At 37.9% G+C, this 115,911-nt stretch overlaps 3 protein-coding genes across 3 annotated transcripts in view; 2 read left to right on the top strand and 1 right to left on the bottom strand.

The window, feature by feature from the left end:
* The first annotated feature begins 17,630 nt into the window (after positions 1-17,630).
* On the top strand, positions 17,631-80,065 carry LOC121374551 (QRFP-like peptide receptor). Its single transcript, XM_041501657.1, has 9 exons — positions 17,631-17,648; positions 19,565-19,644; positions 20,191-20,234; positions 20,362-20,591; positions 58,279-58,400; positions 61,462-61,585; positions 74,470-74,672; positions 78,958-79,090; positions 79,580-80,065. Exons 1-9 carry the CDS (start codon positions 17,631-17,633, stop codon positions 80,063-80,065), a joined length of 1,440 nt encoding a protein of 479 aa, XP_041357591.1.
* Positions 80,066-88,154: 8,089 nt separating this feature from the next.
* On the top strand, positions 88,155-88,607 carry LOC121374552. The gene has a single exon (XM_041501658.1). The coding sequence runs from the start codon at positions 88,155-88,157 to the stop codon at positions 88,605-88,607; it is 453 nt and encodes a 150-aa protein (XP_041357592.1).
* An 11,913-nt stretch (positions 88,608-100,520) lies between these two features.
* The window catches only part of LOC121374553 (gastrin/cholecystokinin type B receptor-like), a 90,391-nt gene continuing 75,000 nt past the window's right edge, over positions 100,521-115,911 (bottom strand). The window contains exon 5 of the mRNA XM_041501659.1: positions 100,521-101,220. Within this exon, the coding sequence (XP_041357593.1) occupies positions 100,813-101,220 (408 nt within the window). The 3' untranslated portion in view covers positions 100,521-100,812. The remainder of the gene's footprint in view (positions 101,221-115,911) is intronic.

Genomic DNA, 115,911 nt, shown 5'->3' on the forward strand with positions numbered 1-115,911 from the left:
CCAATTGTGGTGTACTGGTTGGAACGAGAAAAACCCAATCAGTTGAATGGATCAACCGAGGTGGTTCGATCTTACGACGCAAGCACCTCAAGCGAGCACTCGCCCGACAGCTAAATCCCGCCCCACTGCTACTAAAACGACACAATGGATTTTCAGTATGTACAGAACATGTCCAGTTGTGGGATACTGGTTGGGTAATCAAAGTTAAATTTTGGTTTGTTTAACGACACCCACTAGAACACATTGATTTATTAATCAGCGGCTATTGGATGTCAAACATTTGGTAACTTTGACATAGTCTTAAAGAGGAAACCCGCTACATTTTCCCATTAGTTGCAAGGATTCTTTTTATATGCACCATCCCACAGACAGGTACACCAGTCGTGGTACACTGGCTGGAACGAGAGATAACCCAATGGGCCCATCGACATGGATCGAGCCATGACCGATCGCGTGTCAGGCAAGTGCTTTACCACTGCGACAAACAAGCTACGTCTTATCCACTCTCGGTTTTTTTTTCTTCACGTTTTAAAACTTTTATTATTGACATATTTTCCTGTTTAAATGAATTTTTATTTTAAAAGAACTATCCCGAGTTTGTAGCCATTTTAAAAAGTGTTCGGCAAATAATTGTTTTTTACATTATTAAATTACAATTTACTTACATTTTCTTACATTAAATATTTAAAAAATCACTCTAGATAATGCATTTTTGGACATCGTAATGTTTTACAGTATTTAAATATCAACTTTATCATCAAATAATGTCTTCCAACGAAAAAAACTAAATTTAAAATAATTTGCCAACGGTGATTCCAAATGTATTCATCCGTATAATATTTTATATTTAAAGGTATGTTAAGGTAAAATAGTTTAAAAAAAAAAAAAAAACAAAAAACCCCAGGATGAGTGTATATTTTCTTCGGGGGGGGGGGGGGCGTGGGAGGGGCAAGTAACGAGAGTCTTGCTGAGGCTGAAAACTTAGGATAGTAAAATCAGGGAAATGAAAATGATCTTTTGTATGTCTTGGCTAGTCGATATTTGATACCAATCCCCCACTCCGTCTGGATCTGCAACTAAATTGGGGTGGGGGGGGGGGGGAGATAGCTCTGTGGTAAAGCATTCGTGTGATGCGCGATCGATCTAGGGTCGATCCCCGTCAGTGGGCTATTTCTAGTTAAAGCCAGTGCACCACGACTGGTATATCAACGGTTGTGAAGTTTTTAATTTGACTCAGTATATATGAAAACAATTAGACACAAACATCATTAAAATCCACCAATTAGTTCCTGAGATGACCCGCGCATCGCACAGAACGTCTTGGAGATTCAAATATATTTAACATCAAACTCTTAGCTTTCTAATGACCATCGCAAAAAAAAAAAATAGTCCTCTTTTCTTCTTCTTATTGAAAAAAACTTTTTCTTGTCAGTCATGGTGTTTACCTCCGACGTCTACCATTCAGTGACAACTTAAAGAGTTCAATTAGAGGTAATAAATGTATTTCTTTGGCTATGATCTGCCCAACAATACATCTTCTTTCAGAGAATAGTCGTAGTAGCAATAGGAAATTTACTTTTTGATCAAGTCATTCGTTTTTGTTGTTTTGCATATGTGTTATGTGTTTACTTGTTTGGATTTTGTTTGTCATTTTCTTCTTTTCCCGGTTGAATCGGGTTGATTTGCATTTGTTGCTGTATATTAACAACTGTTTTAAATGTTTTTTGTTAATAATTTCAGTTTGGTTTGACGTAATAAGAAAAGTAAAAGTGTTTTGAAAATAACACTTTTTTTTGTGTTATATTTGTGCGCGCAAATTACAAAACAATCGGCTCAGAAATTAATAAAATAAAGGCGTTTCTTATGGGACGGACTATAAATATATATTTATATTACAACAAACCTTTCTTTTCTATAAAATTAAGTTTAAGCTTTTACAAACGCCAAGACGATCAGATACACGCTGGCTTTGCCAAAATTGATAATTTAAGCAAAACGTTTTTGGTAATGCGCATGTTAACAGTAAAAAAAAAAAAAAAAAAAAAAAAAAAAAAAAAAAAAAAAAAAAAAAAAAATAATAATAATAATTAAGGCCATTATAAAATAAGTATTGGATTTTCATTTCATCTAAATTATTTTTCAATCAGGGCGGGTTGTGTGAGAATTATATAAAACAAACAAACACACCAAAGAAACAAAAACACAGAAGTGGGTATTTTTCCTCGTGGCGGGATTAGATGAAAATCTCGCATTTATTTTATAATAGTCTAATAGCCGAACGTCCTAGTAATCAGACCTCACCTTTCAAATCAATATTCGCGGAGGGATTTAGCTTAGACAGTAGAACGCTTGCCTAAAGATCGTAGGCTCGAACCACCTTGGCGGAGTCATTGGGTTTATTTATCGTCCCAACCGGTGTCCCACAACTGATATTTCAAATGACGGTACGTACTATCCTGTCTGGTGACGTGTCTGTTAAAAAAAACCTTGCTACTGTAGCGGGCGTCCTCTGATGACTACGTGTCCGATTTACCAAATGATTGACACCCAAAAGCCCATGATTAATACATGTGCTCTAGTGGTGTTGTTAAATAAAACAAACTTTAAGCAAACATTCCTTTATGTTAGATTATGAACTGTCACGACGGAGTTGGCCAAATTGGCAGTTGCGTTGTAATTTTCCCAACTCCCGATTTAGATGGGTGCGCTCAGATTAACAACTAATTGGGCGTAGGAGTTGTATACGATGAGAATCGAATTGTAAGATGGGAGATCGGCGAGTTGGCCAACGTCGTCGTGACAGTTGAAGTGTGAGTCCAGTATTAGTGTGTGTCTCTCTCTCTCTCTCTCTCTGTCTCTCTCTCTCTCTCTCTCTCTCTCTCTCTCTCTCTCTCTCTCTCTCTCTCTCTCTCTCTCTCTCTCTCTATATATATATATATATATATATATATATGCTATATGCTATATGCTAATGGTCGTTTCTGCACACTGCACCACGAGAAACGTGTATCAAACACTTTGTAACTCAATGTTGTCTTTCCCTAGCGGCTGCTCCACAACATGTACGTATAATTAGGTTTGGGAATTCGGCGCATGTCGGACGTGGATAATGATCTGCTAATCTACGTGTAAAACGGCCTTATTCCAAACGGGATATACTTGTGAGATGATGATGGCGATAATGGAAATTCGATTATATGTCATCCAAAGTGTTCAAAGAGAACAGGTTTCATTGGTTGACCTTTATAAATAAAGTATTTGCATCAAATAAAAACAAATTTGACAGTTTTAATATTGCATCAAATAAAAACAAATTTGACAGTTTTAATATTGCATCAAATAAAAACATATTTACTTATTTCAAATATTTTTGTCCTAGCACCACCACCACATAAATATCATCACCACCACCACCACCACCAACACCACCACCACCAATACCATCATCATCACCATCACCACCACCAATACCATCATCATCATCACCACCACCACCAATCCCATCATCATCATCATCACCACCACCAATACCATCATCATCATCATCACCACCACCACCACCACCACCACCACCACCACCACATAAATATCATCATCACCACCACCAACACCACCACCACCAATACCATCATCATCACCATCACCACCACCAATACCATCATCATCATCATCACCACCACCACCACCACCACCACCACCACCAATCCCATCATCATCATCATCACCATCACCACCACCAATACCATCATCATCATCATCACCACCACCACCACCACCACCAATCCCATCATCATCGTCATCATCACCATCACCAATATCATCATCATCATCATCATCACCACCACCAATACCATCATCATCATCATCACCATCACCACCACCAATACCATCATCATCATCATCATCATCACCATCATCACCACCACCAATACCATCATTATCATCACCATCACCACCACCAATACCATCATCATCATCACCACCACCACCAATACTATTGTCACGGGGATTCTATAATTCCTGTAACCGAATAAAACACGATTATCAAAATGTCTCTCCTACTTGTATATCTATTAGATCTCTCTGTAACAGGCTGTTAAACCTAGTATGGCTCGTCTCTAGGTATGATCAGAGATACGATCTTATATAAAGTATATTTTTATTAGCATGTTAGTTCTCTAGAAAACACAACAAAAACACAATACACTTTGGAATCTGTATTAATCTACGCTGACAAATGTACAGCCGTAGTAGTAATTAATAACAACAATAATAACGACCCAGAACTGATCACTTAATTAGTTAATCTCTGGGTGTCTAGTTACACAGTATGCGAATCACTTCACCGTTACACCACACCCACACGTGTGATAATTGAGAAACGCTTCCAGGAGAAGTTAATTAATAAAGGAATTACAACACCATTCCTAACTGGTTAATTTATAATTAACCCTTACTACTCGTTCAGTAACGTGTGATAATTTAGGAACGCTTCTTGGGGAACTTAATTAATAAAGGAATTACAGCTCTATTCCTAACGGGTTAATTTTTAATTAACCCTAACTACTCTTCAGTAATCTTGTAACACAGAATTAATACTTATCACAATAAAGACAATAACCTACAGTTTACCCAGGTCGGCTGGGATGACTGGCTAAGCTTTATATTACCAAATACTCATATAATGTTAGAACAATAAGTCTACGATTTACTTCGTCAGATGACCGAAGACACTGTCTAAAGAATATCGATATAATACAGTATTAAAATATTTAAAGTCACATCAATCACATCAAGGTTATACACCGAGCAGAAATGATATTTACCAAAGTCCAACCGGACTAACGTTCCTTCGGAGCCTTCCTATTCGTTCTCCTCGATATCTCTAAATCCTAGCTATTTATTCCAAAATCAGAATTGGCCTGCGGGAACAAGGCGGCACCTCACGTATCATCTCATATTTCATCTCTACTAGCGTAGATATTATTTCTCTCTGATCGTCAGACTCGCTGACGCCATCGTCGAGCAATCTCCTGGCCATAAACAGCACTACCGGAGATATTACGTAACTACTCGCCACATGGCCTCCACACCTCGCTAAGTGCATATTGGAACGCCAGATCGAGGATGGTCGCGCAGAAGTCTTACGTAACAAGTTGTCCACCTGGGCTACGGGCAATAAACTGCACACGGCACCCTAACACAATTAAAATCGCCACAGGCGAAAACAAATTAAGAGCATGTACCGTGACAACTATCATAATAATCATCAACAACAGCAACACCACCACATCATCGTAAATAACGTCACCACCACCACTATCACCATCATCATTATTATTATCATCATCATCTTCAATATCATCACCACCATCATTATTATCAAGATCATTATCACCATCATCATATTTCTTATCATAATAAGTAATTGCAATCACAATGTCTCTCTTTTCCCTCCCCAACTCCATGCTTCCAACGCATTCGTTTGATAATCTAACGAGTCAGTGTGTTGTTACATTCTATCAAAGCACAAAGAAGCGTATAATATCCACAATGGCCCTAATGTATTCTGATAAAGGGTTAAAAATGTCTTAGTTTCGTCATTACCATACAAAGTGTGCCGTATACTCTGGTCGGTTCCACTCCGTATCAATGGGTGCCATCACGTTATGCTATCGTTAAATACGGACGCCTGTAATGTTACGGTCATGCGAAAAACAAATGATGCAGTCACGACATAGTATATCGCAAATACGACTAAGCTGTCGTTATAATCACATACTAAGATTTAAATAGTCGAAAAGGTATTGACTCTGGAGCTAAATACTTGAAAACGTGCATTGGCGTAGTCAGGATTTTATATTGGGGCATGGGCGTACATAGGATTTTGAAAAGGGGGATTCCAATACATAGGATTTTGAAAAGGGGGGTTCCAAAATAGATTGCAGAGATATAGGGCATATATTTCTATGTTGAGTAAATATAATAATGTCAGATATCAATGTCAGATATATTAAATTATAAAAAAAGCTATTTCCTGGGGGGGGGGGGGTCGAACCCATCGACCCCCCCCCCCCCCCATGTACGCCCATGTGGGGACCACCCACATGTAAAGGGATGGGGGATTGGGCAAACATATTCTCTGTGAGTCATGTTATGATGCGATACGGAAATGTAATGAATGGTGGGGGGAAAAGGGAGGTGTGGCCTTTGTGCTCCCTGAAAACACCACTGTTAAGGTAACATTTTCGTGTTTAGTTTAATTTTTTTAAATTTTTTTCTTTTTCTTTTTTTTACAGAAGCAAAAAAAAAATCAAATCAAAATCTTTGAAATTTTTGCTCCAGCGTAGTATAGATGGGAATATGTAATCCGAGTTGCCGTTTATTTCATCTATGGACATTGTCACGGGGATTCTATAATTCCCGTAACTGAATAAAACACGATTATCCAAATATCTCTCCTAACTGTATATCTATTAGATCTCTCTGTAACAGGCAGTTCAAAACTGCTTTGGCTCGTCTAGGTATGATCAGAGATACGATCTTATATAAGTATATATTATTATAGCACGTTTAGTTCACTAGAAAACACAACAAAACACAATACACTTTGGAATCTGTATTAACCTACGCTGACAAATGTACAGCCGCAGTAGTTAATTAATTACAACAATAATAACAACCCAGAACTGATCACTTAATTAGTTAATCTCTAGGTGTCTAGGTTACACAATATGCTAAACACTTCACCGTGACACAACACCCACACGTGTGATAATTGAGAAACGCTTCTAGGGGAACTTAATTAATAAAGGAATTACGGCTCTATTCCTAACTGGTTAATTTTTAATTAACCCTAACTACTCATTCAGTAACCTTGTAACACAGAATTAATACTGGTACCTATCACAATAAAGACAATAACCTACAGTTTACCTAGGTCTTCTAGGATGAGCGGCTAAGCTTTATATTACCAAATACTTGTATAATGTTAGAACAAAAAGTCTACGATTTACTTCGTCAGATGACCGAAGACACTGTCTAAAGAATATTGGTATAATACAGTATTAAAATATTTAAAGTCACATCAATCACATCAAGGTTATACAACAGAGCAGAAATAAAATATTTACCAAAGTCCAAACGGACAACGTTCCCGGGAAGCCTTCCTTGTTCTGTCCTTTTTGCTTCTCCCCATAACTCTAAAACACTAGCTATTTATTATAAATCGAAATATCGCCTAGGGGTACATCGCGGCACCGAATCTTATCATCTGATATTTCCACCGCGACCAAGCGGTATTTTTTTCCTCAGATCGTCAGACTTAATGTCGCCAGTTCGCTAGAGATTCCACGGTCGCGCGGAGGTATTACGTAACTACTGGCCACATGGCCTCCACACCTGCTCTGGGTGTGTATTAGGCGTACAGAGATGACCGTCGCGCAAAAGTATTACGTAACAAGTTGCCCATCTGGGCTTAAGTGCAATTTGGAACTGCACACAGCCTTCTAAAACAATTAATATCGCCACAGGCGAAAAGAGATTAAGAGCATGTACCGTCACAGACATATATATACGTCAGTATTCGCAAAATGTTGGGGGGGGGGGGGGTTTGTATCCTCTTCCGCAAGCCTTTTTTAAATGTCAGACAAGGTCAGGCGCATTCAAGACCATTTTTGAATTAGCATAAATGCTATAATTTTAAACCTGAGGTGCAGAAATCATGTGCCTAAGAATGGCCTCCATCCCCAATTACAAAGAAAGAAAGAAATAAATGTTTTATTTAACGACGCACTCAACACATTTTATTTACGGTTATATGGCGTCAGACATATGGTTAAGGACCACACAGATTTTGAGAGGAAACCAGCTGTCGCCACTACATGGGCTACTCTTCCGATTAGCAGCAAGGGATCTTTTATTTGCGCTTCCCACAGGCAGGATAGCACAAACCATGGGCTTTGTTGAACCAGTTATGGATCACTGGTCGGTGCAAGTGGTTTACATCTACCCATTGAGCATTGCGGAGCACTCACTCAGGGTTTGGAGTCGGTATCTGGATTAAAAATCTCATGCCTCGACTGGGCTCCGGACCCAGTACCTACCAGCCTGTAGACCGATGACCTAACCACGACGCCACCGAGGCAGGTCATATATATATAATAATGTTATAAGGGTATCGGAACCTAGGAGGATTAATTTGTAATTGGGGACCGACTCCAAACCCTGAGTGAGTGCTCCGCAAGGCTCAATGGGTAGGTGTAAACCACTTGCACCGACCAGTGATCCATAACTGGTTCAACAAAGCCCATGGTTTGTGCTATCCTGCCTGTGGGAAGCGCAAATAAAAGATCCCTTGCTGCCTGTCGTAAAAGAGTAGCCTATGTGGCGACAGCGGGTTTCCTCTAAAAACAGTGTCAGAATGACCATATGTTTGACGTCCAATAGCCGATGATAAGATAAAAAATCAATGTGCTCTACAGGCGTCGTCAAAAAAAACTAAACAACTTTACTTCTTTTTTTATTATATGTATGAGTTAGGCATAGGGCAATCAGTTACTTTTAAAGAGATTAACCTGAGTTTGCAGACGTAACAAGACTTTCGTTTGTCCCCCCTCCAAAGAAAATAATCACACATCCCGCCTTTTTCTTACCCCTCTCCCCACACTATCTTACCTTAACATGTTTCCAATATAAATCATAATACGGATGCATACATTTTGCATTACTTTTTGCCGATTACAAAAACAAATCGGTTGCTTGTTAAAAGAAATAGTACATTCGTACGTACGAAATTATTTTAACATTACAATGTCCAGAAATACATTGGTTATAGAGATGATCATGTTCTAAACAAAAACAAAATTAAGTAAATTGTAATTTCAATAGTCCCTTCAAATGTATAATTTAAATATAAATTTAAATCCCTAACGCCATTATATTAAAGCCATTAAATTTATTGTCAGTGGAATTCACATAGTTCCATAACACTATTCCCATATATATTTTGTCAGTAGAATATGCTTATATTTTAAACCCCATACCCACTACACCATCAGCTATAAAAACATCATGTACTTGTGTTCATATTATAGTATAATTTCTGGAAAATGAACATAGAAAAAACTTGTATTTGTGTTTATATTATATTATAAAATCTGAAAAACATTAGTTTAGAAAAATAATCTTCGATGCTTGCTAATCTTGGACTTTCTCCAAGCTATTCATTACTTCATATATATTACAGCGCCGACTAGTGATGCCCAGTCGTTCGGGAGTTTGTCGTAGATTGCGCGATAAACCACACAGTTGTCACGTATTGATCAGCACATGTAAACAGGTATGCAATCATTAAATCTATCTCTCGTTATAAGTACACGTCCACGAAATGTTGTTTGTATGGAAGTCTGTGTGATCTTTCTCTTAGATGTACAGCATCAAACGTGTTTGGGGGTTAATACACTTTAGTTAAAGAACAAAAGATGAAGGCGTTAATGTTTCCATCATATCTGTCAAATCAATATTGGATGCAGCCACGAAACTGCTTAATACGAAGGCAGAATGTTCGAATGGCATTAACCTCCGTATCAGACATCTTCCCAAAATGAGTTTAAAGTAGGTTTCAAGCATCACGTTTTTGTAGAATGTCTTGTTAATGGTTTAATGTTCCTGATATATTGAAGAGGAAAGGAAAATAGTGTTTGGTTAACGTTATCTCGGCATATTTCTAAACTACAGGTATCTGGACCTGTGCTTATAAAACTTACAGTCTAGACTTTAATAAAGTCCAGACTTTAACGTAATGCTATTTGAATGGCGTTGCCATGACGTTAAAGTCTGGACTTTATTAAAGTCTAGACTTTAAGGTTTATAAGCACGGGGCCTGGTGTCTGGCATATTATTATTATTCGTTTCAGCCAGTGCTCCACAACTGGTGTAACAAAAGCCGTGGTATGTGCTATCCTGCCTGTGGGATGGTACATATCGAAAAGAGTAGCCCATGAAGTGGCGACAGCGGGTTTCCTCTGTCAGTATCTGTGTGTGGTCCTTAACCATATGTCCCACGCCATATATCCGTAAATAAAATGTGTTGAGTGCGTCGTTAAATAAAACATTTCCTTCCTTCTAGTCTAAATTGACTCCAAGGCCTTGATTTATGAAGTGATCTTAGATCTAAGATCAACTTAAGTGCATTTGGTAGTTACTCACAAAAGGTGATCTTAGTGCTAAGATCGCTTTTTAAAACTGGCCGCTGGACTATGTGGATTAAACATTTCGTGACACCTCGCCCTATCCAGGATTATAGTACGAGCCTGGATTAAACCAACTAGTTTAAAGGCGACGCCACACGATACGAGTGTCTTGTATAACATAGCAACCGATGGAATCGTAATGTTTGTCTTGTCCCAATCGGCTATTTTCGTGGTTATTCCATTACAAGCTCGAGGCACTCGTATCGTGCAAGACGCAAGCTAGTTTACAACCAAACGGAACAAGGATACACTATGACACTTTGAATAGATGTCCACATTGAGCCTAATTAAGTACTATCAGCCCCAAAATCTATTAGACAGTGCAATGTCCAAACACCGAAGCGTGTCATCACGCAAAACACCACTGGACAGTATTTCGTGAAAAAGCATTCAGTTTATAAGTGCCAACAATTAATTGTGCGACATTTTAATGGCCTGCTTAGTTCCGGTATCGCTTACCAGATTGTTGGTGTTGATATCGTCTAGGAAATAATACTTTGTTCTGTGAGACAATTCATTAACATAGGGATATGTCTTAGTATATTTTAAACAGTCGAAGATCCAGAGGGACGAAAGTTAAACTTGGTTTTGTTTTGGGCTATTTCTTGGGCTATGTCAAAGTGGTATATATACGACTGGCATATCAAAGGTCATGGTATGTGCTAACCTGTCTGTGGGATGGTGTGTCTATATAAGATCCCTTGCTCCTAATAGAAAAATGTAGCCGGTTTCCTCCCTAAGACTATATTTAAGAATTACCAAATATTTTACATCCAATGGCCGATGATTACTACATTAATGTTCTCTATTGATGTCGTTAAACACAAACAACACTTTAGCTGTCTGTCCAAGAGACTGGAATAATGGTTAGTGAGAGAGAATTCGGTGTACTTGTCTTCTTCCTACAAACTGAGTTGTTAAACACTCGCTCTGGATTGGAGCCGGTACTGGGACGCGAACACAGTACGTATAAGCTTTAAGCCCAACAATCTACCCATTACACCACCGATACCGGTGTGTCGCTGAAAAGAGCTGATATCTATAAACATACGAAATCTTTCTTTCAATGTCAAGGCTTTAGACTCAAGTATACTTTTTAAATGTGTTTTTTTTCCATTGAGAATACATCATCGATACATCTCTTCATCATTTACAATGCATTAGAATGGGGCGTGGAGTACAAGGTACATGTTGATGATTAGGTGAAGTGCACTATGTTAAAACGTTACCATCTAAGAATTGCTGTTGAAACGAATGTCTAAAAGCGTGTGCTATGAAACTATTGTTTGTATAAAGTACGGTTTGAGATCGATCCCTGTCGGCGGGCCTATGGACTATTTCTCGTTTTAGCCAGTGCACCACGACTGGTATATCAAAGGCCGTGGTATGTGTTATCCTGTATGTGGGATGGCGCATATAAAAGATCCCTTGCTGCATTAGGAAAATGTAGCGGGTTTCCTCTGTTGACTACGTGTTATAATTACCAAATTTTTGACATCCGATAGCCGATGATTAATTGATCAATGTGCTGCAGTGGTGTCGTTAAATAAAACAAACTTCTTCTTTGTATAAAGTATACATGTATGGCTCGACCGGCCTCGCTTGTATAGTTATTAAGCCGTCGGACCTAAGGCTGGTAGGTACTGGGTTCGCGAGTTTAACGATTTTCAGTAGATAGATGTGATACTACACCGACTTCTCTCTCACTAACGACTAACAACTATCTCATTGTACTTGACCGATGGTCCAGGGGCGGGACGTAGACCAGTGGTAAAACCCTCGCTATTTCTCGTTCCTGTCAATGCACCACGACTGGTATATCAAAGGTCATGGTGTGTGCTAAGTTGTCTGTAGGATGGTGCAAGTAAAAGACCCCTTGCTACTAACAGAAACATGTAGCGAGTTTCCTCTCTAAGACTATATTATGTCAGAATTTCCAAATGTTTGACATCCAATAGCGGATGATTCATAAATCAATGTGCTCTAGTGTTGTCGTTAAACAAAACAAACTCTAACTGTTAGTTAAAATTAAGGTTTCTGCTTTTAAATGTTGCTGTTTCATTTTTTTTTAAATGTGACATGGATTAACAACACAAGGTTTTTCTAGTAACATGACCAGTGGTCACATCTGTTTAAATCCAGGATACGTACACAATAATAGCTTTTATCTTACAGCCACTGTTTGTCTTGACGGATTAAAGCTTGAATATATGGAAGGTTACGAACAAAGATGATTTGTCCAATCTTCGTCGTCAGTAACAGGATAAAAACAATGACAGGTTAATGACATACGTTTCATATCGGCTTTATCCTGTTCAGATCGAATGAGGATAAAGCCGATAACCCGCATCATTAACCTCGTATTCTCTAAACAATATTGGATTTGGTAAATGAAATTTCTCTCAGTGAGATAAGAAACGTTATAGTTAAAGGGGCATTTTCAAAACTGCATAATAAAATAAAAATGTATTCACTTTTCTTGAGAAATTTCAACATTTTACCTTGATATATCGTACATGTCCACAAACAATTACATCCAAATACCTGTTTGTTTGTTTGTTAGGTAGGTAGATAGGTAGGTAGTAGGTAGATAGATAGGCAGACAGGCAGGCAGATAGGTAGGTAGGTAGGTAGGTAGATATTAACGTTCTTGTATCCCAAGGGTTCAAACAGGCGTTCTGTGTACCCAGCCTGGGATTAAAAATAATAATCTAAATAATGCCATTTATTACTATTCATAAATCTATATAAATGCAATATGCACTAAGGATGACCAACAGGTTAATATATGATGTTACACTTTGATTTTAAATTTCATTTTTATAATGACAAGGAACTAGCTGCTATTTTAATATTCTTTATATTTTGTAAAAAAAAAACCCGATTTACGAAGAAACCGCCGTTTACGTCGAGTAGCAACACGTTACAATTTCGATAATCTTACGGTAATTATGCAAAGATTATATACGTGGATACGTGGGGTCAATTAATTTGTAGCTACTACCAGTTATCATAAATACATGTAAACAATAGCGAAATATGACACTATGAGAGTGCACCTTTAATTTAATCCATTTTAGGATAACCACTGTGCCTGTAACCACAATTTTGTACTTGCTGAGTTTTGCAGTTGGATAGAGCATTGGCGGATTCAGAGGGTGTTATAGGTGTCTCGTGACCCCCTGAGTCCCCCCCCCCCCCCCCCCCCCCCCCCCGGCCAATTTGAAGTGCCCTTTTTAAAGACTTAAAATACATCATCCACAATATACATTTCTAAACTGCCCTAAAAATTCCTTTCTTAACATCTTTATTTAAAAACAAATTCCGGACAGCATGCACCCCCTCCCATGGGCGTACATGGGGGGGGGGGGGGTCGATGGGTTCGACCGAACCCCCCCTGAAATCGCTTTTTTTATAATTTAATATATCTGATATTGATATCTGACATTATTATATTTACTCAACATAGAAATATATGCCCAATATCTCTGCAATCTATTTTGGAACCCCCCTTTTCAAAATCCTCTATTTTGGAACCCGCCTTTTCAAAATCATATGTACGCCCATGCCCCCCCCCCCCCCCCCCCCCCCCCCCGAACCCACTATAAATCTCGTTCCCTTTGGAAGATCGGCTCCTTTGCCTTCCACAAAATCAAATTTGCCCTTTTTCAAAATTGTGTGACCTCCCCTTCACAACATCCTGGATCCCCGCTGATATAAAAAACGAAAACAAATCAATGAAATTTAATAAATTTCACGATGAACAAACTGGCTTATATCATACTTCTTTCAAAAAATTATTATCAAATCGCAAACAATAATAACGAGTCAAAGACTGGAAAAAAAACACTTCCAAATTTCCTACTATAAAATATTTAATTTGAATTATCAACAACACAAATCTATAGAGAACCGACCTGGCATTAACATCATGTTTCAGAGATTTCGACGCCACAAAACAAGAAAAGGAAAAAAAGATGCAAAATATATGTATTTTGATAATGTCATATGTCGTCTGCTGGTACTAGACGATCCATCAGTCAAATGTATAGGTAATTTGAGCAGAGTCAGTCCCACGTCTTTCTCGTTTAGCTGTTTTATCGTTGTCTGAAGATGTAATGTGTGTCTCTGGCATTATCACTCTCATGGCTAGCTCTAGCAGTCGCCAACTTCGCCAGTTGCGAATTTTAAAAACAATGGTCGAATTTTATTTCAATTTGGTGACTAAACTTTATGTAATAATTGTTATTTTATTTGAAAATAACCGGGTTTTTGTCATTTTTAAAGTTTAAGTGGATAATTTGGCGAATTTTCCCACTAACCCAGAGCGTCTGTCTGCCTGTCTGTCTATCCCGCGGGAGGGATCTAGAGGAGTCGGTAGAGCGCTCGGCTGATGTGTTTCCGTCATTGGATCGAATAATCTCAGTGGACCCATTTCTCTGATAGGGTTTATCCCGTGCTAAACCTTTAATGTTTTGTTCGTCTATCTGTTTCCGTCTCGGACTGTCTCTCCAACTCTCTTAATGGGCACCCTGGGTTCTTTTTTAACGAATATTAAACGGACATACCCTAGTTTTTAAACACTAACGCATATTTTTGACTATTATAACCGTTTTTGATAACTTAAATCATACTTTACTTAGATTTTATTGTTTAAATTATCAATTCCGTACATTCGAAGTGTTATTGGTCATCCTGGTGTTTTTAATATCACAAAATGCATTTCTTATATTTTTTTAAACGCACGTGCGTCTGAGAAGTAACACTTATGGAGTCGAATGTTAGTCTATTTGTAGAGGGTATTTCACCATTTCAAAGTCACAGACACATGTTTCACTCTATTGTAACTTTATCCAAATGTGTTACAGGTTTGTAGATTAACTAAACATAGTGTTAATTTTCACGGGTTGAAACTAGGGTCTGTCCCTTTAAGAAATGCAAATATATGGTATTAGTGTTCTTGTACTGTGAAACATTTTTTTTTTTTTTTTTTTTTTTAATATTTTTTTTATAAGTTTTATTGTCAGCCCCTTGTTTACAATTAGAACAACACATGCCAAGGGTAAAACATGTGAAACATATTAACATTTTTCTTTTACTTAGAAAAAGAAGAAATTTGTTTTATTTAACGACAACACTAGAGCACATTGATCAATTAATCATAGCCTATTGGATGTCAAACATTTGGTATTTATGACTCGTAGTCATTAGAGGAAACCCGCTACATTTTTCAATAGCTTCAAGGGACCTTTTATATGCACTTTCCCACAGACAGAAAAGCACATACTACAGCCTTTGACCAATTGTGGTGTACTGGTTGAAACGAGGGGAAAAAAACACCAAATCAGTTGAATGAATCCACCGAGGTAGTTTGATCCTGCGACGCAAGCACCTCAGACGAGCGCTCAACCAATTGAGCTAAATCCCGCCCCTCTTTTACTTAAATACTACAATTCACCACGCTATTATATGAGTTTCCCTACTTTGTTCCGAAACAATAGAAACAGGCTGGGACAAATCACTACAAGACAGATTTGTCAAACCTACAACTATATAACCCACTGATACCTAACATACTCCCTTCCCCCTCCTCCCTCCCTCCTTCTCTCTCTCTCTCTCTCTGTTTGTCTGTCTCTCCGTATGCTTGTCTGTCTGTCTCTCTCTCTCTGTTTGTCTGTATCTCCGTCTGTCTGTCTGTCTGTCTCTCTCTCTGTGTGTGTGTCTCTCTCTCTCTCTCTCTCTCTCTCTCTCTCTCTCTCTCTCTCTCTCTCTCTCTCTCTCTCTCTCTCTCTCTCTCTCTCTCTCTCTCTCTCTCTCTCTAATGATAGTGACCCGCAATGAATCTTACAGAATGACAACTGATTACTTTCAAAGTTGTTACTCTACATGTGCAGAATTACTGAACAGCCGAAATTGATAAGTAAAATGACCACTGGTGGTGCAGTATACTGATGAATGAACGAATTACTAAATGAATGAATGAACGAATGAATAAATGAATGGACTGATGAATGAATGAATGGATTAATGAATTAACTGAATGAATGGATGAATGAGTGAATGAATGAATGAATGAAATATTAACGACACCCCAAAACAAACAAGACCTCGGCTATTAGATACCAAAAAAAAAGGTAATATGGTGGCGCAAGGATATTCATCAGGTGGCTCTACCTGACTGAAAAAGCATCGTAAGTACTCCAGATAAAGAGTTATTATGAATAATCTAGTAATAGAATATATATATATATATATATATATATATATATATATATATATATATATATATATATATATATATATATATAGATACATACATACATACATACATACATACATACATATTTATGTATGTATACACACTTCGAAAATAAATGTGCACATATATCTTTTATAGATACATATTTGATATTTATTTTAAAAATTAATATTCAGTATGATGTGATTTCCATGTATTTTAAAATATTTGTTAAAAGATGCAAAATGAAGAATGGTTTTCATTTTTAATAACATCATCTGTTTTTCGCTTTCTCTTTCTGAGAAAAGAATTGAATTGATATGCGATATGTAAAATAAACATTTATTACTTATAGATATATTGATAGTATATGATAAATGTGATTCACGTGTACTTTAAAAACATTTATAACAAAAGCGCAAAATGGAGAAAATGGTCGGTTTTTAAATTTTCCTTCCATTTTCTTTTCGGTTTCTCTTTCTGAGCAAGGAAGCAGTCGGCTGGCTTACAGTAAAGTATTAGTAAAATTTATGTTTCTTCTGCCCCCTCGTCCCCCTCCCCCCAACACTCGCACATTACTAATTTACGAACCCATTACCTTCCAACCATAGAACTGACGGCTCAACAACTAGGCTACGTTACGCCACCGATCTCAGCCAGAGAGAATAGGAGTGGATGTGTCCAGATGTTGTGATTAAAACAACAACTTTTCATCAAAATAGCTGAGAGTAATTAAAATTGTTATCACTTCAGAAAAAAACACACCCACCCAGTACACACATCACAATCACAACCAGCACTGAGCAAATCAGTTAATTTACTTTGTACCCATGTGGTTCCTTAATCCTGGAAACAGTCACGAACCCAGTGTTGAAACCAGTTATATAGTGTGCGAGTTTACATGGATTACACAATTAGATGGTGGCACTATTTCTGGCACTGAATGGAAGACCACGTAAAAGAAACAAATACACCGATGGCACGGCACAATGAGAACAAATTACGCACGGCCTTCCTCCAACCATTCCCGGGGATTAGCACGGTTACAGAATCCCGTCATTAACGGCAAGCGAACGTGCGGAACACTCTTGGTGGTAATTTCGTTTTCCTCGGGTCTAATACGTGCTTGGCCTCGAACTATGGCTGATGGCCAGGTCGTGTGGCGTCGACGGATGTGTGCATGTGTGGGAACTCACCGGATGATATAAGCTTCATCTTTTTATTTTCATTATAGGTTTAAATGGCTATTAACAATGATATTTTGTCCTACTCGTGAATTTTAGGTGGCTATTACCAGTCGACATTTTGTCCTACTCGTGAATTTTAGGTGGCTATTACCAGTCGACATTTTGTCCAACTCGTGAATTTTAGCAACCTACCCCCACCATCCCGAGTCAGGCCACCGATCTTATCGGAGGTCGGATTCGGGATGGGCGTGTTCGAAACCCTAGTAGTATATGGGCACGTTAAACTAGTTATCATCATCATCATCATCAAGACGAAACAAAAAACCGTGATGATATAGCCATAAAATATGTTTATACTTGTATACAATCCAGAGTTTATTACTGCACTTTTCACCCTGTTTTTTCAATGTTGAAATAGACCAACAAATTCGCCTATTGCATAAATAGTCTCGCCCGATATTTTTAGAATTTGTATGCTCCCGAATAACGCTATAAAAGGCGAAGTGTAATTGGTCGATATTAAAATTGTTATTTATTGATGAAATGTGGGAGTCCACGAAATGCTATTAGATCTACTGGTAGACCCAGTAGAGCTATTTTTAATCAGATTGGAATTTTAGGTGGCTATTACCAGTCGACATTTTGTCCTGTTCTTGAATCTTAGGTGGCTATTACCAGTCGACATTTTGTCCTATTCGTGAATTTTAGGTGGCTATTACCAGTCGACATTTTGTCCTATTCGTGAATTTTAGGTGGCTATTACCAGTCGACATTTTGTCCTGTTCTTGAATTTTAGGTGGCTATTACCAGTCGACATTTTGTCCTATTCGTGAATTTTAGGTGGCTATTACCAGTCGACATTTTGTCCTGTTCTTGAATTTTAGGTGGCTATTACCAGTCGACATTTTGTCCTATTCGTGAATTTTAGGTATTACCAGTCCTGCTCGTGACATTTGGCTATTACCAGTCGACATTTTGTCCTATTCGTGAATTTTAGGTTGCTATTACCAGTCGACATTTTGTCCTATTCGTGCATTTTAGGTGGCTATTACCAGTCGACATTTTGTCCTACTCGTGCATTTTAGGTGGCTATTACCAGTCGACATTTTGTCCTGTTCTTGAATTTTAGGTGGCTATTACCAGTCGACATTTTGTCCTATTCGTGAATTTTAGGTGGCTATTACCAGTCGACATTTTGTCCTGCTCGTGAATTTCAGATGGCTATTACCAGTCGACATTTTGTCCTACTCGTGAATTTTAGGTGGCTATTACCAATCGACATTTTGTCCTATTCGTGAATTTTAGGTGCTATTACCAGTCGACATTTTGTCCCACTCGTGTATTTTAGATGACTATTATCAATCGACATTTGCGAAATATAAAGATTTTATCTTGATCAGAATGTCCATAAAATATTTTCTAGCATATGAAAAATAAAATTCTTGAAAAATCTGTAGAGTTTGACATGCAACTTAAGCAAGTAACGTCACTGTTATTTTTGTACCTATATTTTTTTTACCTAGAATTTCTTTGAGGGCAAAGTACTAATGGGTAGCCTATTTCTAAGGCAGACGGTTTGACCAAAATAAACTCAAATGCCCACAATAACCGTACTTAAAAATATTTTCCATATATAGGCACGTTAATTCATGTTTTTGTTCCCAATGCTCGAAAACAAATTAGGTTTAAGTTACCGCGCTGAATTGACCAACACTCTTTCTAAACTTCGCATGTCGCTAGTTGTAAAGACGATTGCCTTCTACATAAGACAATAAGGTGAATGTTTGGCAAAGCAGGTTTCTTGATGGTGTCTGAGAAAGCGTAAAGTTTGGTAACAGGTCTCGAGTTTACTGGTCTCTAAACACGTTCTTTGTGCTTTCAATCAGCGCCTGCTATTGATTTCCACGTCTCAGACAGCCCAGCCGCCTTCTCTAGTCGACGGCATTCGTTGGTCAGCTGCCTATTGGTGAGGATTCCTTAAAACCGATACTTTGTTCAAGAAAGGTAAACTTTACGCTTAGTATTGGCAGTCGTTGGTAATTTGCGTACTGGCGAGGATTCTTTGAAACCGAAAAGTAAACTTTACGCTTACTGCAAAGTCTAGAAAAGGAGAAACAATTTATTGTGTTTTCATTGATAACGGGTCTGTTTTGGGGTGGGGTTTTTTTTAGTACCTTGTATTAACATTCGTTGGTCATTTGCTTACTTTCGAGGATTCTTTGAAAACGTTACTTTGTTCAAAAAGTGGAAACGTTTATCTAATGCTGCAACCTTTCGAAAATGAGAAATCTTTATTGCATTTTTATCAGCATTGTATTGGTATGTTTGTAATATAATGTAACTCTGACGTTTAACAACGCTTAAAATGTTCTTTTAGTATTAGTGTAGAAAAAACAAAACAAAAAAACAACAAACAAATCTACAAAAAACAACAACCCAAATTTCATGATGTCGATGTCGCTACAAGATGTCAATCACACTGACATCTTTGCGTACTGGGACAATGATACAGCATCTACAACACCAACACCGCCAACAACAACTACTACTACTACAACAATTACAGCAACATCAGGACTGTTGGAGTACAACGACTCAAGAGTCACCGATCTGCTTCAGACGTCTTTCATGGATGATGTCTTGGATTACTTCACTGTCACCGACAGCGTGGAGAACGTCACGGATTACGTCTACGACTACAACTACAACGAGTCGGTCAACTACGTCCCCTTGGACGAGCTGGTGCCCAACGCCGTCGTGTACGGGCTGACGTTCCTGCTGGGTCTGGTGGGCAACGTCCTCGTCATCATCTCCGTGGCGCGCTACAAGAGGATGCAGAACGTCACCAACATCTTCCTGCTCAGTCTGGCTACCGCCGACCTCCTGCTGGTCCTCATCTGTGTACCAGTCAAGGTAAGACGTCCAACTGTACAGTCCGTCTGTCTGCCTGTCAGTCTGTCTGTACACACACTGTGTCACTGGGCAGAACGTCACCAACATCTTCCTGCTTAGTCTGGCCACCGCTGACCTCATGCTGGTCCTCATCTGTGTACCAGTCAAGGTAAGACGTCCAACTGTACAGTCCGTCCATCCGTCTGTCTGTCTGTACACAATGGATGTACCCGTCAAGGTAAGACATCCAACTTTACAGTCCATCCGTTTGTCTGTTAGTCTATCTGTAGACACGTTGTGTCACTGGGCAGAAAGTCACCAACACCTCCCCACTAGAGACTGTGCTCCTCACTGCAGATATCATTCTAGATAACTACCTCCACAATGACCTTACGCTATAACAGCCGATCCCTCACGAACATATATACAACCTCTTCGTCTCGGACATGATTGAAGATTTATGAAAACCGAGTGTCCCACGGCGTCTGTGGTACTCGTCATCACTGACAGGCAAGCAAGTATGCTGCTATTTTTCTTAAAGGGACAGACCCTAGTTTCAGCACATAAAAATTAGCAATAAGTTTAGTTAATCTACAAACCTGTAACACATTTGGATGAAGTTACAATTGAATGAAACATGAGTCTGTGACTTTAAAATGGTGAAATACCCTCTAAAAATAGACTAACACTCGACTCCATAACTGTTACTTTTCAGACGCACACGCGTTTTTAAAAATAAGAGAAATGCATTTTGTGATATTAAAACACCAGGATGACCAAAAACACTTCGAATGTACGGAAATTGGTAATCTAAACCATAAAATCTAAGTAAAGTATTTATTTCAGTTATCAAAAACGGCTACAATAGTCAAAAATATGCCTTAGTGTTTAAAAACTAGGGTATGTCCCTTTAAAATAATGACGTAATTAGGTGGGCTGGATCTAGCTCAGTCGGTAGAGCGCTCGCCTTACGTCCTAGCGTCGTAGGATCGAATCACCTCAGTAGGTCAAATCTTTGAGTGGTTTTTTTCCGCCGTCACATCCAGTGCACCACGACTGGTATATGAAAGGCCGTGGTATATATGCTATCATGTCTGTGGGATGATGTATTTGAAAGATCCCTTGCTACTAATGGACAAATATAGCGGCTTTCCTCTCTAAGATTATAATATTTTATGCCAGAATTACCAAATGTTAGACATCCAATAGCCGATGATTAATAATAAATGAATGTGCTCTAGTGGTGTCGTTAAACAAAAGAAACTTTAACTTTAACTTTGACGTAAATATTTTACAATGATTTTTCTTGAAGACGTATTACACATCAGTTTATATATATATATTGAAATGTCAGTGCACGCTACATAATATTAGATACAATTATAAATAGAATGAGGTAGGATACTTATAATCTTACTTCTATGTGTTTGGGGTGACCGTGAGAAGGGGTTCCCTTAAAATGGGCCCATGCAAATGATGAATGTTAATATATACTTTTCAAAAACAAGTTGGAGGAATTGCCAAAATTGTAAGGTATATTAGCAGTGGGGAATGGTTATATGATAATAGTGAATTAATTGGGCAAATATTACAACCGGTAGTTCAGTATTACAGTAGGTTTTATAACCACCAAAGATCTTGAAGGACGACTGGGGTCAGAAGTGAAATTTGAAAGTTGACGTTTTTTATCAGTAAATCGCAAATTAAAACAATAAAAATGACTAAAAACAAAACAATAACAACTGTATGATCAACAGAATGAAAAAGTCTGACTGAAATAATGTTCCACCATCTTGGAAATGGTCAAAATCGAGAATGGCACCCCCCGCACGTGTACGGGGCAACTGCGTGATGCATGTGCAAACTATGGAATGTGTTTCGATGTGTTGATAAACAAACCTGAACGTTCTTTACTAGGATGTCTGTGGTCTAATAGTTGATATTAATATTTCAGGTTCCCCTACTTTTTTGATGAGTACATGCACGCACGTACGCACGCACGTACGTATGTAATGTATGTGTGTGTGTGTGTGTGTGTGTGTGTGTGTGTGTTTCTAAATAATTTATTATTAGTACCATGTCTTATGGGCGCTATCTGTGTGTTTCTAAATAATTTATTATTAGTACCATGTCTTATGGGCGCTATCTTACGATAGGTTTTTTTGTTGCTGAAGTAATAATATGTACGCATGTACGCGTGCGCGCGCGCAAAACCAACATGTAGCAGGTGAGATTGATTCCACATCTCGGACATATGACAGTCGTGGAGACATGTCCCAAGGTCAGCCAGCAAAAGTTTCGCTAACGTTCACGAACTATTTGATTGGTTCCCAACGTGGCCATTTGGTTTACCGTGAAGCGCATAAGTCAGTCTAGCAGACATTTTCCCGCTCGGTCTAGTTGAACGCAGACCTGGTAGTCTCGATAGATCCAGACACCTGTTTTCAACAGGTCTACAAGTGCGTCTTTAACACCAACTTACTGCGCATGTCTAATATTTCATTTCATTTGTAACGCTATAGTTACAACGTGAACATGTACATGTTAGCGAGACATTTGATATATAATAATTATACTTTTACAGGCAATATCTGAATCTAGATAAGAACTAGTATGTAAGGACAGCAAGCTTATGGCTTGTGAAACTGACGTCATCGACGTCCCTGATATTTAAAAGTGCGTTCAGTAACGAAAACATGAATAAATAAATTAGTTACTTCATTTAATTTAATTAATGGTATTTATTACAACATATTTTATATTATTTTCGTTATTAACATCGATATCGTAACGAATACACTCATATCTTTTTTTTTTTTTTGTAGATTAACGTTTACAGATAATAAATTATCACAAAAGCAGGTGTCAGTTAAAATTTATGGAATTCGTTTGGGAATTATTTCTTATTGCCCGATCCTCACAGTCGAGGGATAAAATAAGTCCCAAACCAGTACCATTAAATTTCGTTTGGCACGCTGGCTAATGCAATAGTCTATATGTGTAACATACATGAATATAGCTACGGGATTTATGTACACATATATAAAAACAAGATATACCCAAGTTCCCTTAGGTCTCGTAACAAATTCCTTTATACAGATAATCTTACATATACGCATTTGTTTTCAGGACAGCTTGTTATCATGGTTATGTACTTTTACAAGTAAAGCGTGTCTTATACTCTACACAATTAGTTAAGGGCTAGTAGGATTTTGGTACTTCTTTGCTAGTGTCAAATTAGTTTAGCAAATGTTGATCACACGTTACCATAGCGTACGAGACAGGGGGCAGAGGTGCGGTGGGGGTGGGGTGGATGCAACTGCCCTACTAGTTCTGGAGCAAGTCCTCAAATTCGGACAAAAACGATAGAAATATTCAGGCAAAATGTGCTAACCTGAGACCTTTTACCATGTATTTCCTTCATTCTACAACGGAAGAAACAAATTCAAGTCATGGAATTACTTTTCCCCCAAGTCACGGAATTAAAATATATAAAGACAAAACTAAAAGCGAAACTTGCATTAGTGGACCATACCATGTTACTAGGTGGTAACCATTGACCGTGTTGGTATCGAGATTGATGCGTTAAAACTCGAATTTATTGCTGAACGGGGTTGAGATGTAGCCCAGTGGTAAAGCGCTCGCTTGATGCGCGGTCGGTCTGGGATCGATCCCCGTCGGTGGGTCCATTAGGCTATTTCTCACTCCAGCCAGTGCACCACGACTGGTATATCAAAGGCCGTAGTATGTGTTATCCTGTCTGTGGGATGGTGCATATAAAATATCCCTTACTGCTAATCGAAAAGAGCAACCCATGAAGTGGCGACAGCGGGTTTCCTCTTTCAATAGCTGTGTGGTCCTTAACCATAAAAAAACCCATTATGTCCAACGCCATATAACCGTAAATAAAATGTGTTGAGTGTGTCGTTAAATAAATATTTCCTTCCTTAATTGCTGAACAGCAATGTTCTTTTTGAGAGATAAAATATATTTCCTGGATTTCTTTCATTGAATAAATATTAGAACTTTGCTCTCCAAACCCCCCCCCCCCCCAAAAAAAAAAAAAAAAAAAACCACACAAAAAACCCAAAAAAACCCCACGTTATAGCAATAGCAACTCTTTTCGATTAGCAGCAAGGGATCATTTATATGCACCATCCCACAGACAGGATAGCACATATCATTGCTTTTAATATACCAGTCGTGGTGGTGCACTGGCTGGAACTAGAAATAGCCCAATGGACCCACCGACAGGGATCGATCCCAGACCGACCGCGCATCAAGAGAGCGTTGTACCACTGAGCTACTTCCCGCCCCCTTTCAGCAATGAATTCGAGTTTTAACGCATCATCCTTAATGATGTTGTTTTTCAATCTCGATACCAACACGGTCAATGGTTAGCACCTAGTAACATGGTATGGTCCACTACTGTGAGTTTCATGTCTTTATATATTTTAATTCCATGACTTGAATGCGCAGGACAATTAATGTGCTTGAAACTTAAAAGATTATAATTGGGGAAGTCATTATTAACATTTTTAAACATTGTAGCGTAAAACTAAAATTAGTTTCACTTTCTTAAACAATTATTGGATCACATGTGATGCTCAAATGAAATGGTGTTATATCTAACGTATATCAAGATATTTATACAATTCTGTAATATGCATACAAAATCAGTATAGTTTTAACCCGTAGTTTGGTTAATTTACAAACCTGTAACGCATTTAGATAAAGTCACAACAGAGTGAAATACAAATCTTTGACGTTAAAACGGGGAAATACCCTTAAAAGGGAGACTAAATATCGACTCCATAACCGTTACTTCTCAGACATATGTGTATTTTTAAAAATGTGTTTCAGGATGACCAGAAACACTTCGCATGTACGGGAATGGAAGGAAATGGAAGGAAATGTTTTATTTAACGACGCACTCAACACATTTTATTTACGGTTATATGGCGTCATACATATGGTTAAGGACCACACACAGATACTGAGAGAGGAAACCCGCTGTCGCCACTTCATGGGCTACTCTTTTTGATTAGCAGAAAGGGATCTTTTATATGCACTATCCCACAGACAGGATAGTACATACCACGCCTTTGTTACACCAGTTGTGGAGCACTGGCTGGAATGAGAAATAGCCTAAATGGATTCACAGACGGGGATCGATCCTAGACCGACTGGTACGGGAATGGATGATCTAAACAGTAAAATCTAACTAACGTCTTATTTAAATTATCACAAACGGCTTCAATAGTGAAAATACGCTGTAATGTTTAAAAACTAAGGCCAGTCACTTTAAGCAGCGAAGCCTATATATTATTTAATTACAGCAGAAGGGTCATTTGAAAACATGAAAGGAAAAGTACCAAAATTGTACATGGATAACATTTTACTTACCCATGGATAACATTTTATTTACCCAGTGATATCCCTTCATTTACATTATGTATCATCTAACAGAATTTAAAAAGTGATAAAATCTAATTTTCCGAACAACATTTTGCACTTAGTTCAAATAATAAATGGCTAATGTTATGCCCCAAATACCATGATGATTCTTTAACCAAGTTTACATGCTACAGTCTTGTCGTGATACTCGATAAAATCCGTTAAGATTTCCGTTTGTTTCCGCTGATTGACTCTAGTCGGTATCTAGATGACAAATCACGCCGATAATGTGTTGACCTATATTTCTGTGGGCATCATAAGTGTTACCAAGGGCAAGGTCATTGTCAAAAATATCCCTTCGCTTTTTCAAGAGATCATAATTATCAAGAATCATCTCTGATGGCGAAAGAGCTTTAAAGAAAAAACGTCGTTAGTGTTAAGGTTCTTTCTCACGGGGCGATTTGCAATAACGATTTTCTAGGAGGTCGAGAGTTTGCGAATGGCTGTAGGAAATAAAGCTCCTTTTAATCGATTTGCTTCATCATGGATGAAATGTCTGCCAGAATAAAGGACTTTGTTAATGCTATGATTATTTCTTCACTGTTCACGAAAACCAATGGCACATCAGTCATCGTATGATTAGCTTTATATGCGCGTGCTATTGTTTGATGGAATGTTCATTTAAAAAAAAATGTTTTTTAATACTTTCTAATATATATGCAGATCATGTTACATATGTTTAATGACAAATTTTGACCAAACGTAAATAATATTTTGGTGCACCAACGATGAACTAAGCCTACATCTGCTTAGCTAAAATTTACATTTAAATTATTAAAATCCTTCTTTTGGCATCGTAAGTTGACAAATCACTGGTGTAGACGGGGTGTGTGTGTGTGCGAGGTGGGGGTGGGAGCCATGTCTGTCGACCCAGAGTACGACTCAAAGATAGTGTGTTGGGTTAGCCAATGTGTCAAACTAAAGCAGCTCAAATTGTATTATTCCCAGCCAGTCCACAACGACTGGTATACCAAAAGGCCTTGGTATGTGTTGTCCTGTCTGTGGGATGGTGCATATAAAAACTCCCTTGCAACCAATGGAAAAAGGTAGCGGGTTTCTTCTCTAAGACACTATGTCAAAATCACCAATTGTTTGACATCCAAGAGCCGATGATTAACAAATCAATGTACTCTAGTTAAACAAAACAAACTTTAACTTTAAGATGTGTTATTCTTGCTTACTCAGAAAGCACAAGTTGTATTATTTTGTTGGTTACTATGACAGCCCAATTTGTATTATTTTTCGTTACTATGGCAGGCGAAGTTGTGTTATTGTTGGTTACTGTTGCTGTTGGTTACTATGACAGCCCATGTTGTGTTATTGTTGTTTACTATGACAACCAATGTTGTATTACTGTTGTTTACAATAGCAGCCCAAGTTATTGTTCGATACTATGACATCCCAAACTGTATTATTGCTACACAGGTACATTTTATGTATTCGTAATATACGTTTGTGTACATAAGCAAAGAATCATTTGAGAACACGTTTATACTTGATTATTGTAATGGTGTGTCCATGTTGGAATTGAATAACAATGTCAAACAAACTTATGATTTATTTATTTTTACTATTGACCTAGTAATATAATTGTCGACTATCACGTTTTACCGTCATGCTGCATCTTTATCAATTCACCTTCCCATAAGATTAATAGATTTGGAAACACCGAAGACTGTAATAAGCACTTTCTTCATTAATAATCGAAGACATGGTTCCGGTTTCCAGTTTGACAAATAAAGCCATATGAAATAAAAATATAAAAATAAATGTTTTAGTTAACAATGCACTTAGCACATTTTATTTACGGTTATATGGCGTCAGACATATGGTTAAGGACCACATAGATTTTTGAGAGGAAACCCGCTGTCGCCACTACAGGGCGTATACTACCAAATCAAATCCCATAGACGACAATAGTAACATATGCGGCTAAAACTCCTACCTGCAACGTATCAACCGACATAAACGCCACGGATATAAATACTACCACCCCTTACACTTAAAGTAAATCAGAAAAAATGGGGGTCAACCTGCTCGTTTCTGAGATAACGGGTAGCGTCTATGACTACCCTAGTTTCGCACAAAATTCGAGTACTTTTTTTTACAGGTACCCCATACATGTTTCAAGCACAAGGCTACTTGACACATTGGTACTAGATGAAATAAAATTGCACATTTATTTTACCCAGATGAAACTATTATTTTTTACAACCAACACACTTACATTTATAACCAATCACAGGACTTGTGGTGTTCACTTCTCTATCAAAAGTTGGGTGCACCTCGAGCTTTGACCCAGCCGGAAGTTATTTGGTATAGCACTACCTATACTGATAACATACATTTTTCAAAAAGTGTCCAGCTATGTGTCTTTATGACAACCAGGATCTGGTGTATTCTGACATAAACTGACAACCTCACTGAAACTGTTGTTTCTACAGTGCAACCTAATATAATGTACACCTCAAAAAGCATATATATTGCATATAGTTTTGTACAAATGCAATATGTCATATTAAACAACAAAATGTTTTAAAATAAAACTCCTGAAGATATTTACTTTCAGTTGGGTGTGTGTATTCGGGTATATATGTAGAGACAACAAAGATAGAGTACCTCTACCCCTTTAAAGAATTCCATTAAAACACATGCACTTGATTGACCCCTAGACTATGAAGACCTTAACAGGCACATCAAAGAAATATCAGTATTAAAAAAATACACTGTCTGAGGAAGGAAACACAAACATGACTGTACCTGTATGAAGTAATGACTTAATGTCCTGAACATTAGTGTTGAGAGGAAATCCTGTATGCTGGGTGTGGGTGTCTTCAAGTTACCAGGTGTGGGAATTTCAAATCCATCGGCCATGCTGATTTTCATAATGAACCATCAAAACTATTGGCAGCCACCAATATTCCTGACTATATTTTATTTATAGCCTACTGTAGTTGGAGGTTTTAATAGGTGTGATATCTGGAATAATCATGCAGCTTTAACATATTTATTTTTGATTAATTACTGAAAAAAAACTATTTTTAAATGACAAAATTACCCGAACATCTATTTTCTTGCATTATTTTCTAATCCGAATGAATACAATATGTACATTAGATGTATTCCTGCAATCTGTAATCCAGCATTTTATTTAGCTAGTAATATTAGGTAATACAGCTTTAACAATAAAATAAATTTATCAACTTAATCCAAGGCAGATAATCAAATCTGAAAAAATTGGTTCTGAATCTAGTATAAACTCAAAATGCTTTTCATGAGAGCTAACTAAGTGATTATTAAGAAACAAAAATTATCTGGAGATCTAAGTATATGTTTAACAACCTTATTGTTATGTACAAATAAGAACAGAAGACACAATAGTGACAACAAATTTAATTATGTTTTTGGTAAAGTTTTTCTTCAAATTTACATTAAATTTTGCATAAAACTACAAATTTGTCTAAAATATAACTTAGCACCCTATAAATATGTTAAAATGACAATAAAAATCAACTTCTTTACAAATTTGAGTTTTCAGAATTTCATACATAAAAAATTAACAATGTTAATGGAAACTAAAGACAGTAACCCACTATTGGCACATGCTATTTTTAATATAAAAATAAATTGCTATTAAAATCTTAGTTCAGGTTGCCTATATATAATACCATATTTAAGAGCAGTTGTATATGGCAAGTCAAATACCATGTAAAAAGAAATTATTGAAATCTTTACAGTATGAATTATAGGCCAAAACCAACTTTTCTTCAGTGCTAACTTTGATTCAAACTCCATTCAGAGCCATGTACAAAGATTATTGTCAAGGTCAAGGTCATTGTGAACTTGCATGATCGAGTGATGGCTAATTAATCAACCAGTATAGTTTAATTAAATAAAATGACAAAATCATAATATTTTTTATTATGCACTGAATATGTGCTATAGGGCGTATACTACCAAATCAAATCCCATAGACGACAATAGTAACATATGCGGCTAAAACTCCTACCTGCAACGTATCAACCGACATAAACGCCACGGATATAAATACTACCACCCCTTACACTTAAAGTGAATCAGAAAAAAATGGGGGTCAAGCTGCTCGTTTCTGAGATAACGGGTAGCGTCTATGACTACCCTAGTTTCGCACAAAATTCGAGTACTTTTTTTTACAGGTACCCCATACATGTTTCAAGCACAAGGCTACTTGACACATTGGTACTAGATGAAATAAAATTGCACATTTATTTTACCCAGATGAAACTATTATTTTTTACAACCAACACACTCACATTTATAACCAATCACAGGACTTGTGGTGTTCACTTCTCTATCAAAAGTTGGGTGCACCTCGAGCTTTGACCCAGCCGGAAGTTATTTGGTATAGTACTACCTATATGGGCTACTCTTTCCGATTAGCAGCAAGGGATCTTTTATTTGCGCTTCCCACAGGCAGGATAGCACAAACCATGGCCTTTGTTGAACCAGTTATGGATCACTGGTCGGTGCAAGTGGTTTACACCTACCCATTGAGCCTTGCGGAGCATAAAACAATAATTACATATACTTACCAGTGACATAATTGACCTCATCTTTTTTTACACAACAACAACAACGAAAAACAACAACAAACAAACAAAAATGTTGTTGGGATCGCCGGGGATTCGAGATAACATGAGTGACCGTATGACCGGCCTCGGTGGTGTCGTGGTTAAGCCATCGCACTTAAGGCTGGTAGGTACAGGGTTCGCAGCCTTGTATCGGCTCCCGCCCAGAGCGAGTTTTAACGACTCAATGTGTTGGTGTAAGACCACTACATCCTCTTCTCTCTCGCTAACCACTAACAACTAACAACTAACCCACGGTCCTGGACAGACAGCCCAGATAGCTGAGGTGTGCGTCCAGGACAGCATGCTTCAACCTTAATTAGATATAAGCATGAAAAGAAAAACAAAAGGAAAAATATACAAATATACAAGCAACACATTGCGAATTTAGGGGCAGGACGTAGCCCAATGGTAAAATCGCCCGCTCAATGAGCGGTCGGTCTGGGATCGATCCCCGTCGGTGGAACAATTGGGCTATTTCTCGTTCCAGCCAATGCACCACGACTGGTATATCAAAGGCCGTGGTATGTACTACCCTGTCTGTGGGATGGTGCATATAAAAGATGCCTTTCTGCTAATCGAAAACAGTAGCCCATAAAGTGGCGAGAAGCGGGTTTCCTCCCTCGATATCTGTGTGGTCCTTAACCATATGTCTGACGGCATATAACCGTAATTAAAATGTGTTGAGTGTGTCGTCAAATAAAACGTTTCCTTCATTGCGAATTTACAGAAAGGGATCTTTGGTGTACAATTTCCAATAGGAAAAAAAAGAAGTTGTTTATGTACCAGCGAGAGAGAGAGAGAGAGAGAGAGAGAGAGAGAGAGAGAGAGAGAGAGAGAGAGAGAGAGAGAGAGAGAGAGAGAGAGAGAGAGAGACAGACAGACAGACATACAGACAGACAGAGATACAGACAGAGGTGGTGACAGCCAGTACACTAAATTATATAGTGTTGCTTTAATATTTTTATGTATACAACCCATGTTTTACTCTTGGCATGTGTCGTTTTAATTATAAATAGATTGCCTTTGATACATCAGCTGTAAAAAATATGGTCCAGACAAAAAATAACACACTGCCAGGGCCATATCTAGTAGAACATAACTGGTGGGGGGGGGGGGGGGGTGATGGAGGGGAGTGGTGACGGCAGACAAAGTGAATCGGGGAACAGCAGCATAGGATCGTCTCCAGCTAAACAAAAGGGGAACTTCTAAACACTTTTCTTTAGTTTCTGAGAGGAGAGCGCAATTATCAACTGGACTAAACTCAACTTTATTCGTTCGTGCCAATCGTTCATCGGCCTATAACCCTGAACGTGGCCGAACTGAACTAACAACATGTTCTGTATTTGCATTACATTTCTCTATTCTCTTGTGCCTTTTCTGGCTGGAAGTAACACATGTCCGAGAATTGGGAATTACTCTTCCATTTACTGAGTGTAGAAAATGCTTGGCAAATCAATAAATTAGGGATCTTTTGATTCTCCCACAGTGAGACGCTAAACGCGTTAAAAGCTAATTAAGCTAACTACAATAAAATTAACATATATCCGAATATCGTCAACAAACTCACTGAGGTATTAAGGTGGGTTTGCACCGCACGACCCGTAATAACGGTCGGAAAATTGTATAGCACAACAAAAAAACCCAAAAAACATTTGAATAGTCATTTATAAAATCTTTATTTTGGTGATGTTTTTTGTTTATTTACACAAGACCTTCTGAATACTCGAGGTGCTGCGTAATCCATTTTTCTAGGCCTCTTTTGAGAATCAGCTCCTGGGCGCCGTTCCACGAAGCGATCTTAGCACTAAGATCACCTTAGTGCATAAGGTAGCTATGCACTTAGGTGATCTTAGGGCTAAGATCGCTTTGTGGAACGGAGCCCTGGACTATTGTGACTGGCGTGGTGGTTGTGGATTTGAAATCCTTTGTTAAATCAGTTCTACAATTTGCGCGTTACATTGATCGTAAGCTACAACCACTTACTTTTAAACTAAATTGCTTTGTGGAATTGAGTCTAACACTTTTGTGAGGCTTCATATACACCAGTAAAATTAAATTTGCCACAGAAAACCCCCAGATTGGAACCTTGTGTTTTTCTCCGAATTTTAATACTTGAAAATGGCATACGAGATTGTTTGTTTATTAAAACTGTAGTTGTCTCTTATGACATGGTGAGGCTTGTTTTTGAGTTTATTAAAACTTGTTTGTTTGTTGTTGTTTTTTTGTTGCATTAATGAATGATGCTACAAGGCGAGATTGTGGGTTTATTAAAACTGTAGTTTTGTATATATTATGATATGGTGTGTTTCGGGGGAGGGGGCATGCCCATCCAACCCCACTGCTCACAAGGTTGGAAATTTCATATATTAATACCTGGAATTCGATATTTTATTTGGGCAGCATGTCTCCGAACATCCCACCTAACAAACTGGGCCCTTGAAATACATATATTTTCATCCCCAGACTATCGAACTGAAAGTGTCAGTCTGACAGTGCCCCCACACCACACCACACACACGCTGAAACACATTCCGTGGTCCCTCCCGAGATTACACTGGATGCCACGAGCACTGCGCTCTCGAGGTTAGTGTCTTATGGACTTTGGTATGATGTATGTCAACACCACATCCAGGGTTAGGCCAGTCTGTAGCATTTGACACCCAACAATTATCAAAGGATCGTTTAAAGTCTTGTTACATCGGCGTCTGGAATACTGGCACCGTAAATCAGAGCGGCTATCGTTCGTTTTTCAGTAGTTTTAACAAAAACATCAAGGATCAACTGATAATGTGCGCATTATGTCGGTCGTTTGGTGCACTTCATGGGGACGAACGTGGTTGGAAGTTGACGTACAACACCAAATCACTTCTTGGTGGTAATGAAGTGAACATTTCATGTCATTATACGGTAGTTTTGTGCTCATAATACACAGTTAAGATTTCATCACGCTAATCACCTTCCACAGGTCAGCTACATGTGGAATTTTTAATAATATCAATGATAGTGTGTGTATGTGTGTGTGTGTATATATATGTATGTATGTATGTATGTATGTATGTGTATATGTGTGTGTGTGTGTGTGTCTGTCTCTCTGTCTCTCTCTCGGACTCGAACCTGTGGCACCGATTCGCCCGCAAATTGCAAGACTAACCACGATACGCTCTGAGCTATCGAAGCTTCCATAAAAAGGAAGTTTCTTTAACTCAAGCCTACAATCTACGCGGTCGATCCCGCTTACGTGCATGAAACAGTGGGCAGACCTGGCACTGGCTAGTATGTATTGATGTATGAATATGTATGTGTATGTGTGTGTGTATATATGTATGTATGTATGTATGTATGTGTATATGTGTGTGTGTGTCTCTCTCTAGTATGTATGAATGTGTGTGTATGTATGTATGTATGTATGTGTGTGTATGTATGTATGTATGTGTATGTATGTATGTTTATGTGTGTGTGTGTGTCTCTGTTTGCGTTAGCATGTGCGTATGTCTATGTGAGTGAGCCTATGTGAGTGTGTGTGTGTGCGCCTGCGTGCGTGCTTGTGTGTTCATGTACAAACGTATATACGAACGAGCAGACAGATGTACGTAGGTATGTATGTATTTAAGAATGTGTATATTTATGTGTATGTGTGTTTTTGTTTGTGTGTATATGTATGTATGTATGTATGTATGTATGTATGTATCTACGTACGAACAGGTAGGTAGGCAGACAGGTGTGCTAATATATTTTTAATGAACTCATATAAAAGATACCTAGGCAGTACACATTTGTTTTGAATTTAATTGACAATGACAATGTCAAACTACATAACATAGGAATACTGTTCTTTATTTCCATCTTCAGCATACCCGGGATAGTAACTGTACACTAATAGCAGTATATTCATTTACTGCGCACAGATAATAGTATTTGCTCAAATAAAACACTGTCGCCTATTACTACCAATCAGAACAGCCGTAGCTTTTTCTCCTTATTGATTAGTCTAAACCGCCTCTTGGTGTTCTGCCTTAAACAGATCTCTCCGGGGAACTCGAATAGTGTTCCCAAGACAGACGTGCTTGTACGTTTGATGGATCTAAGCATGCGTAAAGTGATTTTATTGATAGTCTGGGAACATTTTCAGACAAACACATATAATTAGCTTGTCTCGTTCAGATCGAGTATTCCTGTCATGCACAGAACTCTCTGGCGAAGTCAGATGTGCCCATGACAGGCGTGCTTAAACCGTTCTCTGATGGAAGCATGCGAAACATTACCCACATCCAAACTCACACCCACAGATCGGATCTTAAATAAAAACAAGACTAGCTAGATCTAGAAATACACATATTCCATTTCATTTCGTCCATGTCGGTCACACTAGCATTACGTTGCATATGCTATATAGGACAATTTTATCATAAGCGGTCCATCGTTGCTTATACTTATTTTCGTGTCTATATCTAATTACAAGGACACTATCCTGGGCACACACGTCGGCTATTTGGGCTGTCTGCCTAGTACAGTGGGTGAGTGATTAGTTGGAAGTGGTTAGTGAGAGAGAAGAAGAAGATTGTCTTGTTTAACGACACCACTAGAGCACATTGATTTATTAATAATCGGCTATTGGATGTCAAACATTTGGTAATTTTGACATATAGTCTTAGCAAAACCCGCTACATGTTTTGTCATTAGTAGCAAGGGATCTTTTATATGCACCATCCCACAGACAGGACAGCACATACCACGGTCTTTCATATACCAGTCGTGGTGCACTTGCTAGATAAAGAGAGAGAAATCAGTGGTAGTAGCCTTATTACACCCACCCATTGAGTCGTTAAACTCGCTCTGGGTGGGCGCCGGGTACTGGGAGGCAAACAAAGTACTTAGTCCGATAGCTTAAGCACTACACCAGTCAGATCTAACACAGTTTTGGAGAGTTAAAGATGCATGGTCCTCTTAAAGCATTGTTAATTGTTTCTGATTAAACATTATGATTTCTTGCTTAGAATATTCATTTATGTTCATCGTGTGTGCTCCTGGCTGTCCTAATGTCTGGTATAGACGCACAAGACAATGTATTGATGTTATCATTTGATGGGCACCAGAATTGTCATGTATACATTTATAAGTAACAACGTTACCTAGACGGCTGAAATAATAATGTTTTGAAGAATTTCGTTACTGTTTGTTTGTTATATTGACAGATATATTGAATTTATTTTTATATATCTAACTAAAACACTTTAAAAGTAACACATATCAATTCTTAGACATATAAAACATAGGGATAACTATTAATATTATGAATGCACTTCATGTTTTGAATTTAATTAATATATAACTAACTAAAACATTTTAAAGGTAACATATATCAATTCCTAGACATATAATACAGGAATAACTATTAATATTAAGAATGTACTTCATGTTTTAGTACATAATGTGGTGGCCATCTTGAATTTTCCAAGATAAATAATTGAAATATTAATTGGCAAAATCGTTGTGTTTGTAAGTAATTTTTGGAAATATGTCCTATACAATTGCTGAAATGTATGACAGTTTAAAACATTTCAACTGTTCCATTTATAGAAGAATATTTTTTCGTCTCCAAATCTGATTTGACAATTGTGGATTTTGGAGTTCACATCAAACAAAACGAAGAAAAAAGCAGCAATACTAGGCTTTTAGACAGAAATACCAAATAATGTTTTAAATTGATTAAATACCTATATGAGTAATGCTCACGACCTGGCAACTAAAAAGAACACAAGAGAAGAATAAAACTTAAACACACACTTTATTTCACACTTAACAACTTTTTTTCTCACTTTCCTTGTATCCATCACATTAAGCTTTTCATACTTACATGCACTCACATACGCAATGCAAAAAATATATAAACATGTTTCAAAATAAAGTTTTTAAATGTTATTTGGAAGGGTAAACCTGACAGAGTTAAACGTATACAAATGAATTATACTATTAAAGATGGAGGAATTAAAGTACCAAATATTCAAACATTCATTATGGCACAAAAAATTGCTTGGACTAAAAGGCTTGTATGTATAGATTCAAAGTGGAGATATCTTATTTTTGTTTTATGACAGTTGGCACAAGATAGGAATTAGATTTATAAATGATTTATTAGATGACAGTGGAATATTTATTACATTCCCACAATTTAAAAACATTTATAATCTTGATGTCAACTTTTTAAAAGACCATGGTCTTTTAAGTGCAGTGAAGCAGTATTGCAATACATTTAAAATAAAACGATTTAAAAGAAAGTTGCAAAATCCTATTCTTCCCTATAATAATTCGAATCTTAAGATAAGTTGTAAAGGCAGTAAACAGTTTTACAATATTTTATTGGATTCGAGATTTTTAAAATATAAATTTAATTTAAAATGGGAAAAAGAATTAAATTTAAAATATGATGATGATGATTGGAAAACAGTAAATACAATACCTTTTCGCTGCACAGATAGTACAGAATTAAGATGGTTTCAATACAAGATTATTCGTAGGATATTGCCTACAAATAAGTTTTTTACATAACATAGGATATATTGACTCACCTCTTTGCTCCTTCTGTAAACATGAAATATCAACACTAATACACCTATTTTGGGAATGTAATGACGTTAGGCATATTTGGGAACAATTAAAGCTTTGGATGCAACAAAAAACTGGTATAACAATGAACTGTACAAAAGAAAATATAATTTTGGGATTTAAGACGAGTAACAATGATCCTATTAATGCTATTATATTAATAACTAAACAGTTAATATTTAAAAGTCATTTAAAGTTTCTCATCCCAGATTTTACATGGATACAAAAGGAGCTGAGTTTATATTGTAATGTAACAAAAAGCGTGGCATTCTCTTGTTGCAATTATGATAAGTTTGTAAAATTCTGGTCTATATGTCACAATTTATTCAAGGATTAATTATATATATGCAGTCAAACGTTGTTATCTCGATGTTGAAGGGAACGAACAAAATGGTCCAAGATTTGAGGTAACTGTGGACTGAGATGAAACTAGCCTGGAATAATGAGTTTACATAGATCGAGATAACGAGATCCCCAAATTCGGGCAAAACAGTGGGGAAAATTAGAGCAGTTTTTATCTGGGTAAAATTTCGGGCAAATCAACCCCTCCAACCCCCCTAAATCAAAGAGTCCCCATACGCCCATGATTGGATCTGTTGTGTAAAGTTATTTTGTTACATAGGGGGCCTACCCATTAAATCTTACTATATAAATACAGCTCTGAATACAAGAATTGAATACAACTTTCCGTATTCAACTCAACTGCCGGAACTATACCGTATTCAATGCTACTATTTATAGCACATGGTTACCGGGAATGCCCTTCGCGATATGTAAACAAAGTTTGTGCTTGGTTTGTTTAAAATGTTATTTTGTGGAAAATTAGAACTGAAAACAGACGAAAACGGTGACAAATATTTACAATTTAATGAGCGCAATACCAAAACTTGAGACCGGAACACTACTAACCAACGAGCTTTTAATGCACGATAGTTAAGGTCGACAACAGTCACTTTTTGGCTTCGTTACATCGTACACAATTCTTATTCTTTTTCAATAAATAAAACATCTCCAACCGTAATTTTGTGATATTATATATTTGACAAAAGGTACGTTTTATTTCTTTCATCTTTCAAAACTTCAAATTAATATTTTTTGTCCAGAATTATGAAAAAAAGAAGAAAAAGTACCGACCTGTAAACAGCGTTGTCTGCTTGTTATAGGAATTTGACAGGGGTCAAGGTTAGTAGACTAGTTTTTATTTTAATGTGGCGCAGCATTGTAATAATACAGCTAATTTTGAATTTAAATGACGTCAGTATTCCAATGACGTCACTTTTTGGGTATATGACGTTTCCTTTTTGAAAAAATTCCAATGTAAAATTGCTATTGAATTTATTTTGTTCTTAACATTACTAATGCACCTGGATGTCTTTGAAAAAAAATCTTGTGATTAAAAAATTGCACCTTTTACGAAATATGGATTTCTAGTGAAATTACGGTAAGATATGCTATATTTATTGTGTACGAAGCCAAAACAAGGGTGCGAAAAGTGACTGTCGTCGACTTTAGCAACAATGCCGTCTCCTCACGTAGAAAACTTGAATGAACTGTCAACCGGATTATTCAGTGGAGCGATGATTTATGGAGGCACATTTAATATCAACTTAAACTTTTCAGCAACGAATAATTCCATGAACATTGTGACAGAACATGCTCTTAATTTGTTTTCGCCTGTGGCGATAGTAATTGTTTTAGAAGGCCGTGTGCAGTTCCAAAATGCACTTAGCCCAGATGGGCAATTTGTTACGTAATGCCTTCGCGCGATCGGGAATTCTAATACACACCCAGAGCAGGTGTGGAGGCCATGTGGCTAGTAGTTACGTAATATCTCCGGTAGAGCTGTTTATGGCCAGGGGATTGGTCGCGGATTGGCGACAGCCAGACTGACGATCAGAGAGAAATATACCGACTCTGGGAGAGGTGGAATATCAGATGATAGGGGGAGGACCGCCTTGTACCCCCAGGCGATATTCTGATTTTTTAATAAATAGCTAGGGTTTAGAGATATCTGAGAGAACCAAAAAGGAAGGCTTCCCGGGAACGTTGTCCGTTTGGACTTTGGTAAATATTTTATTTCTGCTCTGTTGTATAACCTTGATGTGATTGATGTGACTTTAAATATTTTAATACTGTATTATACCAATATTATTTAGACAGTGTCTTCGGTCATCTGACGAAGTAAATCGTAGTCTTACTGGTCTATATTTATACGAGTATTTGGTAATATAAAGCTTAGCCAGTCATCCTAGAAGACCTAGGTAAACTGTAGGTTATTGTCTTTATTGTGATAGGTACCAGTATTAATTCTGTGTTACAAGGTTACTGAATGAGTAGTTAAGGGTTAATTAAAAATTAACCAGTTAGGAATAGTGTTGTAATTCCTTTATTAATTAAGTTCCCCTAGAAGCGTTTCTCAATTATCACACGTGTGGGTGTTGTGTCACGGTGAAGTGATTCGCATAGTTTGTAAACTAGACGCCTAGAGATTAACTAATTAAGTGATCAGTTCTGGGTTGTTATTATTGTTGTTATTAATTAACTACTGCGGCTGTACATTTGTCAGCGTAGGTTAATACAGATTCCAAAGTGTATTGTGTTTTGTTGTGTTTTCTAGTGAACTAAACGTGCTATAATAATATATACTTTATATAAGATCGTATCTCTGATCATACCTAGACGAGCCAACGCGGGTATATAACTGCCTGTTACAGAGAGATCTAATAGATATACAGTTAGGAGAGATATTTGGATAATCGTGTTTTATTCAGTTACGGGTATTATAGAATCCTCGTGACAAACATCAATAAAAGAAAACACACCGATGACGACTCAGACACTGAGTGAACAATTCTTGACATTTTTCTTCGTTGATAAAACTGGCACGCTAAAGGTTTTCTGACGTATTACGAGCAAATTAAAAATTATATTGTTCGTGAATTTTAGCTATTACATTGTCTTTAAAAGGCATTTCAAACAATATCATTCAACTTATAGGTAACTTTTCACTCGTTCTTTCTTATTGCTGTTTATTGTTTAAATAGAACTATATTCCTATGTGTAATAATTGGTGGTTCTTCGGTCCGCGTAGTAACGCAGCTGACCTAGTTGTGTAAATAGAGGATAATAAACGAGTTACCAGCTAAAGCTCGTGACAACTGAAAATTATTTCACTTGGGACATAAATTTGATAATAACTGGTACCGAGTTTGTTATTCTATTTATTACCTCAGCTATTTTTTCTCTAAAAGCCTTTATTTTCGACGCACATGCACGACGGTCAACCTGTATAGGAACGATGTAAACCACTTTATTACCCCAGCGGTCACTCATAACAGGGAAAATAAAAATCATAATTTCTCACTGAGAAATTATGATGCATTGGTCTAACGAACAATACTATTTGACAATTTGACGCTTACAAACCAATGACTTTGTCGGTATTAAATATGACGTCATCACGATTTGACAAACACACAAAATGACGTCATGTAGTTTAACCTTTAGACTACTGGATTAATTTTTAACAAAAACCTCGTTCAGTGGGTACAAGTTTATAATTCTTACTCACATATATTCACTTAAATGTTTCATAAATACATGAAATAAAGTTCATATATGAATCGGTAAGTATTATTTTCGTGTCTTTTTTTGTAATTTTTATTATTTTAGATCGGCTAATGGTGATTAAAATTAGGCAAAAAATCGAAAAAGTTGCGTTTACTTAGGGCATTTGTGGCCAGCTGTCCAGTATTTATGTCCATTATTCCCGATAACAGTGGTTTTTTGACCAGAATTTTTTCATATTGCAATATTTGGTAATTTTCGTTGTTGGTAAAACGATCAAATTTATTATCAAATTAGCTGTTACAATCAGCTATCGATCCCTGAAAATTACCGCGACGTGCCGCCATTGTTGTCAAGCGAAAATACTTGCCGAAAACCACTTTCTGAACTCAAAATTTCAAGGTATTTTCAATTGAAAAAATCAAAACAAAAACCACCATTTTGAAAAAAAAGCTTTTTTCTTTAATTATATTTCCGTTTCCGGTGAGTGTCGTGTGCAAAACGGCGGGAAATATGAATTGGGGAATGCACTGTATACAGTGTACAGTATATCGACTGACGTGCCGTCGGGCGAGATATCTCGCCTGCAGTAGTCAGAAGGTTAAAGAGTTTGCCTTTACGAGTATCTGTTTTTGGTGTTAAATTAATAACAAAATATCATTTTAATGCAATTCATTATAAATTTGGAAGCAGAATAAAGAGAACTTGTGTTTTTAAAAATTCTCTATGAACGTGATTAAATTACAACGTTATAGTAATTCTCAGAACAGTGCGTAAAGTGGTTTACATCGTTCCTATACAGGTTGACCGTCGTGCATGTGCGTCGAAATTAAAGGCTTTTAGAGAAAAATAGCTGAGGTAATAAATAGAATAACAAACTCGGTACCAGTTATTATCAAATTTATGTCCCTCGTGAAATAATTTTCATTTGTCACTCGCTAAAGCTCGTGACAACTGAAAATTATTTCACTCGGGACATAAATTTGATAATAACTGGAAACTCGTTTATTATCCTCTATTTACGCACTGTTCTGAAAATTACTATAACGTTGTAATTTAATCACGTTCATAGATAATTTAAAAAAACACAAGTTCTCTTTATTCTGCTTCCAAATCTGTAATGAATTGCATTAAAATGACATTTTGTTATTAATTTAACACCAAAAACAGAGACCGGTAAAGGCAAACTCTTTAAACTACATGACGTCATTTTGTGTGTTTGTCAAATCGTGATGACGTCAAATTTAGTACCGACAAAGTCATTGGTTTGTAAGCGTCAAATTGTCCAATAGTATTGTTCGTTAGACCAATGCAGAATATTTCTCACTGAGAAAATATGGAAAATATTTTCCCTGTTATGAGTGACCGCTGGGGTAATAAATTTAGAAATCCCCGTCAATAGCTAGCAGTGTTACAATTTCTAAATTATTATTTGGAAAAAAAATTCCAATTTAGGGTATGTAATAAATACAAAACTACATATATGTGGTTTTCTGATTTCTGTATGCCACTCGTGTATTTCCTGCAGGAAATACACTCGTGGAATACAGAAATCAGAAAACCACATATATGTAGTTTTGTCTATGTATTAACTGTATGATTATGATTTTTTTTTTTTAAGTTAAAAAAAACAAAAACAAAAAAAAACACCTTCAAACAATGATCATTCTCGCCTTAGTACCTTTATACATATTTACTATAACAATGAGACATTTAGCATCACCAGAACCGAGTTCAAACAGAGCAAGCTGAAAAAAAAAAACGCTCAGCAAACTGGCTTTTGCGCATCACGTCAACTATAATAACGGCAGGAACCAATAAAATATTTCGCGAACGCAGACCTGATTTGGTTAAAGGAACTTTCACCGAAGCTTATTTGGCAGACTTATTTTTAATATACTGACAGAGATCTTGTTAGTCTAGGATGTCGGGCACACTTGATGAATAGTGACTGTCAGCACTTACAGTTAATAAAGAGGCTCTTTTCGTAAATCAAGCTGGGAAATCTACGGCGACTTGTTACTGAGTAGACATTACTCATTATCACCTGGCAACGGTCTATACGAATTAGGAACGCTTATAATTAGTACCATCGACGAAAAGCCCTTAATAAGATATGACAATAAACAATTGTGAAAGGTTCTGACTTTACAAGATCAGAACATCCAGGCAAAACTGCGATCATTTGCTGGCTAAATATTTGACGTGGATCATGGTACCGAGCCCTACTGACCGTTTAGAACAATATATGAATGTACGTGCATGCCGTCTCTTCAGAGAGGAATCTGTATTAGTAGGACCATGAATAAATCTAATTGATTCATTTTAACTTTTGACCTACGTCAGTAGATCATCAAATTAAAGCCAGTGTTATCACACTTCCAGGTGACTTCTCTTTCCACTAATTAAAACACATCGGACAGACAATCACTGACGTCAGTCGCAAAGCATTTGCAATGACTACTGACAATGTACGTTTAGCGTGGGGCCGTATTTATCAAATAACAAGAGTTGTGACTTAAATGTCTGAAATTGACTGCTACTTCAAAGCCTTGGACTGCTATTTGTCAGCTTTCATTTCCAATATACTTAGGTTTATGCCGTACTCACTTTCTTTCGTAATTCTAGAATGTTATCTTGATCGACTGTGTTTGGGGTGTTGAAAATGTAATATAAAATTCGATATTCTGCCCCACCCTTGTCTTTTGTAATTCTAAAATGCAATCTTATAGACTATAGTGTTTTGGGTGTTGTTGAAAACGTAATGTAAAATTCGGTATCGTGCCCCACCCCCTTCCTTCCGTAATTCTAAAATGCTATAATGGTCGATATACAGTGTTTGGGGTGTTGTTGAAAACGTAATGTAAAATTCGATAATGTGCGTCTTCTGGTTTCTTTAAAAGGATTAACGTGACGATGAACTTTTGACTCTAAACTTTAACTCGATCAGTTGTACACAGCAGCCTGTAATGTCGACAAATTTACCAATCTTCTCCGTGTCCGGTTCATGGAGGGACTCCACATGGCGTTAAAACCCGCTCGTTATTTATCCAAACGTTAGGTGGTACAAAACGCTCCATAGCCGCCTTTTAAATCCTCAAATTTATTTGAAAGTTAAAGTTTGTTTGTGTGACGATACCACTAGAGAACAATGACTTATTAATCATCGGCCATTGGAATGAATGAACTGTTTTATTTAACGACGCACTCAACACATTTTAATTACGGTTATATGGCGTCGGACATATATGGTTAAGGACCACAAAGATATTGATAGAGGAAACTTGCTGTCGCCACTTCATGGGCTACTCTTTTCGATTAGCAGCAAGGGATCTTTTATATGCACCATCCCACAGACATGATAGAACATACCACGGCATTTGTTACACCAGTGATGGAGCACTGGCTGAAACGAGAAATAACCCAATGGGCCCACCGACGGGAATCGATCCTAGATCGATCGCGCATCAGGCGAGCGCTGATCCACTGAGCTACATCCCGCCCCATATTGGCCATTGAATCTCAAACATTAATTTTGGTAATTTTGACATATAGTCTTAGAATGGAAACCCGCTACATTGTTCTATTAGTAGCGAGGGGACTTTTATATGCACCATTCCACAGACATACTAGCACATATCGCGGCTTTTGATATACCAGTCGTGGTGCACTGGGTAGAATGAGAAATAGTCCAATGGGCTCACTGACAGGGATCGATTCCAAACCGACCGCGCATCAAGCTACAACCTGCCCCCACGTTACATGAAAGTAAATGAGAGGAAACCAGTCGACCATTAGTGAATACTTGGGCTATTTCTCGTTCTAGCCAGTGTTCTACAACTGATGTAACACAGGCCATGGTATGTACTATCCTGTCTGTGGGATGATTCATTTAAAACTTCCTTATCAGAAGGAATAGCTAATTGCGTGGTGACAACAGGTTTCCTCTCTAATTATCTGTGTGTTCCTTAACCATATATCCGACGCCATATAACCGTAGTTAATACGTGCTGAAAATAAAACATTGCTCTCTTTCTTTATTTCTTTTCCGTAACCGACAATATTCTAATTACATGTTTGGTAACTATCGGGTAGTCTACCATAATATACGGTATCAAAGTAGGATTGGTTTCAACATTACCTCTTGTGACCTGTAAATAAATGCTATCACCCACCCACCCAGGACAGTACATACCACGGCGTTTGGTAAATATACCATCAAGAGCTTTGGATTGTTCAGCGTTATCACTAAAAATTGACCGAACTCGACATAATCGATCGTTAATCGAACAGGGGCCTAATTCACTAAACTCTCGCAACTTTGCGATCTCGCAGTGCAGTGCTAAAAGACTTGCAAAGAGGATGTTTTGTTGTCTAGCAGAGCCTAAGAGACCTTTGTGAATTAGTCCCCAGAACATATTAATATTTCGTCACCATTTGGTCTCACCACTTTTGGGACTGCGGATCATTTAGCCTACATCCGCTATTTTCTTTTAGGTTAAAATATTTTATTTTATCTTATGCATACAGATGTATATTGTTTTGGCTGTGGACATATTTTTATCTCATTTATTGAGCGAATCTATGACTGCGTTTTCAATTATCTCTAACCCGCGCCTCGCGTTCATAAACACACATTAAATACCAGTTTTCAAACGTCTGCAAATAGAGAACGCTTGCAATAACAGAATACTTAGAACTCACAACACAGTTTATTAGTTATGAGCTAGCGTATCATAAACCTGAAATCATTATACACTGGTTCTAAAAGGCAACTGAAAATATAACACATAATTATAATATGTTCTGTTACGCATCTTCATAGTCTTCAGAAGTCGATCGCGAAAAGGGGGGGGGGGGGGGGGGAGGAGGGAGAGGCAGGGAACCACCACCACCATCACCACCCGCTGTCTTCTTCCGACGCCTATGATGTTATGAATTTGCATAGTATCAAACAATATTATTTGTTCATGCTGTGGGAGGGGGGGGGGGGGGGGGGGGAGTTGGCATAGCCCAGTGGTAAAGCGCTCGCTTGAAGCACGATCGGTCTAGGATCGATTCCCATCTGTGGGCCCATTGGGCAATTCCTCGTTCCAGCCAGTGCACAACGACTGGTATATCAAATGCCGTGGTATGTGCTATCCTGTCTGTTGGATGGTGCATGTAAAATATCATTTGCTACCAAAGGAAAAATGTAGCGGGTTTTCTCTCTAAGAGTATGTCAGAATTACCAAATGTTTGACATCCAATAGCCGATGATAAATAAATGAATGTGCGCTAGTGGTGTCGTTAATCCATGCTGCTTGTCCGTTCCTTTGTTGATTCGTTTGTTCTTTTGAATGTTCTGCCTTCCTTAATTCATTCATTCATTCATTCAAAACAAGCACTAGTATAAAAATATGTATCTGCATTTCATCAATATTAACCGTTATAGTCGAGCACTGTAGATGAAATCACGAGTTAACGACGAGTCTTTTCGATTCCATTCGTCGTTATTCAGTCTGCGCCATTTAGATGTCACACGCAGCTGTGACCAAACCATCAGCAGGTTTTAACAGTGGAAGAGTAGCAAACTTCCGCTCAGTTCCCGTGAGATCGTTAAATCATTAATCTTGATCCAGTTTCCCGATTTTCCTGGTCCAGCAGGCCAGTTCCCCGGTGTTCCTGGTGCAGTAGGCCAGCTTCCCGGTTTTCCTGGTCCAGCAGGCCAGTTGTCCAGTTTTCCTGATTCAGCAGGCCAGTTTCTCGGTTTTCCTGCTCCAGCAGGCCAGTTTCCCGGTTTTCCTGATCCAGCAGGCCAGTTTTCCGGTTTTCCTGGTCCAGCAGGCCAGTTGCCCGGTTTTTCTGGTCTAGGAGGCCAGTTTCCCGGTTTTCCTGATCCAACAGCCTAGTTTCCCGGTTTTCCTGGTACAGGAGGCCAGTTGCCTGGTTTTCCTTGTATAGCAGGCCAGTTTCCTGGTTTCCCTGATCCAGCAGGCCAGTTTCACAGTTTTCCTGGACCAGCAGTCCAGTTTCACAGTTTTCCCGGTCCATGAGGCCAGTTTCACAGTTTTCCTGGACCAACAGTCCAGTTTCCTGGTTTTTCTAGTCCAGCAACCTAGTTTCCCGGTTTTCCTGGCCCAGGAGGCCAGTTTCCTGTTTTCCCTGGTCCAGGAGGCCAGTTTCCTGGCTTCCTTGGTCCTGTAGGCCAGTTTCCCGGTTTTACTGGACCAGCAGTCCAGTTTCCTGGTCCAGCAGCCTAGTTTCCCGGTTTTCCTGGTCCAGGAGGCCAGTTTCCTGGTTTCCCTGGTCCAGCAAGCCAGTTGCCTGGTTTTTCTGGTACAACAAACCAGTTTCCTGGTTTTCCTGGTCCAGCAGCCTAGTTTTCCGGTTTTTCTGGTCTAGCAGGCCAGTTTCCTGGTTTTCCTGTTCCAACAGGGCGGTTTCCTGTTTTTCCTGGTCCAGCAGCCTAGTTTCCTGGGTTTTCTATTCCAAACAGTGTTATACGAGTATTACGTAACAGGAAGTTGTATGCCTTTGTAGGAAATGACGTCATTTGTAAATATTGATAGTTGCCTTTGTATTCGTCCAGCAGGCCTGTTTCCTGGTTTTCCTGTTCCAACCAGTGTTATACGAGTGCTTTGTAAATGATGATACCCTCGAAAGAAAAGTCTTAAATGCTTATTTTTGATGAGGAATATACATTTTCTTTTTAAATTTCTGCAGTGACATAGAAGAACCAGTTGTGTTTGGCTCCAGTCATTAAACGCGTTTATCTTGTTTTTGTAGCAGGCACGAACATGTAATTAGTTTTGTAGTCTACTATCCTCTACCTTATCATGTCCTCTTCGATAAATAAAAAAAATCACGAAAAGCGTAATGCTAGCTCAATCAAAGACACGCAAACAAAGACGAGAACAAGTCGATTGATGGAGGACATAAAGTTGTTACAAAGTACACTGGCATCCCCAGTAAAATCGTTATAAATTAGTTAATGAACGTGGCCAAATCATGCTGAAGTTGATCAAAACTGTCCTAGAAAAGAAAACCTTTAAAACTGCATGCAAAGTAGTCTTGAAATTAGCTTTTACAAGCTGATAACTTATAAAAAAAATAATAACAGCAAAAAAAAATAATAATAAAAAAAATAAAAAAATAAAATAAAAATAAAAAGTGGCCCAGGTGTCAAACAAATGGCGGCACATGTTTTTCTAATAGTTCTTTATAAGGTAATCAAAGCACGTACAACTATTTGAGCATACCGTAATCCCCAGAATAAAACACACCACTGAAAGAGAAGATCTTTTAAGTCCGTGTGGTTTTATCTGGCTCACGATTCTAAACGTTACAGCGTTCAGTCAATTACAAATAATACTGAAAATAATGCTTTTCTGACTTGTTGCCAATTCTAGGCAGAAAAAAAAAGTTTTATTTTACTATAACATTAAACGCCCCAACAACATGCTTGAACACTTTTTATAGAACAGTGTAATGGTATTTTATTGTTGTTAATTAGCGGCTGGATTTATATGACATATTACAGTTGCCGTCGTAAAGCTATTTTGATGGTACACCCTGCTTTCGTACTTACAACATATATTATGTTCTCAGGCAATTACCGATCTTAGTACTAATCGATACAAATTTAATTTGAGTAACTTACAATCTATTAGCCGATGTTTACAGCGTAGTTTAGTCGTAGACACAAATAATCCAAAATTGATATGTCAACGGTGGGTATTCTGTCTCAATCTCGCGCTCTCTCTCGGTCACTTTCAGTCTCTTTCTTTATCTTTCTCTCAATCTCTCACTCATTCGCTTTCTCTCTCCATTTCTCTCTCTCTCTCTCTCTCTCTCTCTCTCTCTCTCTCTCTCTCTCTCTCTCTCTCTCTCTCTCTCTCTCTCTCTCTCCCTGTCATTCACCCCCCATTACCTCTGTTTATTGTAAGTACACACATAATCACATAATCATCATAACATATACAATATAAAGATCTATTTCCAACACACTCAATAACACAATTCGCCATATGCTGTGCGTGTCTGTTTCTCTCAAGTATTCCTCTGAGCTTATTCTAAATCACATATCTGGTTGAAAAGATTTAGTGCAAGCCTAACAGAATATATTAGTTAAAAAATATGTTCGACGTGTATTGGAATGGACATTGTAGATGATGAACTCTACAATCTTATAGTTTGGGTTTGTTTTCATATGTATCTACAAAACAATAATAACAAAACCAAAAACACAATTGGACAATTTAAACGTAGCCTCCCCCCCCCCCCCCAAAAAAAAAAAAGACAACTGCAACATTTGACTTTTTTCACTAGCCATCGGGCATGGCAAAATTAGTTATTTACTAGCCCAACATTGAATATAACTAGCCATGGGAGTGGGGCTACCATAATCTAGAAGCCTTGTCCCCACAAAAAAAACCCGCAAAAACAAAACACTTTTTTACCACGACAAGAATATATTGCAATGTTAAATATTATAATAGATCAGTGTTAATATGTTTATACTAAGATGGACATAAGTAATAATTATCACTGAATTTGGATCATCTACTATTATAACAGTGATATCTAACAGTAATTACTAACAGCAAGTAACTTTGAGCACAAGAAGGAATATTATTGATGCCATATTAATTTATGTTTCTTCTGTAACCTTGTGTTTGTATATTATCCAAATGGTTAAAAGTAAACGGTATTGTAATTTTCATTTGTCACTTGTATTAGAAAGAATCGGGGGAGACACACACACACACACACACACACACACACACACACACACATATATATATAGAGAGAAAAAACAGACAGACAGACAGACAGAGAGAGAGAGAGAGAGAGAGAGAGAGAGAGAGAGAGAGAGAGAGAGAGAGAGAGAGAGAGAGACGGACGGTGGGCGTAAAGGAAGTTGGACTGAAATAGCGGTATTCTGGGAAGCGCCCTCATTCAAAGCGAGCGTACATTGAACTCAGTACCAATGTACGGATAACTGACAGCTTCACGAATTTACGAGGCCTGTTTTTGACTTAAACGCGTGTAACTGCATACATTTACAATGCTTAAACACGTGCGTTTAAGAAAAACAGGGTTCGTAAATTCGGTTTTTGAATAGCAATGTTTCCTTAGAACCGCTCCTGTCTTCTATTATTTCACCGTCTATCCATTAATATATATGCGTATAATCATATCAGAAAACCGTCCGTGTTTCAAACTGTATCAATGATTTAACCAAATTACTATTTTGACTGACTGACTTTATAATAACATGAGTAGCAAACTGATGATATTCAGTGAAATCAGTCAAACACGGAGTAGGTCGACATTTGCCGAGTCGCCGCGGGGATACCCAGCGTCTTGGAGCGTGCACAATGGGGAGGACATTTCAAACTACTTCCGTTTCAATAACCGTAATTTGGACACGCCACTCCACGAACAAGAGATAGTTTCAGAATGCTTATTTTGCCATAGGGGTTTGTGCTATTTAATACACAGAGGAAGTAATAGTCTGTTAATGGCCATATTCTTATACGACAAAGACACTGATGGAAATAAATAATTTAGGGTCAATGTTCTCGTTCGCAAAAATCTGAAATATTCTGTCACAATAATCTCGGATTTCATCCTTCTAACAGTCTTTGTCTGAAAAACCGGAATGCTATAATAAAAGATTCAGGGTTCATAGAAATCCTGAAGTCTTTGGAATTTGCCAATGTAATTTTTAAGGTTGTGAAGATCATACAAATGTGTTGATAGTTAATTATTCCCCATTAAAAATAACACAAGAAGAGACCGACAATCTGGGTAATTATTAAACATTTTAATATTAATAGAGTATATATAGATTATATTACCCCCCACCCCCCCCACCCCCCGAACAAAAAGAAGAAGAAAAATAAAGAGACAAAAAACCAAACAAAAACCAATAAAAAAACACACACCCCACACATGAAAATCCCCTGTAAAAGGCAATTAAGGTGTATTAAAAAGTCATGGTAAAGTGTATGAATCTGGTAATAGTTGTATACTAGTCTATTAATATCATGTAATCAGTTCATCGGTTTAGCCAAATCAGATCCGGTACCTCCATTTCGGCCGTATATTTTAGGGTCACCTTTTCAAAACTCTTGTATCAATATACCGAAGCTAAAGACCAATTACGTGATCTACAACATGTAGGCAATGGCAGATGACCTTTATATGTGCAAAATACATCCATGCAGAAATGAGGGAATTCATGTACAAAGAGATGGCTGTCATTCAAAACTCTTTCACTAGCTCACTCGGCTCTATGTAATAAAATCTATTTGTGCCAAACAGTTGTCAAGACCCGACAGTGACAAACAAATCCATTCAACAATCCACATTCATGACATTGCGAAATGGTCTGCAGATGATTTGTTTTGAGTTAGGTGTACAAAAGATCACTTTGCGAACCCAAATAACTGTAGGTGCAGTCGAAAGAAGAACCAGACTGTCCTGTTAAGCTAGACAGAGTACTTTTAAAGTAAAAGTGCATTTGTTTGGTAATTCTTGGGGGTCAACTGCCTATGACCCTTCCCGTAACATTTTAATTCGCTTTACCCCTACTTACCACACTTTACGCTTAGAGTAAGAAGAAGAAGAAGAAAACCCCAACCGTACATTTATGTCATCAAATGAGGGGAGGGACACAAGACCCCCACCCCCACCCCCCGTTCTCTCTGTTTTTTCCGAGTCTCTTCAATCACCTTTTACCGCTGCTTACGACGCTTTATGTTTCAAAACTCTAGTTCTGTACAAGGAATTGAAATTCAAGTGTGTACTACTAAGATCCAGCCAGTGCACCACGGCTGGTTTATCAAAGGCCTCGGTATGTGCTATCCTGTCTGTGGGATGGTACATATAAAAGATCCCTTGCTACTAATGGAACAAATGTTGCGGGTTTACTCTTTAAGACTATATTTCAAAACTTGTAAATTACCAAGCGTTTGACTTTCAATAGCCGATGATTATTAAATCAATGTCCTCTAGTGGTGTCGTTAAACAAAACACAGTAACTTTTTACTAGTAAGATCTCAGATCCTACTACCAGATCACATAACAAACATTGTACACATAGACCCAAACGTGTTATTCACTTTGACCTTTAATAGTCGGAATAGTTTGAATGATAGCCATCTCTTTGTACATGAATTCCCTCATTTCTGCATGGATGTATTTTGCACATATAAAGGTTATCTGCCATTGCCTACATGTTGTAGATCACGTAATTGGTCTTTAGCTTCGGTATATTGATACAAGAGTTTTGAAAACGTGACCCTAAAATATACGGCCGAAATGGAGGTACCGGATCTGATTACATGATATTAATAGACTAGTATATAACTATTACCAGATTCATACACTTTACCATGACTTTTTAATACACCTTAATTGCCTTTTACATTTCATTCATTTCATTTCAACTTATTTTCGTGCTTATATCCAATTAAGGTTTAAGCACGCTGTCCTGGGCACACACCTCAGCTATCTGAGCTGTCTGTCCAGGACAGTGGGTTAGTTGTTAGTTGGTTAGTGGTTAGTGATTAAATAGTCGGATTAATGTTAAACAGTTATAGTCTTAGAGAGAAAAACCGCTTAGTTTTTCCATTAGTGGCAAGGGATCTTTTATGTACACATTCCACAGACAGAATGGCACATACCACGGCTTTTGATATACTAGTCGTGATTCACTGGCTGGATCGAGAAATAACCCATTGGGCCCACGGACGGAGATCGATTTTGACCGACCGCGCATCAAGCGAGCGCTTTACCACTGGGCTAGGTCCCGCCCGACTGGGAATAAAGTACAAATAGATTGACAGACAACTAAAACTCCAAGTATGCTTGACGAAATGGTTTAATTCCGACAAGAGTGTAAGTTGCAGTTATTCGGATACTTCAGCATGGTACCTTTGTTAGTAAACTGACCTTTCAAAACTCATTAACTTCATAAACGTTGCCCGTGGGAAGAATAAAACGTGCTATAATTACCAAATATTGGAAGACAAGCTTTCAAAGTCTTCGGCCAATATACAGCCATTAAGAGGACGAAGCTGTTTTGTTATGTACGGTACTGGTTTCTACATTTGTTGTGGTAATGAAAACGAAACGTCTGATAAGACAATTGTAATTGACAGTAAATTTAGTCTAGTATTGGAACCACACATAATGGAACTGCTGGTAGATGTCGTTGGCATTTATTTATTTCTAAGATCTAGGATTTTGAGCAGTGGGGTTACATTTAACAAGTTATGCTGTCAAACTGTAGCAGATGTTATACAATCAGAAAAAAACCCTACAAAGACAGAATATCAAACACACTTGAGAATGTTACATTGTACTGCGGGCATCCTGCAAGGAAAGCCCTGTGTTATTGTCGGGTGAGGATAGACTCATCTTTGTTTTTACTTGGCAGCTAAGGAGGACTGAACCCACTAACCCATCTTGAATCCGCGACTGTTCTGTATAAGCGATCCATGACCGTTGCATCAAAGGCTTTGTCAAGGTCGTTATATATGTGCATACCAAAGTGCATACCAAAATATATCTTAATGGTATTGGAATGAGTAGCCTATGTGGTAGAAGCAAGTTTCTTACCTATTTTCAAATCAAAGAATCGCAATGCATATACTCGTACTTGACAGCTGCAGATAATAGAATACACCGGACGATCCTTCAAGAAATATTACGTTACAATAACACGACAACCTCATCGCTTTAATTTGATCGATAGCAGCCAATAAATTGAATATCTCAACCACATCCCACATTTGTTTAACAAATCGTAAAAAAATCTACGAAAAACGAAAAAGAAAACGAATCTATAAAAGCACAGAAGACATATTTGCAAGTCTGAATGAAAAAAACGTTAAAGCAGTTTTAAATATTTATAATGACATCCTTAAACCAATAAGCAGTTAAAGTCTTTGCATTATTTTTATAGTTTTCAATATTTTAAAGGAGTTTGCAGCCATTGTAAAAAGTTTCCAACCAACATAGTCTTTTGGGCAACTAAAATTACATATTAAATACATTTTCTTGTTTAGAAGGAAGGAAATGTTTTATTTAACGACGCACTCAACACATTTTATTTACGGTCATATGGCGTCGGACATATGGTTAAGGACCACACAGATAGTGAGAGAGGAAACCCGCTATCGCCACTTCGTGGGCTACTCTTTTCGATCAGCAGCAGGGGATCTTTTATATGCACCATCCCATAGACAGGATAGCATAAATCACGGCCTTTGATGTACCAGTCGTGGTGCACTGGCTGGAGCGAGAAATAGCCCAATGGGCCCACTGACGGAGATCGATCCTAAACCGATCGCGCATCGAGCTTTACCACTGGGCCCGCCCCTTTCTTGTTTAGAATAACAGTGTCTGTATATCCAATGTAATTGTGGTCGTGTGTTAATATTTGGTAGGAGTCATTTTTCATTTTACTTCGTAATATATATTTATTTACGTAATAATTATGATGTAAAATTCGGTTTAGGCTACCATAAACATTAAGACGACAACCTTGTTTATACAGACACTGATATTCTAAACACGAAAATGTAAAATTACCAGACTAACATTCATGGGTACACCAGTTACAATTGCCATAGCAGTTCATCATCACTTAAACAGGTTACAAAATATAAATATGCCACAAGATCATTTCTTTTTTCTTCAGCAACCCAGTGTTAGAGAGAAAAAAGAAAGACAAAAAAGCACCAATGTGCTCATTTATCATCATAATTGAAAAATATACTACAGTTACGTTCGTGCACACCAAAAACAAGCTTATATCATCCATCTTGCAAATAGGTTACATAAGCCGGTGAATTGCGTCAGAAAACGTTGATTGCTAACCTATATCTGAGATATTACATGGATGGCTTGCCATCTATCAAAATGTTCATTGTCATCTGGCTCTGGCACCGAAACTTCCGTAATGAGTGGTGACAGCCCTATTACTCTGTGGCTATTTTAGAAATAATCACGTGTTGAGGAATTGGGCTTTGTTGTTCTTGTTGTCGGTTTTGTGTTCACTGGTTCCATGGAATATTTTTGTTATGTGAGGTCAATTTTAATTACATTTTTCTGTTTTAGTATTTATGGGGTGCAATCAGTTTTAGTTGAAATTCAGGAATTTACCCAGTAACAAACTTTAAAAAGTGTCCCTTCAATGTCCTGTTCTGTCTTAAGGTAGACTACTTTGTATTACGGTGTCCGGCGTTTTGTGTGTTTTGTTGTTGTTGTTGTTGTTTTACTGGCCCCTAGTTATTTTAGTCTAGGAAGAACCCTCGAATTTAAGTTATAAATAAAACAAATTATGCTTATTTTTGAGACCTGCAAGTGTATGCTCGACTTTCTGTCAATGGCAGCACAGCAGCTCTTAATGTTTGCTGTTGAACGTTTGTGTGGACGGCTGGGATATATACTCTTCAAAAAAAGTAGTGGAACCTGAAATATATATACTACTCAAAAGAATTTAAGGGTCAGACGATATTTTCGACATTATTTTCTGAATGTCAGTTATATTAGCTAGACCATAATGTCACGCATGGTATTGTTCCATTTTGACGAAAGTGGGTCTAAGCAACCCATAAATGAATTAAAATCCACTGTCATTGACACTGTCGACTAGTTCTAATGGCGAAAACATGCTTACATTTGCACGTAAATTAGGGCGAAAGCGAAAGGTCTGCTAAGTGCCCATAACTTGCTTTTTCACAAAGCGCTTCATTTGCACGCTTTGCACGTGTATTCCATGTTCCCAATGCTGAATTTCCGTATAATTGGAGCTTGCGTTCGTGTACGGTGCACACTCCAAATTCGACAATGGTACGACTTCAACCGACTATCGAAGATCGAGGAAGGGCTATTGCTTGGCTTCGGGATGGCAATACGCAAAGAAATGTTGCTCTGAGACTTGGTGTCAGTCAGAGTGTCGTTGGCCGACTGTGGCAACGGTACCAAGCAACGAATTCTGTTCGAAATCGTCCACGTTCGGGAAGACCCCGAAGCACTACAAATAGAGAGGACCGCTACATCACCAATATGGCTCTACGTCAACGCACAACCACTGCACGCCGATTACGTGACAATCTGCGGACTGCGACTGGAACTCGAGTGTCTGATCAAACCATACGCAATCATCTGAGAGCCAATAATCTACGCTGCCGTCGCCAGGCTGTTCGACCACCACTCCTACCACGTCACAGAACGGCCAGACGTCACTGGTGCACGCTTCATCTGCGGTGGCAACGTATTCAGTGGGGTCGAGTGATGTTCACTGATGAGTCCAGGTTTAGTCTCCAGTTCAACGACGGTCGGGTTCGTGTCTACAGACGTCCTGGGGAGCGCTTCGCTGACGTTAACGTTAGACAACGTCACCGGTTCGGTGGTGGCAGCGTCATGGTGTGGGGCGGCATCTCTATCCACCACAGGACCCCACTCTATGTGGTGGATGGCAATCTGAATGGAATCCGCTATCTGAATGAGATTATCCGGCCGTTGGTTCTCCCAGGCCTTCAGCAGATTGGCGGCGGGGAAGTTCTGCAGGATGACAATGCCAGACCCCACCGCGCCAGGGTGGTAACGGACCTTCTCAGACAACAAGGTATCGCCAGGATGGATTGGCCAGCATATTCGCCTGACTTGGCCCCAATAGAGAACGCCTGGGACGAATTAGGCAGGAGATTTCGGGATAACCATGCCCCTCCGGCCAACCTTCATGATCTGGGTCAACTTCTTATGGCAGAGTGGCAGGCCATTCCCCAAGAGTTCTTCAGACGTCTGATCAACAGCATGAGGCAACGATGTGTCGAGTGTATTCGCGCCAGGGGTGGATTCACACACTATTAAACGAATGTTCTAATGTGTAAAATTCATGTTTGACAACCTTCAACTTTGACAGCATGTCATGTGACTTTCTTGTATACAGTGACGTTTATTTGTGGTTTTTTGTAAATATGGAACAATAAATAAAAAATTTGGTGTAGTTTACATCATCAATCTAATACACTCTGAAACTTATTTGGTTATAAATGTTTGACCCTTAAATTCTTTTGAGTAGTATTATATATATTAATGTTAACATCAACTATTAGACCGAATATACGTTTGCACCACAGACATCCTAGTAAAGAACGTTCAGGTCTGTTTATCAACACACCTAAAACACACATTCTATAGTTTGCATGTGCATCACGCAGTTTCCCCATACACGTGCGTGGGGTGTCATTATCGATTTTGACTATTTCCAGGAAGGTCGATTAATCACTGTGGAATATTATTTCTGTCAATCTTGTTTTTAATAATTTTTATTGTTTGAATTTGCGATTTACTGATAAAAAAAGTCAACTTTCAAATTTCACTTCTAATCCCAATCGTCCTTCAAGACCTTTGGTGGTCATAAAACCTACTGTAATACTGAAATACCGGTTGTAATGTTTGTCCAATTAATCTACTATTATCATATAACCATTACACAGCTAATATACTTACAATTTTGGCAATTGTAAATTCTCATTAGAGTTCTCCTACTTTTTTGAAGAGTATATTAAAACATGTTTTGCAACTGTTGTAAACTGTTTAACAAATGTCAAGTAGATTTTATAAACCGCATAGTTTGGGGTGGGGGTGGAGAGGATGGTTATGGTTGGGGGGATTTTTTGGGGAGGGGGTGTGTGTCTTATTTTAACTCTTTTTTGTGTGTGGTTGGTGGGGTTTATTATTTTGTGTGCGTGGTTGGTTTTTTCTATTCCAGTATAGTGACAACTTGTTACAAAATTATATGGCCACTGAATGTAAGCGTTGTATTAAAATACGTTGTATGGCTGTGCTGCAAATAGCAAGAATGTTAAGCAACCTATAGCATATTGCTGATGCTGTTTCAGAATCAGTGACGACGACGCATTGTGATGGTGCATGATGGGTCTATTGATTTTACCATGTGTATAGTGAGCATTACATTATAAAGTTCCGGTAGTATTCAATAAAAAGTGTTTGCTTCACTATGAGTAGTCATTAGGTCTTACATAATGGCTCTCTACACTCATTTTGCTGGTAAAAAATCAAGAGCATGTGATAAAAAAAAAAGAAGTTTAGAATCGAACCAATTTTCAAAAACGTGTGAACCATGCTGCTGTGACAAAGGCCATTGCACAAAAAAAGTAATAAAATAAAAGATACTTTAATGTCAAAGAAATATTAATAACGATGCTCACGTTGGCGATAATGTCAATGACGATGTTTTTGATGATAATGATGATCACAATGACGATGATAACGAAAAAGAATATGATGATGATGATGATGATGATGATGATGATGACAAAAAAAGAAGATGATGATGTTGTTGATAGTGACGAAGGTGATGATGTTGATGATGATGATGAAAACGATTATGTTGTTTTTGATGATGATGATGATGATGATAACCTATTGTTGATATATTTCAGATTGCCAAGTTTTTTTCCTTCACTTGGACGTTTGGAGAGGTCCTGTGTAAGCTGGTGCATTACCTTCAGAACGTGTCCATCATTTGTTCAGTGGCCAATCTCACTGGACTCAGTCTCGAAAGGTCAGTTTAATCACGTGTGTTATATATAGAATAATCCATTCCGGATTCAGAAAGCGCTACTGGTGAATAGCCCATCCCTACGTTCAGTTGAGACGAGCGCTTTACTTCGTTGCGTTACGGAACACTCGCTCTCTTGGCATTTAATGTTAAAGCATGTGACAGGGTGAGGACACGTTAAACCATTATCAGATACTCGCTACAAAAGGCATGTACTGAACGCATTCTTATACAGAGTATGACCAAATTTTATCATAGTTTGATTTTCGAACTAAACTTTGAAACAAAAAAACTAAATTCACTTAGATTGCAAGTTCACCTGTTTTGAGCAGCTATTTCATTTACATGCAAAATTGAATGTATAATGAAATATACAGTTAGCTTTGAATGCCTTTTCTGTCATTCTTTCTGATGGAACATCTATAAATGAGAGTAACTGAAGGATAAAACATCTTTATATGACCGCGATTAACAGTGACGCTTGTGAATAAATCACTACGAAAAAAACACAAAAAAGCCCCATCGTCTCATAGGGTTTGATAAATTTGAATGTTGTTATTCGGTTTAATGTGAGCCGCAAAAACCAGTCGAGTAAACACAGCCCATTTGTTTATTTAGCTTCGAAAAGAAGGAAATCTTCCTGTATTCCACAAATGTTACATAAATCAATACCATGACAAAGACATACAAAGATAATTCGATTGAGAGAGGAAAGGAAATGAAACGAGAGCAATACATTTCTAAAATAACTTCGCTAAATAGGCTTTCAGGAAGTCCCTCCCACACTACCTCACCCCCACTTCACCGTGAACTAGTCAACTTCAGTTCATGGGCAAAAAAGAGGAGTATTTCTTTAACACTTCTACTTCTAACACGGTTATGTCGACACTTCAGAGAGAGAGAGAGGGAGAGAGAGGAGAGAGAGAGAGAGAGAGAGAGAGAGAGAGAGAGAGAGAGAGAGAGAGAGAGAGAGAGAGAGAGAGACGGTGGGCGTAAAGGAAGTTGGAGAGAGAAAAGTCCATAAATAAATTATCATATTGACATATATCAGACTGAAGTAGCTGAATTCTGAGAGTGCTGTCGCCACACAGGCTACAAGACATCTTTTATCTCCACTTTTCCTTAGAAAGGAAAGCACATACCACAACTTTTAATATACCAGTCATGAAAAACCGGGTGGAGCGGGAAAACCCCCATGTGCATCAAGGGCAATCGATCCTATATTCCATGGTACCTCAGGAGAGCTCTCTACTACTGAACTACAACCCGCCTCCATTTATGGACACATTCGATCCATTTAGTCCCATAAGTAATACAGAATTCTGATTGTGCCAGACTTTCAGAATCCTTTCTGACAGAGGACTACGAGTAATCCCAGAAAACTATTCCTCCGACTCACACGTCCGGCGGAGTTGTTCACAACTCATTTAAATGTACTCCAAACCTAATAAATTGATCATCTTGACATACAGCAATAATAACACAAATAAAATGGCTTTCTAAACGTAATCATCGTCTGGTCTGATGTAATGTCTGGCGGTAGTAAATTGGCGTTCTACTCTTTGTCAAGTTTGGCTAACGTCTGATTACAACATGATGATGCTTGGACCTTACTAACAGGAACTGAAGCCATCTCCAAGTATTATTGCCATTGACAGTATCCCACCTACATCCATTTTTCAAACTACAAGACATAATAGAGTCAAGCCTACAGTGTTATGAGGATCATGTATAGCGGAACTAAAGCACAATTGCAGATGTCTGAGTACCGCTGATAGATCATGCTTTCGTACTTTGTAAAATGACACTTGTTTTCCTGTTCCACTATCTTGGACTTACTGTTTATGTTTCATATTCTATGGTAGTTCCATTCATACTTTATTAATTTATTAAGTAAAATTGATTTTAAAATGGAACCAATATGCATCTATAATCTAGGTTCCAAGATGGGCCTGGATGTTTCCTACTGGCTATACCCATATGTCTGCATGTGCATATTTCAAATCCAACAAGAATGATCGGACGAGGATGTTGTGTGGAACTATGATTGCTCCACTTATATATGTTTAAAGGCTCGTGCACGCAAGAGGATTTACGATTAAAAGTCAAAAGACAAAATAATAACTTTGCCATTATGCATGTCTCCAACATATCAAACTTCAAGTAACTAACAACCCTTCCATTGTTAATAGTATACAAGTATATACGAGGGGCAGTCAAAAAGTTACTAGAACTAGTCATCAAAGTTTGATGTATCAAAATTGGAAGTTTGCAAACATCATGGTTGTTGGGCCAGCCAGAAGAGCTCTATTATGCTGAAGGATAATTGGACCAAATGTATTTAGGTGAAGGATGATATCGAAATGTAATGCAGAAACACTTGTTCTGTTATAACTTTCAGTATTTAGGTCTACTTACGTTTTGACTGTCCCTCGTCTTCAAAATGTACTCTGGGATAATATGCATTAGTACAAGAGTAATACAATTCATTGTTTGTATCTAACTATCGTACCTTTGTTCTTGTGAACATCTGAATTAAGGTCCATTCCTGGTGCTTATAAAACGTTTAGAGTCTAGACACGAGACTCTAACATAGTCTAATATAGTAATGTCATGACAACGCCAAATTGTATGCGTGGACGTCATTAGCGATTGAGTCGGGACTCTAAACGTTTTATAAGCACGGGCCCAGGTCTGGTGCTTATAAAAATGTTAGAGTCTAGACTCAAGACTCTAACAGAGTCTGATATAGTAATGTCAATACAACGCCAAATTGTATGCGTGTGACGTCATTAGAGATTCAGTCTGGACTCTAAACGTTTTATAAGCACGGGCCGTGATCTGTCATGGCGGGAGGGGTAATCTCTAACACAATTGCTGTGAATCGCTCTTACAAAAGAAAAACAAGAACAAAATCTAAGAGATAAAAATCAGCAATTTGTTTTTAGTAATATGCAACCCTAGACAAATGTGTTACCGATGTTGTTTATACACATAAACGTGGTGCCAAAATCCACAGATTCAGTTCTTTTTAAAGTTTTATTTATTTATTTTATTGTTGCAGATACTACGCCATTCTTCACCCGATACGTGCTAAATACACGTGTACCGTGACACTGGCAAGACGAACCGTCTTAGTCATCTGGTTACTCAGTGTTCTTATGGCCTTACCCATTCTCGTGGGACAGGTAAGTCCGTGTGTTCGTCTATTACGTCACGACAGCTAAACATATTACCTTGCTACCCTGTAGTGTTTAGTGGGATAGTCCGGTTTGAAGGTTGTCTCTTTCTATGATAGGGAGATAATGTAGTTTAAAAACAAGGCTAATTGGTGTGTATTTTATGTTTGTTTTTTTGTTTGTTTTTGTTTTTGTTGTTTTTTTGTCTTTATTCACCTGACAATCTTTTGAAAATGTGTATTGTCAGTCTAAGTTCAATGATTTTTTAATATATTGCTTTAAGTTTTAGTCAGGGACGGATCCTGGAAATAATTTTAAGGAGGACTCGGGGGGGGGGGGGGGGGGGGGGGATGGCACATGGACCGACTCGTGGAAAGGGAAACTAACGGAATTAAAAAAAAGACTTCCAGAAAAAAAGAAAAAAACCCATTTGACTATGTTTAAGGCCCCTCTATTATTAGTCACAAACATTATAGAAAAAATACAGTTTATATATATATATATATATATATATATATATATATATATATATATATATATATATATATATATATATATGTATACATGTATGCGTGTGTGTGTGTGCGTGTGCGTGTGTGTGTGTGTGTGTGTGTGTGTGTGTGTGTAAACTAACCTGAAGTATTATCTTGGCACACCTAAAATGTTTGATACAACATTACCAATATTACCTAATTTATTCCAGTAATCGTAGTTTAAATGGTATCAAGATGACACTTAACAAATATTCCTTTCCATTCCTAATTAATAATTTGCGATATTTCGAGTAAACTGATCGTGAGTCGGACACCCTTAAGCTTGATGTTCAAAGACCACATCTATGACCGTTTATTACATAACTTTATGATGCAATAATTGATTTTTGTATGTGTCTGTAGAAAATTAGCTTTCGTTATATCAGGCACTTAATGTCCGGCACGTCTGATGCGTATGATGGGTTTTAGCTGGGGAAGCGATTGATCGGGACCTATAGTTTGTATTTTATGTTCTTCTACCCCTGTGAGATATATTTTTTATCATACAGTATATTAAAGCTGTGACCTCAACTCCTCGTTATTTATCGCCTTTTGTTAATTCTAAGTATAAACACAATTACAGATTCAATCTTCCCATCCAGGCGTGTTACGAGAAGGGGAAGGGTGAGGGTGCAGATTGATGAATGCGAACAACAAAGTCCCTTGATGGGTTTTTTCCCTCCGTTATTGGAAGGTGTTTGTTTTTGTTTTGTTAGCCATAAACTTTACTGGCTCATTAGAAAAACGAACCTTCTTCAAAAACAAAAATGTAAATCAGATTAAGTATAGGTTGTATGTTGAGATAGTGGTATATGTGTTTTCAGAATAAAATAGTATTGATCTTTTTTTTTATTATTGAAAATAATTACTTTAAATGATTTAATACTGACTGTTGGTAATCATTTTAACTATTTCCCACTGAGCCCAAAAGAAGACAAGCAGACAGACAGACAGACAGACAGATGTACATATATTGTATTTAAGTGTTACCTTATGCACACAGAAATAAAATATATTATAAAATACAATACAATATAAAAGTACATACGGAATTCCTTACAGGAATTATAAGAGACTATCAGTAATAATATAAAAAGAACGTACATATATATATATATATATATATATATATATATATATATATATATATATATATATATATATATATATATATATATATATATATATATATATTAAGGTATCACTGGCCACGCCGTCATTGTATCCGCTGTTTTTGTTGTTGTTTTGGGGGGTGGGGGTTTTCCCTAGTTGAAAACAATTGTAACCATAGACGTTGGTAGGGGTGATTGCACTATTCTCTTAATTCTGAAGTGGCCGGAAATCCCCCCCACCCCCCTGCTGAAAGTCCGATTAATACCTAGCCCTTATTACCCCCCCCCCCCCCACACACACACACACACACACACACACACGCACACACGTTTCTGTCTATGGTAATACGACAACCTATTACGGAAACTGTACGGTCTCTGTAAATCTCGTCAGTGATTGTGGTGATAGCTCTGTAAATATTCCCATAGCCTGTTTTGACTGGAGATATACCTCGCGTGCAGACTAGACTATTATTTTCACGAAACAAGCACGGGTATGGTAATTAACGGCGATCATTAAGGAGAAACCTAATTATATCGGTCATTACCCAAACTCATTAACGTGAGATTGGATAAAATGAATAGTCTAGGGAGTCGACCTCCCATTAAGAGTACCGATAATATGAAAATAAAATTAATTCTGCTCAACAGAATACTCTATTTGTTAGTTGAAAACAGTTTTATTGTTTCAGCGCCAAGGTCAACGTCTTTATTATTTCAGGAATTTTTATTATTATTATTTTTTATTATTATTATTGTCTGAGGATTTCTTCCTGCAATTGGGAAAGCATTTAATCTGATCAGAACGACAAAACAGTAATACATGATCTGGACTCCGTTCCACGAAGCGATCTTGGCGCTAAGGTCACCTTAAGTGCATCAGGTAGTTATGCAGTTACGGTGATATTTGTTTTTATTATAAACACAGAGTTTATTTTTGCCAAAAAATGTACATTTTGTAGACATACATACATATTTATATATAAAATAATATAATGTGCACTCTGCGGGGAATGGTATGTAGCATCGGGTTACAATCGATAAAATTCTATAGTAAATGGGTAATGTATGCATAGCAATAATATACAATATAATAACATATGTCATGTATCAATGTCGTCTGTTCTATGCGTGGTAGCAGTTTTCAAATACTTACACAATTTAATTAGCTGTTTTGAATTATCGCTGGACAGTAGTTGCGTTAATTTAAATGTTGATGGTTTATTGTAATAAAAAGGTTTAATATATTTATCTCTTATGTTACTGAAGAATGAATGAATGAATGAATGAATGAATGTTTAACGACACCCCAGCACGAAAAATACATCGGCTATTGGGTGTCAAACTATGGTAATGCACATAAATAAAGTGATGATCAACATCAATATAAAAATTCAAGGTTTAAACAAAAACAGTGTAAAGAACTGTGCCAAAAATACAAATACAAATATCACAGAATTTTACGGACACCGAATTTTACTCTAAACTTCAATTTGTGCTGTATTGGCCATTCTCAAAGAGAATGTTACACCCCTGCACCACGGTGAGGTTACAGCACACGCAGGGGATACTGAAGAAAGGACACACTAGAACAAAGTGATATTCGTCTTCTACTACATTCATATTGCACAGACGACAAATTCTATTATTCCTGTCAATATTGTGGTATCTGCCCTTTTCTATAAAGAGATTATGGGAAGATAATCTATATTTACTCAAAATATGTTTGTATTTCAAGGCAATAGGTTTCTGAAGATAAGGTTGTAAGTAATAATTATTAACGAATTTGTATAACAGACATTTTGGAGAATTGTTGAATACAGCATACATAGATTGGATAAATTGATCAGTCATTCTCTGTTTGAATAGTGATATAAATGTATTGCGATTTTCTACATTTTGATTATACCAATGTGACCAAAACCATTAGTGAAAAGCAGGTCTCTTTTTTTACTAAGATCGTTTCGTGGAACGGGGCCCAGGGCCGTATCTCCGCACACTGCAGAGTCGAATGGGCATTTGGTCAAATAGATGATTCCACGAATCTCTATCTAGTGCCTCATCTACAGGAGGACAGCCACTCCCGAGAAAATCCTTTACTGGAGATTTCATCCCTCTTGCACCGTCACAAAAAGGCCTGTTACTTCCATACTAAATTAAAATTAGCATCGAACAGAGCCCAATACGTACAGCTGTGATGCACTCATGAATCACTGTCATAACAGTGATGATAGCAGGTGTTCGCGAAAGTTCAGGGGACAATATTTCGAAATTTGAGGCAACCGGAAGTCGGTTCACGTGGTTTTTACCTAGGTAACCAATTGTTCGGTTACGTGAATTATATTTGCGTAACCTGTGGATTACCTGATTGGTTACCTCAAAGTTACGTTGAAATTATATTTTAATACATAATTTTAACTCAAACATAAAGTTAAAACAAAATACAAAAGAAAACGTTTTATAAAACAGTTTCTTTAACGCTTGCAAATCGAAAGAAGTGACTTGTAGATGTTTCTTTTGTTTTCGTACGATCGTAGCGTTGTAGATTTATTATTATTATTATTATTATTATTATTATTATTCACCATTTGCCATCGGGATCGCAAAAAGTAATTTTTAATTGCCCAAATCTAAAAACCACTGTCCTCGGACATCGGGCCACCGTATTCTATAACCTCTGTGCAGCTTGCGGAAGTTAACGCTATTGTAAAATGACTAAATATCAGCCCAGTACTGAAACAAAATAAATACATTTGGAGGAAAAATGCCCATTCCTTGGTGTATAATTAGACTAATAATTTTCTTTTATAAATAACAAATAAAGGCTACCATTTGTCACTGATATGTAAAATTTAGTATACAGCAGACTGAAAAAAAAAAAACACCCACCAAAAACCCAAGCAACAAATGTCCAGTTCCTCTGAACTATAAAACAGGCTACTCATTGGTGCATGATTAGATTAATAAACATAAATCTTATAATAACATAAAAAGAAAGACCATAATTTGACACCGATATTTTGCGGTGGTGATGCTACTTTCACTTTATCGCTGGTACTTCTATACTACAGTGTTTGTTATTTAAAGGGACATTCCTGAGTTTGCTACAATTTTTAAGATGTTATCGACTAACAGAGACTCTTTGACGTCTGTAATTACATATCAAATATATATTTTTTTTTCTGTATAAAATATTACTGGCTGTATATTAAACGTGTTTTTGATCGTTCTAATATTTGTACTAGGTTAAACTTCATTTTATTTCCTAAAAAATATTGTTTCGTACGTACGAAATTATTAGAAGACAAAATCCAGTTTGGGCTTCTTACAAATATTAAGACGACCAGAAACACATTGAATATACAGACACTAATATTCTAAACAAGAAAATATATTTAATATGTAAGTTTAATCGAAGAAATATTTTATTAGTCGGAAACATCTTACAACGCAGCAAACTCAGGAATGTCCCTTTAAAGCTCATTATGCGATGTTAGTATTTTTCAGCTTTTGTGACATTTTTGCATTTTTGTTTACGTTAAAACCGTTTTCAACCTTTCTAAAATTATAGGCAATCCAATATTATGTCTACATATATTCCTTTAGAGATAGAATAGCAGCAGATAATTTAGGCGCCTTAGCGATCCGTGCATATTTCTTTACAACTTTTGGCTCGACTCTATACTGAGTCTTCGGTCACAAGTTACAACCGTTGCAATATACCGTTGGCTACTGGTTTGCTGCACATCAAGTATCTAAAAATCAGTCTAAAACATTTGTCGGAATACTAGTAGTATGTCTGCATGAATAAACTTACTGTAATCGTGAAGTCTGCAAGTTTTAATTTCTGAACGTCTACAGGTCACGACGTAACCGATTTGCGGTTCGCGTAAATTTAATTTTGCGTAACCGACACGCGAACAAAACGGCGGTTCGCGTGAAATATTGTGCCCTGAAGTTGAGTATATCCTGCCCCACTGATGACTACCGTCATGAGTACTGCCACCACAGCTGTCAAGTCTGTCACTTCGTCTAAAACGATGAAAAACTAATAAGTGTGCAAGAGTAATTTCAGTTCAGATAATACAGACTATTTAGCCGGATTACGCAATGTAAGTGCATGTGTGTGTGTGTGTGTGTGTGTGTGTAGTTATACACGTTAGACAAACCAAGAAAGCATTTGTAAATTCGGGATTTAGTTCAGTCGAGAGAGCGATCGCCTGAAATGCTTGGGTAAACAAATCGAACTACGTCAGTAGACTCATTCTGTGATTGGGCTCCCCCCCCCCCCCCCCGTCCAGTCCAGGTCCAGGCCATCAAATGTCCGTGGTATGTGCTGTCCCTTGCTACTAATGACAAAATGTAGCAAGTTTCCTCTAAAGTCTGCATCTCAGAAATATCGAATATTTGATATCCAATATGATTAATAAATCAATGTAGTCTGGTCGTTGTTAAACAAAGAAAAACTTTCAAACTTTTTTTTCTTGTTAAATTTGGTCTGTGATCTGTTTACTTCACTGACTTTTCTTGTTAAATTTGGTCTATGATCTGTTTACTTCACTAACTTTTCTTGTTAAATTTGGTCTATGATCTGTTTACTTCACTAACATTTCTTGTTAAATTTGGTCTATGATCTGTTTACTTCACTAACTTTTCTTTGTTAAATTTGGTCTATGATCTGTTTACTTCACTAACATGAAAATAAGTAAAACATTCATTTAAAGTTCGTTTGATTACATAAAAGGGACATTCCTGAGTTTGCTGAACTTTTAAAGATGTTATCGACTAACAAGAGACTTTTTTACGATCGTAATTACATATCAAATATAGTTTACTGCATAAAATGTTAGTGGCTGTATATTAAACGTGTTTCTGATCGTTCTAATATGTGTACTAGGTTAAATTTCATTTTATTTCCTAAAATATTTTTTTTTTAGTACGTACGAAATTATTTGAAGACAAAATCCAGTTTGGGCTTCTTACAAATATTAAGACGACCAGAAACACATTGAATATACGGACACTGATATTCTAAACAAGAAAATATATTGAATATGTAAGTTTAATCGTAGAAATATTTTATTAGTCGGAAACATCTTACAATGCAGCAAACTCAGGAATGTCCCTTTAAGTCATTGAAGAAGTGAAAAAAATATGGTTTTGGGTTTGATTAACGTTTTTTGTTTTGTTTTGTTTTTCTTTGTTCCAAATATGAATATTGCAAAACAAACAATTGCACCAAAACCAAATCGTATAAGATACTTTTTAAACGTTTACCAGTTACTGTATTAAAAAAGAGTTATTTCAAATGATTATTTAATATTTTATAATAAAACAAAAACTGTATAATATTTAATTTTAAATATTACGTCTTAGCATGACAGATTGGAGAGATATAATCTATTTTCTGTTGTTCATTTCTGAAAACAGCTGTAGAAAAAATACCTAGTGAAACTATTTAAAAAGGTAAAAATGAAATTTCACCATACAGGTTACTCGAAATATATATATATATATATATATATATATATATATATATATATATATATCAAGACTGAATCCTGATGAATCCACGTTGATCAGTATATACAAACGTGTTCTAAATTGAAAATTTTCTCCATTTATTAAAGGAACAGTCCTGAGTTTACAACCATTGTAAAATGTTTCCGACCAATAGAGCCTTTTCGATGATGTAACATACAAATTAAATACATTTTCTTATTTAAAATACCAGTGTCTGTATTTACAAGGTGGTTGTTGTTGTCCTAATGCTTGTAGTAGCCCAAACTGGATTTTACCTCTCGTACGAAAAAATATATATCACGAATTAAAGTGTAAACTGAGTGCTACAAACATTAGTATACCACCGCAAACACATTCGATATACAGACACTGGTATTCTAAACAAGAAAATGTATTTAGTATGAAATAGTAGTCGCCAACAAGGCTCTGTTATCGCAAAAATCTTACAATGGTTACAAACTCAGGACAGTCCATACGAAAGTGTGTCTTTTTATCAATTGCCAATAGAGATGTTATATTTTGTTGGGTACCCAGCCATGTTGGCATTAAGGGTAACGAAAAGGCAGATGTTGCTGCCAAGTCTGCTTTGAACTTGCCCCGTGTCCATGTTGGTGTCCCCTACAGTGATTTTAAATTTCATGTTAACCAATATATCTTTTCGACTTGGCAAGATGATTGGGACGGTGCGGTTGCGAATAAGCTTCATTCTGTCAAAGCAGTCCTGGGAGAGTGGCAGTCATCCTACAGGCGATGCAGGAAGGATGAAGTAGTCTTATGCCGTGCCTCATCGGCCATACATATTTGACGCATTCATTTATTTTAAAGAAGAACCCTCCTCCTCAGTGTGAACACTGTCAGTGTACACTGACTGTGCGCCACATTTTGGTAGAGTGTGATCATCTCAAGCCTACGAGAAATGATATATTTGGCAACAGAAATGTGTTGGAATCGTTTAAATTCCATCCAATGTTAATTGTAAAGTTTTAAAAAAAACTTTGACTTCTATACAAAGTTTTAACATATACTTAACTTGATTTTATATATTGTATTATACTCCCCCCCCCCCCCCCCCCCCCAGCTCCTTACACTGTGGTTTTTACATAAATAATATTTCCATATACTTACCATTTGTGACACCCAATAGCCGATATGTATTTTTGTGCTGGGGTGTCGTTAAACAAACATTCATTCATTCATTCATTCATTCATTCAGGACAGTCCCTTTTCAGAAGCAGAATAAATAGTGTTTTCTATTATTACATTAGCCTATTAATTGTCTCAAGTTAAAATTCAGCAATTGTATAATAGAAAACAATATTATACTCTTGCCTTTTCCTTTTCTATTTAAATTTAAAGTCGACACATTGGCGTAACTACAAATAAGTATTGTGGGGTTTGTGTGTGTGTGTGGGGGGGGGGGGGGGCAGTGATATTAGGTGCTATTTGTGGAAACGCCATCGGAACAGGGAAGTCGTGGGCCACAGCCCATACCTTTATCAACTGTGGTATGAACAATGATTAAAATGATTTATAAAATGTAACGTTTAAATGCTCTTCCGTCGGTGGGCCCATTGCGTTATTTCTAGTTCCAGCCAGTTCACCACGACTGGTATATCAAAGGCCATGGTATTTGCTATCTTGTCTGTGGGATGGTGCATATAAAGGGTCCCTTGCTACTAATGAAAAGATATAACGGGTTTTCTCTCTATGACTGTGTGGAAAATTATCATATGTTTGACATCCAATGGCGTTTACTGCCAAAATGGAAACAGTTGTCAGGAGCGCTGAATAGCGCGTATTTGCTGACCATTTCACTTCGCGTAAAACACAGTTCTAAACCGCTCAGGTGCAACTGAAATCGGATCTTTAATCTATCTTAAATGCAGCATTATTTTATATACGCTTTGGGGTTATTTTATCATAAAATCTTACCGAAATCCAGTATCATTTCCTTTCAGTATCATTTTTAACTGTACAAACACTCATTTGTGCTTTGTTTCACTTCCTCTGTCAAGAGACGTGACTTTGAAAAAAATACTTATTAACACCGGAAACCACGTGGGCAGAACCGGATTGTCTCAGCGAAGCATGGACACCCTCGGAAACTAGAATATGAAGTAATGGGGAAATGTGACATTGTTCAAGATGTACCTTGTAAATAATATAGTCGACATATTCCTGCGAGGAATACTTTCACGAACTACCTCAATCCATCATGGTTGCAAATGTCAGCTTGTTATACAAGGTCTCTTGTCTTGAGAAGATGGAAGGTGTTTTTTTTTTACTCTTGTCATGACCGTAGCAGCCACGCGAGAATTCACTCTATTTGTTGCAGTAAAAGATGCCAAGTTCGTTTTGGGCATTGTTTTCAATCCGGAGTACGTTCTCAGTGCAGAAGTGTAAGGTCGTCTACTCATTAACGAAAGTGTCAGTTTTTTAACCGTAGTTTAATTAAATATGCAATTGTTTATTTATTTATTTATTTATTTATTACTGTCACAGTAACATCTCTCTTTCACTACAAACCATTATCCTCTGTCTTGGATAAACAACATAAACAGCATGATTGGATATAAAGAGAACGAAAGAAAATATTTGTTGTTCTCTAGTGGAAATAGTATATTCTAGCATTTCACCAGCATTTTGTTTTAAACCATCAATCTTTTTATAATAAGAAATATAATATCAAAGCATATAATATATACAGGATACGTATCCCAGTAGCAGCAATGATGGTTTATATATATTTTTATAGGTGTATGTGTGTGTATATATATATATATATATATATATATACTGAACAAAATAAGAAACTTCCGCTAACTTTGCTTGAACATAACTTGATGAAAACAAACCGGGGGAATAATTGTTATATATTCGTTTAAAGAGTGTTCCATGATGCATCGTTTGGTGCAAAAATAATGGCCATAGGTTAACAGAAACTGGGAGAAATTTTGACCAAGTGTGGTAGGGGTTAAAAAAAAAACCCACTTAATAACGGGTATGACCACCTCTTGAATTGACCACTGCAGTCCATCGCAGGCGCATAGAATTGACTAAAGTGTTGATTTCTGCCTGTGGAATATTGTTCCATTCCTGAATGAGCGCTTGACGAAGTTCGTTGACGTTAGCGGGTGGGTTGGGACGACGCCTCAACCGTCTGTCCAGACTATCCCAGACATGCTCGATGGGGTTGAGATCAGGACTTTTAGCGGGACAGTCATTAATGCAATCAATGTTATTTGTCCTAAGAAAATTTACAGTGTCTCTAGCTGTATGAGAGGTGGCATTATCATGCTGAAAAATCGAGATGTTCGCGTTGTTATTGAACAGAGGAATGACGTGATGAGTGAGAATGTCATCGCGGTAACGTTGAGCATTTAAATTGCCATCAATGACAACTAGTGGTGAACGATAACCATGGGCAATGGCTGCCCAGACCATGACACAACCGCCATCCCCGAAACGATCTCGTTCAAGAACACAACAGTCAGCATAGCGTTCATTTCTCCTACGGTAGACGCGCACCATGCCATCACCACGTTGTAAAGAAAATCTGGATTCATCCGAAAAAAGAACGGTATTTCAGCGTCGCCGTATCCAACGAGTGTGTACAGGTGTCCAATTAAGACGGTTTAGACGATGATGTTGCGTTAAAACGCATCCGACGTAAGGACGTCGTGCATGTAAACCGTTCTCCTGCAGACGAATACGAACAGTTTGCCCACTGATTCGGTTATTATGAAGCCCAGGTGTGTTAGCAGCAGTAGCAGTGGCAGTTTGGAATCGATTGCGCAAATGCGTGTTCATGATATAGCGGTCTTGACCACGCGACGACGTGGCAAGTCGTTGGTGCTTCCTGTCGTTCGAAATCTTACGCGAAGATTTCGTATCGCTCGACTAGAACTCCCAACATGCCTTGCAACGTCTTCTGTCGACATGCCAGCATCAAGCATGCCAATCGCCCGTTCGCGTAAATTATTGGGTATTCTTGGCATACTAAAAATGCTATACAATGTCAAAAACGTTAATTTTTTTTACAAATTTTGAAGCGCTTTCGTTCACTTGACAACAATGTCAGTAAGACAAGTAAAACAAATTGACCGAATACTACACGGGACATGTCGAACCATGCATGCACGTGCAAATTGAATTGCACGTTGTCGACGATTAACAGTGCAAAAATAATCGATAAAATTCATGAATCCTGATAATACAGCTCAAGGCTAATACTACCTATATAATTTCATTACACAATGAATTCTTTAACACAACAAATACTATATGTACAAATCGGAAGTTTGTGTTTTTTGTTCAGTATATATATATAGATAGATAGATAGATAGATAGGTGTGTGTGTGTGTGTGTGTGTGTGTGTGTGTGTGTGTGTGTGTATAAATAGAGGTTATTACCAGAGTGTTTTTCGGTATGTCAGTATCATATATTAGGAATAAAAATTGTATTATGCGAGCATAATACATTATTTTTATTCCTAATATATGATATTGACGATACCGAAATACACGAGGGTAATAATCTCTTTATCATATAAGCTCAAGCTCAATACAACGTGTTTTTGTAAACTGTACAGCAATTTTAATTCCAGTCCGCCATTACTAGATATTCAAATGACATAAGAATATGTGGCGCGCTGTATTTTTGAATGGAAATGACGTCAAACTCGAATGACGTAATTTTGGATGTCTCCTTACATCAAAATAAAGTTATGCCTAACGTTTTTTGTTTTCTGAACGCTGGACAGCTTTCAGTGTCAGATTGCCATTGAAATGTTTTTATTTGATGACTATGAATGCATACGTCAATCATGGAGTGTCACCCAAGTACGTTTGCTTAAATGTCAATAAACCAGTGCCGAGACCTCGACTAATTTGCATCTAATTTGCAAAGTTATCAAATTCTTAAAGTATGTGATCTGAAAAATATCACATACTTTGATTGCACTGAAAATGTAAGATATTATATGAAATATGTTTCTGAAGTATATTTTTAACATTGTACTCCAAGTGAAAACTGACCTAGATGGCGTAGACTATATTATACACTTTTAGCGGCGTTTGTAGTCGGTCAGTGCCGATTCCTATATTATATTATTTAATTCCTCCTATAGACACCTGACAGTGATTCACAGGAGCGGTCAGCATCTTGCCAAAACATCCTTTAGACTTTGCCTTGTGCCGAGATACAATTTTGAATACATTAATAGTTTTGTCGTTCAGATTTGGTAAATGTCGATACCAAACAATGATTCACAAAAGTCAGAATCTTGCCAAAACATCATTTAGACTTTTCTTTGTGCAGAGATACAATTTTGAATGCATTAATGAGTTTTTTCGTTAAGATTTGGTAAATGTCGATACCAAACAGTGATTCACAAAAGTTACAATCTTGCCAAAACATCATTTAGACTTTGCCTTGTGCAGAGTTACAATTTTGAATGCATTAATGGTTTTGTCTTTTAGGATTTGTAAATGTCGACACCTGACAATGATTTACAAAAGTCAGAATCTTGCCAAAACATCCTTTAGACTTTGCCTTATATAGAGATACAATTTTAAATGCATTAATGGTTTTCTCATTTAGAATTGGTAAATGTCGATGCCAAACACTTTATCTAAATGATCTCTCTCTCTCTCTCTCTCTCTCTCCTCTCTCTCTCTCTCTCTCTCTCTCTCTTCATGTTATGCCCCTGTTGTTACTTCACAGACTCACCTTCCCGTGGGTGAACGAGTAAAAGCCTTCTGGTGCCTTGAACGCTGGGATCGAGTCATCTACCACCAGCTGTACCAGCTGTACATGTTCATCATCATCCTCATCATGCCCATATCGCTGATGACCTTCGCCTACTCGAGTATATGCAGAAAGCTTTGGAAAGTCAGCTACCACAGGGCCACGATACGTGCTAACAGGTGAGTCGGAAAATTCATCAGGATCAGGTAGTCAACTGGTTAAACGTGCTTACGTCCAAGTAACGTTCAATCACGCTCGTTCTGGGTACAAACACTTTGATTTAGCCAGAGTTTGTACCCAAAATGAGAAGTTAGAATGAGTGGTGGCTGTTTATGGTTGGCTATCGACAATTTTGAATAACACTTAGTGAAAAAAAGTCTGAATGAAACGTTATCTGGCAAAGAAAACATATATTGAATGTTCGGCCAAAAATGTATATAATTTGGAGCAATTTTGAAGGACAATCCAAAAATATAATTTATCAGGATCCATACATAACTGCTAGTTTTAGATAGGCCTATAACATCACACAAAAAGTAATACTAATGTTGGAAAGCTTCAGCGCATGCTTCAAGCACATTATTTAGTACTTACATGTTCAGAAGGTCAAGCGCTTGCGAATATTTAGACTGGTCATCTTCTATCATATCACATCCCTTTAATATTAGGCGCAAAAACCAGTCTAGTGAGCGACTGTAATCGCAGACCGTCTTGAACATGCCTCTGGTAAACATCACTACTAGTTCGAATGAAATAATTGTCACATATCCTGTCCTGTTACATATTTAAAGAAATTTCAGACGTGGCTCTATCTTAACGCGCTGTTTAAACTTTAAAATGAGGTACATTCGAACTTTTACCCAGTAAGATGCTATTTGTTATACTGCTACCTATAGAACTTTCTGCCTTAGAGGCTTAGACTCTGAAACCAGCGTCCATGGCCGTTGCTGTTTTCGTATCCCAGAACTGAGTTAAACACAGGGTGGTTGCACAGGTTGGTTGCACAGGGCTCGGTCGATAGGTTTTGGGGCAATCGGATTTGTGTATGTGTGTTGGGGGGGGGGGGGTAACTCAGTCGACAGAGCGCTCATAGAATCGGATTTTCTCGATGAACCAGTTTGGTTTTTCTCTGTCCCAACCAATGTTCCACGTTTGGTACATCAAAGACCGTGGAATGTACTGCATTGTCTGTGGGAACGTGCATATAAAAGATTCTTTGCTGTTAATGGAAAATGTAATGGGTTTCCTATGAAGATTCCTATGAAGACTAAGTGTCAGAATTACTAAACGTTTGACACCCAATAGCCGATGATTAAATAATCAATAACAATATCCAATCTAATTAAAATTAGCTCCACTATTACATGTGGATCTAACAGCAGCCAGTTGGAGCTCATGTCCACCAATCAAAACCTTACTTGCAGAATCATGTCAGTGATTTGAAAATAATTTGAAAACATTCCGAATTATCCTGAGGGTATACGATATGTTTCATGTGAATTACGAATGCCTTATTTAGACCAGTAGAACTAATTTTAATCAAATTGCTAACAACACTGCGTAGTCTCCAATGTCCAGGTAACATTTCGTCTGTAAATAATAATTTAAATATTGACCAATCACACTTCGCCTTTTATAACGTTATTTGGGAGCATACAAATTCTAAAAATATCGGGCGAGTCTATTTTAGTGGCCGCAGTACAGCGAACCATACAAATACGTACGGGATGGTTTATCAGTCTTCAATTTTACATTAAAAATTATTTATTTATTTATATATATATAAAAAAACTAACTAAATCAGTCTTCAGTTTTACATTACAAATTGTTTATTTTATAAAATAAAACATGTTTTAAGGCATTCGTAATTCACACGAAACATGCCGTATACCCTCAGGATAATTCGGAATGTTTTCAAATTATTTTTAAATCACTGGCATGATTCTGCAAGTAAGGTTTTGATTGATGGACATGAGCTCCAACTGGCTGCTGTTAGATCCACATGTAATAGTGGAGATAATTTTAATTAGATTGAACAATATCAAGACACAAAGCTGTCTACCTTTGCTAGTTTTAGACCGTATTAAAAATTAAACGGTGAATTTGACCAATACGTTCTTTTAGCGAATAGGCAAATATGTTGCTTACAGACGAACAATAGGACAGATAAATCGACATGGAACAGCCAGCTATATGTATACATTAGTATGCTTTTGAATGAATGAATGAATGAATGTTTAACGACACCCCAGCACGAAAAATACATCGGCTATTGGGTGTCAAACTATGGTAATGCAAACAAATAAAGTGATGATCAACATCAATATAAAAATTCAAGATTTAAATAAAAACACAGTGTAAAGAACTGTGCAAAAACACAATTATCACAGATAGAAACTGACTTTTACTCAAAATTTCAATTTGTGCTGTATTGGCCATTCTCAAAGAGAATGTTACACCCCTGCACCACGGTGAGGTTACAGCACACGCAGGGGGAGTAGGCTTTTGAAGTTCAAATGAAATTTTAATTAAAAGGCCAAAAACGAGCCATAATAATATCTTAATATTAATTAAATTTTTAAATGAAAATGTTATTATAAAAGGATAAGCAATAAACTACGACGACATATAGAATACCAGGTTAATACGTCTTGATATCGTGGCTGTTTGGCTGTAGCTCGCCTGTTATCGAACCGACTAACGGAGGTGTTATCAGGCAAGTGACATGATAATTGTTTCGTTTTGTTTAACGACACGATTTTTTCTAATGCAGCAAAGGATCATAGTGACATAAAGCCACTTCAAATTATCAAGTAAGGATTATCGGGTCACAGAAGGCATGAAAGAAAGGAAGGAAATGTTTTGTTTAAAGGCACATTCAACACATTTTATTTACGGTTGTGTGGCGTCGGACATATGGTTAAGGACCACACAGATATTGAGAGAAAAAATCCGCTGTTGCCACTTCATGGGCTACTCTTTTCGATTAGCAGCAAGGGATCTTTTATATGCACCATCCCACAAACAGAACAGTACATACCACGGCCTTCGTTACTCCAGTTGTGGAGCATTGGCTGGAACGAGAAATAGCCCAATGGCAGAAGGTATGGTTGCACGGTAAACATGAATAACAGATCATAACGCACTATTAAATTTCTTCAACATGAAAGACTAAAATGCATTTACCTAATTGAACCTGATAAAGGGAAAGCTGTGAAATAAATGAACAAATAATTGTTCAGTTAAAACTTTATTAGAGATGACTTTTTAAAAGCAATCATTTCTTTGTGCAAACGAACACAATTTAGTATTAACCTTTCGCATCCGTGTTATAAATTTAAAAGTACAAAACTACTTTAAATAGCTTGACACAGTGACCGAAATTGTTGTGGGAATTAGGAAATGGTATTAAGTAAAAATGAAAAAAGTTAGGAATCCTAGAAATTCTTCACATCCGTGCGTTATATTGATGAAACCCGTGGACTGAGCGAGCTAGAAGTAACCATCTTTAAGACTTAATAACACTTTGTACCGGAATACCACTGACTGTCTTTAATTATCTCAGAGAAAACCTTGAACATTTATCCGCTTTGAAGCGTTCTAAAGCCAGCAGGGCAATCGTAGAGTAATGAAATGCAGGCACAATATAGAAACCATGAAATGATTCTGGCAGTCACAGATGTTCCGTTACAGCTCAAGAGTCCAGGTTTTTTTAATGACATATTTCAAGAGATTTTTGTGATATTGTCCAAGACAGGTCAAAGGAATGTTTTTGACAAAGTCTAACATATGTACTTGCCATCGTGAAAGAGGCCTTTATTGAAAGAGTTCAGATAATAATTCTGACACAGTCTAAGAGCTCTTTCTGACATTTTTGATGTAGTCCTAGACATTTTACTGACAGTCCAAAGATGTCTCTGACAAAAGTCCAGCAGATGTGTTGACAGTCCAAGCGACATTTCTGGCCAGGAGATATTTCTGAATCCAGATGAATGTCCCTGGTATGATATAGTTCAAGGGATGTTTCTATCTACATTTTCCCGGTCTTTTTCATGATTATTATTTTATTTACAAGCAATGTAACCAATAGTTATTTGTTGACACTAGGGATCTGCAATCCAGACACTTCTACCGACTCAAAATAGTAGTTATAGCAATAACAGTAACACTATTAATAATCACTATCATCATCATCATCATCATCATCATTATCATCACCATCATCATCATCACCATCATAATCATCATATTCACCATCACCACCATCACCATCATCATCATATTCACCACCACTATCACCACCATCACCACCACCACCACCATCATCATCATCATCATCATCATTTCTTCTGATGTGTTAACGTATGAATTATATTATCCAGTCTTATTATTTCAGTTTTACTGTTTGATTTTATCACATTGATTTTTATTATGTACTAAACTGTTATACGTTGCTCTATGCAGACCGAGACTGTCGTGTCAAGAAACGGGATTGCTGTATACCCCGACCAGATTCAGACAGGACAAAGTGTTGCCAGGGAGTCTGACCGTTAGGAGGAAGAGGGTCAGTATGGATGAAGATGCTACTCGAAAGCAGGTTAGTTCTTCTATCACAGTGACAGACATAAGTGACAAATTGGTTCCAGGGAAAACACTGCTTGACGACGTCAGCACATCGTTTATTAATATAGTTTTAAACTTGTAAACACCTCCGCTACTTTGACATGTACTGAAAACCTTTGGCTATTCATAAAAAAGACACATGTAGTAGAATATAATATACAGAATCTACCACTTTTCTTTTTGAAAAAAGGTTACTAACAATATCTTAGATATCCTGTGATGTTTCGAAATTAGTATTTTCTTAAATAGTAATTACTTGTGTGTATTTATACGGTGGCTCTCTGGCCCCAGGATCCTTATTTCTTTTCTTTTTTTGTCAGGTAATAAATTTAGCCTTTATATAAGTTGATGGGTCTTGTTTATCAATGTCACAAAAACTACATTATATCAATGTTACGTCCCCATCCATTTCTTAAACTATCTTACACCACGCCTAAATTCAGTGTGTTTGTTTTTTTTGAAGGTCATAAAGATGCTGGTGGCCGTCGTGGTGCTGTTCACTATATGCTGGGGACCAATCATGATGAACAATCTTCTCGTTGCCTTCCACGTGTTAACTGACCTGAACGAGGGTCACCTGAAGCCCATCAGACAGGCCTTCTGGCTGATGGCCTACTCCAACAGCTGCGTCAACCCGATAGTCTACGGATTCATGTCCAAGAACTTCAGGGACACCTTCCGCTACACCATCGGCATCTGCTGCCAGCGTCAGTTCGCCAGGAGGATGTCCTACTTCCAGCAGGTGCACGGGACCAGGAGTTCCATTCTTCTGCCGTCTGCTCAGTCGACGAGCGTCAGACGAGCGTCGCAGTTCAACGACTACGAGCGCTTCGTCTGCTCGCACCACGCCAAAAGTAATTCCATATCAACGGAGATGACCGTGTTGCGAAGACTGGACAAGAGTTCCCCTGAGGGAATGTGTAATGGTCATGCTCATGGATGTCCTTGAGTTAGTGACAGAGTGTAGGCCAGTGTTAGAGGTTGAGCGTGAGATGTGGTTAGTGATGGGGTTGGATCCTTTTTAATAGACAAACTGGATTATATTTTCTCGTATGACTGGGCTGCACTTATCACGATAAAAGGCGCATGTCATTAGCAGGGTGTAGGCCAGTGCTAGAGGTTGAGCGTGAGATGTGGTTGGTGATGGGGTTTGATCCTTTTTAATAGACAAACTGGGTTATATTTTCTCGTATAACTGGGCTGCACTTATCACGATAAAAGGCGCATGTCAGTAGCAGGGTGTAGGCCAGTGCTAGAGGTTGAGCGTGAGATGTGGTGAGTGATGGGGTTTGATCCTTTTTAATAGACAAACTGGGTTATATTTTCTCGTATAACTGGGCTGCACTTATCACGGTAAAAGGCGTACGTCCAGAGGGAGGGAGCATCGGTGATCAAATCCTCCCAGCTTCAGGAAAATGTTTGTTTTTAATTTATATATTTTCTGGGGGAGCAAGAACCGAACCCCCCCCCCCCCCCCCCCCCCCCCCCCCCCCCCCCATTTACTTCGCTTGCCTAAATCTGGACTTGCCATGCACAGTTTGTTGCACAGGCATCTGTGTGAGTGGATGGCGTGCTGGGTTAAGATTGGTGAAGAGTGTGCATATCTGAAATGCTGAAGACCACATATCTGAAGACTCCTTTTTGTTATATATATTGGGTTATTCCCCTTTACAACGACTTTTGTATGTGATTCATAGCGGCCATAAAATGTGTTACGGTAATACACAACAAAACGGTCCAAACAAATAGTAACACTGTGCAGTGCAGTGGCCAGTATATTATGTTGAATGTGTCAAAGTTAACATTAACAATTTAAAACTAAACTCTTGCAAACAATAACAATGGTCTGCTCTATGTTGTTAGTAAACATATTCAGCGTTCGACAAATGTTTGAGAAATCACCAGTCCTGATAGAAGCTTTGACTAGTACCCTATGTATTATAGTAATACAGCTGATAACTACCACTAGCTCAGACCATAAATTTACCAGCCGGGACCGAGGGCAAATGGATTTGTCGAACCCTGATATTAAATTCGTTTTTCGTTAAAACTACTAAATATTTGACAAATTGACACTGGCTGAGCAAATTCTCCATAAATGAAACTTTATTACATTTGTATTTTTAAATATAAATCATCATACAGCAAAGTGTGTTTTGTTATTATGAATAATAGTTGTTTTTTGCTTCTTCTTTTTTTGTCAGTAAATAAAATAAAATAAAATAAATAAATAACGGACATAAAGCGAAACTAAATATTCACTAGCTAATATTCACTAGCTAATATTTAGAAAAAAATAAATCCTCTGCAATGCTGCAGTCACCAGACCATTATTGTCCTTAACGCTGCAATTTCGAGTATACATACATGTAAATAGTTTTGTTTATTATGTAAGCATTTAGGTAACATAAATATTTGTTATGCTCATTCAACAGCGAGGTGCTGTACCACGTTTTTGTGTTACCAGGTATTAAAAATCTGGTGACAAACTTCTAGGTTTTTATGAATGAAGCCAATGATACGCGTTGGCAGCGAAACACATGAGTTTATTAAAACTATAGATGTGATTTAGTTTGCATTGTTAAATGACGTGCCACAGATATTTAACACAGAGACAAAGATATTTTGTATTTGGACATCACAAACATGTATGATAAGATGAGTGGTTAATCAGCAGATATTGACAGGGCCGTGCTTCATGCTTGCTGTCAGTTGAGCTACCTCGGTATCACCCGGGCCCAGGGTACACAGGACCTGAAGTGTCACTCAGGTAACACCCCACCCCACCCCACCCTCACCCTCACTTGGGGGTCTTCGGCGCACTCACTCAGAGTTGGAGCTTGTACTGCAATGAACCCCTCCCCCTATTACTTCAGGTGGAACACGAACCGAATACCTTCCAGGTTACGTCTGATGGTTTAACCATCACAGAGCGAAAGAAAGAAAGAAATGTTTTATTTAACGACGCACTCAACACATTTTATTTACGGTTATATGGCGTCAGACATATGGTTAAGGAATACACAGATTTGGAGAGGAAACCATCTGTCGCCACTACATGGGCTACTCTGCCGATTAGCAGCAAGGGATCTTTTATTTGCGCTTCCCACAGGCAGGATAGCACAAACCATGGCCTTTGTTGAACCAGTTATGGATCACTGGTCGGTGCAAGTGGTTTACACCTACCCATTGAGCCTTGCGGAGCACTCACTCAGGGTTTGGAGTCGGTAAAAATCCCATGCCTCGACTGCATGCATCCGAACTCAGTACCTACCAGCCTGTAGACCGATGGCTTGCTACGACGCCACCGAGGCCGGTCCATCACAGACCGATGCCGGTTTAATTTTGCGCTTGTGGGGCCATACACTCGAAAGACACACCCGTGATCGCACCCGTGAAGTAGGTGAAACTGTGTATGATAACTTACACCTTCCCACTGAGCCTAGCAATGCACTCACTGTGGGTTGAAGCCAATACTGAAATGTAAACTAGCCCATTGGTTCAGATGAGACACGAATCCAGTACCTACCAGCCTCTTGTCCGATGGCTTAACCACTAGACCACCAAGGCCAGTTTGGTAAATTCTGTTACAATGTGGTGAATCAAGATTTTAGCTTTACAACAGCAGGGGAGTGATTTTACTAGAATTATGTATATATGTCAAATTTATTGTTGTAAATGTGATGTTCAGGTGTAATTAAAGTGTCTTTCCTTCAGGTCTTGTCTTGTCTTGTCATGTATGTATGTATGTATGTATAAACTCCATTAGCATGTCTATATCCAATGAAGTTTCGTGACGTTCATCCCACACCTAGTCTCTGGAAAGGCCAATGGCTGGGTTGGCTGGGCAAGCATGTGTTTGGTTACAATGATGGATGCAGAAAATTTATTTATTTATTTGATTTTATTGATTTTATTGATTTTATTTTATTTATTGATTTTATTTTATTTATTGATTTATTTATTGATTTATACTGAGAGAAACAAAACGGGAACATTTGATTTTGAAGACCAAATCCAATTTACTACTAGCGTAGTAATGTCTGTATATAATACAACAATGTAATGTCCGACTGAATGCCAGTGATATGGGATTGAGTCTAACACAGTTAACTTCCTGCCACCATGGATCAGGGTATTGTGGTCCCTTTTTTCTTTTTATCAGTCATCATCATGAAGAACAGGTTATCTTCTTTAATTTTAAACATGAGTTTAATGTTTAAGACTGCCATCTTTGTCATATCATACATGTCAGTTGTCTGAACTGTGTCTAGCATTGTCGCAGCTGCTCGCTAGACTGGTTTCTGTGCCGAACCTGAGATGAATGTGATATGATAGAAGACGACGATACCACTTGTCTTGTTGAACACGTCACTGGTGTTAATAGATTGAGAAGTCGGTGTACAGGGCCCAATTTCTCAAAATATTTTAAGCCTATTTTTGCTCGTAAACGTAAACCTACGACTAAACCACGATTCTTATTACTGTTAAAGAACAACACATAGTTAGAAGGATTTAATTTTCTTGTGTTCTTAAAATTCTCCATCTTCCATAATGATGCAAAAATATTTTTGCGTGAAATAAGATGCCAAACACGTTTAAACGTATTCCCAGTATAACTGCTAGTCGCAGCCGTAAACTTACGATGTTTTGTGAAATTGGCCCCAGGTAGTTTTACATTTATCCAACTACAAACGTACTCAGGATTGGAGTCGGTACTAAGAAAGAAAGCCAGACACCTACTAGTCCTAAAGACACTGGCTATTTATTAGACTATAATATGTTTGGCTATTACACCTCTTTTTACAGTTAGAGTACACATTCGCATCTTGCTTAAATTACCGGTTTTTGGTTATTTCATTGTTTATGGTCGTCCCGGTATTCGTAGTAGTTCAAAATATCCTACATTGAACTTGAAACAGAAAGAAGTTTGTACAGAAATGTGTTAGTGCCACGTTTAAAAAAAAATCAAAACTTAACTTTTAAATTAATAATTAACATCTCATAATAAGGACTTAACATCTATTAATTAGGACTTAACATCTTCTAATTAGGATTTAGTATGTCCTTATTAAGTCTTAGCATTAGCCGTTAGTTGGGTTTTTTTTTTTAATGACTTGGCACTGACACGCTTCCGTAAGTTTGATGTATAAAGAATATTGTCAATATGTACGTCTGGGAATTTTCTTTGACACAATTATTTTAAATTTTGCTTGGTGGATAGAAAAAACCTCCCATATATTGTTATTTTAAACAAAAATACATATTTGAGCTACTACAAACATTAGGAAAGAAAGAACTGTTTTATTTAACGACGCACTCAACAAATTTTATTTACGGTTATATGGCGTCAGACATATGGTTAATGACCACACATATATTGACAGAGGAAACCCGCTGTCGCTACTTCATGGGCTACATTTTTCGATTAGCAGCAAGGGATCGTTTATATGCACATCCCACAGACAGGGTAGTACATACCACGGTCTTTGATATACCAGTTGTGGAGCACTGGCTGGAACGAGAAATAGCCAAATGGGTCCGCCGACGGGGATCGATCCCCGACCGACCGCGCATCAAGCGAGCGCCTTACCACTGGGCTACGTCCCGACCCACAAACATTAGGATGACAAGAAATGTATATATAATCTATTCATGTTGTAAGTTAGAGTAAGTATTTTTTATCATTTTAATTAGCCGGTAACATGGTACAATGTTCAGGATTTTACGGTTGTGGTGCACATGTTGGAACGAGAAAAAAACCAGTCAGTTGAATGGATCCACTGAGGTGGTTCGATCCTGCGAATCAAGCACCTCAAGCAAACACTCAACCGACTAAGATAAATATCGCCCCGTCATCGGTTATTAGATGCTAGAAATTTGATAATTCTCACACAGCCTTCAGAGTCTATACTAGGTTTGCCATTAAATCGGCAGCAGTTAGCTTTATATGCACTTTCCCCAAAGAAAGGGACAGCACAGACCACGGCCTTTGATATATCAGTCGTGGGGCACTAGTTGTGACGGGAAAAGATAAGTTGGTCTGCCGAGGGGTTTTGCTCCTCTGACCCAAACACCAAGCGAATTCTTTACGGACCGATGACACCTAAATTGCGGATCTATATGTCGCGTGCTACATATTGCTAACTGTGCACGTAAGAGACCCGTGAGTGTTAATTGATTAGCTGTCACACGTATCTCATCTGTCGCACTTTTTTCTAGAAGTTGTATGTTTCATTAGTTGGAACAATAAGTTAGGTCTGAAAAAAAACCTGTGTTTTTGTTTTTGTTTTTTCTGTTGTTGCTTTTTTAATCCGAATCTTAACTCAAAAACAACAAGAAGAAGAAAAAAAAGAAGAAAAAACAATGAGGGGGCGACCCTAAATTGTTTTCGATTTTTTAAATATTTAAAATGTTGGTAAAAACAGTACACATAACACAATATTTTATCTGGATATGTAGGTGTGTATGTGGTAAATTATTTTTTAAAAAAATTAAGATAAAAAGAATATACATGTATATACATATGTATTGACCTGTCCCAGTCACAAGATAAAGTTATTGTTTTACTTAAGTTCTAACAAAACAGGTACATGCCCCAGTTGTTGAAGCCCAAAATGTCCCAATTACTCAAGATGTCCCACCGGACACCGGCCCAATATGTCCCAATTGCGACATTTTGAGCTGGTGCTCGGCCCAAAATGTCCCATTTGGGACATCCTGGGCCAAGCACCGTCCCAAGATGTTCCAATTCTAAAAATTATGTACCAAAGCGGCCCAAAATGTCCCAGCTGATAACTAGTGTGTTGAGGTTTGTTTTGTTTAACGACACCACTAGAGTACATTTGGTAATTTTTAGTAGAAAGGGATATTTTATATGCAGCAGCCTACAGACAGAATAGCACATACCAAGGCATTTTATATACCAGTCGTGATGTGTGTGTGTGCGCGCGCGCGTGCGTACGTGTGTGCGTGTGCGTGTGCTGAATTTGTTAACCTGAATTCAGAAGCTATAGGGCGCTCACCCTATAAACAAAACGTAAATGCGGTTTATTCTGTCTGAACCCATCCCCTTTTAAAAGCAGAATCCGCATGATGGTTTTTCAATCTGTATTTTTTGTTCTTTTTTCTAATTTGTTACGGTTTGCTTTTTGGTTTTATTATTTGAGTTTGGAAAGGTAATCCGCTGGTTTTCAATTCATTGTTTTCTTTGCAAAACTAACTTCAGACATTAAAAACAGTGTTTCTAGGAATACACAACAACATTTTATTTCGTCGAAATATTTCTTCTTTGACTACAACCACCACACCACACAGTAACACACAATACAACACAACACAATACAATTCAATACAATACAATAAAAAAAAAATACTATCTTCATTGGGTAAATGTTGCTAGGAAAAACAAAAACATACAGACACTAGTCATACCTACAGCAGAGGTGAAACAGGATGATAACATTATTGCAGTTAAAACGTCTAGCCTCCGGTTAAAATATACAATATAAATGCATTATATTCAATTTGACCAAGTACACCCACACACCACACATATCTACATACATACATACATCAATACATACATCAATTCATACATACATACATACATACATACATACATACATGTTGTGTAGACTCGCGCAGATGATCTGTTCACTTTTTTATGTGTATTATTAATTCATATGATGCATTTTGATATTGGCAAGTATATTAACACCAAACTGTATTAAAAAAGAAAGAAATGTTTTATTTAACGACGCACTCAACACATTTTATTTACGGTTATATGGCGTCAGACATACGGTTAAGGACCACACAGATTTTGAGAGGAAACCCGCTGTCGCCACTACATGGGCTACTCTTTCCGATTAGCAGCCAGGGATCTTTTATTTGCGCTTCCCACAGGCAGGATAGCACAAACCATGGCCTTTGTTGAACCAGTTATGGATCACTGGTCGGTGCAAGTGGTTTACACCTACCCATTGAGCCTTGCTCACTCAGGGTTTGGAGTCGGTATCTGGATTTAAAAATCCCATGCCTCGACTGGGATCCGAACCCATTACCTGCCAGCCTGTACACCGATGGCCTAACCACGACGCCATCGAGGCCGGTTCAAACTGAATTATTGCCAAACTGTTAATCGGTGGCCGAGTGGTTAACGTTGCGGGCAGTCAATTGTCCATGCGAATCGGAACAGTAAGTTCGAATCCTGTAAATTGCCCATTTTTAAATATTTAGTTTAGAGTCAAGACGTTGAGTCGTTTGGATTGATCTTGTTTCATTTCCATGTATGTAAAAACGTGTATTTTGTGTATTTGACAGACAGAAAAAGCAAGGCATTAATACAAAGATTCACGCAGACAAACGCATACAATCAACACACAGACAGGAACATGTGATATTGCTCAAATATCTTCGAGACAAAATATATCACTAAAAATAGTCAAACTACAAAAGAAGACAAATTATGTCAGGAAGCCCTTTTTATCATGGTCATCTGTGATAGAAATTCTGGATACACTGCATGAACAGTCTGTGATAGGGCCCACTGACATAACCATCATATTTAAGCACTATTATATTAAACGAACTTGGGGTTGATAGTTCGAGTAGTGCTACATATAAGACCACTATGTTATCTGAAGAAGAAATATGCTAAACACACAAATGTGTCATTCGGACATTTGGCTTGAGCTTAAAATTCGAAGACATGTCCATTCCTCTTACATATTATATACTGAACAAAATGGAAAACTTTACAGTTTGAAAATACATTTATAAAAAGGAGCTCAGCCCTTCATCAAATTTTAGCGAGCGAATCGTTACTACCTTGACACTAGCTTGCCAACAACCTGATCAGATTGCTTGCGAAACACGTGAGCGCATGTTCCGGGTCAAATTGATGGAAATCATGTTTTGCATGTGCAAAATTGGCACGAATTGCATTTCGCGTCCCAAATCGATTGAAACTTGTAGCCTGTCATCACATCACTTGGAAAAACACACTTTCGCTACTGAATTTGTTGCTATTGGAAATGCCCAGACTGTCAAATGAAGAACGAAATCGCGCCATAGGGCGTCTAGACGGACGACAGTCCGTGACGGTCGTTGCACGTGCGTTTGGTTGCAGCAGACAAACAATAAATAACCTGAGGACCCGTCTTCATCAAACTGGGTCAGTTGCAGATCGCCCCCTACTAGGTCCTCAACGTGTGACGTCAGAGAGGGAGGACAGGTACATCCGTTTACGTCATCTCCGTGACCGCTTTACGACAGCAACTTCCACCAGCAGGGTGCTCCTGGGAGGGAGGGTAACCGCACAGACCACCAGGAACCGCCTGCGCACCGCTGGACTGAGAGCCCGAAGGCCATACTTCGGTCCCATTCTTACCCGTTTACATCGTCAACAGCGACTTCTGTGGACGAGACGCCATGGCAGTTTCACTCAGAGACAATGGAACACAGTGGTCTTTAGAGACGAATCCTGATTCACAATGAGTTTCACCGATGGCAGAATAAGGGCGTGGCGACGACGTGGTGGACGTCATGCTCAGTGCTGTGTCAGAGAGGTCGACCGTTTTGGCGGAGGAAGCGTGATGGTGTGGGGAGCATTCACCAGCAATGGAAGGTCAAGGCTTGTCGTCATCCAGGGGAACATGACCGCCCAAGTCTACTGCGACCAAGTGCTTAGGCCGGTGCTGGTGCCATTCATCAATAGCCATGGGCCTGGGTTGACTTTTCAACATGATATCGCAACCCCCCACACAGCGGCATTAACACGGAACTTTCTTCAAAATGTCGGTATCCCAGTCATGGCTTGGCCAGCCCGATCGCCCGACATGAATCCAATTGAACATGTCTGGGATGAGCTCGGAAGACGTGTCAGAAACCGTGTTAACGCGCCTGACACTGCAGGCATTGGGACAGGCGCTGGTGGCTGAATGGAGGCGACTAAGATCCATGAGAAAACAGTGTCGGGCAGTTATTCAAGCGCAGGGAGGTCACACTCGATACTGACACTGCATAATGCGTTCATCTGAAATCATGTGAATGTTGATTTGGACCCCCCTTCAACATTTCAAACCATAACATGTTAGACAATTAAACATCGTGATGACATATTGTGTTTTGCTCTTTATCACATCCCTCCCATCGACAAATGTCTGCATTAATGAACATACATATCGTTGTGAGGTTATCAGAGGACAAATAATATGTGTCAAGTTTTCCATTATTGTTCAATACGTCATACGAATTCATACAAGGTTGAGATACATCGCGGTGTCCAGCAAATACACGACCAAATACTTGTCTCAAAGACTGACCATTATCCTGACCACTATCAAGGATGGCCTTTTTAGGTATTGCCAAAACGTCTTCGAGACAAGTAGTATTAATCACATGTGGATTCAAAAGTTTGAAAAATTTAATTGAAATCATTCACTCTCAATCCAGATCAAGTTCAGTAATATTAAATCATTTGATTTTTCAACATTATACACAACAATCTCCCATGACAAACTGAAGGAAAAATTCCATTGCTTAATCAGCGGAACATTTGTTACAAAGAACGATGAACTCAAATACAGGTCCATTCTAATCTTCCGAGAGTGAATCCAGACTACAGTATACTCAGGCAGACATATAACGTATAACTTTACTTTTCAATATATTAACGATTTTATATCATTCAATAATAGCATGATTACATATTACCTTCCATTGATTTACTCACGAGTGTTTGAAATAAAAAGATACATCAGTTTCACACCTCGATCTATGCATAGCGAATCAAAGAGACACAGGTCTCCAGACTAAACTGTATGAAAAAAGCGATGACTTCAACTTTCCAATAGTCAATTATCCCTTTATGTTGAGCAATATACCTTCTGCTCCAGCTTTTAGTGCCTACATATAACAACTTCTAAGATATCTTAGAACATGTTCCTTGCATGCAGATATGAAACAATTCCATATCATTCTAGTACAGAAGTTGTTCCATCAGGGCTATGATGTCCAGGAACCTCTGAGGGCATCCAATAAGGTTTATGGTAGACATCTGGAAGCTATATATACTAATTACGATGCATCAATGACTACAATTATTGCTGATGCTATTCCATTTCCATTCTATTTTGAACGTGTGCATACTTTTTCATCTCTTTGTTGAAACTCTGGCACATTGTTTTATTTTTGTATCGTTTTAGATGAAGTGACAGACTTACATTTTGGTCTACTTGTCACGACTTATTTAGAACGTAACAGAAGTATTGTATAGTGTTAGTTATGTCTATTTAGTACCTATAGAAAATGATATAATGGGAATGTATATGGTTTTGTGAAATAACACACACGCACACGCACGCAGGCACACACACACACACACACACACACACACACACACACACATACACACACATACCAGAGATGGGGTAATCGTAATCAGTAATCGTAATCGATTGTAATCAATTACATGTTTTTATGTAATCGTAATCAGCGATTACTTTAATGATTACTCATAATTATTTACTAAACTTAGATGTGTTTAGCATGAACTCCAGTAACAGTGCCTATAGTTAGAAAGAGTACTAGCTGATCTCCCATTGTCTGCTACTCTCATAGTAGAACTATTATTTGCCTTGAGAAACAGGGGATCATAACGTCTGGATTATCAAATGAATGTTACCCAGAGGATGAAGACACACATTCACATGATGGTATCTATCGTGTTTACATTTACTATAACACCACTTGAATGAATACAGTGTTCTAGCTAGCAATATATAAAAGGGCGCTGCACCATGCATCAGTTTTGTGTCCTAATTCATTACCGTAAGAAAATTAATAATAATAATAATAATAATAATAATAATAAATATGTGAAATATATAAATATATATTAATTATATAATACGTACATACATACATATACTATTGCAAATTAATCAGATCACAGCAGCACAAATGTAAATCAACGTGCTACGGCGACACTACAGAACTGATGTATGCATTCATAATCATAAACAAAAAATGCTTAATAGGGCAACTTTATATTAAAAGCTGTCCAGTGTTCTGAAATTTTTTTTCGGGTACTAGTTTGTTTTAATGTAAGGTTATTCGTTTTGTCCAGACAAGGTACCATATTCATACACCATTTGAATATCGAGTAATGAGAGACAGACAGACAGACAGAGAGCAAAATGAGGAAGGGAGATATAACACTGACAGGTAACAGATTCTAACGTTTGTGATTGCTGCTAGTCAGACAAGCAGTTCCGACAGCCTGGCCCGTTTGTTAATATATAACGATTTCTTATCTGCACCATTTTGCATGTCGTGCATTAATTTAATAGGTAACAGAATGCAGTGGAAAACAATCAATGATGCATGACTTTTACAAAAGGTGTTACATGCTATCCCTCACAGACAGAATAAAACAGTTTGTTTTGTTTAACGATACCACTAGAGCACATTAATTGTATGCTTTGAATAACATTTTTTCTCTCAGTCTGACTGTTGATATTTTACACATTCCAGTTTAGTGGGCAGGTATTTTTATAGTAGACTATTTTAAATGTGTTTTCCTTTACCTGTATATAACAGCTACCTTTCCATATTGGACACTTTTGCCAAGTCCCTTGAGTGGCCGTTATATACAGGTTCAACTGTACATATATATTGGGTCCCAACGTGTGTCCCAGCCCGCTTCTCACTGAAGACCAGTCGCATTTTGTTTATCTTGATTTTGATTTTATATATCTGTCCTACTTAATATTTTTGGCACGATCCCGAAAACACCTTTTTAATATAATATATAATATATATATATATATATATATATATATATATATACATCTTATATGCTATCCCTCACAGACAGAATAAAACAGTTTGTTTTGTTTAACGATACCACTAGAGCACATTAATTTATTAATCATCGGCTATTGGATGTCAAACATTTGGTAATTTTGACATATAGTCTTAGATAGAAAACCCGCTACATTTTCCCGTAGTAAGGCACCATCCCACATATAGGATAGCACATACCACGGCCTTTGATATACTAGTCGTGGTGCACTGGCTGGAATGAGAAATAGCCCATAAGTGATGAGATATAATGAACACAGAAATAGATCATCGCAGGTGTACGTTACACACATAATGACTCATTGCCGTGTTCCGACTGAACAGTACATTATTGCTGGTGTAACACGAACAGGAAATGTTTTTTGTAAAAATACGTTACATTACGGAAGTAATAATCGTAAAAGATAATCTACAAGATATACATGTAAGTCAGTATGATTAAAATCATCTCAACTGGTCTACCAATGGAATTGATTTCAATCATTTCACAAGATTAATATATTAATGTGGCTACATGAGTCTTGTAATTAACTTTGTTTAAATGGCGGAAGATAAGATAATACAAGGGAGACTATCGTGATAAGCATAGACAAGACATATTCAATGTGATAGTAGTGTTTCCCTTATATACGCCACAGTCAATGCTTTGAGTATAGACCCTATTTAGCCACAACGCACAATTATCTTCCCATTTAGCTGAAATACGCAAATATATTCGCACGTGTAGTCTGCTGTTTGACTGTGATTATTTCATGGCTGACAACTTTGTAGTGAAGTTAACATGAGTGAACATGTAGTTTGCAAACATATGTACTGTTAACATTGAACACTTCATTATGGCAGGGGCGGGATGTAGCCCAGTGGTAAAACGGTCGCTTGATGCGCGGTCGGTCCAGGATCGATCTCCGTCGGTGGACCCATTGGGCTATTTCTCGTTCTAGCCAGTGCTCCACAACTGGTGTAACAAAGGCCGTGATATGTACTATCCTGTCTGCGGGATGGTGCATATAAAAGATCCCTTGCTGTTAAACGAAAAAGAGTAGCCCATGAAGTGGCGACAGCGGGTTTCCTCTCTCAATATATGTGTGGCTAATGTAAAGGGACAGACCCTAGTTTTAACCCGTGAAAATTAACACCAGGTTTAGTTAATCTACAAACCTGTAACACATTTGGATAAAGTTACAACTGAGTGAAACACGAGTCTGTGACTTTGAAATGGTGAAATATCCTCTAAAATAAGTGTTATTTCTTAGACGCACGTGCGTTTTTTAAAATATGATAAATGCATTTTGTGATATTAAAAACACCAGGAAGACCAAAAATACTTCCAATGTACGGAAATTTATTATTTAAACCATCAAATCTAAGTAAAGTATGATTTCAGTTATCAAAAACGGTTATAATAGTCAAAAATATGCCTTAGTGTTTAAAAACTAGGGTATATTCCTTTGAAGTTAATTTTTGTTTTGTTTAACGATACGACTAGTTCACGTTGGTTTATTAATCATTGGCCACTGGATGTCAAACACTTGATAACTCTCACACATAGTGACGTGTACATTTTCCCACTAGCAGCACTTGTATGCACTTTATATGCATCATCATCATCATCATCATCATATCCTGTCACGCCTAAGGGCAGCGACGAACTTCCTCCACGCCGGTCTATCCCTTGCCAATCTCTCGATGGTGCCCCAACTGTGTCCTGTCTCCTTCATCTCTATTTCTACTGTTCGGCGCCATGTTGTTTTCGGACGTCCTCTCTTTCTTTTCCCTTCAGGGGTCCAGCGCACTGCAGTTCTGGTAATAGATGTGTCTTTTTTTCGGAGCACGTGGCCAATCCACTTCTACCGTCTTCTGGTGATGATGGTTTGCATGCTTTCCTGATTGGTCTCTTCCAGTACTTTTCTGGGCCAGAATATCCTTAGGATTTTCCGGAGACTGGTTGTGTGGAAGGAAGATAGCCTAGCCATGTCTTTCTCTGATCCATAGAGAAGGGTGGTTAATATACAGCTCTGCTAGATTCTTAGCTTCGTACGTGTGCTATATTGTGCTGATTTCCATACTGCCTTCATGCTCACCGGCCTCGGTGGCATCGTGGTTAGGCCATCGGTCTACAGGTTGGTAAGTACTGGGTTCGGATCCCAGTCGAGGCATGGGATTTTTAATCCATATACCGACTCCAAACTATGAGTGAGTGCTCCACAAGGTGTAAACCACCTGCACCGACCAGTGATCCATAACTGGTTCGACAAAGGCCATGGTTTGTGCTATCCTCCCTGTGGGGAGCGCAAATAAAAGATCCCTTGCTGCCCGTCGTAAAAGAGTAGCCTATGTGGTGACAGCGGATTTCCTCTAAAAAAACCCAGTGTCAGAATGACCATATGTTTGACGTCCAATAGCCGATGATAAGATAAAAAAAATCAATGTGCTCTAGTGGCGTCATTAAATAAAACAAACTTTACTTTACTTTGCCTTCATGTTCATAAAAACACTTCTGGCCTTATACTTTATATGCACTTTCTCATAAATGAGGCAAGACATACTGTGGTATTTGATATACCAGAAATAATTATAAAAAATAAAAAGAATCAAGAAAACGTATGTTTGTTTTGTTTTGTTTAACGACAGCACTAGAGCACATTGATTTATTAATCATCGTCTATTGGATATCAAACATTTAGTAATTTCGACAGTAAGTCTTAGAGAGGAAACCCGCTACATTTTTCCATTAGTAACAAGGGGTCGTTTACACGCACCACCCCACAGACAGGATAGCACATACCACGGCCTTTGATATACCAGTCGTGGTGCACTGGTTGGAACGAAAAATAACTCATTGGGCACACCGAAGAGGGAAAGGGTTAGTGTTATTGTTACGGTGAGGGTGCGGATGAGGGTGACGGAGAGGTTAGGTTTAGGGTTAGGATGAGCATTTAACAAGCAATACTGCAGCAAGCAGCCGACGTCTGCCGACAGTAGTGGCTTTAACAGGGTTACGGTTACGGTTAGGGTTAAGAGTTAGGGTTAGGATTTAACATGCAAGACTGTATCTAACAGCCGACGTCAAAAAGTAGTGACTTTAACATAAGGGATAGGGTTGGAGTTAGGGTTAGTTTTATTTAACGACGCACTCAACACATTTTATTTACGGTTATATGGCGTCGGATATATGGTTAAGGACCACACAGATATTGAGGGAGGAAACCCGCTGTCGCCACTTCATGGGCTACTATTTTCGATTAGCAGCAAGGGATCTTTTATATGCACCATCCCATATACAGGATAGCACCACGACTGGTACATCAAAAGCCGTGGTGCACTGGCTGGAGCGAGAAATAGACCATTGGGCCTACTGACGGGGATGAATCCCAAACCAACCGCGCATCAAGCGAGCGCTTTACCACTGGGCTACATATCGTCCCTTCCAGAATGTATGAAGATAGCAAAAATGAAGTTGATACTGTGGAAATTAAGTCGTGCAGTACATAATGGAGAGAGGTGTTCCACGTTATATTGCCTGGACGATGTTACTCATGGTGTCGAATGATCAGTATGGCTGAAAAAAGACGAAAAGGTATAATATCCGCCCGGTCCCCCCTTTATTATTTTTAGTTAGGGTTAGGGTTAAGGTTAGGGTTAGGGTTAGGGGAGGGGGGATCGGGGGGATATTTGTCCGACGAAAATACTATTTGTTTAGTTTTAAGGGCCCATGACATCATTTATAACAACATCTTGCTAACTGAGATACTGCATCATCAATTAAATCCAAAATGGCCATGGAAAAGGAACCCGGAACCCTCCTGCGCCTGTTTACTTTGGCTACTTAATATATTTACTTACTTGCTTACTTACATATTTCTTGAAAGACATCAGTGCTTACGTACTTACATATTTCTTGAAAGACATCAGTAAAATATTTCTAAATAAAATAAGTCAAACTGTTTAACGAAGCTGTCTTGCTGCTGCAACATGTAACGTAAAGTGAGGACCAAGAAGTCGTGACCTCTGACCTGTCTGAGCGCGTCCACAGAACTCTGACAGTTCATTGGCCAGGAGTGACCACCAGTCTATTGTAGACTGTAATCTCTGGCATCGTCTTGTAAATGGACGGCGGCCCGGAGAATGTTCTGGATAATAAGCATGCTCGCACAGATGATGGTTCTGTGAGCTTTTCATTGATATATGAACTGTGTATGATTCAGTTGCTGCAGCTCTAAAGTGTCAGTCAATCAACAATGGCCGGCCAATGCCCTCCACACGACACCAAAATCAGTATTTGTATAACATGTCTCTAAAAATGTCATTCATACAGTTATGTGTACGCGAAGAATTTATCTCTACTTAATTAACTGAAGGTCGTTTCGTACCAAGTGGGGGCGGTCGGGTTCAGTTTCTATCACCACCACCTCAAAAAAATACGAAAAAGTACTTTTCTCAGTTTAAAGGCATATTGTCACAGACCACTGACCTATACAGTGGGCTAACAAAGTATTACCTGAAAAAATATATATTGAATTTGTCCCTAAATGTACTTTATTCAACCATCTACTTAACCACCATATTCCACTTATTAAGGATATTTTGTACAAATAATTGAATTATGGCAATGGTCCATAATTAAAAAATTAAAATCGCGGAGAGAGTTGACATGGAATTCACTCCATCATGGTTCAGTTAAGGTGATGCAATAGCTAGATTTGGTTTCCAAAAATTAATGTAATTTTCATTTATTATAATTTTTAGAGAAATAAGGTCCTTAAATCCACGACAGTACGCTTTTAAAAGTGTCTTTTTGAAAATCTATATATTATTGTGACCTGATTCTATTTCTATACTCCCAACCCTGTTATTTTGGACTAGGTACGGTCCTTTGGTGTTGACAATATCGAGACAAGTGTTTATATATTAAGACACTGGATTTAATTGAAGCATAAATTGTGACTGTAAATAGAAGATTTTCAATACAAAATGAAACGCATATCTTTCACGTCAATGAATGTAGTAGCTTGGGGGTTAAAGGACAATGCAGTAGCAGCAAATTGCTGAACTTTTTTATTGCACTATACACACATAATTAGTAATCTGACTTGTTTGTATCGGTATCACCTTAGGGCTGTTTTTCATAAGCGTGGTTTTTGGAAACGCCGCTACTGGTAAACACATAATCTTTGTTTTTCTCGTATGCGTCCTTTTACTGTATTCCACGCCCGGGCTACGTTAAAAAAAAACCCGTCCCTTACTCAAATTCTGCCAAGCAGTACAGCGACACAACATAAAGTCATAATGCATATGATATTTTCGGCTGCTGAAAATGACTTCAATGTGAGCAGCAGAGCTAATCGAAAAGAGTAGCCTATGGAGTAGCGGCAGCGGTTTTTCTTTCTCATTATCTGTGTGGTCCATAACCGCATGCCTGATGTCACATAGCAGAAGATACCCGTTGAGAGAGCCATTTCTTTCTTTCAATATGAGCAGCAAAATTCCTGAAATACGGTATCATGCTTTACCGGCGAACTTAGTCTTGTCCGCTGACGTTTTCGACCAATCATTCGAAGTGTCTGAAATGGCATTTCCAGCATTTTAAAGTGGCTGAAAGGGGAAGTCTATCCCGTAAGAGTCAAAGAGCCCTTCTCCGCATCTCTTTGAGGATCCAACAATGGCACTTTCTGACAGGAAGGAAGGAAATGTTTTATTTAATGTTGCACTCAACACATTTTATTTACGGTTATATGGCGTCGGACATATGGTTAAGGACCACACAGATATTGATAGAGGAAACCCGCTGTCGCCACTTCATGGGCTACTCTTTTTGATTAGCAGCAAGGGATTTTTTATATGCACCAACCCACAGACAGGGTAGCACATACCACGACCTCTCATATGCCAGTCGTGGTGCACTGGCTGGAACGAGAAATAGCCCAATGGGCCCACCGACGGGGATCGATCCCAGACCGACCGCGCATCGAGCGAGCGCTTTACCACGGGGATACATCCCCGCCCGGCTACAACGAGGACCAAACAAAGTGTTTTTGTGTCTAGTTGGAGATGGGTCTACATCTAGTACGGGAGCCAGGTCGATTTATCTATGTCGGAGAGTCAGGAAGGTTTGAACATTGATTCTTATGTAAACATATGTGTAGATTTCAGATCTGCAACTCTTCTCGATCTGGCTCCTGGACTAATTATTTGCCCTCATTGTTTCGTACTGTCCCGGGATTATTGTTTTTACGTTAAATTAAATAAAAGAATCAACAGACAGATTTTTCAATTGGAGTATAAAGCACATTTTAAAATAACACAATATTTATTGTAACATTTTCTGTTAATTATTTTATATTTAATGCAATAACAGAAGAAAAACAAACTATTTCTTCAAAAATGTATTTATTACTTTTTTTATCTTTTTTTATTTTTATTACACAGACTATTTATTATTAATATTGTTAACATAAACAAATTGTTTTCAGACTTCATTGTAATTGATTTCACACCACAGAAAGTTTAAGTAATAGTTATATCCACACTTCACGGGGTGTATCGGCGAATATTCCTATAGTTTTCAAACTTCGCTGTAATTAAAATAGATTTCGCAGCTACTGAAAGTGTACTTATCTTTATATTCATACAGAAATTGGACGACATGTACTGGTCTTAAACTGTAGTAATAGGTCAAAAGTTACACCACAATGTTACAGCCAGCATTTCTGGTCCAGTTTAATGACAGTTTGCTAACCCGATATTCATTTCAAATGCTCCCTTTGCAAACATTGCTCAAAGGCCGATGCATGTTTTATCCTGCATATGATAACGTGTAGGAGTACATTTGTATAGACAATAACTTGTTAAATGGACTAAAATATCGGCGTTATCCTGAAAGGGTTAAAATAGCATTTGAAATTCGACCTGGTGGAATAACCCCGATATCTTATAGCTGCGATTTCACCTGTCCTTATAACATCGTTGTATTTCAAAATAGAAATATAGATGCAATGTCACCTGCCTGTTTTATAATATAATTTTATTTTATAGACATTTTATGTATACCAGTGTATCGGAGGTTGTCTGGATAGCCTTAAAGGTTCATTTTCTATGAAACCAACCTTCCAAAACAACTCAAATGTCTCTTCCCAATTTACTGAAGTAAATAGTGATACTTAAGTCACTGCAATTGTGAAATGATATGTACACAGATTATAAGACTTTTTTTAACCTCTTGGATTCTTTCTTTCTTTTTTCTTTTCTCGTTTTTTTTCTCGTTTTATTATTGTTGATAATGCTGCTGCTTCTGTTGTTTTTCTTTCTTTTTAACTAAGATATGTGCTTACAATAAATTTATGTTGTATATTCTTGCAGTCTAAAGTCTTAAGTGTCGGCCTTATATTTAAACTAACGTTTTAAAAACACCCTGCTCGGTGTGATAAAAACAAAAGTAAACTAGTTCAAAACGTATCAGTTTCGGTTGTTAATACTCTTACTACCAATGTTCAATTATCGAATAATACGCCACACAGTGGCTACGTGGCACAGCAGCAAAACAAAGATTAATATTCCCAGCAACCAATGGTTAACTGTAATTGAAAACAAGCAACAATTTACTGATATTCCCAGTGTCTCACCACACAGAAGCTCTCTGCTATTGGAAGCCAGGAAACCCATGGCATACTAGTATATCGTTTTGAAAACATTTTATACATTTAATTTACTCCAAAATTGGAAATATGTACGTCTCATTTTTGTTTTTCTATATTAAGGTGTAGGCCTATTTGACAAAACATCGTAAATTTACGTCTGCTACTAGCAGTTATACCGGATATACGTTTATACGTGTTTGACATCTATTTCACACAGAAAATTACATCATTACGGGAGATGGAGCATTTTAAGGACAAAAGAAAATGAAATGTGTGTACTTCAAACTATATTCCTTGTACTATAATAATAAGAATTGTGGTTTACTTGTAGATTTACGTTTACGTGCAAAACTAGGCTTACGATGTTTTGTGAAATTGGGCCATGGTCCTTAAGAATAACGCAGAACCCGATTTACTCCAAACAGCTGTTATCCTGTATACACTAGTATCAAAAGTAAAATGTACAATATTACATCATGGACAAAATCCATCCCAAGGATCTATCATTAAAAAGCATACATCGTTTTAATTCTACTATAGTTACTAACAATTAAAATCAATTTGGAACTATGATTGATTAACTCTCTGGGCAACTGTGTAGTGAGATGAAGCAACTATTTAGTTGAATGTTATTTCGAACAACCAATAGTTAACTGGTATTTTAAAAAAAAAAAAAAATAAAGTACACCAAACAAATCAAACAAAACAACATAAAACAAAAACAAATGAAAACAAAACAAAATAACCAACACCAAAACAATATTACTTGTCTTCCCAAATCAACCTCAGTGGTGTAGTGGTTAAGTCACCAGACGTAAGGTCGGTAGGTACTGGGTTAGCATCCCGGTACCGGCTCCCACCCAGAGCGAGTTTGGCGACTCTGTGGGTAGGTGTAAGGCCGCTACACCGACTTCTCTCTCACTAACCTCACTAACCACTGACAAACTAACCACTAACATACTCTCCCGGACAGACAGCGTGTGTGTCCAGGACAGCGTGGTTGAATCTTAAGTGGATATAAGCACGTACATATGTATAAACAGTCCACCGACAAGCATAATTGTTCTGGGCACAGACTTTGACCCGAGAAACGTATTTGTACACAACTCATATTTTCAAAACACCACCGTGTTGAACTAAGCAACTATATACGAGTATATACATACATAACAAGGTCACAGACAATTACACATCACTGAGGTTCTCGATACCCATGCACTGGCACTGTCAATGACGTCAGACTTGTCGTCTGCGTGTTACTAATGGTAAGCCTGTTCTCGCTGACGGGAGTTCTGGCTTTCCTCGAACACCTGGCATTCTGGTTCAGTTTCTGGAACGTCCTCTGGCGTTCCTTGCGTCTGAGGCACGAGAAGATAACCTCCTTGAAGCTGTCCCTGAAGTTTTTCGACATGAAGCCGTACACGATGGGATTGACACAGCTGTTCATGTAGGACATTAGGAAGAAGGCCTGTCTCATGGGTTTGAGGTAACCGATGTGTAGCTTCTCGATGAGACCCACCGACACCAGGAGGTTGTCGATCAAGATGGGTCCCCAGCACACGATGAACAGGAGCACAACCAGGATGAGCATCTGGATCACCTGTAAGAAGAGAGCAAGACAGAAAATAAGTTTTATTGCTCTGGTTCCCGTTCCACGAAGCGATCTTAGCACTAAGATCACCTTAAATGCATAACTACCTAATGCACTTAAGGTGATCTTAGTGCTAAGATCGCTTCGTGGAACGGGGCCCAGGTCCGTACCTGTCCTGGACAGAACTTTCTCCCATCCCTAGGTATGCATGGTAGACCCATTCAATGACGTCAGCCCATACGGAATAAATCTGTCTTGCAATGACAGCGTGATCTTGTTGGCCTAAGCAGTTTTGGTGGAGGAGGATTCTATTTATTTAAAGAAACACTATGTCACAGAGTTGTGTTTGGTTTATATTATTACAATAAACCATTTTGAGGTATGTTTATTTTAATGGTGATATCAAAATAATCATCCATGTGTACTTCTTATGAGCGATAGGGTAATTCCACCCTCGGGCACATAATTTAATGTCAGGGAGGTTGTGTCCACGACAGGTGAGCTTGAACAGTAATGTGATTTAGATCCATTCTGTGAAACGTAAAGACTGATCTGTCAGGAAGGTTACCAGTGTATATGTATTTTAAAAGCAACCAATGTATTTTTATTTTTTTTCTCCATTTATAGCTACGTAGCCATAATTGATTTATGTGTCACAATATAGATATCCGTTATTTAAAGTTCCAAAGTCGACGTTTTATTTTAAGGAACCATGGGCAGGATTTATCTTTGTATTAAATTCCGTTTCATCACTGGTCATGACCGCGTCTGTGTTATTTTGTACACTGCTTCTATTGATACGAACCACCAGTGATCCATAACTGTTTCAACAAAGGCCATGGTTTGTGCTATCCTGCCTGTGGGAAGCGCAAATAAAAGATCCCTTGCTGCCTGTCGTAAAAGAGTAGCCTATGTGGCGACAGCGGGTTTCCTCTAAAAAAATGTGTGTGGTCCTTAACCATATGTCTGACGCCATATAACCGTAAATAAAATGTGTTGAGTGCGTCGTTAAATAAAACACTTCTTTCTTTCTTTCTATTGATACGCTTGTGCAATATTAAACTGAACTCAAATAAACTATTGTTGAAAATATTTTGTACACCCACAAGTACTCTTAATATGTTTAAGTGTATAGTTTGTTCATCCTTCACGGCATGCGCAGCAGCTGGAGGTCTCATACAACAGTTAACATTAATTGGTCTATATTAGCTTTATTTGTGTGCACTTCCTCCCAACCCTATTCAGCTTACTCAAAGGCAATAACCCAATCTAAATAATCTGTTTGTAGCCGCAGCTCGATCAACGGGGTAATCGTACCGTAGCCATGCTACTTCCTTCTCTACAAGAGAGCTACAAATTGAAATATCAGCAAGGGGCGATTACTCTTAATGACCATAGCAGCACAGATATATATATATATATATAACTCACGTCATATGAAAATCAACTCGCCCTTTATGGATTATAACAAAATTCGGTCATTCCCGCTGTTCGTCCGAGCGCCTTTATTCTGTAAATTAGCTTTATAAATAATGAAGACACAGCTCCGGCACGTCTCAAAACAATCTCCCAGGCTCTCTGGCGTGGTGGCCGGGCGGCCATTTAGATGCAAAATTGGACAACTTGGAACATTTGGGACCGTCATCGAGTTTTATTATTGCTCGATGATGAAGTATTTGGCCTGGTCTTGGGTCAACTTTTCTGAGCATATACGAAGTTATTGTAAAAACGGAAGATACATAAGAGATTTAATGGCAATGTCGCACCACTGTTGACAAACTAAAAACACGAATCCCATGAATTGCGTGAATTGTACAATATATTGTATAAATTGCTCTTTAGCACATAAGCAGTCAATTTCAACCCACGCCTCCCCCTTCCCTGCCAGTTCTGTATTGAATCTTCGAAGTCGGGCCAAAAAGTTGCAGACGTGCGGGCAAAATGAGTTAGTCTGAAAAGTTATTACCATGTATTTCCATCATACGCCTTACAAAATTATTGTAGTCCATGTAGAAACGTGTAGTGATTCATTTGGACTCCTACATAGCTGTTTGGTAGTAATGGAAGTAAAATTCAGTCTGCACCCCCCCCCCCCCCCACACACACACACACCACCACCACCACCACCACCACCGATGCTTTAGCTAACGCTTACCACCACTGTCCGTTTGGCATACACTTTATATAGATAGCATCAGAACGAAAAAAAAATCATTTATAGCTACGAAGCCATAATTGATTTATGTGTCACAATATAGATAGCAAATGAAATAGCAAATGAAATATGATGACTATGTAGCTGGTTAAATAAAGTACTTACTGCAACTAATTAAATAAATATATTCTCGGGCAACATTTTATTGAGTTACTTCGTAAATCCACTACCTTGTGATCATACCTTTAACATACTATGAATTTATAACTGGTCTCTCTGATAGTTCCTCGTCACCACGAGACAGTTCCATGTCTCCTAGAGATAGTTCCCTATCGCCAAAAGACGGTTCCTCCGTTTCATCACATGACAGTTTGGCAAACTGTCATGTGATGAAAGGGAGGAACCACAATATTCGTAGGGCATATTGATATGATATCCCTTTAAGTTTCGATCACTCATTCTAAAACTACATCATCATGAATAGCTTATTCATTTTCGATTTTGTGTTTAAATGTCGAATTTTTATATCTTGTGTAAACACAGGTAAGACGTGGACTATCAGAGTTAAATGACCATCTGCTGACCAGGCAGATTTTAGTGGTTCAAGAGGTCCCTATTTAGATTCCTCGACCCCACCCACCTTTGAAATATTAGACCCGCTCTTGCTCTACAAAATAATTGCAATTAAGAGTCGGATTTCAACGCAGTGTATTAATGAGTAAAGCCAGAGTATTACGATGTCAAAGTGACGTCTACGTGACGTCTAGTGTCTCGTTGACGTTGTGTCTGTCGTCGGTCTATATTTAGCCTCCAGACAAGCAATTTGCCTGTCAGTTGAAGATCCGTCTCATTAAGTATATCACTGACTTGAAAGTACCATGCTTCGGTGTTATGATACATTGTTCATACCGCGGCCTTTTTCAGTGATGACCTTACGAAATGCATGCACAAAAACAAAGGAGTGAAGGAAGAAAATGTTTTATTTAAAGGCATATTGTCACAGACCAGAGACCTATTACATGGCCTAACAAAGTATTAATTAAAAATATATATATATTTGATTTATACCTAAATGTAATTTATTCAACCATCTATGTAACCACCATACTCCACTTATTAATGATATTTTGTAAAAATAACTGAATTATGGCAATGGTCCATAATTCAAAAACTAACATTGCTGAGAGGTTTAACATGGATTTCACTTCATCATGGTGTAGTTAAAGTGATGCAATAGCTAGATTTGGTCTGTAAAAATTAATGTAATTTTTATTTATTATAAATTTTTAGAGAAATAAGGTCCTTAAATCTGTGACAGTATGCCTTTAACGATGCACTCAACACATTTTATTTACGGTTATATGGCGTCGGAAAAAAAAAAGGAGTTTAAATCATCAATGTTTGAAAATTAATAAGAGAACTTGGCGGCTAAGCGATATCAATACTTTACAAGGATTAGAAAATCCTCTTTTGAATCATTTATTATTTTATTTATTACTTTTGTGTTTAAAAATAAGGAAGGTAACAAAAAAGATCTTCGGGGGAGGCCTTAATATAGACATGAGCCTGATGGTCAATAATAATAATAATAAATCCTAAACCGCTGTATATGTCTGCGGAATAAATATTGTTTAAACCAAACAGGATCTTTATCTCATGTAATCGTTAGTTATTCTGCTCCATTGATGGGGTGTTACGTAAAAATGTATTGCTATGGTTGTGAAAATGTATCGTCGCTTTCCGCTCCCACAACCGTCTGCCTTTGTGGTAGCTATTTCAGTGCACATTTATAGTTTATCATGGCAAACAATAGACAAGGTTCGTTCCTCTGAAGTGTGTGTATATTCTTTTTCTTCTTCTTCTTCTTCTTCTTCTTCTTCTTCTTCTTCTTCTTCTTCTTCTTCTTCATCATCGTCCAAGCTACATGCTTTAGATTTGGAGTCCTGTTTTGTTGGAAAATACCACTGTCTAAATCAAGTCTTCTTTGGTCAACCAGTGTTTCTCCGCCGGTGCTTTAACCTTGCTTCTTGGTACAAGGAGTAAGACTGCAGTATGTACTCTGGAGACTGTGATTCTGTTTGACATGGACCGTCGTCTGTGTCTACCAAGTTCAGGCGGTACATAGGAGATGGAAGATGTAAGTGACCAATCCGTAGTCTCAATATTGTCGTCTGCTAGTGTCTCTCCAGATTGTAGATTGGGGCCTTGGTTGTGGTAGTGGAACTGATGAACTTTCTTTCGGTGATACGTTTATGTTTTTGGTTTGATGTGTGTGTGTGTGTGCGTGTGTGCGTGTGTGCGTGCGTGCGTGCGTGTGCGTGTGTGTTCCCAAGAATGTTCGTTCTAAGTGTACTTTATTTTATATATATATATATATATGTGTGTGTGTGTGTGTGTGTGTGTGTGCGCGTGTGTGTGTCTATCTATCTATCTATCTATCTATCTATCTATCTATCTATATATATATATATATATATATATATATATATATATATATGCAACTACAGTGACGTTAAAAGTGTTCCATAACTGTTTTTAATGTATTATTATGACCCATGTCATAAAGATAGCGTGGGAAAATACGATATTTATGTAACAGTTTATTGTAAACTATGTGGATAATAAATAAACAAATATATATAGACAGACGACGGACAGACAGACATATATAACTGAACTCATTGACACGTGACTGACTGTCACGTAATATTTTCGATTTTCTTATAGATAAACTAGATTTTCTTGGAAATGCACTTTAGTGCCAACACCATCAGCTGCTGTAGATATATAATCCTCCGATTAATTTGTTTTCAACGATCGCAAACTGCGAAATGAAAGGGCTTCAATTCTCTTTATTGCCAATCACAGGCAGTCGAGGCCAAATCGGCAGCAACAGAAGAAACAGAGTAGATTTGTCTTTTATCAGTCTCGGTAATTCATATCGATTGTGCCCTTAGTCTCGTGTTATTGTGTACGTAGGGAGCATTTAAGAATTATAAAAAAAATTGACGATTCCTTATCCACTTTCCTTTTATAGAATTTATGGTCCAAACAATAAATGTTTGATTTCCTGAATTCATGAAAAGAATGAATGAATGATTGAATGAATGAACGAATAATTTTACAGAATAAATCAATAATTAGTTTTATATATAAAAAAAAATATCCCTTTTATTTGTTGGGTTTTTTTTTTTTGCTGATATACGATTCATATCAGGAGTAGTGGTGAATTTTTAGGGTATATAAGGCCCAGAATTAAAACTTTAAAATACTAATGGTTTTGCGTATGAATTTTAAATTAAACCGTGTTATGGTTATACTGTTTTTATAAAGTTTCATATTTCATCTCATTGTTTGATTTTTGTTCCGATTGATTTATTGTTAATCCATATAAATTGACTAGCTTAGAAAAGCATCCACACTGGGCCAAATAAGCCAATATTAGCAAAATAAGAGGTTGCAGAGGTGTTGTTAGAACAAGAAAATTCAATATTTACATGTGATGATTTGACGATTCTTTGTTAAGGGTGCAAACCACCAGAACAAATCTCATGGACGACAATACTAGATAGTAAGCGACATACCTAACGTTTCTACGTGCAACATTTCAATTGACATTTATACCATTGGCATAAGTAACACAACACCTCACTTTAAATCAATCGAAGCCTCCCGCCATGGAATTGTGGACTGGTTATGCCAGAACCCGAATCCATGGTGGGCGTGCCCGAACCGTAAGGATGTGGGCACGTTAATATAGTTCCCTTCCCTTCAATCGAAGAACATGGTACTCTTTGTTGACTCTATTCAGAAAGCATTTTTCTTCACAGTCATAATAGACCTATTTCACATTCCCAGTGCGCATGTGTGAGTTTCGTGGCAACTGGTAGACGCTAAAGCAAGATTTAAACTTCACCGCCGACTCTTGTTGGCGAGTAGTTGACTCGCGCAGTTCTGCTTCTGTTGAAACCTAACCTTTTTAAGTGAAGTCAATGTTGTTTTAACAGTTCATATTACGTTTTCGTGCGCGTTCGATCAACGCTTTTTCGTTTACAATGGGTCGACCTATTTTAAAAAAATCAGTTTCGCACGAGGTCGTCAATCAGAGAATGAATTAACCGTAGCAGTGAACTCACGCGAAATCACACGACAATATACCCGCCGAGGGACAAAGGCAAATTTTAATATACTGTATCGCCGATGGGAGTACACGGTAATCGTGCGATTATTAACTGTTCTATGGTAGAGGACTCGGAATACATACTTCTTCAATATTGGAGAGGTTGTGAATAACTGCTTACTGTGAAATGAAAAAGATTTTGTTATTAACCATCGAGAAATCATCGTTTCAGCTTTGTACACAGTAAATACCAGATGTATTACCATAAATGCACTTGATATTGTTTTTCGTAAATGGAACAGTTTTTTAAATCCAAACCTTCTTTTTAAGATAGCGTTTGATTTAAAGAAGAGCATGGGACACTAGTTATGTTTGTTAAGCTGTCATAAAGAGGGGCGGGACGTAGACCAGTGGTAAAGTGCTCGCTTGATGCGCGGTCGGTTTGGGATCGATTTCCGTCGATGGCCTCATTGTGCTATTTTTCGGGCTATATCAAGGCCGTCGTATGTGCTATCCTGTCTGTGGGATGGTGTATATAAAAGATCCCTTGCTACTAATGGAAAAATGTAGCAGCTTTCCTTTCTGAGACTAGATGTCAAAATTACCAAATGTTTGACATCCAATAGCCGATGATTAATAAATCAATGTCCTCCAGTGGTGTCGTTAAACAAAAAACAAAACAAAACAAAACAAAACTGTCATAAAGAAGTTGGTTTTGAAATGCGTGTTTAACTTAACCCCCCCCCTGTTCAAATAATTGCCAGATCACTGATCATAACACAGTTTATATGACGGTATGTTAAGTGCAGTAAAAATAGTTTCATTAAAAAAAAGAGATGTAACTGAAAAACTATCCGTCAAATAAAATTACGCCTACATTAAAGAAACCACCGTGAGTTTACAATCATAGCAAAAGTTGCGTTCGTAAATATATCCTATATTTTACATACTTGGTTGGTGGGTTTTTAAATACTACTGTTGTTGTTTTCATTATTTATTTATATACGCAATATATATTAAGATTGGAGTCCAGGATGTGCGTCTTATGTCTCAATGAACTACATCCCTCGCTATTAATTATTAAAACTACCGTCTTTGGTTGCATGTCTGTACATCTAATTAAAATTATCTCCACTGGTTAATTACTATTACCTGTGGATTTAACAACAGCCCGTTGGAGTTCATGTCCAGTTGACCTTTCATTCGACCAATCAAAACCTTACTTGCAAAATCCTGCCAGTGATTTGAAAAGAATTTGAAAACATTCGGGATTATGCCGTGGGTATATGAAATTATTCGTGTGAATCACGAAGTATGCCAGAAACTAATTTCAATATAAAATTTTATATAAAATTCGTTTCAAGACGAAAAAAAAACCCGTGATGGTATAGCCATAAAATCTGTTTATACTAGTATACAATCCAGAGTTTATAACTGCACTTTTCCCCTTGTTTTTTTAATGTTGAACTAGACCAACAAGTTTGCCTATTGCATAAATAGTCTCGCCCGATATTTTTAGAATTTGTATGCTCCCGAATAACGCTATAAAAGGAAAAGTGTAATTGGTCGATATATATATAGATGAAATGTCACCTGGACACGAGAGTCCACGCAATGCTGTTAGATCTACTGGTAGACCAGTAGAGCTAATTTTAATCAGATTGATGTCTGTAGTGCCCACAAATGTCACAACGACCACAAATGTCGCAATGTTACTGCCACAAATGTCCTAATCGACCACAAATGTCACACGATCGATCACAAATGTCACAACGCTGAACGCCACAAATGTCACAACGACAAATGACGCAACTCATCAACCACAAATATTATAATTTACATTGACGTTGTTTGTTTTTTAATTCTTGTTTTATCCTTTTGGGGTTATACCCTTAGCTCAAATATAGTGTCCCTTGCTCGGCAGGATTACAGGGTCTATTCCCACTGTAGCATCCCCTAAAATGTTTCATTATTAGCACCAACTTAGTGGTCTGAAAACTCGATATCAAATCAATATTACACTGTGAAAAAGCACTTTCGTACACTTGTGAACAAGACTGTCATGTTCGGTCGAACTGCTATAAAGCCCACCTTTATTTAAGAACCACGCATCAATAACGGGCACTTCAAGCGCTACATTACGTATACCAATGCATTTATTTTAATATGTATATAACGACCACCTGCTAATAAAGTTGACTTTTGTAAGTTCTTTGTTATATAGAGGTTTACAGAAGACCTAGTAAGTTAGAAACACATATACTGACGCACAATGAAAACGCAAAAACATCTTTTCATTGCAAATAACGACAAACTATTAATGAATTGATGGATAATGTAATATGACATTAATGACTGGTATTCATGAGATACATTCACATGGAAACATGGCCAATTATTATTAGTAATCGAGTTGCATTCGTAATCGAAAAGTTCACCGGTGGTGGCTGGCGGTGACGTACACGACGTCCTAACTCAGCCCATATGTGTTCAGTTGGGTTCAAATCCGGTGAAACGGCGGGCCAGTTCATAACGGTGATACCGGCTTGTTGCAGGAATGCCTGGGTAATTCTTGCAGTATGTGGACGGGCATTGTCTTGTTGAAACAGAAGGGGACCTGCTGGACTTCGGTGACGGCGCAAAAGTGGCTAGAGAACTGGTCTTAGAATAACGTCAACATAACGCTGGGCTGTAAGGGCATTGTGGACAATGATGAGATCACTCCTGAAATCACAGTTGATTGCCCCCCATACTATCAGACAACTGCCGCCAAACCGATCACGTTCCCTCACACATCCGTCAGCGTACCGTTCATGGAGTCTCCTGTACACACGTGCTCTTCGATCGGCAAAGGAGACAGAGAAACGGGACTCATCTGTAGTCTCGCGCAACACGATGTCGCAGTATCATGATGTCACCGTTGTACGGGCGTCTGCATCTGAGTCCAGCCGTTCGACGGATGGCCGTCATCGGATGGATATGCCTTCCATGACGTCCTATCGTATTGCTTGCTGTCATCGTCGCAGTTCTGAACAGGTCACGGAGGTGGTGTCGTCGAATCTGTCGATCTTGGCGTGGGGTCGTAACGGGACGTTGACCAGGTCGAGGTCGATCACGGACACTCCCGATCTGTTGATGACGTTCAACAAGTTGTCCAGTAGTTGATGGATGGACTCTGAAGGTCCTAGCAACTTGGCTTTGCGAAGTCCCCCCTTGAACCATGCCCAACGCTCGCTCCCTTTGTTCTTCTCTGAGTCGTAGCATTCTTAATGTGATGAGGAATATGACACCGTTACGTGACTTTTATGTGTCCACATACTGGCATTTCACGTGCATTGTATGCAGCATGATTGAGCATGTAGTGAACGCATTTCACACCATTTTGTGTGTTTCTGCTATTGTATGTGTAACAAGAACAAAACCAGGATTAAAACCCAGACAAAAGTACCAATCAATGGCTTCCTCTCATAAATTGTTATTTTAAGTCCAATAAATATATGTTTCATTAATCACAACAAAATATTGAAAAATATCTGTTTTGTGTTTTCATTGTGTGTCAGTATATATGTGTCTAATCCATTAGAGAAAAATGTTTTATGTTTTATTTAACGACGCACTCAACACATTTTATTTTACGGTTATATGACGTTAGACATATGGTTAATGACCATTCTTAATAGCAGCAAGGAATCTTTTATATGCACCATCCTATAGACAGGATAGCACATGCCACGGCCTTTGTTACACCAGTTGTGGAGCACTGGCTGGATCGATCCGACGACCTACCGCACCACGAGCGGACGCTCCTTAGATCAGCGAAAGAGCGTCCGCTCATGGTGCGGTGGGTCTTCGGATCGATCCTCCTCATTGGACTCATTTAGTTACGTCATGTGTTTCAATCAGTGATCAATAACTGGTGCATCCAAGGACCGTACTAAGTGCTATCGTATGAATGGTGCTATCATAAAAGAACCCTTGTTGCTAAGAGTAGCCAACATGGCGGCAACGGGTTTGACATATAACAGCAATTGATCAGTAATTAATGTACTTCAGTAGTCTTGTAAAACACACAGATTTTATTTTACCATTTTCATATACTATTTTAATGCAGTTAATAAGAACAATATCAGAACGGTCTAGTGTGAATCATTTTATGTGTAAGGCAATGAGGTTGCAAATTCACACACACACACACACACACACACACACACACACACCCTGTAACTTTTTGTTTTGCCGTGGAATAAATTTGATTTCTTTTTGTTTGTTTGTTTGTTTGTTTGTTTGTTTTTGTTTTGTTTGTTTCTCAAGATGTATTTTTAATTATTATAACTAGCGGTCTATGAACTCTGTTGACAGTTCATAGTATGTACATTCGAGGGATTAATCACAATCTTATTCATATTTACTTATAATCCAGAGTTGAAAAAATATTAACGGTAAAATTGCCGTGGCCGTATTTCTCACCATTTTTGTTCCGTAAGCATTTTCTTAATCGCAATGGTTGTATATATATGAGTTCCTGCTGTTCATGGGACCTAGGTCTCCTCGACATGATATATTGACTGTGCCTGTATTCAGAACATGGTATATTTAAACCGGTTCTAACGCCCACCTGTATTAAACAGTCACCTGCCAGAAAAGGCCACCTAAATCATGTAATACATGTATGATATTAACCAGCTCTAACGGGCACCCGATATTAGTGGCCACCTGTCTTAAACGGTCATTTTTTTTCACCCCCATATTTTACTCTATATGCATTTGCGTAAGTGGTTGCTAAATATTTATGTGGGCGATTTTTAGGTGTACAGTTGTATTAGGATATTTTAATAGAAAAGTTATTAGTCATATAAATACGACAAGGATCGTAGTTTAGTACATTAATCATTTATCGCATTGGTAGATATGTTTTACATTCAGATATATGGTTTACGTGTATTTTATTTTCCAGATAAGTGTTAAATCACTGTACAGTTGTCGTAATTACTTAATATATGGATCGATTCCTCTATATTAAAACAATTCGTCTTGCTTTCACAAACTTTATTCTTCTTAACAAAATAAACAGACGGCATATTAATTACAAAAAAGAGGCAAACATTTATCTTGGTATGACACAACTGTTAAAAATGCAATAAGATAGATTGTCCCACTCTTCTCTATTATGACATCACAGTTCGTGGGACATTGAGTATTTGATTGATTGAAACATATGTTATTGCTTTAACAAATGGATTAGACACAGGTGATCGTTATATACAGATTAAAATAGATGCATTGGTATACGTAATGTAGCGCTTGAAGTATCCGTTATTGATGCGTGGTTGTTAAATAAAGGTGGCCTTTATAGCAGTTCGACCGAACATGACAGTATTGTTCACACTAACATTACTTATATGGTGCTGAACATGGTACGAGAGTAATTTTATTCAACAGTGCTTTTTCACAGTGTAATATTGATTTGATCTCGAGTTTTCAGACCACTAAGTTGTTGCTAATAATGAAACATTTTAGGGGATGCTACAGTGGGAATAGAACCTGTAATCCTGCCGAGCAAGGGACACTATATTTGAGCTAAGGGTATAATCCCAAAAGGACAAAACAAGATTTTTTTTTAAAAACGTCAATGTAAATTATAATATTTGTGGTTGATAAGTTGCGTCATTTGTCGTTGTGACATTTGTGGTGTTCAGCGTTGTGACATTTGTGATTGAGACCTTTGTGACATGTGTGATCGATCGCGTGACATTTGTGGTCCATTAGGACATTTGTGGCAGTAACATTGCGACATTTCTCTCTCTCTCTCTCTCTCTCTCTCTCTCTCTCTCTCTCTCTCTCTCTCTCTCTCTCTCTCTCTCTCTCTCTCTCTCGCCACGTTTTATAACGCAGTCAACGGCCTCGGTGGTGTCGTGGTTAAGCCCGGTACCGGCCAGAGCAAGTTTTAATGACTCAGTGGGTAATGGATGAGACCACTACACCGTCTTCTTTCTCACTAATCACCAACCACTAACTATCCCACTGTTCTGTACAGACAACCCAGATAGATGGGGGGGGGGGGGGGGGGGTGCCCAGGACAGCGTGCTTGAGCCTTACTTGGATATAAGCACGAAAATAAGTTGAAACGAAATGAAATAATGCAGTCGTAGAAACCCATCTTAAACGTGTAAAAACACAATTCTTACATGCATTAAGAAAAGGTTAAACGTTCGTTTTGTTTAACGACACCATTAGAACACATTGATTTATTAATGTTCGGCTATTGGATTTTGACTTGTAATCTTCAGAGGAAACCAGCTAATGTTTCCATTAGCAGCAAGATATTTTTTATCTGCACTTTCCCACAGACAGGACAGCATGTTATACCCTTTGATATGCCAGTCGTGGCGCAATGATTGGGACGGATGAAAAGCTCAGTCAGTGAATGGGTCCACCGAGGAGGTTCGATCCTGCGACAAAAGCACTTCAAGGGTGCGCTCTATCGACTAAGCTAGATTTCGCTCCTTTTACACTTACAGATACACATTACGTCTGCTGCTGTTTCTTCCATTTTAAAAGCTGTTTCTCTCGGAATGGGTTAAATCGCAATGCATACGTAATTAAGCAAATCGTTGACACTGAGGTAATATTTCATTAATTTCTCAGCAACTATCCATTATCGGACATACACCAGATGCAATCATAAAACTGTCAAGAAAGTCGCCATTTAGTAATCAAAAAGAGATATTGTTGCAAACATCAATAATATTCTCCCCGTTATGTTTGATCTGTGGGGAAATTAGAAAAAAAGACACACAGCGTTGAACCAAAATGTGTTTTGGATATCAGACCCATGGAAGATGGTCTTGCGTTTCGTATGGCGTGCCCAAGTCCGCCCTAATACTGGAGCCAGAAACGTTTTCGTTTAGTTCCGTAATTAACGTCACAAAAAAGATGAATGTTATAGCAACAATGTCGCCTATCCATGCTATAATATATTTTATATTTAAAAAAAGTTTATTTTAATGGTACCACTACAAAACATATATTAATTAATCTCCGACTAGTGAAATGAATGAATGAATGAATGTTTAACGACACACCAACACAAAACATACACATCGGCTGTTGGGTGTCAAACAGGGGTAAGCGGCTATTGGATGTCAAACAGGGGTAAGCGGCTATTGGATGTCAAACAGGGGTAAGCGGCTATTGGATGTCAAACATTTGATCTTTCTGATTTTCCGACACATAGCCTTCAGAGAAAACCCATTACGGATCTGGGGCCTAATTTACTAAACTATCGCAACTTTGCGATCTCGCAGTGCAATGCTAAAAGACTTGCAAAGAGGATGCGTTGTTGTCTAGCAGAGCCTAAGAGACTTTTGTGAATTAGGCCCCTGGCTGTCCAGAAACGGGACTCGGGACACACATGCTCGAAACCGTCGTGGTATATGAGCATGTTAAAATTCACCGCAACCGCAACATCTTTCCATAAGCAGTAAAGGATCTTTTATATGCATTTCCCCAGACAAATTGTTTCTTTGTTTTGTTTAACGACACCACTGGAGCACATTGATTAATTAAATCATCGGCTAATGGATGTCAAAAAGATGATTATTCTGACTCGTAGTCATCAGGGGAAACCCGTTACATTTCTCCTAATGCAGAAAGGGATCTTTTATATGCACTTTTCCACAGACAGGAAAGCAAATGCCACGGCCTTTGTCCACTTGTGGTGCACTGGTTGTAACGAGAGAAAAAAATAATCAGTTGATTGGGTCCACCGAGGTGGTTCGATCCTGCAACACAAGCACCTCAGGTGAGCAGTCAATCGACTGAGCTAAATCCCGCTCCTCCCCAGATAGTTACGGATCTTACATATACATTCTCCTACAGGCATTATAGGAGCCCGAATACTGTGACTGTAGAGAGCTAGACGAACATTTGGACTAAGGGCTAAAGGCTAAATATACGGGCTCAATATCTGTCTAAATGTGACATTGTCCGTCTAGCCCTCTAAAGTCAGTTAAAAGTCTGGTTTGTTTAACGACACCACTAAAGGACATTGATTTATTAATCATCGGCTATTGGCTGTCATAGAGAGGAAATTCGCTACATTTTTGCATTAGTAGCATTGCTTTACCACTGGGCTGCATCCCGCCCCTCTACAGTCGGAGTACTCGGGCTCGCATTACAACACACACGATATACCAGTAGTGAGGCACTGGTTGCATTAGTAGCATTGCTTTACCACTGGGCTGCATCCCGCCCCTCTACAGTCGGAGTACTCGGGCTCGCATTACAACACATACGATATACCAGTAGTGAGGCACTGGTTGCATTAGTAGCATTGCTTTACCACTGGGCTGCATCCCGCCCCTCTACAGTCGGAGTACTCGGGCTCGCATTACAACACACACGATATACCAGTAGTGAGGCACTG

This window comes from Gigantopelta aegis, chromosome 6 (assembly GCF_016097555.1).
Source record: "Gigantopelta aegis isolate Gae_Host chromosome 6, Gae_host_genome, whole genome shotgun sequence".
Classification (NCBI taxonomy): Eukaryota; Metazoa; Mollusca; class Gastropoda; order Neomphalida; family Peltospiridae; genus Gigantopelta; species Gigantopelta aegis.

Bases quoted from the DNA above. Each gene is read 5' to 3' on its own strand.
- LOC121374551 (XM_041501657.1), top strand. The intron at 19,645-20,190 runs GTGAGGATTCCT...ACAATGATACAG, and splicing joins CGTTGGTCAGCTGCCTATTG to CATCTACAACACCAACACCG. The intron at 20,592-58,278 runs GTAAGACGTCCA...GATATATTTCAG, and splicing joins TCATCTGTGTACCAGTCAAG to ATTGCCAAGTTTTTTTCCTT.
- LOC121374552 (XM_041501658.1), top strand. From the start codon at position 88,155: ATGCCCAGACTGTCAAATGAAGAACGAAATCGCGCCATAGGGCGTCTA.